This window comes from Marmota flaviventris, chromosome 7, assembly GCF_047511675.1.
Source record: "Marmota flaviventris isolate mMarFla1 chromosome 7, mMarFla1.hap1, whole genome shotgun sequence".
Taxonomy (NCBI): domain Eukaryota; kingdom Metazoa; phylum Chordata; class Mammalia; order Rodentia; family Sciuridae; genus Marmota; species Marmota flaviventris.
In genome coordinates, this window is record NC_092504.1 from 133474876 (window position 1) to 133619054 (window position 144179).

The following is a 144179-nucleotide window of genomic DNA, read 5'->3' on the forward strand; positions in this document are numbered from 1 at the left end:
GGAAACCACACATAAATTGGATTATCTCAGGTGGATTATAAAAGATGATAATTTAAGGATTTGCTAAAACTGTATAATTAAATCAAGCCATTGAAATGGGCTATTTGTTAAAAATAAACCATAGTGTAACTGTGTGTCCATAGATAACAGTTTCAATTGGTAATAAAACTTTTGATACATAAACATATCTTTATGTTGAAGTAATTCAAAGACTCCTGTTAAGATAAATGTTTTTGGAGTACAGTGAACAAGGAAAAATAGCAATGAAAACGTAAAGCCAGGCACAATTTTTACTAACCTGGTACTTTGTCATTAAAATTCTATCATAATATTTATCCTAGACCATTCATATAAGATATTTGAAACAAATGTACATCCACAGAGAATAGTTCAAGGCAAAGACTAATTTCAGAAGCACAACCTACCTGAGGCCACCTTCTGGGCCTCTTGCATATGCCCTCAAGTAATGCAGAACCTTCTTCTCTTGAGGCCCTGTGCTGCTTCGGCAAATACATTTGAAATTGTTGGTGGAACATAAATTATTTAGTCTGATAATCCCTCTGAAGTGAACTTTAAGTGTTAGCTTCATAGAAAAAAAAAGATTTTTTAAAAGAGTAATATTAAATTTCTGACTATCAATGTGAAATCACAACTGGAATAATGTATGGAACTTTATTTATCTATTAAACTACCTGTGACCGATTTTTGTTTTAATTGCCGGCAGAGGCATGTTGCATTATGGGTTCTGAAGAACAATCCTGCCTAGATTTATCACATCTGTGCTCTATGACATCATGTTAGTAGCGTCAGATCAGGTTACTTTAGGGGCTGACTTCATATATAAATGTGCAGATGCTACAAATTTTCCCCTGGAGAATTGACTGTTCCCATCTACCACCACCCACTGTACTAAACTACTGAACTCTGTACCTTGGTTCTGTGGTTTTTGACTAATTATTAAAGCAAAATGTTTCAAATAGAGCAGCCTCTTATACTTTTTGAGTCAATGTGATTTCATGGTTGTGTGCTCTAAGCTTCCTTTGTGTCTGCAAATAAGGGAGCTATATGGAAATAGTGATTGCATTCTTTAACATACCATTATTGCACCTGTCAATTTGAGCACCTTGTCAAAAAGGTGGCCAAATAATGGATAAAAGGGAGACATTAAATTGAGATAATTTATTATTAAAGCTACAAAGTGAAAGAATCAGCAAGATACAGGGTAAAAATGAAGTCAAATTTAAAAATTTCATTATGATTCTACATAAGAAATTTTAATTGTTTGTTAAAGAAGAGTAATCATTATGCTGATCATGATAGTAAATCAGTTGTGAAACTGAAGAGAGAAACACCTAAACCGTTATTTATAGAATATCACACTAACCATATTTATCAAGGTCCAGAGTATGCTTTGACATATAAGGGCACACACACACTTACATTTCAGGAGACACTGAAGAGGGAACAATATAGCTTTCAAAATAATTCCTGAAATAATTTAAATTTTCCCATTTTACTTTGCTTTTGTAATACTACCTGGATATCATGCACTAAAACTCATCTTTATTATGGAAATTAAATTCTCAAGTCTTTGTGGCTTTTATCCTTTTATGAAGCAAGTTCTTTAGAATGTTCCCTTAAACAAGCATACAAAATGCAAAAAACAATTTTCCTCAAAATCATAGAATAACTGCATTTATTTTATAGATAAAGCCAAATTTTTGCAGGGATTACTAGTTTCTGGCTAAATGGAAAGTCTATCAAAATAAAGTGTATTCCAGTGCCTCTGCTTCACACTTCCCATTCTCTTAGGTAAGTTCTTCATCAGCTATATCTGGGATCTCTTTATTTAGTGTTTCTTGTATATCCCTAAATCACTGAATTGATGAAAACAAGCAAAAATTACCGATCTGCCATGAACATTTGCCTACCGCATTTAAAATATTATTTTAAGAGGTTGTTATGTCTTATTGCTTGAAGACTAGCACACACAGAGAAAAACACAGATACCAAAGTATAGTTTTATGTGCATGTCACATGGCATTGGCACACATTTAAACCATAATTAGGTCAAGGATCGAAACCCTGCCAGCACCGTAGAGGACAACTGTAGTTACTTTCTATTATGTACTTCCTCCACCCCCTATTAATAATTATTTAGATTTCTAACGTTGCAATGTCATGTTTTGTTTTTTTATTTGTTTTTGTTTTTGCACCAGGAATTTAACCCAGGAGTGGAACCATCACCAAATTACTAAAGCCTCACTAAGTTAACTATGGCCTCACTAAGTTGCTGAGGCTGGCTTTGTGAACTTGCCATCCTCCTGCCTCAGTCTCCCGAGTCACTGGGATTACAGGTGTTCACCACCTAGCTGGGATGCAGCATCCTTCTTGTCTCTCTTAACCTTTTAAAAAAAACTTTATATGCATGAAATATGTAACAATAGCTTTGTTCATCTTGTTTTATAAATACTGCATATTTACCATAATGATTTAGCCATTCTTCACTTAGTAGCACTCATGTTATTTCTAGCTGGCTGATAATACAAACAACATTGGTGTAAAGATTCCTGTGTGTACCTTTCTGTGCACATATACACAATTTCTGTTGAGTGAACTATTGATATAAGTTACACATTCATTCAATGTTAATATATAATGTCAAACTGTTTTCCAAAGTAACACACCAGTTTACATATTTAACAGCAGTGTATGAAAGTATCAGTTGCCCTTCAATTTTGCCACTGTTGCGTATTCCTAGTATTTTTAATAATGACATATTTGCATATATGATATATTTTCATCATCATTTAAATGTGCATCTTGTTGATAACTAAAGAGATTGAAAACTCTTTCATATTTTTGTTTGGTTATGCATTTTTTCTTTATATATTTATGTATTTATGGCAAGTATGATTTCTTTGTTATTTAAATGCTTGAAGGACTTAAAAATATACCACCCAAAATTCAGTCATCGATTACATAATTATAGGGATCTCTTCTGAGAAATGAGTTGCAAACATCATTTACTATACTTAACGCAAACTAAGCATTATGGCATAACTAGAAAATCTAATCTCATGGAAACATGGTCATATATGTGGTCTGTTAACTAAAACATTCTTATGCAATGCACAGATGCATGCAAAGTGGCAGATTGACTATTTTAAGTTAAAGGCACTAAAAACAGCAGGTACAGGAAGATCACTCAGAATTCATCTTCTGTTTCTTAAGAGATGAATTTCCCATTTGAAAGATATAGTCTGTGCATCATTTCTATAATTAATAGAAAATCTGACCCAAAGGAATCTTGCAAAGTTTAGAATGATCCTTGACTTCTAGCCACATCTCCACCCAAGGAACTAACCTCGACCAAGTCCCTTTCCTTTGTCATAATTTTCCATTTATTATTTGTATGGTTAGACTTTGTCCCCTGAAGTTCATGTGTGGAAACTTAATCATAATGTAGTAGTATTGAGGATTGTACAAGGTGATTGTGTTATGAAGGTTCTGCCATTACGAGTGGATTATTGTCAACATTGCAGGAATGGGCTTGTTATCTCCAGAGTGGATTTGTTAAAATCACTCACTATGTGATGCCTTCCCTCATGTTAGTAGACAACAAAAAGGAACTCACTGTTGTGAGTTCTTATTCTTCTGCTTTTGCAAAACACTTTATATCTAAGCCTCAACAATAAGTTTGCTGATCACCATGGTGCATGCCTGTAATCCCAGCAACTCCAGAGGCTGAAATGGGAGGATCGTGAGTTTAAACCCAGCCTCAGCAACAGCGAGGTGCTAAACAATTCAGTGAGACTCTGTCTCTAAACAAAATACAAAATAGGGCTGGGGATGTGGCTCACTGGTTGAGTGCCCCTGGGTTCAATAACTTGTGCTAAAAAAAAAATCAGAACTAACTTTCATGCAATGAAATTAACTAATACTCTATTTTTTTCAAGTTTCTTTAGTTATAGCAATTATAAAACCATAATGAATGCTGTAGGTAGGCTTTTTAAGGTAGCCCAATTATATAGCTTTACCAAAACTTGAATCACTAATGAATTTTGCGTTTGTTTAATATTGCCTTTTTGTTCCAAGTTTTCATAGTAATTTTGAAATGATTTCCATTTTTATTCCTTCACTCCTTGATTATGGTCTTCTTTATCTCTGTGATTATATTAGGCATATTGATTCAAATGCATGTCTGAAAAGGGAAGTATCTGTAGCATCTGTGAGTCTGCTTCTTCTCTCACTTCTCCTAATTTTCATTTGCATTGTCCTGTCTCCTTATGGGTCAGGTTATTGTTGTGTACATAGAATGTGTGATTATATTCTGAGGTCTAAGATGTTATCATCTGTTAGAGTTACTAGGGGTGTTATCCAAAGGCTACGGAAAAACAAACCCCAGGGAGTAAAGGAAGACAGTGGGTCCAAGACAGAGAAGAAAAACAGTGGGCTCTGGATTTGTCCATTTCTCAGTAACAATAGGCTCTGGACTTTCAGGATTGTTCCCTCTGACGGCCCAACCGACATATTCTGCTATAACTCAGTCTAACAAAACCCCATCAAACTCAGACCCCTATTTTAATAGTTGCTATTTTCCCTCACTGATCTTTTAAGGTCTGTCTCCATTTTTACTTTCTCTTTCATGTGTTTTTATGTGGTGCTGAAACCTGGGAGGGGTTTGGGCCCTTTATCCTTCCCCATCCTAACAAATGTGTACTGTGTTTTCATACTTCTCCCCCATGTCTGGTCTGTCTGTCTTTCTGTCTGTCTCTCTCTCTCCCCCGCCACAAACCCCTCTGCCTTATGCTCAGAGATTAATAACAGTCATGTTAAATGCTGGATAACACCTAGAAATTGATCATTGATCATCCTGCACCTCTGTTGGTCCCTGAGGCTGGGGAAGGCCCTTGCCATGACTAGCATGGCTGAATTCTCAGACTGACTCTCTCTCTCTCTCTCTCTCTTTTCAACTTTCTAGAAGGAGATACTTGACACACTCTGAGTCCACTTTGGGTAAACGGTGGTCAATATGTTAATCAAAATCAACCCCATTCTCAGGCTAGGATTTGCTGCTTCATTGCTATTCTGATGGAGCAAGGACCTGTACTGGTTTTTTGTTTGTTTGTTTTTTGTGATTGGAGGCATCCTCCTTCTAATCCTTTCCTCTCCAATTCCTCCCTTCTCTTATACACTTAGACCTCCAGATCAGAGGGCACTTTTTGCCATTTTGTTTCTGCATTCAGCACTGACCTCCTCATTCTTTACAGATGTTAGATACCTTCTGGTCTTCTGCAGAGGCAACCTGCCTGAAACCATCCACCTTTCAGCTGCTGGATAACCTGGGGGATCCCTCACCACTGGAATTGTAGAGGAGGATGCCCTCTCATTCTCTTGTGAAATTCTGACTGGTGAAAGAACATATCAAAGGACACTTTTATCCCAACTGACACTCCCATCAAACCTCGCCAACATGGGAGTGTCCATCTCTCAGGACTCCCCCTTTGGTTGTCTCATAAATAATTTTAAGAACTTTAAAATTAGATGCCTCATTAGGCTTAGTACTCAGATCTGGCTGCAATATATATTAGACAACCTGCATCCATGGTCTGAATTTGGGACCTTTGATCCAAATATTCTCCAGGATTCAGACAATTTCCTCTAACAAAATGGCAAATGGTCTGAGGTTCCTGACATCCAAGCTTTCTTTAACTTCCCTCAATTTCCTCATTATGCCAACTGTGCTCTGCTCTACAGCTAATCCTCACTGACTCACAACTCTCTTCCTCATTCACTACCCCAGAAATAGTAGGAGGACCGCTCCTTACAGACCCCAGGGTCTCTGTGCCCCCTCATCCAACCCTCTCCTCATACACATTCTGCTAAACCCTGTAAAACTCAGACTCCATCGTACCCAGTTGCCATTTTCTCTCTTGAACGTGTTCCACTCTTCCACTTAATAAAACATCACTGATCCGTCAAGGTCTGTCTCTGTTTCTCTTACTTTCTCTTTCATGTGCCTTCATTATCAACCCTGGATCATCATAGAAAGGTTAATAAATTAAATAATTGCAGTCCTTGAGAAAATCAGACTCTTTTCAATTATCCTGCTCTTTCTGGATCACAATGCAAAATAACAGAGCGATTTGGACCTTGATTTTCCTGCATAGCCACATGTTGGTCAATGACAGATTTTCTTAACTTTTATCTCTCAATTTCATATTTTCTACAATTCATAGATTTCCTAGTTGACTTGAAATGCTTTTTTCAAGCACTGGGTTCTGTCTGCGCTATTATATCTTCATTTTTCTTAACTGTTTTTATAAGTCTCTAAAACTAACTCATGTACTGTCCTCCTATTGTTTACAGGTATTCCAGAACTCACAGAAAATTTAATTTGCCTTACAGCCACAAAGTGTATTACAACTTAATGCAATTGAAACTTTAAACATGTTTCCTATCTGTTATTTTTGTGATAAATTATATATGTTGTAAGATATTACAAAATATGGAAGTTATAATACTATATATTTTTTATAAGTTATCTCACCAAGCGCAAGCTTTTCTTTGCTTTCTTTCTGAAGTCCTTCTCTATAAAACAGACAGGAGTCACAGGGTTGGCATGAGGGCAACGTTCTTGTCCTGTTTTCTTCTCACTCCCTTAACCGAGCTTCCCGCCCAGGTACATGTACCTAACCTTTCCACCTACTGTAACTGTCCCCCAAAAGCAAGAGCCATACAAGAGCAAGTAAGCAGATGACAAAAGTGCACCTCAACTGATATATATTTCCCATTTTGATAAACAACACTATTATATATCCAATGTTCACATCAAAAACTGTACAATCATTGATTGTATATTATCATGTAATCACATAGCATTCATGTTCATAACATGTGTAGTTCTCAACTTTCTTTCACAGTTGATAATCTAACCCATTGTAAAATTCTTTCCTTTCTTTTTTCAAAATATTCCCTAAATTTAACAAATTCTCATTTTGTGTAGTATTTAATTCCTTCTTGAATATCTTTCCTCTTCTAAATTACTGAAAACATTTTCTTAGTGATCTTCTGATTTTTCCTTGTTATCTTTCTTCTCTCTGTATTATATTCTCTACACAGCAGTCTATGTTCCAAATATTAACTGCATTTCCATTCCCCTGGTAACAAAACATTGGCAGTATATTCTGTTTAGAATAAAATGCAAGGTCTTATTTTAGCATGAAGTGCCCTCTGATTGTTCCCCTTGGACATGTCTTTGAACTCATTTTATCATTTCATACCATCTTCATCCTTGCTCATTAGACTATTGACCAAAGATATTAGCTAGTGTGAAATTTTTGTTATCATAAATTATTCTGACTCACTTGGTTCTCTTTGTTCAAGTTCTCCTGATAACTTATCAACTCGAAGTTGCAAACTACTTTGAGTTCCTGATACTGAGACTGTTTTAAAAGAATCTTTATAGATTAATCAAAATAATAAATTAATAATTTAATTAATGTAATCATAATTTCCACTTTTTATTAACTATATGGTTACTTTTGGCAAAATAGCATTGCATATTCTGTACAAGATAAAATACTACTATTTATTGATTTGGGAAAGGACAATACACACAGATTCATGGAATTAAGACAATAACCAAATATCCTTAGAAATTTTATACTTTTTTAAAGAAACTACCACTATAGAGTTTTTTATTTATTAGAAAATTTACAAAAAATAATTCTTCTTTACACTTATAAATATGAAAACATTTTATATACAACATTCCCAATAAAACATTCTATATTATCATATAATCACATAGATTCATGTCATAACATGTAATTCTCATGATTTAGAAGCCAAAGAGGGTTATTGGTCATCTTTACAAACTTCATGTTAATAATGTCAATATGGCTTAGGAATATATTCAATTAGTATTATAAAAACAAAAGTTTAACTTCCAATACCTTATCAGGTAATAGTTAATATGTGTGTGCTTAGTTACTCAAGAATACATTCTTAAAAAAGTTATGGCTTTGCCCCAAGATATAGAGAGCTGGAGAGTTTCTTCCTAAATTCACAATGAAAATCTGAATTCATTTCAAATTCCTGGTTTATTTAAACACACAAGAGAATTTAAACATATGAGAATATATGGGCACTCAGGAGAGAGGAAAAGCCTAAACACCCTTGCATTTGGCTGCTGCACCCAGAAAAAAGCAAAAGCCAGACACTGTAGTGCATGTCTGTAATCCGAGCAACTTGTTAGGCTGAGACAGCAGGATCACAAGTTCAAAGCCAGCCTCAGCACCTTGGAGGTGCTAAGCAACTCAGTGAGACCCTGTCTCTAAATAAATTACTAAATAGGGCTGGAGATGTGGCTCAGCAATGGAGTGCCCCTGAGTTCAATCCCTGTACCAATATATATATATATATATATATATATATATATATATATATATATATATATATATATATATATATATATATTAAAAGAAGCAAAGAAAAGAAAAGGAAAGAAAATCCAGGTGAACAAGTAGAAGCACTGAAAAATGGAAAGTTCAGATTGATTGCAAATGTGCATCCCTCGCATGCTGCAGAGGGGGTAGGGCAGGTAGGGCGTGGAATTGTTGACTTCCACTGAGTTTCCTCAGTGAAAAGTATAAAGAACTCAAAAAGCTATACATTGTGCTACAGACATGGAAGAGAAAACTTCAGGAGAGTGGAAGGGCCAGATGCAACCCTGTGAGGCTTCCATCTGTGCTAAAGCACAAACCCTAATCTGTGGGGAGATAGCCACAAGCTTTGCTGCCCTTGGGGTGTTTGTGAAAATTCTCTGCAGTTTGGAGCAGAGAAAAGGGCAACAACTCCAGGGGGGATTGAGGTTTAAACTCTGAATGAAAAACTTTAGCTAGGAAAGGAAGCAGAATTTTGAGAAGGCTTTCCCCTGAAACCGAGATTCATGTTATATGACTCAGGCTGACATTTTACTAGAAAAAGAGAGACTGTTCCTCACTAAAACCCCCAACATTGCATCTAGTAAGTTTAAAGCAACAAGAAGAGAATGGTGCCCTAAAGGTAAAAGAAAAAGAACCTGCAAAGACCCCCATTGAGGCAAAGAGAAAAGGAAGTTGCAATGTTCAGAATCAGACATAATTGCTGTAGTGAAGCAACCACCACCATAAAACAAGATATCTTTATAGATATTTAACCCCCCTGGGGTAATGAAGGTAGACACAGCAGCAACAAATTCCACACCTAGCCCAGCAGCTAATGAGATTAGCTGTCACCATAAAACTATTTACCACTCTCAGGATACCACCCAAAAGTCCTGGCTTCCAACAACAACAGCAACAACAACAAAAGGGGGAAAAAATGAAAAGAAAAGAAAAACAAACTAGGCTACCTTAAGAACCACAGATATGACACAGAGGTTGAAACTATCATACTAAGAATTTAAAAATAAACATGATTAGTATGTTAATCATGTTATTTTATTTTTAAATCATGACTATGCTAGGACCCTCATAACAAAATGCCACAAACTGATGGCTTAAAACAGAAATTTATCATCTTACAATTATGGAGGCTGGAAATTCAAGACCAGGGTTCCAGAGTGTGGTTTTCTCCTGAGAATTCTCACTTTGGCTTGCAGAAGGCTGTCTGCCTCATTGTGTTTTCTTCTGGTCTTTTGTCTCTTTACAAGTCCCCCCCCCCCCTTTTATTTTTTGATTTGTTTTAATTAGAACATATGCTCCAATATACAGTAATTCTCTTGTTAGTTTAAACTTATGAGTTTGGAGGTAGGGATATTAGTAAGGTACAGCCTCTCTTTTTCTAGTGAAGTCTCAGTCTGAATCACACAACCTATATCTAGGTTTCAGGGGATAATGTCCTTTTCAAAATTCTGGTTATTTTCCTAGATAAAATTTTCATTCAGATTTATTCCTAATTTTCCCCCAAGAGTACTTCACTTTCACTGCCCTTTTCTCTGCTCTGAACTGCAATGAATTTTCACGAACACCCCAAGGGCAACAAAGTTTGTTGCCATCTCCCCATAGATTAAAGTCTGTGCTTCAGCACAGATGGAAGCAACAAGGGCTGTATCTTTTCTTATCAATTATACTGTATTGAGGCTCCACCCCTATGATCTCATTTAATCTTAACTACCTCTTAACAGCCCCATCTGCAAATATAGGTACATTGAAGTTAAGGCTTTTAACATCTTCATTTTAAGGGAACATGAATCTGTCTGCAGCAGGTTATAAAGTAAGAGGTAGACAACATGCAAAACCTTGTAGATAATTTCTACATGTGTAGGGAAATTGGAATCAAGAATTAAGTGGAAATACTGAGAATGAAAAGCATAGATGTAGAGATGAGCAAATTGTTAGAGGATCAGCAGCAGTCCCAGCATAGCTCAGGAAAGAATCAATAGACTTAAAGAGAGATCAAAAAACTTGTTTAAGCCCAAATCTAAGAGGAAAAAAAAAGAGTGACCTCAAAACACAAAACAAAACTGAGCTTCAGAAGCTATGATAAAATATCAAATGTTCTGATGTATGCATGATTGGAGACCCAGAGGAAGAGAAAAGGAGGTAAAATGTGTTAAACAACATATTTTAGGTAGTATTGACAATGAATTATTTAAAAATATTGCACACTCCACATCAGAGATCCAAGAAGTTCAGAGAATACCAAATATATTTAAAAAGAAAGAAAGAAAGAAAACCCTAGGCAAATTATACTAAAACTATTACCAAACAAGAAAGAGAGAGAAGATATTTAAAGTAGCTGGGGAAAAGATTAAAATGAAGAGGGAAACATTTAAAAATTACAAATCATCTTAAGCTTTTAAAATTTAAAGACAAAGCTAACAAACCACAAGGTTAAACCTAGTGAGAGTATCATACAACACTGCAAGTAGAATAAGAACTTTATCAGATACATTAAGCTTTTTCATTACCAAAAAGACCTATTCTATAAGATATGGTGAAAGAAGTTATGTAGGCAAAAAGAGTATATGAGACAAAAATTTGATCTGCACAAAGAAGGGAGGAGTTCCAGAAAAATTTAAAAAAATCATGAAATTAAAATTATATAGTTTTAGGATTTTTAATTGTTTTAAAATATATTATTCAAAACAAATAATACTATATTCATAATATTATATTCATAAATATACATTAGTCACACCTACCCATGATTTTGCTTTCTGTAAATACAGCTACCCCAAGTTAAACATAATCTGAAAATATTGCATGGAAAATTCCAAAAATAAAATTTATAAATTTTTCATTGTTCTGAGTAACAAGATGCATGAGTTATCCTTTGCCCAGTGTATCCACGCTGTATATGCTACTCATCAATTAATCATTCAGAAGTTGTCCCAGTAGTCAGATCCATTGTGGTGATATTGCAGTGCTTCTGTTCAGGTTACCCTTACTTTTGCTTAATAATGACCACCAAAGCACAAGAGTGATGATGCAAAGGAGACCCCAGTATATAGAGCAAGAAGGACAGATTAACTCTGGTACTATGTGGCAGCACTTCAGGACATAAAGGGAAAACAACATAGTATACATAATGTTCAGTATTATTTTGTAATTTAGGGCTTTATTGGGCACCGCAGAATATATCCTACCCCCATGAATAAAGGATGTCTGTTGTACATAAAGTAAAAATTATCAAAGCAGGAGCTGTGGCACACGCCTGTAATCCCAGTGGCTCAGGAGGCTGAGGCAGGAGGTTCGCGGGTTCAAAGCCAGCCTCAACAACAGTGAAGCACTAAGCAACTCTGTCTCTAAATAAAATACAAAATAGGGCTGTGGATATGGCTTAGTGGTCGAGTGCCCCCGAGTTCTGAGTTCAATCTCTGGTACACCGCCCCCTCCCCACCCTCCCGTCAAAAAAAAAAAAAAAAAAAAAAAAAAAGAAGAAAAAAGAAAAAAACAACTGTGAAGTTTCTGAAATTTTATTGTACTTACAAGCTATCAAATTATCTTGCCACCATTTAATGGGTGACAGTAGAAGGCATAGGAATCCTGGATAAGAGTTTAAATGTAGTTTATTTCTCACAGTAAGAGCAGCAGTCAGATTATCATTCTTTAATGTTGAATTTTGAAGGTACAGTTCTTTCCAGGTGACACAGAGAGTGCTTGTACACACAGTGCCTTGTATGACAGGAAGAGAGCATAAAGCTTATGATATTCAAAAATATTATGATTATTAATGTTAATAATCTGGGAACTGCACTGTCAATTTTCCAAGAGAAGGCTGTAAGCAACGTACTTACCTCAAAAGGGAGTCATTATTTTTTTCCACACAAACACCTTTAAGACAATAATCCACCAAAAATGACAGTCAGTGCCTGTTATAGCAGAATATGATTTATCTTCTCTGAAACTAATATTTGAGTTTAATCTTCACTGTGAGTTTTTATTAAGGGGGTGAAAACTTAAAATATAGTTTAGAGGTGGGGCTTTGGGGAGTTATTTAATATTATAAAAAGGTAAATCAGGGTGGAGCCTCATGTTTAAATCCTGGTGTGTTTATGAGAAAAGTGAGAGAGACCTGAAGATATGTCTACAAGCAGGTCTCAGCCATGAGATGCCTTGCACCCTCTCAAGACTCTGTCCTCCAAACCAGAGGCAGGTCTTTGACCTTGGACATCAAGAACTGTGAACCCTCCCAAAATTATTTTCCTTAAATAATTATTCAGACAGTGATATTATATTATCAACAATTTAAAATGTACTAATGCAGTGGCTTTTTAGCAAAATATGCAAACATAAGAAAGAATCACATTAAAATTTAATCACCAATGTAATCACCATTACATTGGTGAATCCTTTAAGGAGTGAAGTGTTTATTTGGTAATTAAATAATAAGAGAAACCACAGGAAAGGGATTAATAAATGTATTAGAGTTCTCCAAAGAGACAGAGCCCTAGGAAATTTGATATAGATATGAAGATAGATGATAGATGGATGGATAGATAAAGAGAGATGACAGAGGATTTATCAGGGAAATTGGCTTGTATGATTGTGGATCGTGGGAAGTCCATGACAGACCATCTTCAAGGTGGAAACTAGAGATAGAGGTTTGGCTCAGTTCAAGTCTCAGAACCTCAGAAGCCCTGGTGTAACTCTCAGTCTGAGGCTGAAGGCTTGAGATCCTTGGCGACTGCTGATATAAGTTCTGGATTCCAAAGTCCAGAAAGCCTGGAGATCTGGTGTCCCATGACAGGAGAAAAAGAATGTGCCAACTGCACGAGGATGAGAAAGTAGAAAGTTTCCCAGGCCCCAGCCAATTGGATAATGCATTGAGGGTAGGTCTTCTCTGCTGAATCTCCTAATTCTTATGCCAATCTCCTATGGAAACACCCTCAAGGACACCCACAAATGATGCTTTACCACTTCTACAGGCGTTTTTAATACAGTCAAGTTGACCCCTAAAATTAACCATCAAAATCGCCTTATATAATATGTGTGAGAGAATGGTTCCTCCTTTCCAGTTCTTTGACATATGAGGAAATATTAAGAAACAAATTAAGCTGAGAGCTCGTGTCACAAGACACTCAATCTGCTGGAGACTTGATCTTGGACTTGTCTCTTTCCAGAACTGGGAAAATAAATTTTTCTTCTCTATAAATTACCCAGTCTCTGATATTTTGTTATAAGAAACAAAATAGACAAAGATTGAAGTTGGTCCTGACAGGAAGTGGAGTTGCCATAAGCAATGCCTAAAAATGTGGAAGCAGCTTTAGCCCTGGGAGATGGGTGGAACCTGGAAGATTCTGGAAGTTAATTTTTGGTTTAAGTGTATATTTCCATGAATAGAGTGTTCAAGGTAATTTTGGTGAGGACTCAGATGAAGCAGGGAGTTCTAGAGAGTGCCTTCATCTTTTCAGATATTAGATATATTGGTCTTAAATAGAACAGTAGCAGAAACAGGGAAAGTTAAGGCAATTCTGATGAGGTCTAGCACGAAAATGGGGAACAAAGTATTAGAAACTTGAGGAAGGACTGTCCTCATCAGAAATTGGCAAAAAGGTGTCAAGGTGGGCTGAACTGTTTTAGTGCTCTGTAGGAAGCAGAACTCAGTGAAGATCTGGGAGGTTTGGCAGAAGTTTCCAAGTAGTGTTGAAGATGCTGCATTGACTCCTCTTGACTGCTTATAGGAAAATATAAGACGTGAAAAATGAATTAAAGGTGATTTATTTAAAAAAAAAAACAAAGGAAGAAGTAAGATTTCTAAAATTCTCAGGGGTGACAAGGTTGCACAGATTATAGAGGCACAACCAAGAGAACCCTCACAGTATGGCCAAGGGAACATTTGAGAAGGAGGTTTGGGTGAGTGCAGGAAGTTAGGATGCTAGTCACTAAGATGCTGGAGGAAGGATTCCAAAGGCATTTCCGAAGCTTGTGAGGTAGGCACTTCCATCAGGGGCCTAGAAGGCAGAATGGTTCCAAAGGAGGGGCCCAGGGTGCCCATGGGATCACAGAGCTCACTGCCTAGGTCCAGCTAAAGCTTGTGTTTTCCACATGAGTGTGCATGCTCCCTGGCCTCCCCAGGTGTGGGTCAGTGAGCTCGCCCCAGTGCGGGGATTCTCCAGGTATTACTGAATTCCAGTGTTCTTCAGATGTTCAGATCCTTAACTGTTCTCTTTTAATATATATGTCTATTTTTTATTATGTATTTTATATATAAATTATATATATATATATATATATATATATATATATATATGCATACATAATTTTAGTTGTAGATGGACAATACCTTTATTTAGTTTTATGTGGTGCTCACAGATACCAGGTGAGCACTTTACCACTGAGCCACAAACCCAGCCCCTTTAGGTCTATTTTTGATTAAAATAAATAAATAAATAAATAAATAAATAAATAAATAAATAACATGGAGAGTGTTTGAGTCACCCACTGAAATTCTGGATTTAGCTATTTCTACTGTTAGTTCCATCAATTTTGGCCTCCTATTCTCAAAAGCTCGGTTGTTAGGGACATAAACATTTAGGATTTTAATGAATTCCTCAAGAGTTGGTCACTAGTAGGGCACAGTGGTGTATGCCTGTAATCCCAGCAACTAGGGAGACGAGGTAGGAGGATCTCAAGTTCAATACCAACCTCAGAAACTTAGCAAGACCCTGTCTCAAAATAAAATTAAAAAGGGCTGGGAATGTGGCTCAGTGGTTAAGTCCCTCTGGACTTAATCCCTGGAATAAAAAAAATTGTTTATCATTATGTAATGTTCTTTGTTCCCTTATAATAGTTCTTGTTCTTAATTGTGACTGATATATATATAAACTTTCTCTTTAGCTTTCTTAATCTCTACCTGCCCCACCTGCCCTGGTGCTGGGGATTGAACCCAGGGCCTTGCATAAACTAGCAAGCACTCTAACACTGAGCTACATCCCCAGCCTTCAACTTTTTCAGTTTAATTATTTTTATGAAATATTTTCTCTTTCCATTCTAATCATTCTATGTTATTATGTTAAAATGGGTTTTTAATATAATACATATTATATATAATAGCATATGCTTGGGTCTTCCTTATAAATTTTTTCAAGTCTGTGCTGTTAACTGCTCTCTTGGGACCATTCATATTTAAAGCGGTTGTGGTTATTATTGAATTATAATATACCATCTTGCTGACTACTGTCTATTTTTTTAATTTTATTTTTCTCTTATTTTGTCTTCTCATGTTTAAACTGAAACTTTTAAAAACCACTTTATTCTAGTTTATTCATACTTCTTTTAATTTTATAAAGGTTTTATTTTAGTAGTTTTTGTATGGTTTACAAAGTACACCTCTAATCATTCAGTGCCAACATTCAAACATATGTCTTATTCCAAATATGTTGCTATTAAAAATGCACTTACAACTGGATAATTTGTGAAAAAAGAATGAAATTTATTTCTCACAGTTCTGGAGGCTGGGAAGTTCAAGATCAAGGTGCCAGCAGATTCAGTGTCTGCCAAGGGCTGCTCTCTGCCTCCAAGATGGCACTTCTTGTCCTGTCCTCACATGTTAGAAAGAAGGAAGGAGAGAACAGCTCCCTTACTGTCTTCATAAGGCCATTAACCCCATTCACAAAGGCTCAGCCTCATGACTCAATCACTACAGATCTTACAAAACTAAAAGGTTAATTGGGGAAGACAATTGACAATGCTGTCCATGAATTTGAAAATATAGATCACATGAACCAATTTCTGAAAAGATCTCAATACAGCAGACTTAAAAAGAAATATGTAATTTGAAAAGCCCTATGTCAATGAAAGAAATGAAAATAACAGCTTGTAACCTTTCTGTGGTGAAAATTCCAAGGCTAAACAGTTTCACCATTGCTTTGTACCAAATATGTAATAAAGTTGATTTTAGTCAGCTCCTTTCTTCTGCATTCCCTTCTGTTTGTTTATGTGGTTCATTTGTAAAACACCTAAATTCACTTTTCCCATTCTGAAGTCAGTCTAACCTATGTGTCCCAGTTGATTTTTAAGCAATGATAAATACAAAATTCACATTGTATGCTAAAGATTGTATTCATTTGAAGCAATTCAGAGGAATGCAGATCCATAGCCACAGTTTCACACTAACTACATTCTCAATCTGTTGTATTTACATGTATGTGTGTGATAATTTTAGATCACACTGTCCTTGCAAAATAGCATAGAATTCTCATCTACTCTTTTAACAAGTTGTATAAGCATAAGCATGTATGAAAACGAGCAAATGAGCTTTGTCATAATAAAACTCTAGCACCACTATGGATTCTACCAGTTGTTTGCACTATGATTTTGCTATTGGAGAATTGGAGCATGTTTCCTTGCATTTAGTTTTCTTCTTGGTGTCCTCCATTATGACACCCTCTCCATCTTTTCTTGTTTTTCATGTTTGTCAGGGATGTCTTTTGTGTTGTTTCTCTTGGTCTCTTGTTTGGGTGGAAGCTGTGTGTTGCTAGGAAGAGGAAGCCGTGGTTTCTATGCCCTTCTCATTCAGGAGGTATGTGCTAACAGTAGGTATTACTGGAGGTGTTAATCTTGATCATTTGACTAAGGTGAATTTAACAGAGAGAAACTGTTTTTTCCCCTTTACAATTGCAAAATATTTGAGAAGGAGGGTATTTTGAAGCTATTCAGAAGTTCTCTTTCTTTTTAACTTTTTTCCATAATAATATTAAACATATGCCAGTAAATTTTTCCTACAGTAATGTCTACTGCAGGAAACATACTTTCAACTAACTACAACATATTTAGTTATTTTATCAACCATAGAATTTAAAACTGATAGTTTCAGAATTTCTAGACTGTACCTCTAAACAAAATTCTAGCTAGTTTTCAGAATTGTTTTTAATTTTTTAAAGTTTTTAGCTATTTAGTGTTCATTAAATATCAACACTGATACCTGATAATATAATACCATATTTTTCTCATAATAAACTATAATGAATAACCTATTATATTAATATCTGGTGTTATTTAAAATGTTTATGGCTTAAAGACAGTTTTAATTATTATATTGTTCCATTACACTATTGTTAATTATATGATAGATGTGTCCACAGATTATTGGAAGGAATAAACTTTTTTTTCCTGTTCTTTTCTTTTTTTCTCAGTGCCAGGATTCAAAACTTCTAGCCTTGCACATGCTGGACAAGCACCCTACCACTGAGTTACATCTCAAGCCCAGGAATAAATCCTCAGTACAAAAATAAATCACCAAATTTCACAGGAAGGAATATAGAACCACTAAATACTGAATTTACATGGCTAAATGGTTAGTAGGAGAAATAGCCATTTGAAAAGACATATAATTTTGTCAGTAAGTAACAGGATTTATGTTAAACCCACCAAATCTCCTATTTCAAATAAAATGAATAAAATTAAGGGCAGCTTAATTCTCAGGTTGTATTTTTCCTTATACAGTATATATATATATATATATATATATATATATATATATATATATATATATATATATATTATTTAGGCTCTTCAAAATCTTTATTGCTTGCTGAAAATTATTAAATAATTGCTTTAGAGATATAAGCTCTGTAGGAAATCTCTGCTCTTCAGAAACTGGGACAAGTAGAAGTAAATATCAGATAAATAATATCAAGACAATAAAGTGAGAGAAGAAAATCATTGCCACAGTCAGTAAAGGGAGATGAATATTTCCCACATAGCATGAGAGAAAAGCACATGGTCAGGTTTATTTCTTTTTTCCCTTAAAATATTATATTGAATTTAAACATTTCTAAAAATATGTACACGAACAAAATTCTACTTATTTAAATAAGTTTAAATATCAGATGATTTTTAATAATTTGCCTTTTGACTCATTTACTCCCTTGTTTGGGAAAGCTACTGAGCATGAATGAAAGAGACAGTATTTCTAAAAACTAAAGGTGTTTTAAAAGGCCTTGACAAGGTTGAGACTCTAAAAATATTTGCTGATGAATAGGTGTGGGTGACACAACTGTAAAAATCAGAAATAAGAAACCAAAAATATTTAGGAGGCTACTGCATTTAGATGTCTTTGCAGGCAACTCTGAATTCTCACTTTGCCTTAAAGGAAGTGAAAATGGAAACTGTGGAAGGTACAGTGTGAGTAGCTCTTATAAAAGAAGAGATAGATGTCTATCCTCAAAATAGGGAGAAGTTAGACCCTTTAGCAAACTTACAGAATAAATGTACTTTTATACATCTGAAGTTTAAGAAGTGTTAATATAATTTACTTTTTCAATTCATCCCAAATTCCTAGTTCCAATGCATACTGGTTCCAATGAATGAATTTCTTCCCTTCCCCTCTTATTCCAGCCAAGGAGAACATGGTTCTCACTCCTTACATCACTTATCCTCATAGTGGTCTTTTTCATTATTATCAAATATTTGATTTTGACTTGTCAATGTAGGTCATTTTTTGCGTTCTTTCTTACATCTTATTTCACAATCTTGTTCTTTTTGTGATTGCTATTTGTTCTGCTTATTTTACTTGTTATATTATGCTTATTTTTTATTGTACTTAGTGGGAGTTTTTTCCTCCTTTTTTTGGTTTGAACTGTCTGTTTTATTGATTCTTTCATCCTGGACTGTTGCTCCTTCAGGGTCAATTTTACTGTATAATTTTCTTCGTCTTTCTACTTTATGTTTCTATTAGGATTTGTGATTTGTGCTTTGTCATTCTTATAAAATAGAAAATAATTTTAAAAATATGATGTGATGCTCCATGTACATGTGCAGAATTGATGAAATAGCTGAGTGCATTTCAGTATATACGAAGAAGGAATTTATCATTGTGTTAGGAATCCAATAAATATTAAAAACAAAAAAAAACAATGCTACCATCAGAAGCATCAATTACCTCAATATTTTCTATCATTTGAAAAGGATTTTCTTTATTCTTGTTGTTTTGGCTTGTTTAAGATTTTGTTAGATATTTATTTGTTTTTGTTGTGTGTCTACTTGTTTTTGGTCTGGGGCTTGATTCGTAGATACCGGTGGTCTCTGCACAGGTTCAAACAGGAGTTGGAGGAGAGACATCTGGTTCCCTGGTCCTTCCTGTTCAGCCCACATCTCATGATCTGTCATTTCCAACTCTCCAGGGCTCTCTGCAGGGAGCACTAGGTTCCCATTTCTGACAAGAATAGTTTTAGTTTAATTTTGAGAATGATGCCTTCTGTGGGGGAATAAGTCGGAAGATTTTGCCTCAAGCCTACCCAGAGTGGTTCACTTTTGCTTGCTTGATTGCAAAACCTTTTAGCAATGCTCAAAACTTGGTTCACTGATAAGGTTTATTTCACCAAAGATTAAACAAAGCCAGACCATAGAGTGGTGAAAAAAGATTTCATCCAATAACTACAGACAGCAGAAGAAAGAGAAGAACTGCATTCTGATTTGTGCAGAAGAGACTTTGAGGTGGAGTGAGAGGGTAAGGTGGGAGAGGGAGTGAGGTTCAAGTAGAGGTAGAGAAGTGTAAACCACATAGGGCTGGTCAGGTGGGTGTGATTAGAGCATCTGTACCTGGTCATGGGAGTCACAGGAGTCAAGAGAGTCCACCCCTCCACAGGGACTGGGGGACAGTGGCCTTATCCTTCCTGTTGGTCACTTTTCCATCACTGTGACAAAGTACCTGATACAAATAACTTATACGGAAGAAAGATTCACTTTGGTTCAAAGTTTCGGAGGCTTCAGTCCATGCTTGCTTGGCCCTGTTGCCTCTGTGCCCATGGCTGGGAGCTACTAGAGGAGGAAACCACTTATCTCAGGACATCTGGGAAGCAAAAGAAGCAGAGGAAGGGTCTAGGGTCCCCATATTCCTTTCAGGGACACACTCTCAGTGACTTGACTTCTTTCTACTAGTCCCCACCTCTCAAAGGTTTCACCACCTCTCACTTGTGTCCTGGGCTGGTGACCAAGCCTTGAGCATGTGGGTGGGTCTTTGGGAAATATTTAAGATCCAAATCACGACACTACCTGATGGTGACATTTCAAAGAAATGGCTTTCACATCATCAGGGAAGATTCCTATGAGTTGCATGTGATGCACCTCCTTCTCAGAGGGACACGGGGAGGATTCATAATTTAACAGCTTTGTATCAAGTGCTCTAAGAAAGGAAGAGCAGGGTTCTTCTGTCCTCTGGGGTTGACTAGAGCAACCATTAAGCTCTTCTGACAGCCCTTAACTTTTCCAGATAGACACAAGAAATACAAGGAAGTTGGCCTTAGGCAGTTAGAAGCCCTGGGAAAGTTGGCCAAGCCTTTTAGTTTGGGGATTTTTGTCAGTTCTTATGGGTCAAGTGTTTTCTGCAGTTCTCCAATAGTCTAAGGTGGTTTAAAAAGCCATATTTCCTATAAGGAAAAAATTTGCCGGTGAACTGGATGAATAATATTATTTGTTGTTTTTCAAATGCTGAAGTTTAAGAAATGCCTCTCTTAACTTTACTCATCTGGGCATTGAGAGAAAAATATAATGCAGCAGTAAAGAAAAAGAATTGCCTGCTTTTTCAAGCCTAAAAAATACCGACCTGCATGAAGTTTTTATATAACCATCCTTTTTTTTTTTTCAATCAAAATATGAAGAAATATAACATGCTTTATCCTTCACGTTTTTCTTGATTCATTTTTTTGGCATGGTTTACTAGTTTGCATCCTTAAAATCCATTCCTACATTGGATAGCATTCAAACTTCATGACATTACTTTTTGTTCATCTGCTCTAAAATATACATATTAAAATCATTGTAATTACTGTTAGTGATGTAATGTGCTAAACAAAACTCTGGCAATAAAGCGAGTATTCAATAAACATTAGCTTCAGTTGTCACTAATATTATTTAACTGACTCATTTCCAGATTTCTTCAGTGAATCTTCTGAGTAAGTTTAATTCTTCCTATCTTTTCTTTCTAGTCATAATCCTTTGCCAATAAATTTGCCTCCATGTTCAGCTATCGATGCTTGTTATCCCTTTAATGTCTCCAACACAGAATTCGGTTCCCTTGCATTCCCACAGTCCAAACACATGCAAGCAAGTCACACTTAACAGGAAATATATTCATAAAAATCAGATTCCACCTTCCAAATACCACCAGCCTTCTAAAATCCTGACTATATCTTTGTTTTTTACCTTCCTTCTCCACTGGATTGTTTTCCACTAATATTGAAACATTTGAAGTTCCTATTTGACTACAAACTTTCAAATTAAGCTATACCACCTTACAAAAAAAAAAAAAGAAATTAAAAAAAAGTCTTTGCTCATTTCTTCGGAAGTATCCTGACCATTTCTTTTTATTTCACTATTGTTCCCACTTTAGAGCAGTTCAATTTCTACCCTAATACGTTACAAACTTTGTATTTTAGGTATTAACCCAATCTCTCTACTTATTACCAGGTTTTAATTTGCTTATATCTGAAGTTCAAGCATCAGAATTCAATATACTCTTAAAATATCCCTTACAAAGTGGATCAAATATTTGGAATTGTTCATAATCACTGGTAAAATGTTGTATTTCTCAGATAACATCAAAGAAGGAAAGCATTTATGTATTCACCTTGTGACATAATTAGTAGCTAAGCATGAAATTACACATGATTTTGGTATTAAAGATGGGGATATGAATAGGGCATTACTGGAAGCTACTGAGCCTCATTTTATAGGACACATACAATTCCAAATTCTCATTTCAAATTCCCATACAAACCTAAACTTCTTTCCCTGCTTCCATCAAGCTGGGCCATATTGCCCAGAATATCATTTGCATTTTCAAAACTTCCTTATAACTAGTGTTACCCACGTGAACTGGTACAGGTCAACTGAATAATGACATAAGATTCCTGGAAAACTTTTTCTTCTCACCACCTGTTGCTTTCTTCTTCCTGAGTGGCAGAATGATGGAGAAGTTAAAGTGCCTTCTGAATATTTCTCAGTTGTGAGGTACCTCCTGAGGGTTTTATAGCTAAAAGACTGAAGCCTGGTACATCTCAGACATCCTGTGTGGGGCCATTGCACCACATGTGGGTCACTCACCTGCAGATTTTATGAGTGAAAACAAAATTGGAATTTTGAATAAAGCACTCAGCTTGGTTTCACACATGTGAGGCTGAATGAATTCTCTATTTCTCTACCATCTTGCCCTACCATGACCACGTGCTGGGGATTGAGCCCCAGAGTAATCCACCACTGAGTTACACGACCAGTCATTTTTATTTTGAGATGGGATTTTACTAAATTGCCCAGGGTAGCCTTGAACTTGTGATACCCCTGCCTCTGCTTTCTAATTTGCTGAAAGTACAGGCAGGCACCAGCAAGCCTGGCTTGGATGACATCTAAAGGATTCAAAATACTATGAACTGAATGAACTCACTTTAGCAAATTCAAAATAACTTTGAGACAGATTCAACAGGGAACTGTAGTTTTCATGAAGACCAGTACAAAGATTAAAGTGAGAAATCAAGCAAATTCTATATAATTAATGAAAAAATAAGTATGCTTCGATTGCATATACCATGCCAGAAAACAAATGAACTTCATAAACCCTTGTTAAGGAAAATTAAATCCTGCCAAGTCAAAATAGAATCATTCTCTATTTGTGAAGTGGATGTAAATTGTTAGAGGAATTTTAGTAACCAGGAAGCTATCTCTGACCAGACACAATTGTCTTTTCCAAATGATTGTTTAAATTCTCTGGTTTCAAAACTTTATAGTATATAAGACACAATTTTCTTTCTTAAAATTCAGAAGAAAATATGAACTATGTAACAACAATCAAAATAATTTTAAAATAGAATTACAGAGCAGTATAATTTTTAACTTAAAAATCACTATATAAAAATCGCTATATAATGTATATATATAAAAATATATACATTATATGTATGTGTGTGTGTGTTGACTATCCTAAATAATTACATTAATCTTTTTAAAGAGTTATTTAATTCAAAATGTATTCCTCCTTGTTAAGATTTGATAACTTTGTAGCCACATATACCAAAATAAGTACTTTATTCCTATTTTTTTTTGTTCTCATCATGTTCAGATATTTTTCTCAAGGTCTGTTCATCTTCTCCTCAACTAATTACAATTCTGAGATGTTTTTCTCTCATATGGCCAACAGTTTCAGTATAAAAAAATTCTATTTGCATTCACATTGGATTAAAGTATACTCAGATAAATGTCTCAAATGTTGCCTTACTCTTCTTTCTTGTTGCCTAGATACCCTTAAGACACTCATGCTTTCCTTTATTTCCCATCTTCTAAAAAAAAAAAAAGCTATAAATTTATAAACTTAAAAAGTAAATTTTAAGTTCTAGAGGGAAAAAACACAGATATTTGAAGGACAAATAGATATTGAGCTTGAGAATCAGGTGCTTCCTGATAAAAGGATAATTCCTGAAAGGTGCAGAGCTGTGGGGTTTAGCCCTGGGATTGAAACAAAACGTGTAGTTTGCTGTTGCTGGGGTAGCAAATTACTATGACTCTACCAACTGGATGCTGCACCCATTTATTATCTTACAGTTCTATGAATGAGAAGTCCATGGGAAGTGGGGCAAATCCAGGTCCTCCCCTGAAGTACAAGAGAGCTAGAATCCAGCTGAAGCACAATTCTGATCCTTCCCACACTGGAGACATTGTCAAGGTCACTCAGGCTGAATTCATTTTCTATTTGTGCTTGTAGGTCTGAGGTACCCATCTCCATACCCACTGCCTGCCCAAGCAAGGTCTTCCCTAGATGCCCAATTCCTCCTCATAAATTGAGCCCCTCTCGAGCAACAGCAGGTCAACCCCTCTCTTCCTTCCAACCCCCACTTCTTCTGCTGTATGTTTCCTAACTCAGGTAAAGCAATACTCTGCCTTTAAGGGCTCATGTGATTAAGTAGAGATCTTTCAGATAATCTAAGATAATCTCCTTATTTGAAGGTATATAACCTTAATTGCAGCTCTCAAATCCCTTTTAAACTTCAATGCAACATATTCACAGTTTTCAAGGACTAAAACTTGGACATTTTTAGGGACACATTATTCCACTTATTGCCCCCACCCACCAAGTTCCTGGCAGAGGAAAAAAAAAGTATTTAGAGGTTGGGAATTGATTCTTTTCTGTTTTCAAGTTCAAAAAATCTCCACCTACATGTGCCCTCCCCCCCAACACCATTTCCTCTCATTATCCCTGACTCAAGGTGAAAAATATCTCATAATGATTGAAATTTACCTTATTTTCTGTTCTCTTATCCTTTGGGTTTATAGACGAAGTAGGGTTGTGTGTGTGTGTGTGTGTGTGTGTGTTTGGTTTCAGAAATAAAGGATTTTTAAATGAAATAGCAAAAATATTAAATATTTGATGATCATAGCTGTTTTTTTGTTTTGTTAGCATTCTTTAAGTTTTGTTACTTTCAATTAACTCAAGTAAAAGACCACCAGAAATACACCTGCAGTCAAAGAAATTTTGTTTGTCACTCATTGTAGTGAGAAAGAACCCACACTATGGTGAGTCATGGGTGTGTTAGTAAGGAGGTATCAGAAAGGAACTAGTTTGGAACTTGGAGTTGTTTTGGTCCCCATCTAAAATGTTACCCAAAGGCCATGTACTAAGACTTAGTGTCCAGCCTATGGCACTTTGGGGCTGTGGAGGTGGGACCTAGTTGAAAGAGGTGGGTCACAGTGGGTATGCCTTAGAACACTGTATTTTGTCCCTGGTCCCAGCCTTGTGTTCTTTTGCCTTCCTTGACACCATGAGATGAGAAGCTGTCCCCTACCATGCCTTTCCACCATGATGCACTACCTCACCACAGACTCAGAAATAATGGAGTCAGCAGACCATGGATAGAAAACTCTGAAATAGTGAGCCAAAATGAATCTTTCCTTATTTCAATTGATTTTCTCAAGTATTCTGTCACAGCAATGGCAAGGGAACTAACAGAGGGGCTTTAGTTGTGTCCTTTGGAGAAAAGTCCTAAGAAAGCAAGAGTGCCCTCTGGATTGGAGCCCGTCAGGAAGTGGTGGCAATTCTGTGATTGGCTATCTCAATGAATTTTATCTACGATAAGAGGATACTAGCTATAATTAGTTAAGAAGTAGCAAGGCAGGGCAAGGTGGTGTCCCGTGACTTGGGAAGCTGAGGCAAGAGAGTCGCAAGTTCCAGAACTGAATTGGCAACTTAACAATTCCCTGAGCAAATACAGTAGAACCTGTTTAAAACAAACAAACAAACATCTGGCAGTATTGATCAGTGGTAGAATGTCCCTTTGTTAAATCCCTAGTACATATATATGATCAACCATCTATTTGCCTAACAAAGGAAGGAATAATGTTTAATCTTGTGAGTTTTATGACACTCTTGTTTTTTTCCTGGGCTTAGGTGAAATTAAGAAGTGGACTCTTTTGTTTCATTTTATCATGGTCTCAGGACTGGTGCTCAGTGAGACTGTTTAGATGTAATAGGAAAGAATGTCAAGGGCTGCTGCTCCTTTTTATTCTTTCTTTATTTTGATGTGTTGAATATCTGCTCTTATGTTCAGAGTAATTTCACAGGAAGAGTGATCCAATTAGTTGTGTAAAATGTCCAAGCCAAATGACTGCCTGGATCTATTACCTGTTCAGCCATTATCTGAATGGACAGTCTAATTTCACTTAGAAACTCTTTAAAATAATGCTAGTGTTGGCCAATCAATCAAACATCTGCTGAGGAAAACACTTCGTGTGAATAATTCCTATTAATCATTCAATAATATGTTGCCCAAAGTCTCAACTGGAAAACAGAGCTGAATATATATAAATACTAGATAATTTAATCTATAATTTTGCATCTTACTTTCACAACAATTACTATGCTAAAGAATGTGTTGATAATTGTCATGTAATCATTTCCCTTTGAATATCAACAGATTATATATAGGTTGAAAATAACATTGACTCATAGTTATCCATGGCATAAATAACCTGAGAAATTTTCTTCCAATTGTAAAGAATATTATAGTAGAAATATATGAAACATTAAGTGAAGGTTACATATTAGAAAACTGGCAATTGGCATAGGGCATTATCTCTTGTGTCAAAATACTCCTTATAATTATTTTAATTATTCGAAAGAAGTTTCATGAGATTTACTGTGGGCTTATTTTATTTAAAAGACAAGACTAAATCAAACACTTGAATTTTGAAATTATTTGAGGCCTGAATTCAAAGAGTTTACAATTCTTCACTGAGATATCAGATGATCCCATAAGGAAATAAATGCAAAATAACACTCCAGCCATTCTTCAGTGGCTGCTATCCACCGGGTAAGGCATCACTTTCAGCATATCAGCAGTGGTAAGAGCTAGCTGCAAGTCACTTATAATTCTCTATATATCTTCTTTGGTAGAGTACTCAAGGATTCAAGGTGACTGCTTCATGAAGATGGATGTGAAATTGTATTTCTGACTCTCCTTACCAATGAATTTCTCTATCCTTGGTCCTGTAAATAGAGAAGTAAATTTTACATGACTAATAGGAACAAAAAAAGTATTTAAACATTAACTCTACAAATGAGATAAATTATGGTGTTTTTCTCTCTTAATTTACATGTCTGGTTTGTCAAAAATCATAAACCAACAGTACATAAAATCTATCTAAGATGAGGCAAAGTATTTGCATCATTGACTGTAAACCGACAGCAAGACAAAGAGTGATAAACTGTACCTGGTGTAGCACACGCAGGAGTAAAGCCGACACCCAACCAGGGACATGGACCCCACAGTGTTGCCAACTTCTCCTGATGATCACCTTTCTCTACTCTGTGCAGAAGAATTGTGCTTTTATTTCCATATGCAGTGTCCAAAAAAAATATAAATTTGATTAGCTGTTACTCTCCATTCTTTCCCTTTACCTGTATTGAGTTATCATTCCTGGAATAGTACATATATATGTACCAATTTTTAAAATAAAAATGGAAACAACTATCACTGAAATTTTATCCAAATTGTCCTTTGCTCTCATCAAACATTGTAGATTTAAAGAATTGGGTAATGATGTAAAATATTTAAGATATCCCAAAGAGCCATACTAATTTTGTTTTAGTTCTTATGAGTATGATCATTAATCCCTGGAACCAATTTTATAGATAATTTGCCTTCTAATTTTACCAATCAGAAATCCAGTATATTGAGTGTGCATTAAAATGTTAATGACCAATCAAAAACATGGGGAGTTTTTAAAGATTATTGGCTGAGATCACTGATCATCAAGAGCTAGAGGTCTGGTATGATGGGTCTGACAATCACCTGGGGAACATCAAGGCTGTTGCTATTCCCTTGAGCTGCATTAAGATTCCCTGTGTCCAGGGGATTTAAGAGGAATGTTAGGAAGGATCAAGAAGCTTGTTTTGAGAAGCAACAAGCTAGAATCTCTAAGCTACTTAAACTTGTAGTGACCAGTATGTTATTCACAAGTGATTATTTATTCATTGGTATAGATGTTTAGATATCAAGATGCTAAAAGTTTAAATCTCTGATGATTGCAAACCAATCAGTCTCCATGATTGAGGTCAAACCAATATATTTCAGCAATTAAATTAGGAGTTTATTTGTCAAAGTCACTCTCACCCCTTAAAATAATTTACTTTCAACTTCGGAATGGAAAGCAAAGCAAAAGAAAAACTCAGTGGTAAAGTTTATTTATATGCCAATGTGCCTATTTGAGGTTCCCTCAGAGTATTCTGGTGAGTGGTAAATTTCCAGGAGTGAATATTGATTACTACAAGCCAACAATTTCCTTGTTATTGATGGTGCTAGAGAAAAGCTTTTACTGTGAAAACAAAGACTTAAGCAAGACAACAGAAACCTTTTCAGATTATCTAGAAACCATGAGAAGACCCTTCCAGTGGGCAACACAGAGAGGAGAGTGGAACAGAGGCAAAGTGCACCCTTGAGAATGTTTCTGAATCAAAGAACTCTGAAGCCATCCTATGCAGGGATTCCCCTCAGGTAAACTAATGCAATGTGCTCACTCAGAAAACGTGTTTAGTAGAGTCTTGATACTTGTAGCTGAAAATATCCTGATGTACCTTGTCCCTTTTTATTGTTATTTATTTCTGAGGAATTTCAGTTTGTTGGATGCACAAAAGCACCTTCCAATATTTTTGAGAAATAAAATAATGAAAATGGAAAAATTATGAATTCAAAGTTGTCAGAAAATTTTTTACGTGGAATATGAGATGAGGTGCTCTGTTTGATAGATGAGATTACACAGCAGCAATGGCAGAGTGAAAAAGCTATCTCTGATTGAAAACCTTCATTGCCCAGCACATTGCTGGACATTTCAGTTACTTTCCTTTGTGTCACTGTGGCCTGTTCTCAGGTTCTCAGACAAGTATTCATTATCTGCATTACTTGGTATTTAAGAGCTTCTGTAAAGTTGAATTCTATCTATTCTATAGTACATATAATATTAATTTAACTATACATTCAAGTGTAGATTTTTATACAATGAATCCTTTATTTGTTTCAAACTAATATTTCTGGAAAAAGTTTCAATGCTAGTACACTTTGTGAACATTGATATGAAACTCAATTTACAATTTCGTGGAAAAAATAACTCAGTAGTGGTGGGTAAACTAGGATAAAAAAAGACTAAATATTTTTAGTGAGTCTTTCAAAGAAATAAAAATTGGATTTAAAAATTCTGAGAAACCAACCTACATGTGATTTTTGAGCTACATTAATATTTCAATTACCTAATTTTAGATTGTTTATCTGCCATATATCAGCCTACACATTAGTAGTTTGCTTAGCATTATGTTTTTATGAATGAAAACAAAAACATAAATATATTTATGTGCATAGTCTTTATATCAAGTTGATATTTGTTGGCATATGTAAGTACACTCATACTATAGAAAGATTCATATTTAAGCAAATCTGTGTAAGATAAAAATGATTGTAGTTTATCTGGATGTTGGCAATTTAAAAAGATTTTCCTTTCTTGAGCTTTTGCAATTGATGGTAAATTACCTTCTCCTAATCATAAAACAAAATTTAACTTTCAAAATTACAGCTATATCCTATCTATGTTACAAAAAATGGTAATGCAAGGCATGTAATGTAGGGAATGAACTTTTTTTGAAGTTGAGTAAATTAGATTTAGTTGCCAAGTATTGCTTCTTCTCTCCCAGAAGTAAACTGTCTTGGTATTTAAATGTTTAATTTCTGTTTTATTATATGAGGACGCCAAATGCTTTCTCCCTTCTATTCCTGCTCTACTGATTCTATGTACTGTGAGCACATTCTTTGTAACTGTTCTACTGGTCCATGTACTTGACATTTTTTAGATTCCACATAAGTGAGGTTCTACCATAATTGTCCTCTTCATCTGGTTTATTTCACTTTATAAAGTCCTCAAACTTTATCCTTGTTGTGGCAAATGACAGCATTTCCTTCTTTTATAATGTCAGTTTTCCATTGCATATCTGTAACACAATTTCTTTATCCATTGTTGAACACTTAGGTTATTTAAATGTTATGACTACTGTGAATAAAACTGCATTGAACATGAGATCAATGATATCTCTGTGAGGTGCTGATGTTTGTTTCCTTTGGCTGTGCCTAGCAGAGGCATTGCCATGTCATATGACAGTTCCATTTTTAATTTTTTAATGAAAATTCCATACTCTTTTCCATAATGGCTCTAGCTATTCACATTCACACCAACAGTTTTGAAGGACTCCCTTTCCTCTACTCTCTCACTTTTTCTATCTCTTGCCTTTATTAGAATATCCGTTCTGACCACATGAGGTAATAGCACACTGGATAGTTTTTAATGTTTGAATTAGTGCATTGTAGTTATATGCAATATTGTGGTCATGTTGACATAATCATTTATGCATGGATTACAAGTTTTTCTGCTTCAGTCCCCAGTTCTTTCTCTTTCCTGCCACATCTCACTCACCTTGCTCCCCATTCATTTGTAGAGTTTTTTTAATTGATGCTTTATAGATACACATAAAGGTGAAATTCAATGTGGTATATCCATATATAGTCATAGAATAGTTTGCTTAATCTCATTCTGCAGTTCTTCCTTTTTCCTGCCCCTCCTTCTTCATCCTCTCCCCCCCCCCTCCTTCTTCATTCTCTGTCCCCTCCATCTACTCCATAGATCTACTTTCCATTTTCATGGGACTTCCACTGTCTCATTTTCCCTACTTTTCTCTTTGCATATGAGAGAAGACACTCAACCCTTGTCTTTCAGAGTCTGGTCTATTTCACTTAGCAAGATATTTTCCATCTCCATCCATTTACTAGAAAATGCCATAATTTCATTCTTCTTTGTGGCTGAGTAAATCTCCATTGTGTTTATATTCATCTATTGACAGACACCTGGGCTCATTCCACAAACTGCATATTGTGAATTGTGCTGTTATATCACTACAGTATGGTGATTTTTAGTTCTTTTAGATAAATAACACCAAGTGGGATAGCTGGGTCATGTGGTGGTTCTATTCCTAGCTTTTGAGGAATCTCCCTACTACTTTAAAAATTAGTTTTAGTAGCTTGCAGTCCTACCAAAAATGTATGATTGTACATTTTCCCCCACATTCTTGCTAGCGTTTATTATCTTTTTTTTTTTTTTTTTGTATCTGGGCTTGAAACACTCAGGGGCACTCAATCACTGAGCCACATACCCAGCCCTGTTTGTTTGTTTATTTATTTATTTATTTAGAGACATGGTCTCACTTAGTTACTTAGGGCTTCATTAAGTTGATGAGGCTGGCCTTGAATTTTGATCTTCCTGCCTCAGCCTCTTCAGTACCTGGGCCTACAGTTATCCACCACCATGACCAGCACAGTTATTTGCGTTCTTAATGATTGCTATTCTAACAGAGTGAGATGAAATCACAATACAGTTTTTTAATAGCTTAAAGCATTTAATATCTAAACAAATCAATCTGTTAATAGCAGGTTTGATTTATAGTTCCATAACTGGTGGAGATACTGAACATTTTTTCCTACATCTATTGACCATTTGGATTTTTTCTTTTGAGAAATATATATTTAGTTCTTTTTGAAAAATGTTTATTTAGCCCATTTATAGATTGGGTTATTCGTAGTTTTTGTTGTGAAGTTGTTTGTATTCTTTATATTTTCTGGGTTATTAACACCCTGTCAGAGGAGTAAGTGGCAAAGATTTTCCTCATTTTGTATGCTTTCATGTCATGTTTTTGTTTCCTTTGCTGCAGAAGTATTTTTAGTTTAATGCTGTTCCACGTGTTGATTCTTGGTATTATTTCTTGAGCCTCAGGACTCTTGTTAAAGTGCCTGAGTGTTGAGCCTGCATTTTCTTATAGTAGTTGCAAAGCTTCTGGTCTAATTCCTAGTTCTTTAATCCACTTGGAGAAGAAGGAAATATCTCCCAAATTTCTTTAATATACAGAAATAGTATTATCAATATGACCATACCACCAAAATTATTATATAGATTCAATGCAATCCCCAACAAAATACCAAAGACATTCTCATAGAAGTAGAGGAAAAAAAACAGTTCTAAAATTCATTTGGAATAGTTAAAGATCCAGAATCGCCAAAGCAATCCTGAGCAAGAAGAGTGACGCTGGAGGCATCACCACACTGGATCTCAGATTATACTCCAGAGCTATACTAACAAAACAGCATGGTGTTGGCATCTGAATAGACAAGAAAACCAAAGAAACAAAATACAACACAGCTACAAATCCACACAGAGGCAGTTATCTGACACTTGACAAAGGTGCCAAAAACATATGTTGGAGAAAAGATAGACTCTTTAACAAATAGTGATGGAAAAATTGGATACCCATATATAGAAGAGTGAAAATAGAACCCCACATTTTATACTGCACAAAAGTTAGCTCACTGTGATTTTAATTTGCATTTTTTGACAATTAGAGATGATTTTTGGTTTTTCATGTATCCATTGACCATTTACATGTCTTCTTTGGAAAAAAATATCTACTTAGATCCTTTACCCATTTAAAAATTGCTGTGGTCATTATTATTATCATTCTGATATTAAGTTCTGTGAGTTACTGAATATTAATCCCTTAGATGTGTAATTTGCGATTATTTCTTCCCAGCATGTTAATTTTAATATTTGTTTCTTTTGCTGTATTAAAACTTCTTTGTCTGATGTAGGCTCATTTTAATTTTGGTCTAATTACCTGGATTTTACTATGATATGCAAATAATCATGTCCAATATCAGGGAGCTCTTCTGTTTATATTCCCACAAAGCATAAGTATTAATTCTCAAAAACATGTTTCAAGTCCAAGAAAATCTTGAGAAAAATTTCAGTTATTATTGCATGTACTACCCCTAGATAAAAATAAAGAGTATTTGACAATGGTTTCCCTTAATGAGGTTTTGGCTTTATAAGGGTACAAAAGCAATACATATTCCATACGAACTACATTCAATTTTGAATTCTGATCTTTCCCTGGTTAATCATATGCAGTATGATATTCTCTTGCAATGTTCAGCAGCTGCAGTGAGCCGTACCCACGAGTCAGCCACAGCAGCACAAAGTAAACAACCAATATTCTGGGGTGCCCTGTGTTGCTAAGCTATGATGTTTAGTAGATGAGGAGGTATATTAATTACATTTTCAACTTCAACATTATTTTCAATTTTTGATGTGTTTATTGGGAGGTGACATCTTTTTGATTTGACAGATCTCTGTACTTACATATTGTATACCTTTAATTGTTCATGCTCTCTTTATACTAAAGCAAAATATGGATTGATGTAAACTTCTTAGCATATAATTTCCTCATATCATCACAGGTAACATGAATTTTAAATTCTGATATTGAGTATTGCTAGGAATAACTAAAAGGGTGCTCCCTTATAGTTTACCTACCCACTACAGACCACACTATTTTCTGCTTATTTATTTAAATGATCCTTTAATAGCAGAGTTGAATAAATAGTGAAGTTCATTTTAATATTGTTTTCCCCCTATCAACTTGAGCAGAAGATAGACCTTTTGCTAAAATGTTTCATTTTTTTTCTCTAGTTTTTTGTCTGTTGTTTTCTACTTTTCCATTATTTTCTACTCTCAAGATTTTAATTTTTGTTCACATTTGAATTTTTATTTTTCTAGTTCTGTACTTTGATTTTTATTTATTTTCTATCTTTGGGGGAATTTCCCCGATACATAGTATAGTTTTCAATATGTATTTCATGTTTTTGGTTTGTTCTTTTGCATGTTAGTGTAATATATATGCTATATTCATTTTATTATTTTATTTCTTAGAGTCAAGTTGTGTTTTTTAAAACTTTCATCATTGAGTTATTGCTGTTGCTTTCATAACATTTTACTTTGTAATATGCTATCAATTTTATTGTTATTTACTGAAATTATTTGTTTCTTTGAATATTCTTTCTCTGATATAAGTTCTTTACTTTTATAATTCAGAAAATAATTATATCTTGGAGAATGTTACTTTTATTTAAATATAGTCAGATATATCATGAAAAAAATTATCTGAAGAGACATAAAGAGAGGAAGAGAACTAATAAGTGTTCAAAAGCGATTAATGCTGGTGGATTTAAATATTCTCCACCAAATCAGTTATCACCTCAGCAACAGGGCATTTAAGAGGCTGGTGTTTCAAAATTTGGCACTGTTATTGGAATAACTCTTGGAAAAGCCATTGAAACCTTTGTTTTTCCTGCATGTGTCTGCTTGCTCTCATTACTATTCAGCCTCTAGCTAGGATATTAAATTGAGGATAATAAGAAATATTTAAGCATGGTGCTTTCTTTTGTCCCATTATATTACCTATAGAAAAATTATTCATTTCATGATCTGATCAACATCTTACTATATAGCATTCTAATAAATGAAATTTCTTATGATTTTCATAGCTAAATAATTCCTATAAACTTATACATCTTGTTCTTTTTGCATTTTTTATTTCATTCATTGTATTTTGCTTTTACATATCTTTTTCTATTGTAGTATAACTCTCACAGAACTTAGCAACTCTATCATATTGCTCAGAGTTTCTTTAGCCATTTCTTTGTTTCATGGGGCATATTTTTTTAGTTACTGTTCTAGTGTGTATATGATTTTTCATGAACTTTAAGGGATATAGAAAGAAAACGTATTTTAGGAAACTGTATTTCATAAAAGTTCCAAAAAGCTACTTTGAAATTTATTTTCCTAATGTCTTCACAGTAAGTTAACTTATAATAAAATAATGAAGGAAAAATTAATCATATCACACACACAACAAGTATTACATACAGTCATCCTATGCAGTAACACTATTTTCATATCTTCCTTGGGATATAAATTTATAGCAAAGTTTGATATTATTGTATCTCTTGTTAACAAAATGAGTTGTAATGCAGTGATGTATAAAAACTGTAAACTAGCTATTTAAATTAAAAAAAATAAATATAACTAAGCATTCAATGGGTAAAATATGTGCAGTTATCAATTCTGAAGCTCCAAGCTTATATATTTAATTCTAATTTGCAAGGTGATAATCTGTGTGAAATTGTTCCTTGCCCTACTTCCATATATCTCAAACGTTAAGTAGACATCAATTATTACTAGTCTGACAGAAGTAAGTAAATGCATTTCAGTGTTTCCAACTTGGCATGGAAGTTGTGGGTGGCTGAACTGTATGAATGAGTTGACACACTAGGCGTAGCATTCTGGAATTGAGCCCAGTTACTTTATCACATTGTTCAGGTGACACAATCCTTCAGAAAATCTCAACCTGAAGTAAAAATACTTATTACTAGAAGGCACGTGCACACTGGTAGGGACAACTAGCTCTACAGATCACCGCCATGCTGAATTTGTGATCTCTAAACTCAGCTGGCTCTTCTTCTCTCTCTCCCTCCTCTTGCTACTTTCTTCCATCTTTCTCACCTCCTTTCTCTCTCCCTGCTTACTTTCCTTCCTCCCTCCCTCCCTACCCTCTTCGATTTTTCCTTCCATCCTTCCCTCCCTTCTTTTTTATTTGACTATGATTCTTCCTCCCTCTTCCTTCCCTCCCTCCCTTCCTTCCTTATTTCCTTCCTTCCTTTCTTCTGTTTTCTTTTCTCAATTTCTTTCTTTTTTAATATTTCATTTAGAAACAGGTTCTCAGTAAGTTGTTTAGAACCTCATTAAGTTGCTGAGGCTGCTTTTGAACATGTGATCCTCCTGTCTCAGCCTCCAGAGCCGCTGGCATGATAGGTGTGGGTCACTGTACCTGGCCACTAGGATCATTTGGAAGCAACACTCATATTTACTTAAACCCCCACATAAGGAAACAACTTCCTTTTTATTGCAAAAAGGAATTGTGGGCAAGAATATAGACATGCCCTCAAATAAATTTTACCTCTGAACTCAGCTGCTTACTTGCACACCACATTGGTCATGTTTGTTTATGAACATGTAGGATATTTTTCTCTTGTTTATGGTTCTTTCTATCTAGGTTGTGATTTGTTTCTTTTCTTCCTTCTCAAGAACCTCATTTTATCAGTTTTTCTTCTCTCTTAATCTCCTGCTGCCCACTAACTCATTCTCATGAGCTTTTAAACGTGTTCCAGTCCATCTCAAACAAGAAAATGATGTGTAATAAGAAAAGATAACAGGACTAGTCCTGAGCTCGAGAGATATTGACAGATAGAATTTTCTCAAGAAGATCCATTTATGTGTGCCCCAGGCAGGTTAATAGCTACATTTATAAAATAGAAATAGGACTTTTAAAAATGTAAGCTATTCTGCTGCTCCTTTCATATTTTTCCTTTTAATGAAAATTCAGGATCATCTGCCCAGATGATGGAGAGATAAAGTGTGATTTGATCTGATATTTATATATATTATAGGATGATATGTAAATATGAAAGCAATGAATTTTGGATTACAAATTATTTCTTAGCTAAAGAAAAAATCATAATTAAACTAGAAAAAAGTACCAATCTTTTTATATAATGGACAATTCCACATGTGTAAGTACTTTTATAATTGAACACATTATAAATCTAAAAACAGGAAGCTTTTTTCTCCAAGAAGAATTAGTTATGCATCTAATTTAAAAATTATATGCATATATATTCTAGTTACATAAATAATTTAAAAATTATATACACATATTATATACAAAAAATTTAATAGTATATATGATATTTTATGCATGATTTTAAAACTTTGAAATTTATTTGGTTATATTTTTCTGTCCTGTAAAATGCAAAAAAAAAATGGCAAGGAAAAAGTTAGAAAGAAAAATAAACCAAATTGAAAGTTTATAGCAGAAATTAATAAATGTATGTAAAAATTACAAATCCAAAAATTAACCTAATATGAAAAAATTAGGTTATACATCTACTTTGCAACATGTGACTGTTCATATGTTAGTATAAAAAAATGGACTTATAGAAGAGAAGCATAAATTTCTCTGGTGGCTGATTATTTTTTCAGGGTACAATTCAGGCAAATGTTCTCCATTATTATCATTCCCCCTTTGTTAAAAGGTAGTGTTTTAATTACCCACAGAAAATGTGTTGAGATAACAAATTCATCAATATGCAAAATAATATGCATATAAAAATGATTTGACAGAGTATAGTAGTAGGATGCCTTCTTTTTAACCACTAAGTAACTACTGAGCCTAAGTAAAAATTTAGGACATGAAGTTATCTTGGAATTGGGTAAGTGACTGACTAAAAAGTCAACCCAGATTTGATATGGTCAATACTGAAAGCACCAACTCTGAACAGCTGCTGGGACACAGATGAGATAAGCAAATTAATGTGGTTTCAAATACAAAATGATCTATTATTTTCAGAAGACTATGAAATAAATGTTTGGTGCTACATTCATTTCTAAGAAAGGGATTTTGAAGAAACTCAGAAATGACACTGGGTCAATAAAATTAGCTTTGTCCTTAATATGTACATAAAATTCAAGGCCTTTGCTTTTTGTTCATCCTTTTGTTTGAATGTTTGGTATAATACATTGATTACCATCATGCACATATGTTGAGTTTCTAAACAAAGTCAAAATGTTAAAGACTTTTAGAAAAGCAGACAATAAAAATTTAGTCCAAAAGTTGAATCAGTCTTCCATTAGGCTGGGCGTAGTGGCACATGCTTGTAATCCCAGTAGTTCAGGAGGCTGAGATAAGAGGATCTTGAATTCAAAAGTATGCCTCAGAAATGTCAAGGCACTTGGCAACTCAGTGAGACCTCCTCTCTAAATAAAATACAAAATAGAGCTGGGGATGTGGCTCAGTGGTTGAGTGTCCCTGAGTTCAATCCCTGGTCTCAATAAATAAATAAATAAACAAATAAAAATAAAAACAAGCTTCAATTATTGAATGTTTTAATATGCATAGGAATTCAAAATGAATAAAACACACTTCTTGACTTGAATAATGTAGTGAATTAAAGCAGATGTTATTAATAATTACTACACTATAATAAGTTATAATTTCACATAGAAATGGGCTTCAAGAATAGAACAGAATTTCCTAAGAAACAAGAAAAACACATTTCAGGAAAATTAAAAAATATGTGCAAAGGCATCTAAACCTGATTGAAAATGGCATATTTGGTAAGTGTTGAGCAATTAAGGGTGTCCAAGGATAAGGACATGGACATCTAGCAAGTTATACTGCAAATATTTACACAAATCATGAAGACACCTGTAAAACTTCAATCTGTAGGGAGTCACATGGGAGCATACATATAATAATCAGGAGAACAGAGACATAATCCAGTTTGTATTTTAAAGAAACAACAATATAGAAAAAGATTATTTGAAAAGACAGACTATATATATGAAGAGATTATTACAAATAGATAAGACAAACAATCCTAAGGATTTTCACTAAGACCTAAGGTTCTAGGATGAAAAAAAGGATTTCTAGCAAATATTAAAGTGATTTCTCTTGTCATCAATATGCTTGGTTTTGTTTTCTGAGTGTTGCATTTAACCTGTATAAAATGTAGCCAAAATCAAACTTGAATGAGGTACATTTTTAGAATTATATAAAATAAAGTTTTTTGTTTTTTTTTTTTTTCAAATCAACTGCCCTTTAGGTATGTCAATCATTAAAGTAGCTGTGTCATTAGAGTAAGGCTTAGTTCATCTTCTGTTGCTATAGCTGAATACCACAGCCTGGGAAATTTATAAAGAATAATAGTTCATTCATCTTAGAGTTTTTGAGCTGAAAGTTCCAAGGATGAGGAGTTGCATCTGGTGAAGGTCTTCTTACTGTTGGGGACTCCACAGAGTTCTGGTGAAGTGCATGAAGTCGCATGATGAGTGGGGCATATCCAAGTAACAGTGCAAAACTGGCTTTTCTGACACCCATACTCCAGACAACCTTTTGATCCATCAATGGTTCATAAAGGCAGAGTGTTCACAATCCTCCTGAAAGTCCTTCATTGCCTTCCTATTTCACAGTGATGGTGAATTTCAACATTGTTTTTCGTGGGGACATTCAAAACATAACAGTGTAAATGGTTTCATAAAGCATTTGTATTTGGCTTAATGCTTCATAAATTTTTACCAAAACTGGAACTTTGAAGACAGGGTTGTTTTTCACCGTGTGCTCTCTGGACATCAGATTCTTGAAAAACATTGTAGTAAGGAGAGGTCACAGCCAGTCTGGAGACCTGTCTACCCACAGGTACCGAGAGGGGCTTTAGCAGAGACGGCCCTACAGTGGCAAGACATCACCAGAATTCATGATGCATTACTGAACTTCACCCAAGCGTGAGCATTATTTCCAATTTGCTGTCAGTCAAGTTAAGCACATTTGTATAAGACAAATTATTCATGAGTTCTAATTCTTATGATATAAATTTCCAATTTTTCTTCATTACAACACCGCGGCTGCTAAGTGAATAGTTTCTATTCTAGTCAGTCCATATTTCTCTTCTTTCTTTATCCCTAGACTCTTTGGGCTATTATATATTTCCCCATTTGTCTGCCCTGGGCTGTCAGTTCCCTATGTTGAGGGCTTCTTTGCTTTTTATAGGAAATATTTGTGTTCTAACTTGGGGATTTGCTCTTTATCCAAAGGCTTTACCTCCTTACATTTTTGATCATGTGTTGACCCTCACCCTCACTCCTGTCCTCTTGATGATCAGATCAATGTACTTATGCCCATTGTAGAACTGCTGCTATATTAGCTGTACTCAAGACCCACATTTCTTTAGACTAGAAAGAAAAATGGTTAACTCATCCTCCACTTCCAGTTGAGTACCTGGTGAACATGGATTTTTCATTACTTTAAATATTGGGTCCATTGTGATGTCCATGAAAGACAAATCTGATCTACAATCCCTCTTGTGGCTTACTCTTTAAGCATTCCATACATGCCATTTTGCAAGTTCTGTGCACATTGTTGGTAAAGAAACATCTGCCTCTGAATGATAATGATGGACAGTTTTATTAGTATTATAACAGACAATGTAAACAAACCATATAATAGTCATATAAAATTTATCTGGTGTTGTTATAGAGTCTCCAGATAAAAACTACACAGCAAAGCTACAGATATCTAAAAATCATATATATATATATATATATATATATATATATATATATATATATATATATTTAATGTTTTTGATCTCTGTTTGGGGTACCATTATTCAAAGTGACAGCAATTATTTTCTGGTTTTATTTTCAACATTTATCTCCAAGATGTTGAAATATAAAGATAACCCACGGCTCATTAGTCACTATTATGTTATTTTTCATCATTATTATGTGCATATATAACTCCATTTGGTAATATAAGAAAGAAAAATATTTATCTTATAAATTAATTAAATTTAAAAGTAAACATAGCATTATGATACAAACTACAATATAGATGTTAACTAGGAAATGTTTCTGGTTCTTATGAAATTTAGTTTGTCAAATCAAATTTTGCACTATAATAAATATCTACTAAGATATAATTCTTAATTTACTCCTGTTAATATAAACATGTATAAAGCGATGCAAAAATACATATGATATTTGACATATTTAAAAGAGTGAAAAGTCTAAATCTTCTAAGATTTAAATTCTGCTCTTTGTTATAATATACCTGTCCATCATATTTAAGAACACGTAGAAATTCCTAGTAACTTTAAAAAATGTGACTCTACAGTTTAACTAAAATAATTTGTGATTTTGATCACTTCTTTAGTGTAGCTAAGTAAAATACATTATAAGGCAAAACGGATTAATTATCTACTGTCTAGATAACTTATCTAGACAGATAGTAGATAGATAGATATCTTCATAATGTCTGTGATGAAGATAGCCACAGTAGTAGATCACATGCATAATGCCTAAATGGATCCCAATAAATATCTGGGGAATTTTTCAAAACTATTTTGTGTATGGATAATAGTAAAATAACTCATATATGATTAAAAGACTATAACCTTAAGAAGTAATATAAATATTATTTTAATGTTATGCTGGTGTTCTCTAATGTACTGTTCATCAAATTGCAGACCCAGACCTTCTGTGGGTCATGAAGTCAGCATACCGGTTTATGGCTAACATGTCAACATGAAATAAACTAGGTTACAATAGGAAGAAAGTAGCAAAAAATCCAGAGTGCATTTCAAATATGAAGGATTAGTTCACAAAATGTTAGTTTTCTATGATTAGAGTTGACAATGGAATTTTTAAACTTACTGCATCAACAAATTGCACTAGAGAATAAGGTTAGTTTTGAGTGAAAAATCATAAAAACTGATACAATATTTTTATGTATTTTTTCCTCTGAACACTTTATAAGTAGATTTTTTTTCTCTCAACATTTAGGTCATGTATTTCTGGAAAATATTTAAAAATTAGAGCATTTTTATTTTATTTATTTATTTATTTTGAAAAGAGTAGCATTTAATTTTATCTATTTTGTATTAAAATATTCTGCCTCAAGTGAAAACTCAGATGCAATGATTGGCTGCAATAAAGATTGGAAAATAATTCATGCTACCATGAAAAGGTGAAGGACATGCTCCATCTAGATTTGAGCAGGTGAAAGACAGAGGTGAAATATTTCTTTAGAAAAATTAAAAAATATAAACAAAATTATAACAGTAAATTTAGAGCATTTCTTTTATTAACTAACATGCTTTCTCTTTATTCTATTCTTCCAGTTTGAGGTCAATCCAAAAACTTTATGGGAGCTGAATGTTTCCACTTTCCAGTAATGCATAAGAACATAAACTGTATAAATTATGAATAGATAAAAGTGAGTGGCCAAGAGTATTACCATCTCCAGTGCTCCTGCATTAGAAGAGATGGCAAAATAATTGTAAGTCAGGTCAGGGCCCTAATGCAAATGACATCCATTGTAGAGAGGAGCTGGGCATTGCCAGCTACTGCATGTATTTATGTCTAAGAAAACTGAGAAATAATGTTCTTGCACCAGGACAACCAGCCCCATCCATCTTACTCTATAATACTCTCAGTGTTGTATAATAATCCTATTCCATCCCAACCTCAGAGGTTCAGATTCTTGTCCACACCACACATTTATAATTCTTTTTCCACTTTGGAATTCTTACACTCAGGACTTTATTGACATCAAAATATAACCTTGTGTGTGAAAGTTAGGTCTATAAAACCATATAGAAACCTAAGCATATATGTAGAGGTTATGCATCTTTTTTCCTAATGGAATTTGAATATATTATGACAGAGAACTTCAATCGATTCTTAAATGGCTCATCGCAGTGATGTCCTTAAAATATATAAGAAAGAAATTTGTCCTATAGTATAAATCTTTGATAATCAAAACAATTGTGTTCTCATTGACATGAACGTAACTAGAAAATATTATTCATTATGTATGTATAGTTTCAGATTAAGATTTTGTAACATACACTGTTCAATTAATAGTCGAGTAAAACAGAGTGTATTATAAAATACATTGTGCTTTTTTTAAAGCTCTAATATGAGGAAAGACAAGCAGTTTGTCCTAATAAATGCATCTAATTGGTGCACTTTATTATAAAACATTGGAGCAGCATTTTTCAGGAGGCAGTTCTATTTGTAACTGGCTGTCTTCAGCATGTCACGGTGTAATAAATGTGCTGCAGACTAGAACTGCTGATTAGCATTTCTGGAATCCCAGGAAGTTAGTAAAAGCTGTTTGCCATTAAAGAAAGACCTTTTTAGCAGCCTTTAGAAAGAGAGGTAGAGTTCGATGACCTATGGCTGTTATTCAGTATAAGTAACTTTGGAAAGATTTCTTTTCATCTATTTGGTGATATGCATGTGGTCAAGAAGGAAGAGAAATGCTAATTAGATGAGTATGATGCAGTGTTGTATTGTTAAAATATTTCAATATTTCCCACACAGGCACATTTGGAATATGTACTATAAGGAGTATTCTTTATGATAATAATGAAATGTGTCATTATTAACATTGTAATTATTATCATTTTATTGCTATTTTTATTATTAACTCAGAATCAACAATGGATGTAAATGAGCCACAAGTGGGTGAAAAAAAGAACCAGGGCTACATTTCAATAGAGTGTACAATAATGAGAAGTAAAACCAAACCAAAGTTCCTTACTAAGTAATGTTTGAGTGACACACTAAAACAGAAATGGACATTCGCGCCTAATAGACAACATAGGCTAATAACAAAATATTAGCCTAATATAAAATTTTGGGGGCATTAGATGAATATGTAGTCCCAAAACCTTAAAATTATGATTTCAATTTTCATTTGCAGGATTAAAACTGTGAGCAAAGGAACTTGCCAAATGCTGGGAAACATAAGCTTTCACTGCTTTCAGCCTATTAGTATATTGTTAGTCCAAATTTCTTGCATCCATTATTTAAAAAGTTGACTCTCATATAATTCATCCATTTTAACTCTAACTTAAATAAAATACTTTACATAATGTATTCTGTAGCTAGATTCCCTTAAGATATAAATAAATACATAAATATTTTTACGTTAAATGAAATTAATTTTAATGTCCATCTTTTGAATTAAAAGCCATGGTGACTTGAAATACAAGCAACTATTATTTGTACAAAAGATGTGGATTAAATTTCTTTTGGTTAGTGTATTGCAAGAGACTGAATATAATCCTACATAGTAAAAAACAAGGAACGAAAAAAAAAACAATATAATCAACATCATTATAAAGAGGGAGAAGAGTAAATTTATTGGTTTAGGTACTAGTAGAAGTAAAAACTGTAGACAAATGCGGTGGTGTTACCTGCAACTGACTTGAAGTCTTTTAGGATGCCTTCCTGCTTTCTGCTCCATTCTCCACCACCACCCATTGCAAAATTCAATTTGCAAAAAAGCTACCCACTTCTGCTGAAAATTGCATAATATATGTATATAAAAACAAGATAAAGAGACAATTAATTCAAATAAACTGATATTAGAAGGTGATATATTTTATATAAAATGAGTTGTTTCCATAAAAAGAAGGGTAGTTGAGGAACTCCAGGGAAGATGGCAGAATAAGTGCCAGGGATGTATCTCTCCACCACAATAAAAATCCCATTAGCAGAACACATCTGAAGTCACTGCTTTAGAAAGCTGGTGTGTGGTTGAATGCTGGTAGCTTCTAGGTGAAAACTTTACTAGTAAATTACAACTAACATCAGTAGATTTCAGCCTTCACCATCCCCCACCACTACAGGCCCCAAGCAGGATCTGTGAGGCCACAACCCCTATTTAAAGTGCAGTTTGCTGAACCAGAGTGAGTAGTAAAGAATGTTCTCCTTGACATGCTGGGATTTTGTATCTTAAATCTACTAGTAATAATTTTGTTATGTACATACATGAAATCACCACAGTGAATCTCATCATCATGTAAAAACCCAAGACTGGGATCCTAATTAGAATATGATATATTCAATGTTGTATAAATATATCAAAATAGATTCTACTGCCACGTATAACTAAAAAGGAACAAAAAAAAAAAAAAAAGAGGGAAGTGCAGACACACCACTGTTTCAGCATTCTCTGGCAACTTCCAGAGAATTTAAATTACAGCATACTGTGATGATTTTTCTAAACATTTGAAAAATAATTGCATGTAATGGAATTGGAAAGGCTACAATTTTTTTCTTGAGTCATACCAGAGGAAGATGCAGATTTAGGAAAGATTTGTGAATGTTCCCAATTTTGATACAAACTTTTTAATTTGATTAAGTTCTGTTTATCTAGTTTATTTTTTCCCTATCTGTGTGATGTCATAGACAAGAAATTATTGTTCAGACCAATGTCAAGAAGCTTTTCTTCTATTTTTTTTTAATTTTAGCAATTGTTCAAACTTTTCCAAATAGTCAAATAAGATGAACCAATTCCTAACTTATTTTGAGGAGAACATTATTCCAATACCAAAAACACGTAAAAACATTTACAAAAAAAAAAGAAAGAAAGAAAAAAGGGAGAAAGAGAAGAAAATAAAAAGTTAATATCCTTTAACAATATAAATGTAAAAATCATCAATTGAATATTGATGATTGAAAAATGAGTCCAAAAGCATATTAAAAGGTCTATTTGTCATGACCACATAGGATTTATGTAAGGAATTTCAAGATAGTTCAACATAAGAAAAGGAAGTAACATATCACATTAAAACGTCAAAGGAAAACAACAATGATCGTCTAAATTAACCTAGTAGGAGCTGGTGTTGTAGCTCAGTAGTAGAGCATTTCCCAAGCATGTGTGAGACACTGGGTTTGGTCCTCAGCACCACATAAATATAAATAAATAAAATAAAGGTATTGGGCCATCAACAACTAAAAAAAAAAAAAATAAGAAAAATATTTAACAATCAATCAATCAATCAATAAGCCCAGAAGAAGCATTTGACAAAATCCAACACCTTGCTTTTCTTTTTTTTTTTAATTACCGAAAACTAGCAATAGAGGGGAAATTCCTCAATTTGATAAAGGTTATTTATAGAAAATTCAGTTGACATACAATAAATTGTGAAGACTCAAAGATTCCTAATATCAAGAACCAGATTGAGACACCCATTTCCACTGCTGCTATTTAACACTGTCCTAAGTTTGATCTACAGCTATAAAATAAATATGCCATTTTTGTAGGTAATATGAACCCAAAGTATCCACAAAATGAAACTAGTATTAATAAAAAAAATCAATAGTGTTTCTGGATACAGTCAATACTGAAAAAATAATTCAAATCTTTTGTAATATAAAAATAATCTAAAAATTATGGTCAATCCCAATTGAAATAGCATTTAAAATAATTAAGTAATACTCATATAAGGACAATAGACATCACTTGAGAACCTGAAGTAGTCTTCATAAACAAGCTTAATTGATTTTGACAAGGAGGTTTAGCACACACAAGAAGCAAAGATCAATCTTTCAAAAAATTAGTGCTGGCTGATCTGACCATCCACATGCAAGACTACGAAGTTGAACCCTTACTTTAAGCTTTATGCAATATTAACTAAGAGGTGATAAAAGAGATAACTTTAATAGCCCAAACTATATAATTCATAGGAGGAAACAGTAGAAAACATTTCCATGACTGGATTTGGCAATGATATGGTGAAAATGGCACCAAAAACATAAATATCAGAAGAAAAAATGGATAAATTATATTTCACCAAGACTGAGAACATTTGTACCTCAAAACATAATGTGAAAAAGTGAACAGGCAACTTACTAAATAGGACAAGTATTTGCTAATTGTTTAAGTGATGACAGATTGATATCTGGAATACATAAAGAATTCTACAACTTAACAATGACAAAGAAATGATACAATGGGTGACACTCTGGGTCAGAAATTTCTTCAAAGATACATAAGTACCACTAAAGATTTATATGCATATATGTTTTTTAATTTGTACATGAAAAGATTCTCAACATTGTTAGTTGCTACAAAAACATAAATCCAAACCACAGTGAGCTACCACTGCACACCATTGATGATTGGTATAATAAGACTAACAGGGACCATACAAGTGGTGGCAAGGACGTGAAGGAATTAGACAGTGGTGGCTTGCTGTTGGAAATGTCGTGTGAGGACATTGCTGTGGAAAATTTGATGGCTTCTCAGATGATAGACACACAACTACTGCACCTAGAGTATTATCCAGCAATTCAGTTCCTTGGTAAAATATAAAATAAGTGAAAAAGCAATCCCTCAAGGAGAAACACATACATTTCTAGCACAAGTGACATTTTAATGTGTAAGTATAGATCAGGGTAATTGGCATATCTATCACTTTAAACATATATCATTTCTTTGTGTTGTGAAAATTCAAAGTTCTCTCTACTAGCTGTGTTGAAATGTGCTTTAACTATTGTCAACCAGAGTTACCCTCTGTGCTATAGAGTGTTAGTTCTCCCTATACCTCCTATTCATTGGCCATCCTTCTCCTGCCCCAACACTGTCCCAGACTCTGATAACAAATATTTTATTCTTACTTTTTTCTCAGCAATTTCATTACTTGTGTATAAAAAAATCTATGAACTTTTGTTTGTTAATTTTGTATCCTAGAAACTGGATTTATTTCTCATTTATCAGTTCTGAGAGATTTGTGTTAGTGGTGTCTTTTCCTACATGTAGAATCATCTCACTTACACATTGGGAATTTGACCTCCTCTTTTCCTTTTAACATGCCTTTTTCCTTTCTTTCTCTAATGTGGTTGTTCTAGAGATTGACAATACTGCAATTGTTAACAGTGGTGAAAGTGGGATATCTTTGCTTTGTTCCTGGTCTTACAGCTAATGATTTCAACTTTCCTCTATTTGAAACAACACAGATTGATTTTTTTATAGAGCTGCATTTTACTCAGGTACATTCCTTGTATGCCTAGTCTTTTGAGGGTATTATAAAGAAAGATTGCTAATTTATTGAATATATTTTTTGCATATATTTGTGTGATCACATGGTTTTTATCCTGCATTCTATGTATGTATTATATTTATTGATTTTTGCATATTAAATTACCTTTGCACCCCCAGGATAAATCCTACTTGAACATGGTGTACAATCTTTTCTGTTGGTAACCTTTTGATTTCAAACATTCTCCAGATTTCATTCATTGGGCTTTTTGAGTTCAAACACTCAAAAAGGAACATTCTGAGTTCAAACACTTGCCAAGCACACTCTATCGGGCTCTATTAATGAACTTTGAAGTAATTCTTGGACAGAAAGATGATGAGGTTCAGTCTCAGTTCAGTTCTACCATGAGATAACTTACTATCATTTTCTATTTGAAAGAAGGATAAAGGAGGATGACAAGGTTATTTCCTTAGGATCTTAATGATTTTGAATTTTACTAGAAACAAGAAAACTTATTAATGATATATCATATTTTAAAAGAATAAACATCAATTCAAGAATTCTAGTTTTTTGACTGCCGTGTATGTGTGTGTTGCATAGTCTATGTGCTGTTTACACCATTTAACCACCTCCTTCAAAGATACATAATAATAATTAATATTTGTCATTTGCATACTCATTATAAGCATGTTTTATGGTTCCAGCCATAAATTTGCTCTTGCTATAACTTCTGTACAGAATTATCCATAATTACTTTACAATTACTCTTTCACTGTAGTGTTCACAGACATCAGTCAGATTTATCAAGTGTAGCCTTAATGTCATCTAAACTTTATTGCCATAACTGCAAACACCCAGGGATGTCTTACAGTACAAAGCCATTATCACTAACTGCTCATGAAACTCAGTGCCTTATAGAACCTAATGGACTTGCAGTTGTTTCTCTATAAAGCTGCAACCACCAGTGTGTTTCATGTTCAATTACTTATTTCTTATACACAGTAATTTTTATCTCTGAGCTTATAAGCCATTTACACTTTGTAAACCATCAACTCACACTTATGAATGTCAAATCACAATAAGGATTATAATACATGAATACTTGTAATAGGCTTATTAAAACAGGCTGTTACATACTTATGATTGTTCAATATTGACATCAATGAAGTGAATGACAATAATGTGATTATGTTTCAGAATATGCAATAAAAAGCACAAAAGAACATAATAAAATGTTTTTATGCCCCATAAGGAATATACATAGTTTTAGGAATGAATCAATTGAATCATTAAAAATGTTGCGAAAATGATTTCAAAGTCCTTTGTGACAAAAATGTTACTACAAAAAGTTATGATTTAAAAAGTTAGATTGGAAATTAAACCAGTTCATTTCAAAGTATGAAACTGAAATTTAAAGTTCAGATAGCTAGAAGAAAATAAATTCAATCTGTCACATTCAAACACATGCAAATGAATATTGTACATTTTTTTCTTGAACCCAAAATAGTGCATCTTGTAATTCTGTTGATAAAATAAGTGATATTTCAATAGTAAAAAGAGGTCTTATGCATTTTAGCCAGTTTTCAAGAATCACAGCTGAAAAGGAGGATAATGGCAGTTTAGGTAATTTCAGTTAAGAAAGACTGTCTTAGTTTCCCGTGACTGTGACAATATATCTGAGAAAATCAGCTTCATAAAAAGGAAAACGTTTATTTTGGATCACAGATTCAGATGTTTCTGTCCCTAGTTCTCTGGGTGCATGTTTTTGGGGACTGAGTAGGCAACACATCATAGCAGTTGTGGAGCAAAGTTGCTCACCTCACTGTGAAGAAAAAAAAAGGAGAGGACAGAAAAGATAGGGCTGGGGTCCCGATATCCCCTTTAACGACATGCTCCCCATGACCTAAGGTCTTCCCCTAGACCTGCTTTCTAAAGGTTCCACCACCTTCTAATAATGCCACAGGCTTATAACCAATTTTTTAGCATTTGGATCTTTATGGGACATTTAGATGAAAGCATTAACACTTTGTCCATGCTCCCCAGGGGCTCATGTCCATGTCACAATACAAAATTAGTTTAATGCATCTGGGAGAGCCCTCCATCTTAACAATTCCAGCTTTGCTCAAAATTCTAGTATTATTTCCTATTATCCAGGTGCAAATCACCTGTTTACAACTTTTATTTTTGTGTCAAAAATTTTTGTTCTGGCCAGGAGTAGTGGTGCACACCTGAATCCCAGCTGCTTGGGAGGCTGAGGCAGGAAGACCTCAAGTCAAAGGCCAGCCTCAGCAATTTAGGAAAACCTTGCCTCAAAACAAAAAAATTAAAAAGGCTGGGGATGTGTCTCAGGGGTTAAGCACCTCTGGGTTCAAACACTGGTACCAAAAAAAAAAAAAAAAAAAAAGAAAGAGTTGTTCTAAAAAAAAGTTTTAAGAGAAAACTCCTTTGTTATTTTGCCACAACATGCTGTTTTTCTTTTTTAGTGATTTTTTTAAACTATTAAAAAGAATCCAATATGCTATTGCCACAAAATATATCATCTTGGCATGAGGATTATCTTAAGCCAAAGCCAGACAGAATGCCATCTACACTCTACCTTTCCATGGGAAGAAAAGGTGTTAATTTCCTTTATAAGGGTGTTATTTCTCATCACAACCACCAGGAAGAGGAGGGTGACTTAATTACTGGAGATACTTTTATCACTCTGGGGACTATACAAGAATGAGTACTGATATCAGTCTTATCTTCCATTAATTTCCCCCATATATTTACGCTCCCACGATTTACTTCCTCTAGAGGCCCAAATGCTCTTACTTTTTTCCCATCACTGCTTCATAATATATCACTCTTTGTTAAAATGGTATACGGAACCCTGTGTCTAACCATGTGATGGGTTTTCCCTACTTTTCTATGAAGACTAGCTGTGCACCTGAAATCATTTATTTTTCTTTTTATTTGTCCTTTGTCTGCTTGGTTTACAAGACCCAAGATAATGAACATAAAAGGGGAGAGGTTAAAGTGATTTCCCCTTATCTAAACAATGAACAGTCATGATTTCCTTAATGATGGGCACACGTTCTAAGCAGTGTGTCATTAGGCAATTTTGTCATTGTGAAAATATCTTAGAGTGGGCTCACACAAACCTTGATGTTATAGATGAGTCACGTGACCTGGCCTATTACTCCAATCAACAGACATGGTGAATCCAAGATATGTCAGGCTGATGCCAGTGGAACACAACAATAAACATTGTTTATAGTGAAATTTTTGTTTTGATAAGTTGAGTACATTCTAAAATCACAAATAGCTCTACAGTGTTATAAATACATAAAGTGGTAATCAAGTCCTTTTGTATCACTGTCAAGTATTATGTATCATACCTAATTGCACCCTAAGTGCTAGAGGTTCATACCAGCAGTAGCAGGTTTTTTAGTATCACCACAAACACAAGGTTAATATGTTGTGCTGTGGTGGGTTGATCAAATTACCTGTAATAACTAGCAATGGATGTCTGCTTACATCTTATTAGATCAGAAATTTATTATACACACTCAGAGATAAAAAGTGCTTTCTTTGTGAAATAAATGATTTAGTAATTTTGTATACATACAGAATTTTAAAAAAATAATTCATAGCAAATCAATATTTCTATGGATGTTTTAAATGGATTTTTTATTTAATTTTCATAAATAAGCATTGTTTTTCTTCTTTCTTTTTTCATTTGCTCTTTTTCTTTTTCAGGAATTCTTTATTTCTTCTAATCAGTAATAAGTTACAGGAGAAGAAATAAAGAGGATATTGCATATATGTGTGTGTGTGTGTGTGTGTGTGTGTGTGTGTGTGTTTCTCTCCCTTTCCCTATATTTTGGCATTTAGAACAATCCAAACATATATTTGGTGATATTTTAAGAGTATCATTTATGAACATTGCTCACTAATAATTCCTGAAAATGTTAATCTATTTTCTATCTAAATAATTACAATGTTCCAACACCTCTTATAACAGAGGTTCTTCATTTTTTTGCTAAAGTCTTCAAAGTATTTTTCTGTACATTAGCTCATCCTTACCTATAGATTCCTGAAGTTCTTGAATTTTATATATTTCATAATAAACAGAAGAGTTAGAATTTTATCATTTAAATTATGTGGAACTTATAGAATTTATATGAAAATTTCTTAAGACTACATTTTTATTGTTTTTTTTTAAAAGAGAGAGAAGAGAAATAGAATTTTTTAATATTTTTTTTCAGTTTTCAGTGGACACAACATCTTTATTTTATGTGTGCTGAGGATTGAACCCAGTGCCCCACGCATGCCAGGTGAGCGCGTTACTGCTTGAGCCACATCCCCAGCCCAAGACTACATTTTTAAGTGTAATAAATCTTAAGTTTTTCTTCTACAGCTTATTACCAATATTAAAAAAATAAAGAATTTTTGAAAAATAAAATTAAAAATAAAAGGAAAATAGCAAGGAAGAAAAAAAAAGAATTGGTGGTGAAATTAAATGAAGATAAATGCTTTTAAAGCATCCACACAAATATCTACTTACTATTGTTTTCTAATTGTGTATGTATTTAAATTTGCTCGATCATTTATTTCACAAATACACTTGTCTCTAGAGTTCTATCTTTACCAGACAGAGACATAATGCTAGTTTAGCACATTAGATATTTTTAAGTTGCACTGCGAGAAAATTCATTTATTTCCATCTCTTGCTAGAGATCCATTTAGATCTCATTGCACTTAGTTTTAGAATATATGTATAAGCTACCGCATTTATATAACATACATTCCTGTTTTAAAATAAATTCACATGATGATCACCCTTTTACCCATCACTCATCTTGAGAAACTGGAAACTTCTAGTACATTTGCACCTTCCTTCGTGTCCTTGTCCCTTCATGTTTCTATCCTCCTCCAAGAAAATATCAAAATCGTGAATATTGTTTTGCACTTTTCCATGTGTCATTACAGATGCTTAACAAACATACATGTTTTTATACACACTCATTTTCATATATATTTTTCATTTTATATTCTACATTTTTTTTATTCTGTATAAAGCAATCACAAGGTATTTTCTTGTTATTTGCCCTTTTTCTCTGAATGTTTTTGGTAGTCACTCATTCATACTGATGAGCGAATTTACACTAACTTATTTTCACTACTGTTGTGATCCATTGATGCACTAATCTCGGTAGCTCAGTTTTATAATATGTGCTTTTTAAAAATTTACTGGTAATGACAAGTTAATGATGGTTCTACCCGTGTCCACATAATTTAGGCCTCCCTGAGTCACATCCTCTTACTCATGTTTCTGCCAATGTCTAATATTGGGAGACCACGAATTTGTATCCTTCTGAAAACAAAATACAAGTACTTAATTAGCATTCAGATTTTAGGTTCTTTGTTACAAATAAGACTGAGAACCTTTTCAAAAGCTTTTCATTTCATCTTCTGTGAAATTTTGTAGATGTGGAAAAAATTCCTCTACTTTCTTAGGTTTAGTATTGTGTGATCCCTGTTTTAAACTGATGGAAAAAGTAATCCAAATTTATAAGAGAAAACACAGAACATAGGTATGTGCTTTTATCAGTTATATATAGGAGTTCACTGAGAAATGTGATTATGGAGGTGATTAGAATTTGGGGCTTATACCACACCTAAACAGGAAGAGCAATGGAGAGAAGAGTATAGAAAAAATGACTTTTAAATAGAGGAAGGGGAGGAGGAGAAAGGGCACCTAATGGAAGATAAACTACTTTCATGAAAGATAAGTGGGCATTTTGGATAACAAAGGGGAGAGAGAAGTTTTATGACTGTATAGGTGTGGTGGTGACCTCAGTGGTGAGAGTCTGTCTTCCCTGGTTGTATTCAGGGAGTGATGTATGGCAATAAGCTCTTTTATGAAACCCTGATTTTAGGCAGAAAAAGGAGTTCATGGGAAAATAAAATAAAACCTGTCCTAAATGGCTTCAGCTCAAAATAATTTTTGTGTTCACTGTATGTTCTGAATATCTATGCATTTCATTCATTTTGGTGATTTTCCTTTCTTTTTTTACCTTTTTTTGTAAATTAAAATGATCTTCAGAAACACTTTATATATTTTAGATACCAACACTTTTTGGGGTAAACACCTCCTTCTAGATTATAGTTTGCCAGTTATGCCTTTTGAAAAGTATTGTTGATGCAAATGTAGAAAGCTTTTTCTTTTTTGACATTTCCATTGAAAAATCTTCACTATGAAGAAATTTTCTCATATGATTTAAATATTTTACTTTCATTTTGTGACTACTTAATCTGAATTGTGTGTGCGTGTGTAATGTGAGAAAGGGATTATACATCTTTCAAAAGGATTACCTATGGTCCAGCATTACTTCCTGAATGATTCATTTGCTGTCACCAATGCTCAGTTTTATTCACTATTGCATAACAGTTTAAATACTTGTGCCAGCCCCTAGACAGGTGCTCTTTAGGGGCAAAATCTACAATCCCAGGATGGAGGGGAAAGCTGCCCCTTGATCCTCCTTATCAAGCCTTCTAAGCTCTTAGCCTATGTTTTAGAGAAAGCCCTTCACAGAAACTTACCAGGAGCCAGCCACAATCACATGGTCCTTGTGACTTTTTCTTTTGGGTTACCTAGAGTAAACTCTGCTTATCCTAATAAGGAACTCTGCCCAGAGGCATTATGGCCACCATTGTTTTGATAACATGACCCCAAATTGAGAACACTCAGGAATGGAGCCTGGCTACATGAGGGTGTGAGTGGGTCCTACATAAATATGCATAAATTTTCCCAGTAAAAACCACTTCCTTTCTTTGTTCAGGGAGAACTGCCTTCACAATGATCTCCAGTGCTCCAGATAATAAGTCCACCTCTACTCTTGAATCTCCTGGTTGTGCTTACTGGCTTTGGATCCACCAAGAACTGAACCCATTTTATTCAGTCACATATGTATGTCTGCACAAGTACACTTCTAACTTGTTTATCTTGTTATCACTGTTAGTGTCTTTCATTGTTATTTCCATGGGGCTTTATTTATCAATCCCTGCAAAAATACCACATGGATTTATAAGGTATAGACAGTTCTGCGTACCCCTGCTTTTTATAAAGTATTTTTAGTATATCACTGCTCTTCCTCGGATTTTTTTTTTAAAGCCAGTTTGCCAAGTTTCATTAAAGTGTAGTGGGATTTCTTTGTAACTGCATTAGATTTATGTTAATTTGATGACAATTTTATATATTTAATTATTAATTGCACTTATTAAAGTCCTTCATGCATTTACTTATTTGCATTTTTGTTAATGAGCTTAATTTTATTTCATAACGGTTTATTCCTGCTAACAGGAGGTTTCAGATATGACATTATGAGATAATCCTTTGAGGAGGGTGGATTTCTGTAAAAGTGTGACATGGCAATTGTTATTTTAAGCAAACTCTTGTCACTGAAGAAGGGGCTCTTAATTTTACGTATTTAGACTGCATCTGGGCTATTGCATAAGAACGATCTAAAGAGTACTTTAGAAATTCACAGTCTAAGAACCTATGCTGATTTCGACTCAATAAAACTTGGGGCCAAATTTTTAAGTCTACATTTAGAAAGTTCTTTAGAAAATCCTCATGTACAGCTAGATTTAGCAATGATTTCTTATTCTTCAATTAGTATGCTTTCTAAATGCTACAGCCCTTTCTAAAAATGGTATTTGTTATTTAGGGAGTAGCCATACCCTGTAACACTCTAGAGATGGTGACATATGTACAAGTGTAGAGAGTTCTGTCCATTATCAAAACTAAAATTTTGTTCTTAGATTATATAAACTGAATTCCAAAGATTGAAAAAATAATGATTTATTTCCATCAAGTGTTCTACCAATTAGGACTGACCTCACATGCTCTTGAGGGACTGGTTTTTTCCTCAAATTCCCCACCAGAATCTATTCTATCCAAATGTCTAATGTACACTGGACTTTATGCTTCATGGGTGAAGAACTTCACAAGCATTAAGATCCCCAGAGTGAAAAATCTCAAGGCAGGAGGGAAGATTTTTTTGCTAATGCCGTCTAATACTATAAATCATTGTGCTATTTTGATGTTTAAATTTGTCTTTCAATGTTCCACAGACCTTCATGTAGTTATAAATATGATGAAATGAAGAATAGAAATCACTTCTTTCTGCATTTCTTAGATATAATATATACATGTTAAATATATTTGGTTGCTTCTGTGCTCTTCTTGTACATTAGAGTGAACACATCATCTTTATTTTGCTCTTAACAAAGAATGTACATATGTACTTGTGTGTCTCTGTGTTTATATATGTGTGAACACGAGTTAAAAATCGAGTGTATTGAAAGCTCATACATTTCATGAAGTAATCATTTGGTGAATTACATTGACTGATGGATGTGAACAGCAATAAAAACCAGAGCGACTTTTAGACTCAAGAGAGAATTAAAAAAAAAAAATCCAACCAACCAAAAAAATATTTCCTTAATGTGATAGATAAGATGACTGAGGGTATGTGGTAAGCAAAGATAACATCGCTTACCACATTTGAAGAAATCTTCCCATTAGAAAGCTTCAAAAAATAGATCTGAATGAGTAGTGGTAACATGAAAAAATCAATGGCTGCTCTACATGTAGAGAGATACTAGATAATATGGAAAGAAAATGGAGAGTACCAAGCAATAGTGTCCTAGCCATACAGAACACAAAACCACTGTAAATTGATCTATATTGCTCCATTTGAGGGCAGGTAGAAATGAAAGAAAAAAGATACATTTGAGGAAAAAAAATTCTTCTAGTTATTCATGCATGCATGGGAATGTGGTCAGCATTCACAATGTCATGAATCAAAGAAGTCATGGTTTGTACTCGGGAGTTTACAGAGTTGAAATGAAATACACTAAGGGTTTTAAGAAAGAAAAATGTAACAAAAAATTGTGACATTTAAAATGGAAAATTGTGAGTCATGATGTTCTTCTTAATCATTAATTCTAATAAATATTTATTACCTATTAAAATTTTGCAAGTATTAACATTTTCAAAAACGCATTTCACTTAAATTGACAAATTCAGTTTCAGTTACAGGATCTCTCTACATTACAAAGATTTAAAAATTTTTAACAATTTGATATGAAATTTAAAGAGACATCAAGTTGATACTTTAGGAATGCCATATTTTAATGTTTAATAAAGTTAATATCTATAGTAAAATATTTGCCCTTCAATATTTTTTATAAAGTTGGGGAAAAACTCTTCATTCTATTATATGTATTATGCTATATAATTAATGCTTTTTTTTTATTCCAAAATATTAAATAGAATGATTTTATATTGTCAACTAACTTTAAGATAAATAATCTTTAAAGTTCACATTACATTAGTCAATTACTGAGTGTAAACTCATGAAGGACTGTGGTAAATTTTGAGGAAAAATAGTGAAAAAAAGAGACAATATTCAGCCCCCTTAGTCCCTATAAATGGGTAAATGTGATTGCAAATGCCACATATTTAAGGATATATATGCACTTGTGTGTAACTTTACTTCCTTTTGCAAATACATATAAATTAAATGAATTAAATAAGTTAAATGAAGCACTCCTCTTTAATCTATAGTTTCACTTTATGCAGTTTCCATTACACATGATAAACCATGGTCCAAAATTATTATATGGATACTTCCAGAAATAAAAAAAAATAAATGTTTTAAACAGCTTGCTATTCTAAATTGCATGATGCAATCTTGGGTCATGCCTTTCCATTCCAAGGTAATCACCCCTGTTTACAGGATATCACCTCTGTACTTTCATTAGGTAGTAAAAGCAGTCTTTTAATAATTAGAGTAATTAGATGGCATTTCAGAACTTATGTTCAAGTAAACTTCACTTTTCTTAATAAACCCCAAAGTAGTAATACTGGATTTGCAAAGAAGTAGCTATAAAGTGTATTCTTTAAGCAAAAGTGGGAAAGTTTTTCACATTCAGGAAAAAAGAAGAATCATCTGCTGAAGGTTGCTATGATTAGTGATAAGAAGTCTTTCATCTATGAAATTGTGAGGAAGGAAATAGAAGTCTTTTCTTGTTTTGTTCTTGCTTCTCAGAATGAAAAATTATGGCCAAAGTGCATGGTAAGGATTTAGCTATTAGATCACATAAAAATAGAAAGAAGATCATACAGCTATGAGCCACCTGACTGGTTATAAAGATGTAAGAGGGTAAAGCAGTAGCAACAGGATGAAATGTACTTTGGAATACATAAAAATGCCCTGAAGCTTCTAAGAATTCTCTCTCAATGAGGACTTAAATTAAAAACAAAAGTCTGTCCCCTAAGAAACATCAGATGATCTAAGTGCCAGAGGAAAGGTACATTGCACATGTATCAGCTGAGTTATGGAGACAATTCATCCATAAGTCCTCAGAGGGCAGTACAGAGTGTAATGAGTAAGTGGAGGGTTGCTGGCACTCCCTCAGAAGAATTCCAGAACTCCTCACTTTCTTCACTTCAGTCACGGTTTTCACATCTGTTAGTAGATAATTGGGTTTTGACATGTCTATCTCAAGTACAATATCCATATCCATTTTGCCATCTTTGCTTTTGGTCAAATTCTGCAATATGTCACAGATTTCTTCCTCAAGTAATTTCAAGTCCATGGCCAAAGGCTGGTTCTCCAATATAAACACAAGTACACCCTCTGCCCTGATTAGCTACTGATGTACCAGGATCAACAACATCATGTCTTGAGCAGGAAACAGGGTTACAGGAAATTCCAAATCTGCAAACAGGACTGCCAAAACAGGGACAGATAGATAATGGCCCATGAGCAGAATGCCAATGTCACCAGCAGCACAGTTGATGCCACAATATGCAATACTCACACACACAGTGATCATCTACCAGTGTCATTATCATGAGGCCTCTTCCTGAAAAATGGAGCGCCTGGTGTTAGCCACAGACCAATCACCAGTCAATTCTACTCTTCCAAAAATACAAAGACCCCATGCATTCACAGTTTCTACTTCCTTGGCCAGAATGACTTCCTATTCTCTCAACCCCAAACCTCCATATATGAGTAAGTCAGACTGGCACTATGCATCCATTTCTTAACAACACTGACCTTAGATATCGCTCTTTCTATTTTTATGTGATCCCCTGCTTGTTCTTCATTTTTCTCTCTAGCTTTTGTATAAGACATTAAACATTCAACAATTTGCATTCTGCATCTGGATTATTTCACTGATCATGTCATTTCTAGTTTCGTTCATAACTTTGCGGGATATAGCAGTCTTGATTGGTAAGTGTGTCCTTTCAAAGTCTGGAATATTTTACTGGAACTCTCCTTGATTTTAGGGTCTGAGGTGAGAAGTTTGAAGTGAGGCTTATAAACATAAATATAATTAAATTTATACAAACAAATATAAATTTATATAAATGTAAATGAATGTGACCTAATGTTTTTCTTGTGTATCTTCTCCTATTGTTCTTTATTTCCATTGTTAGGTACCTTGATTATAATATGTCTTGCAGAGCTGCTTATTTTCTTAATCTTTTTTTTTTCTTTGGGATTCTGTATGGACCATGTATATGTGTGTCTTTATTTCTAATGTTTGAAATTTTATTCAGTGTTATTTCATCAAAAAGATTAATGTTATTAGCCTGAATCTCTATGCTTTTCTTCACCTTTTGCCATGAAATTCTATTTGACCTTGGGCCCAAAGCAATGGTATTTGCCAACCATGTACTGAAAGTTTTGAAAATGTGAGCACAAATAAACTTTTCTCCTTAAAAAAAAAAAAAAGGATTTAGCTATGAGAGAGGAGGCCTTATACTTGGTTATGCATTTTTAGGCAAAAATCATACACATAGTGTTCAGCATAATTCAGAGTTCCAGGTTTCTGCTGGAGTTTTCAAAATATACTCCATGCACATAAGGGGGGAGGGTCTACCTATGCATAAAATATGTAATATTTAAGCAAATAAACTTTACTGAAAGAGGTTAACACTTTTGATGCATGACTAAACATCTAATGGATTGTATAATTTACATACAGAAAGCATTTTTTATAAGAGAAAATGTATAATTGCCTTGTGCTACCACAAAAGTATAATGCTGAATTGTCAGAACAAACATAGCATCAAATCTTGTCAATAATTCAAATAACACCACAAGCTTTGGAACAGAAATTTATTGTTTCTTTGAGGAGCAGGAAACCTCAAGATTATGTTCTCCAAAAACTTTGCTTTAAATTAAATGTTCTTTTTTTAATAGTGTATGCAGAAATATTCATTATCAAAGGAGATGTTTAAAGGTCTTAACTCTTCTCTTTTTACCCACTTAAGTACTAAGGAAACATGCTTTGGTGATTAAGCCCCACCGTCAAGCCAGCCAGGACCCATAAATCTACAGAGCCCAGTGAACTTAGAGATGTATCCTTCTAAAATACATGTTAGATAACATACATATCTAGGGAATTGATATATTTTTAGTCAATAAATCTATAATGACTGAGATAGGTAATTAATGTACCAAGAAGTAGGTTTTTGGTCTCACATGTATAGAATTAATGGGATGCAGTTCTTGTGTTCAGGTACTATTTAATTTGAATAGCATGCTTAATCATTGTTTTAAATATAATTGTTTCATTTGGTGAATGAACTTAAGAAATATACTTACTTCCTCAAAGAGTTCTTACAATATTTGAAATAAGTTGCAGATTTTCCTGGACTTATGATGAGATTACTTCCTGTTAACCCATCAAAAGTTGAAAATATCATAAGTCAAAAATACACTTAATACACCCCACCTACCAAGCATCATAGTTTAGCAACAAGATATGCTACAAAATTCTACTTGTTAACCCTCCTGGTAATGTGAATACCTTGAAGCTATAGGTCCCTGCTACTGATGCCCAGCAAAAGATAGTAGTTGTAAAACATATCATTAGTTTTGTTAAAGACCAAAATTAAAAATTTTAATTCTAGTTTCTATGGAATGTATATTACTTTTGCATCAATATGAAGTTAAAAATCATACACTGAGCGATTGTCAAATCAAGGGCACTCTATGTAAAAAGTTCTATGTAGTTACCACAACATACAACACATAGTATGCTCTAAATATGTTAGCTATGAATATTCCAAAGTGATTGATAATAAAATGAGTTCACAAAGATTTTTAAAGTGTTGAAAAATAATTATTAATTTTGGTAGCAGCTAAAGTAAAATTCAATGCTATGTAGTGCAGATTTGCCTCTTATGCACTATGAAAACAGTCTTGTTTTATTAACAAGGGAAATTGGAAAATTCAAAATCTGAGAATTTTAGTGCATCATATAAAGTGAAGAATAATAGAAGTTGATAAAACATACATAAAATATAGAATTTTAATAGCAATATGAAAGAAAATAAGTATGTAAATTTATATGACAACATGTATCTCTAGAATAAATAATGATATTAATTTTAGTCTAGAAATACTTTGAAGAGTTTTATATAGGTAATTTCTTTCTCAAATTGTGTAATACCTGTTTCTCATTTTTAAAACACAAAGACATCAATAATACATAAAGCACTATATTTTCTTTAGTTATTCTTTAAAAAGAAGCAGATTAATTTTTAACCTCTCTGGCACTCTTTCAATGAGCTGTATGTATCATGGAACATTTGTCACAAATAGTGTTCCATGGTAACCGCATATGTCTTATTGCTTAAACACCTAACCATAAGGCTTTGATTTAAAACCAATTTTTCATCTACTAGGTGTGTTAGCCTGATTTTCATCACCGTGACCAAGATACCTGACAAGAACAACTTAGAGGAGGAAAGGTTTCTTTTGATTCATGGTTCAGAGGTTCAGTCCATGGTTAGTGGATTCCATTGTTTTGGGCCCAAGTTGGAGAAGAGCATCATGCAGAAGGTCATGGAGGAGAGCACTGCTCTCTCAGGGGGGCCAAGAACAGAAGGAAATAAAGAGGAAACGGCTGCAAGGACCCTCCATGGCCCCACCACAGTGACCCACCTCCTCTAGTCATTCCTTACCTGTCCACTTTTACCACCCAGTCCATCAAAGTAGAATGGAGTGATTAGGTCACAGTTCTCTCAATCACATCTCACCATCAAACGTTCTTCCATTAACACAGGAGTTGGGGGGATACCTCACATCCAAGCCATAATAGTGAGTTTATAATATAACCCCATCTCTCTAAATAAAAAATAACAGTTTTCTTACCAAGAAAGTCAGGATAAAAACTATTCTAAATGCTTTATTACATCAAGATTTCATAACAGATTAAAACTTTTTATACAAAAAGGTAACAAAAAATGATAATATTTGAAAGTATTTTTGACTAAATTTATTTAAAAATTTAGATTATTACTGGCAAATTTGATTAATTACATAGAACTCATGCTTGCAAATAGTAATAGTCTTTTGGAAAACAAAACAAATGGAAGCCACATATATATATTTTCAAAGTAGTATACATATAACACAGATTACACTATAGTAAATAATTAGAGCTGATTTTAGAGTTTGGGGGCGGTTAAGACTGTTTATGTAAACTATATCACATAAACATACCTGGAATAAATAGTTTTTAAAAGTTTTAGTGTCTGTAGTTTAATATTGTAAGTTAATTATTTTAAAATTGGTATATTACCAGAAAAAAATACAAAGATCCATTACTATACATTTATTCAAGTAAATATTATACTTCATATACATATGACCATAGAGACTCAAAAGAATGATCCAGATGCTTTTTAAAATTCCATTTAAACTTAAAGTTGATTAAATTGCTATAAAATTTACTTGATCAATAAGGAAGAGAACACTTACACAGATTTGTTGGAATTAAATGAGCTTTGCTTAAAGTGATAAATTTCCTCTCCCCCTTCTATTTTGCTTTTAAACTCTTTGTCATCAAGATTATGCTGGATATTTTAAACATCTGCAATTTCCTCTTTAGGTGGTTACAATATAACATAATATAATATGGATGATGGAATATTTTCAGTTACATATTTTTAAAAGATTTTCATGAATTAACAATGGTTACATCATTCTAATCACGAGAAGAATAAGATGAAGATGCAATTAAGAAAAAATTAGCTTTTGCATCTTGGATATCTATGTGCAGTTCCATACACACACATGCATACATGTATAGATATAGATATAGATATATACACTTATATATAGATTTACCATGCATCTGAGAATCTGACAGTTCCTTGATTTCCATATTTTAACATGGTATATTCTAAGAAACATGCTTAGAATTACTTGAATGTATCATTATTTATCTTTGCTATCACCTCTCTCCTTTCTACTTGAATAATCTCTATTGCCTCTCTTAAGACACCACTTAACTGTCTACAATACAGGGGAATGAATCATCTCTCACTGTTCTTATGCCCATCACCTCAAATCAGCCTTATAGGTGTTTTCAAACTCTGTGTTACGATCCTCTGTTTATATCCTGATTATCCATATCTTATATCCATGATAAGAATTGGTGCAAAGAGTAATTTCATGAGTGATGAAGTTCTTGAAAAGTCCTCATTCTCTTCCTTCTTTGAATTTAGGCATTCATCAACTTTCTAAATATATTTCTTTTATTTTCATTTCTTTCTTCCCTTTGTCAACATCAGGCATTCCCATGAATTCAAATATCAAAATAATCTTTATAAAATTTTGTTATTTCCCCAAAATTCTAATCCCATTATCCAACTGACTGCTGATTGTGTTTATGGAAACTTAAACATCAATATTTAGAACAAGTACATTAATTTAACCTTATATAAAATTCTTAAAATCCTGCTTGTGTCTCCAATTTATCTGATGACTTGAAAAGTAAATCACTGTTTCTTCTATTGCACACTTGCTTCTACTCTTGACTTCTCTGCATCTTTAACTATTACCATCTCCCCAGAAATTAGTCCACATAGATCATAATCATCATCTATCTAATGCACCCCTAGATAAATATTGTGATTTGTAGTTCTCTACAGCTTTTTCACTGTGATTTTTTCTCCCTCTTTTGTGGTCATGATATTATATATTAAGTGGATTTTTTTTTTTTAGTTTCAACTGAGAAATTCTAACAGTTTCCTACTCCCCCCCCCCCACTTTCTTTTTGTTTCCCATAGATTGAACCCAGGAACACTTAACCACCAAACCGTATCCCTGGGTTTTCTTCTTTCTTTCTTTCTTTCTTTCTTTCTTTCTTTCTTTCTTTCTTTCTTTCTCTCTCTCTCTCTCTCTCTCTCTCTCTCTCTCTTTCTTTCTTTCTTTCTTTCTTTCTTCCCCTTAATTTTAAGATAGAGTCTCACTAAACTGTTTATAGCCTCACTGAATGGCTGAGGCTAGCTTCAAACTTGCAATCCTCCTGCCTCAGCCTCCCAAGCTGCTGGGATTAGAGGTGTATGCCATTCCACCTGACTATAATTTTTACAGATGTTCTTACCATATTATCCATCAATCACATTTGTTGGTATTTATAAAAATGACTTGAAAATCTGTGTCCATACAAGAACCCTCACCGGGATGTTTATGGGAGCTCTAATTAAATGGCCCAAAATGGAGACAATGTCCTTTAATAGGTGAACAGATAAACCAGGGAACATCCACACAAAGTAATGTAATTCAACAATTTAAAAGCAAAAATATCTACTAACCACAGAAAGACATGAAAGAACATTAAGTGCACCATGGTTAAAGAAAGAAGCTAGAGTGGCTGCATGCTGTATGATCTCATTTATGTGATATTTTACAAAAGGTCAAACTATCCAGCAAAATGATCAGCAGTTTCCAGGGTTTCAGGGGAGAACGGAAGGGAGACTGATGAGATGTAGCACAGAGGACATTATTTAGGCAGTCTAACTGGCCTTTATGATACTGTGAAAATGAATAGATGGCATTAAGCATATGGCAAGACCCATGGAACTATACAGCATGGAGTGAACCCTACTGTGCACCACAGACTTCAACCAATGCTAATGCTTTATTTAATATGGCTCATCTATAGTAAAAAATGTATACCATTATTTAAGATGTTAATAATGGGAAACTTTGCATGTCTGTGTCAGGGGTTAGGGAAGCATGAAAAATGTCCTTTCTATCAAGGTTTTCTGTAAACCAAAGACTACACTACAAATAAAGACCATTACTTATTATTTTTAAATAAAGAAGTAATGAGTCCAATGTAGTTGAAAGACCATTATTTTCAGAGTCAGAAAAAGAGTAAATAATATAAGAAGTATTTTTCACTCTTTTTTGTAAGCCTACATTCATTGCATGTTCATCAATAAGCACTGGATTCATCTGTTCCTTCATCTTTATCTAAACATATTTAATTCATCTATAATAAGTCTTATTTTTTTGCAAAATAAAAGACTTTTCTCATATGTTTCTACCACCATCAACTTATGTATTCCTGTAGTTCTGATACTATCTCATCTCATTTTGCAATTTATTCTTTCTTTCTTTATATATGCATGAACTTTGTGATAAAAGTGTTTGTATAAAAATCACAAAGTCAAATCACAATTTTCAAACAATATAATTAGAGATTTATGAGATTTTATGACAAGTGCTATTGTCTGAATATTTGTGTGCCCCCCCTAAATTGATACACTGAAATCTATCACGAGATGTATTAGTATGAAGAGACAGGGGTTTTGGAAGGTGACTCAGTCATGAGGATGGAGTTCTCAGGAATGGGGCTAGACCCTTACAATGGAGGAATGAGGAGGCTTTTTTGCCATATTGGCCTTTTGCCCTGTGAAGACACATCAGGTATCATCTGTGAGATGAGGGCCCTTATCAGACACCAAATCTGCTGGTACCCTGATTTTGAATTTTTAGCCTCCAAAATTGTGAGCAATACATTTCTATCTTTTATAAATTATCCACTCAAGGTATTTTGTTATGGTAGATCAAATTGCTTAAGAAGACTAATTAAAAGACTGATTTATAAGTTGTGATTTCTGGGTTAATTACAGATGGCTAGTATCTAACAGGACTGTGAAATTTTGGTGGTAGCTGTCTATTGAACAGAAATTATCTGCATGACTACTGCACAAAATCTTAAATTTACTATGGAATTTTATTAGGTCAAACAACTTTACTCAGTAGGAATCTGTGAAGTGAGCTAAGTACATTCTCCCATAAGATCATTAGATGGCCTTTACCACCAGGTAACATTGGAATGATGGGATGCCCAACTTCTTTTACTATTCACAAATTTTAAATAATTTTTCTGACATTTTTCAAATATAAACATTATTAAAGAGGTCGAGGTAAATACTCTCATTCTTTAAAGTAACTCCCTTTGGTAGAAGATGTAAATTGTACATTAATTGCTTTACACCTTAATCCATACAACATTACTTTGATGAATTGCTGGGAAATTTGAGTTGCTGGTTTTCTGTATGAATAATATTCTCATTTGGAGCTCACGTCTTTTACATTATCGAGTAAATGATTTGAAAAATCGGGTATCTGGAAGGGTTTAAAATGAAGAATAACATCATAGTTTTTGACATGCTAAATATGAGAAGAAATAGTGGTAGAACTCCAGTGATATTAGGTGAAAGTATCTTTTATACAAGTTTAATATGATAACCTTTTAAAAAATTATGGATTAATTAATAATTTTTTATAAAAAATAATCACTGATATTCAAATAGTATCCTCATGATAGAGTAAAATTTAATATTATAATGTGCCTTGGATAACTGTATGCCTGGTCCAATGTGTTTTTGGATTATTCAAGTTGGATCTTTATTATTATTGTTCTTACTTAAAGTATTATTATTATTTTACTCCTGGTTCACTACCCATGACAAGATCCTACAAAATAGAATTAAATGTTCATCTTGCAAAATCTATAAAGCAAATCTTATTGTGAGTTATTGTCACTGATTTTTTTATAAAGAGTATACAAGTAGCACCAAACTTAAAACTGAGCCACTGATAGCCATGTGTTTATGGATGAAATTCGAATGTTTATAACTATCCTAGAAGCTAACTCTTTGAAATGTGCCCTGTTGGACTTTGCCTCCACATACAGTACTCTTCATAGTCATGAAAGCCTGTCTGATTTAAAATTAAAATTACTCTTGAGAAGAATTATTCCTTGAGAACTGTTCTAAAATAACATGCCATTCACCTCATTGCCAAATCTTAGATTCTACTACTCAAATTATCTCAGGACATCATGTAAATTTATGGTTTTATATATCTCCATATGGAGAATAGTTAATTTTTTAAACAAGAAGTGTCTATGAACTGTGGGCTAAGCCTTCTCTCAAAACATAACTTTTTGGTTAAGATTTTGGAAAACACAAAGATATTGTGTTGGAATGGACCGTTTAAAAATTTTATAAGACATGATACTAAATAATTTGATTAATTTGATTAGGTAATCTTGATTTCTGGGTAGTAAATGTGTATAAAATTAAGGAAATGTTCCAGTTCTCTGACAGGAAGAAGAATTCACTTTCAATTTATTGGAAGATCTTTTCAATAAAAATTACTATTTCATATCCAGGCTTATTTATGTTTAAAAATTTCTTTCCTATTAAATATAAATATAGTCAATATTACTGTACTTCATACCATGCTTAAAGTACTTCATACCATATTAAAGTATGTTATAAACAGGCCTAGGTTTAGAAAAGACAAAGAAAATTTGTTGATTCAAATATAGGACTTGACATAAGAAAGCTTTAAGCTCTAATTTTGATTGTACTTTTTGTAATTTATATAGTTATTGGAGCAACCCATTGTCTAAATTTACCTTGATCATCTTTAAAATGTTTTTAATAATAATAAATATTAATTAAATAATGTTTAATTAATACATGTAATACATTAAGGAATGTAATATGTTTGTAATGTATTAAGGTTTTTAATATTGTGAGACCTGATTAGTTAGTTGTCCAACTAAGCATTGTTATTGTTTCTACTGTAGCAGAGGACAACCATAAGTGAGCAAGAACATTCTCTTGAATTTCAAGGAAATCTGTTCTAGGTGGTAACTTGGGTTCCAGAAGTTTTTCATATTAGTTTCTTTATGGTTACAGTAGAGACCATTTTTAGTTAAGAAATAAATAAATAATTCTGGTGACTTGGGTGGCTGTCAGGAGAATCACAAATTCAAGGCCAGCTTGGGCAACCTACAGATAATCTGTTTCAAAATAAAATTTAAAATAGACTGGAGATAGATATTTCTCAGACATGGAGTGACTGACTAGCATGTGTAAAACCATGGACTAATCTTCAGTATCACCAAAAATAAAACATCAATAAACTAATTAATAATGAAAACAGGTATAAAATAGATGGAAAAGGTTATACGGAATAATCCCTACCCCCTTTCCATAACCAGCTTGCTATGCTTTAAAATAAATTCAGAGAGAACAACTAGGTTTATAACAAATTATCTACTTGCCCATTATAGACTCAGATACTGCAGATGATTAGTCTGATTAAGAGATTTTAAATCAATACATAGTTTCTATTGGGGGAAAGGAAGTTTAATCTTGAAATCAAAACATCTTTCTAAATACATTTTTTAAAATTTTATTTTGGGAAAAAATTGAAACCTAAGTGTTAAATAATAAAGGAAGCAATATCTAGCATTTAACTACAAAACATACATGGGCAAGCAAAAGGATAAAAGGGCAGAAATTTGCCAGCTCAAATGTAAAACTGAGTCACTGGGACTTAGGCTAAGATGGTCAAGGCACATGATGACAAAATTTGACCAGAAGACACCATATGAAAAGGGAAAAGCAGTACAATTATACTTAACCCACCTTCATTGACAAGTTCCTAAAGGACTGGCAATAATTTTTTTTTTAAAGGAAGCCAAATTATTTGTTAGTGTTGCCTTATTTTCTTCTTGTACACAGTTGAGTGTCCTAATGACAATTAACCACTAGAACTCTGAGACATTACTCAGCTCGGTAACAGATCACTATGTACATGATTTTCAATAATCAGAACTTGAAAATCTGGCCCTCTACTACAAATAAATAAATGGAGTGTGGGGCTCTTGATTCTTAGGTTGTGTAGGAGTGGAGAAGAAAATGTTAGGAACATTCACAATTGAAAGGGATAGAACTGAGTTTCCTAAAAGTGAGAAAAACAAGAAAATTCTTCTACATTTTGCACATTAATCTTTACCACTCAAATGCACTTTCAAAGTTAAGAAAATGATATTTGGATAAAGGCTGGGGGACAGAAAAATTATAGTATATCAGTTAGACATTTTTGGTTTTCTAATGTAAGCCATCCTAGGAATATAGTCAAGTTATTGTTTTCAAGTTGTGTTGTTAAGGTTATTAGCTTAAAATATGTATTCTTTGTGTTTTCTATGAAAAGGATATAGTTCTGTTTAATCCAGATATCTCAGATTTCTGTAATTGGATGGCTATAGAACAAAACAAAATACAAATTACAATTCACAATAGCTAAACTATGAAAACAACCTTGGTGCATTTCAACAAATGAATGGATAAAGAAACTGGTATATATACACAATGAAATATTACTTAGCCTTAAAGAAGAATGAAATGATGGCATTTGCCAATAAATGAATGGAACTGGAGAATATTATGCTAAGTGAAATAAGCCAATCCCAAAGAACCAAAAGATGAATATTTTCTCTGATATGCGGATGCTAATTCATAATAAGGTGTGTGGTGGGGAGAACAGAGGTATTTTGGATGAGACAGAGAGGATTAAAGGGAGGGGAGAAAAACAGGGGTAGGAATGATAGTTTAATCCTCAATACCAGAGGAACAAGGAACTGATCCTGATTTAAAAAACTGGTATCACTCTGACGCACAAGTTATTTAATATTTGTAATATAAGACATTAAGAGCATTGCGTAATATTAGTGCAGAGCCATGTTCAAAATATGAGATATGAATGACAAAGTATAATTAGAGAAGATTCTTAGGCAGTTGTCACACAGTGAAGTTTTGCAAAGTAGGTGGATTTTCCTTTTTTTTTTTTTCTTCTTGTTAGGGTCTGTAAACAAGTCAAGATGGCGCCTGGCATTTTGCCAGAGGGAGTGGTTTGTGAAGTAATGCCAGGGAGCCATTAAGTGTGGAGATTCCTTATTGGTTGACTGCTGTATCAATCTACACAAGTTGCTCATCACCCCCTGGTTAGTTTGCTGCAGCCAGACTGCGGCACTTCTTTTTCACTTAAAGAGGTCATTGTGACAAGTATGGGTGTTTGGAATTTTCCATGACACTTTTTTGGTAAAGGATCTGTCATAAACAAGGAAAAAGAAGCATGCAGAATCAACACCATTGCTTTTTGTGCTGATAAACTAAACTAAATCTTTGATTATTGAGAATTAAGCAGAGGAGAAGGACTTTACTGAGAGCTAGTTGGAAATCAACTCTCCAGCAAAGAATTTAGGAAACAAAACAAGTCTATGTAAACATAGAAAAGAAAAGAAAAATCACATAAGTGAAATCAAAAGCATGTGAAATATGGAAACCAAATATTAAAATTCTGACCCATTATTTCACAATGAACTCAAAACACTTAAGTGAAATAAGTACCTTTATCTTCCTAATCAACAGTGTTCACTGAAAAGAAAAAGAAAAATTGATCAGAGAGCATTGATAACACCAAGCATGGTGTTATTTTGCTTGTGTTGTTGTTGAAACCTCACTCCTTGTCCCCAGTGCCAATCCAATAAGGAGGACACGGTTTTGAGAGAAAGGAAAAAGAGGTTTATTGCTTTGCTTGTAAAGAAGAAACACAGGGGACTCCTGTCCCAGAGGCTGTGATGCTGCCCATCTGCAGGACCAGGGGGCTTTTCAAGAGGTAATTCAAAGGCTACATTCCACATGTTCTCTGTTGGTTGGCACCTGTTAATTTGGGAGATAGTAATTTCTGAGATCTTCTGGTACCATCCCCAAAGTCTGGATTACTCCATTCCTATGGTGGGTGTGTACTCGGGGACAGACACCGCTGCCTAGGATGGGGAAGATAGGTATCCCCTGAGATTAGGGAGGGGCAAGGAGAGAGGAAGAGAAAGAAATATGTCCATTTAAAAAAATACATTTATTTTATTTGTTTTAATTAGTTATACATGACAGTAGACTGTATTTATGCACTTTGATATATCATATATAGATGGGATATAGTTTTTCATTTTTCTGAGTGTGTAGAATCATATTGGTCATGCAGTCACATATATACATAAATAATGTCTGTTTTATTCTACTATCTTTCCTATTCCACATCCCCTCCTCTTCCCTCCTTTCTCTTTCCTCTACCTAATCTAAGGTAATTCAACTCTTCTCTAGTGCCCCCACCTTATTGTAAATTAGCATCCACATATTAGAATAAACATTTGGTTTTTGGTATTGGCTTATTTTGCTTAGCATGATATTCTCCAACTCCATCCATTTACTTGCAAATGCCATAATTTCATTCTTCTTTAAAACTGAGTAATATTCCATTGAATATATATATATATATATATATATATATATACCACGTTTTCATTATTCTATTCATCTATTGAAGGATACTAGGTTGGTTCCATTGTTTACCTATTGTGAATTGAGCTGCTATAAAGGTTGATGTGGCTGCATCACTATGGCATGCTGATTTTAAGTCCTGTGGGTATAAACCCAGGAGTAGAATAGCTGGGTCAAATGGTGTTTCTATTCCAAGTTTTCTGAGGAATCTCTATACTACTTTCCATAGTGGTTGCACCAATTTGCAGTCCCACCAGCAATGTATGAATGTGCCTTTCCCCCCACATCCTCTCCAACATTTATTGTTGCCTGTATTCTTGATGATTGCCATTCTGACAGGAGTGAGATAAAATCTCAGTGTAATTTTTATTTGTATTTCTCTAATTGCTGGGGATGTTGAACACTTTTTTCATGTACTTGTTGACTGATTGTGTTTCTTCTTTTATGAAGTGTCTGTTCCATTCTTTAGCCCTTTTGTTGATTGGGTTATTTGTTGTTTTGATGTTATTTTTTTTCAGTCTTTATATATCCTAGAGATTGATGCTTTATTAGAGGTACATGTGGTAAACGTGTCCATTTTAAAAGTAAGTTGCAGTGGCAGAGCAGCACGGGTTATATGCAAAACATCAAATGGACCACTATAATATTATGTCTCAAAAGAGTCACCCAAGGCCAAGTGGATAGTGTTTGACACTCAGTCACTGAACTAGAAGACTGGATTTGTAAGTGAGATACTTGTATTATTTATTGTCCACCCACTCTTGAACATCTTTGTGAATCGTCTTTTATACAAAATTTTTATTTTAAGACTTGTTTTTATATCCTATATCCAATGAAGCAAAAAAAAAAAAAAAAGACAACAGAAAAGTCCATAGGCAATTAAAGTTTTAAGCAAAAAAAAAAAATGTATGAAGAATAAATGTTAGAAGTTATATAAGCTGAGCAATGAAAAAATATCAAACCACTGATTCTGCCACTTTGTGCTTGACTATATAAGCTTGGCAATTTACTTTTAAGAATGATACTGAACCAGTTGTGGTAACACACATCTCTAAACCCAGCAGCTTGGGAGGTGGAGGCAGGAGGTTCAAAAATCCAAAGCCAGCTTCAGCAAAAATGAGGGTATAAGCAACTCAGTGAGACCCTGCCTCTAAATAAAATACAAAATAGGGCTGGGGATGTTGGCTCAGGGGTCAAGTGTTCCCGAGTTCAATACCAGATACAAAAAAAAGAAAAAAACTTTTACCAATGCACCACACAATTTTAAAGAATGCAAATAATAAAATAGGGATTCATGAATAGGGCAGCTTTAAAACCAGAAATGGTTCTGAGTCTAATGAAGGAACACATGGAAAATCTTTCATGGTACTAACAGGTAGGTAGAGCAAAGAAATATATGGTTATAAATACGCAATTGCCATATTTTGGTCTAGCCCATTGGAAAGTCACTTGCATAATTTCAAGTTTGTTGGCTTTCTCTGATTAGTTCAGCTTCAGACCTGTTCTCCTTTAACATGGCTATTTACAAGGCAGGTTTCACTGATATTTGCAGATCAAGCAGATTTGAGGTCAATCAGGAGGCCCAACTGGCTTTGTCTGCACAGGGGTCTCAGGCCTGGACTCCATTTCAGTTGACAGAGTCTCACAGTACTTAAACTTGCATTTCATTTTATTCTGAATGTGCCATTTTTGGCATACAAGTTATTTTGAGCAAAAGGCACTTTAAAAACAAAGGGGAATAAAAGCACCCAGCAGAAGTAAAAAGAGTGCCATGATCCTCCCCCTTTATTTCCTGAATGCACCAAATTAAGCCACTCATGGAACATGCCCTCCCTATATCAGAAGGAAAGTAAGAGTCTGATCTTTAAGGAAGAGTTGTCAAACAGATCTTGTAAAAACGGATTCTTACCATGCTTTAGCCCCCCCCCATACAGTTCAGTTACTGTCCTGGCCTGTTTGGGGTTGCTGTAGCAGGATGCCAAAACCTGAATAATGTATAAAGACAAGAAGTGTATTCCTCCTAGTTCAGGAGGTTGGGAACTCCAATACCACGATGCCAGAGTTTGGCTAGGGCCGGCCTTCGGCTTCACCATTGGCCGGAGGCATCACCTGTCAGGGAAGCCCTTGTGAGAGCCGAGTTCTGTCTCCTCCTCTGGTAAAGCAACTGACCCATTACAGCGGCCTCACTTTCATGACTGCATCTAACCCAGTCACTTCCCAAAGGCCATGCCTCCAAATACCATCAACGTATTAAGTTGGGGATTATTTCCAACATGAAATGTATGGGAGCATGCTGAGGCCACAGTAGTTACTTTCCCACAGCTGTCTCTCTCTGTTCAACCTGTTACAAAAACACTTAGGTTTTGCCAATTTTTGTCTTTATTTTCTTAAGAGGGTTCTTGAATTTTGTAAAATTTATATCAAATAAATATCTATGCTTTTCTTTTACCATTCCATTTTTACCAGGCATGTACAAGAACACCAAGAGGGCAGAGATAAAACTTTGCTTCCTCTATGGAGCATGAATACATATACCAAAGTTCTGGAGAAAGATTTTTAAAAGCTAAACTTTTGATCATGCTGCTATAAAGCATAATATTGACTGATGCCCAGTGTGAAGTGGATGCTATTGCTTTCTTTGTGTCTAAGTAATCTAACGTTCACAAAACTGGCTCATTAAATAATACAACAGACAACAACAACAAAAAGAACAAACCAAAGCTGATTATTCATTCTAAGAATTTTCAAATTTGGCTTCTTTCTGTTTAGGATAATAACGATTTGCAGATATACACTATCATAAGGAGTAGTTTTAAATAGAGTGTTGGTGAATTTACATTAGCAGTAAAGTGGTATTTCAAATTAGAACATGCATACCCTGACTATTTTTATGGTCTTACATTATCGACTTAATTTATTTTAGGGATATTTTATACCACCAAATTAATATATTAGTTGAGGACCCATGGTTTCAGAGGTCTCAGTCCATAGACGGCCAGCTTCATTCCTCTGGGCTTGAGTGAGGCAGCACATCAAGGGGAAAGAGTGTGGCCCAGGGAAGCAGCTCACGTGATGATCAGGAAGCAGAAAGACACCACTCACCAGGTACAAAATATATACCAAAGGCCCACTCCTAATGACTCACCTCCTCCAGCCATACCCTACTCTCCTTCCACTGGGTTAATCTCACCAGGGGATCAATTCACTGGTTGAATTAAGTCACTCCTGACCCAATCATTTGTCCTCTGAACCTTTTGCATTTTCTCACACATGAGTTTTTGGGCAACACCTCACATCCAAACCATTATAGATGGCAACACAATGATGCCAGGAGTCATCTACTAGTGTTAGGAACCAGAGGGGTTCAATCTTGACCTGGCACCTCACTTCTCCTCGCCTAGCTCTTCCTCACAAAAACAGTGATAGTGAAACACAGGGATGCCCTTATCTCAGATGCAAAATGGAATAGTCTACAAGATGATGTGGATGAGAAAGACTCACATGCTGAGGAGCTACTAACTACCTTAGCCAATTTATCAGATGAATGAGGAACATAATGGTAGGATCTTAGGAAGATTATTTTTAAACTGCATGAAATTGAAATAAGAAAATTACCGATAACTTTGTTTACTGCAGTTCCTTCTTAATCTACATATGCTTATAGGTTTTAAACTTTAGCCTCTTTTTAGTTGAATTAATTCAGCTTGACAGAATTATAAGCAATACAATTAAAGCATTATAATAAATCTCATTTAAAATCTCACCTACAAGTTGAAAGTTCAGCATTTGAAACATTAAACTGTTGTTTTCTACAAGGAAAATCCATTCATATATCAAATACTTGGTCACTTTTTAGTGGCCTTGTCTTTTAATGTAGAGTAGAACCAAAATCTAATTTAAAAATTAGAAATATAATAGCATTTAACATTATTAATTTTAATAAATTAATAATTATTGAGAAAGCACATGTTTTGAAAGGGACTTTATTAATTTTAATTTTCACAATTAATTCAATATTTCTAAGTTTATGAATAATGCATTTATGCAAATGAAGTGTGTGCATTAGACAAAAGATCCTTTCCATTTAAATATATGATTGGTGAATGTTAATGTTCTTCTCATTATTTTAACGTATGAGTTTCTAACCATCTTGTAACTATTTCCTTCAGGAGATAATTAAAAACTCCATATGCTTTGGGTTATATTTTTGCATTATAATACTCTCCAAAGTTTAATGACTTAGATGGAAAACATTAGTTCTTACTTTACAAAATAAATGAATTTTTAGCTTAATAAAAACCAGAATTCTCATAATCCAATTTGTAGTATATTAACTTATAGATAAAACACTAAATCATTTAGGATGTGCTTGGATTTGTATGTGTCATTGACTTATTTCTAAGGTCTTCTAGGACAAGTTTGACCTGAATAGGCAACTTACTGAATAGAATGAAAATGTGAGCTATCAATTTCCAACCTCAATGAGAAGCCCACTAGGATAGGTTCTTCTAATGAAGACCCTCACCGGAGAGAAAAGCTTTTATATTACAGAAGAGACAATTGGCCTTTGATGAAATTGTGATGAGGACTTGCGTTTGGGTGTTCTGCATGTTTCAACTATCTTGTTCTAGCTATTAGAGAAAATATTGGAACATATAAGAATACCTACCACAATTAATCAACAATTCTTTCTGCATTGGGATTCAGCAGTATATTAATAAACAGCAAAATAGACTTATCCTTAGAAAACAATGTGTGAGTGCCTATATTATGATGTCTTTGTTTCCTTCCTGGATGAATGAAATCAGTCACTTCATTTTTTACTTGCTGTATTTGCCTACTACAGGGAAATTGAGTAGTAATTTTAGGAAGCGCCCTAACAAAATAGTGAATTGTTTTGATAAGCGTTTAACACATAACAGTCATTCAATGTTTCAAGAAAGAAGGAATGAGAAAAACAACAAAACCTTGATATGAATATTTTTGGCATGGAGTGAAATTTAAAAGAATATTGAGTTAGATTTTCTTTCATTTCTGTATTTAACTTGGAAGCAAAGACTTGGGGGGAGGGGAATCTCATGTAATATCTTATTGTGAACCTGAGATGGAGCAGCTGATGATGCAGAGGTGGGGAGGAACCCTTTTAAGTCAAGCAAGGAAATTTCTCAAGGGAGGAGAAGAAACATAGTTGTGTCCAATGTTGGTAATAAGTCAAATAAAATGAGTTTTGAGATTGGATTCAGCAACATGGGAGCAGTGGGTGACCATGGTAATGGAAATTTCACTGGATTGGTGGCAAGAGTCTCACTGAAATATTTTCAAAAGGAAATGAGAGGAGATTGAGACAAGTGGGTGTTAAACACAGAGATACCAGCAAAATCTGTTGTAAAGAAGAGAAATGCAGTAATAGCTGAAAGGAAAGAGGATGGAGACTCTTTTTCTTTTTTTTTATCCCCAAGATAGGAGAGAGAAATGCCATGTTTTCATACTAATAGAAACGTTCCAAAGGAATATTTGAAACCTGGTATATTTGTTAAATTCATTTGTAAGGTCTCTGCCTGCCTGCCTGGGGCTCCCTAGTGTTTTTCTGCTAATCCAGGAATCCAGACCACCCAGGGTTCCAAGATCCCACAGTGTGGCCACTTAGTGTCCTTGGTGAAATCAGGGTCCCCTGGGGCCTGAGCTAGGGCTGGGACCTCTGGGACCTGGGATTAGGGACTGCATCAGGCCTTTCACCTTGAACCGGGCTAAAGCTGAAAGGTGTCTGCCAGGTAGGTGTCCACTCAGGCAGACGGGCCCTGATACAGACTGACAGTGCTCTGTGCCAGCGCTCACCACCACCCTCTGCTTTGCAGCCTGCGTTCGGTCTGAGCAACTTCAGCTGCCTCTGTTCAGGGTTCCCAGGACCCCAGAGAAGCAGAGGCAATGTGAAAAACCCCTCCTCTGCCCTTAGGAGAAGCAATTCTGGGGTTTATTCTCCATACATCCTGCTGAGTCCCCAGGGCACCTGGAGGGCGGCTGAGTCCCTTTTCAGTCACTTTTCCCCAGCTGCCTCTCCTACTCTCTGCTCTCTCCCCTGCCTGAGTTCACCTCCCAGGTGTAGTTCTTGTGCCTTCAGCTTTCTCCTGGCTCTGTTTTATGAGCCCTTCGAATCACAAAGTCTCCAAGGACTTTAATTGTCACATTATTTACAATGGTGAAAAATGAAGCCAACATTTAAACAGTGCAGAGTAGTTAAAAATTGTGAAGCAGCATTATTAATATCATAGTCATTAACAAAATTTTGAAGAAAACATAAAACTTTCATAAAAACTAAATCTAGGAGTCTATATACGGTTGGGTTTTATTATATTAATTTCTTTCTTTTTTCACAGTTTCTTAAGTCATTTATGTCCTGTTTACATACATGAACATACAATAAATGTCAAATATACAGATAAATACCATCTTGAAAACATAAAATACAATGAAAGAGGCTCTATATCTTAATTAGAATAAATTATACTCCATGTATGTATAATATGTCAAAATATACTCCACTCTCATGTCTACCTAAAAAGAACAAATAGAAACAATTTTTAAAAGGCCATGTGTCATTTTCCTAGCCCAAAGAAAGATTGCAAAAATTATTGGGTTTAAAAGTTTAGGTGAAAAGAATAAATATATTTCAAGGAATTAAAACAGAAGAAACAATCTGAAAAAAATTTAAAACCCTAAAGTATTAGCATCTTTTAAAAATTTATACGTATTTTTATTTATTTGATTATATTTATATTGTATAGTAACCAAATTAAAATATATTAATGCAAATAAATCTGCACATAAAAGTATATAGCATGACTTTCCTCTCACATTCTTTTTGTGTTTTAGTTAATTGAACAGACATCTATATTTATGTAATCACATGGATACCTTTATACATTTTTTTCTTTAGTTGATGAAGGCATCTCTGAATCTAAATTATGTAAACTGCTTTTTTGCCACGTTTATTGTATAGTAATCCTCTATGCCATATATCAAAATTAAGTTGTTGTTGTTGTATGTATGGGAGGGTTTTAATGCATTACTGGAATCATGACATGTTAATGAAAATTACATCTTACTTCATAAATAGGTAATTTCCTATCAACATGTTGTCAGAGAAATCTGTACAGTCTATTAGATCAATAACTCAAGCATATAAAATCTCTAACTGAAAAAAAAAAAAACTATATGCCATAGTAAATAGTAGATGATAGAAAGACATTTAACAAACTTATTTCAGTCACTAAGGTGTTTCAAAGACTTACCAGGATTTTCTGATAATGTGTTCTGTAAGGTTGTTGCATTTGATTGTTATCTTTGAGGTATAGTAGATCTTATTATATATTTAAGTCCACCAAGCCCCCTTTGTGAAATTCATAATGATTCCATGGTGATTTGAAATTTGTAGCACACAATGTATGTTTTAGATGTAATAAACATAATATAAAATTATAAATATAGTTCCCAATTAGGTAAAACAATGAATAATCTTTAAAAGTAGAACTAAAAAAAAATATTATTGTAGGACTTCATTAACTGATGACATTTCTGAATTTTTTTGGTGCTATTCTTTCATTCTGCAAACATTTGCTGAAAAACTCTATAAAATGTAAACACTATTCTGGGTCTTAGATGACAGCAGAGAAACAAGAAGCCAAGTTATTTTCTTCAATGGATTGAGAAGACCATCTACAAATGAGGATGAGAAAATAATATGATGTGTTAGATAGGGATTTAATGGTATGAAGAAAGATAAGGTAAGAAAAGGAGATGGATGGGAGGAAGAGTACGACAGCAACTTTAAATAAAATGGAAAAGGACATCTTTGCTGATTGAAATTTGAGCAAAGCCCTGACTGCAGGAAGAAAGCTGGTAGTGGAGAAGAATGTTCCAAACAAGGACAATCCAAAATCCCTAGTGCGAGCTCATTGAGTGTGTTTGTTTCCTAGCAAAGAGGTTCCAGACTTTGAAGGGGCATCAGTGAGGACACAAAAGAGATGACTTTGAAAAGACAGTGACAGATTGTGAGTCATTCTGTAGACAATAACAAGGAGCAGCTGAACTGGACTCTCAGTTATTACTCTGCCCAGAGCCCATTAAGGTTACAGGATCATTTTGCATTTCCAAAATAGGGGTTTGGTGTGTCCATCAAAGAAGTTCAACATTTTCATGAAGATTCAGGTCTCTCCGTTAAACTAGATGAACCAGGCAACCACGATCACACAGCACTGTGAACATTCTGGAGAAATGTCAGTATCTATAATTACTTTTAGTTTCTTGATCCAAACTGTTTGTCACGATGTGGAAATTGGACTTGTCTCTCTATCCAAAAGTTTGAAGCATTATTAAATTTAGTGCATTTACAAAATTCCAACTCATTTCAATTTACTATAATCAAGACAAAAACTTTTACTGAAACTATCAACTTTGACAATTGCAATCTAAAGACAAGCACAAATTATAAATTTGCTAAACCATGTTCACACATTGCTGATCCCTGCAAGAGATACACATTTAGCAAACAATATTAAAAACAGGGAGAAGGAGGTTTAAGTTGCAAACAGATTTATTTCATTTCTTGTTAATTATTTTTCAATAGGTTAATAGTTGTAAATATAATGAAACTTACATAAACAATAGCTACTAAACAGAATCTGCTATGTATAAGTATTTCATAAAGCACTTTACATCTGTACCTCATTACGGAACATCAATAATAAATGTATTTTAAGCTTTTTAATTTTAGAACAGTTTTAGATTTACACACAGATGAAATAAGTAGCATAAGGGATCCTTGTATGCTCTCTCCCCAATGTACTCTACTAATAACATCTTATAATAATTATAATTTTTAATAATTAACAACTACTATAGACATATTAACTAATATTCATAATTTATTTCAATTATCTTAGTTTTATCTGTGTCCTTAGCTGCTTTAGGATACCAATCAGATTTGTTTTCTGTGGTTAATATGGAATCCCATACTTAGTTTTGGGAGGAAAGACCAAAAAAAGCAAAATGTCATTTCCATCACATCATTTCAACTACCCTAGGAAACTAACACAGTGTTGGATTTTATCACCTCAAAACGACGTTATCCCCCTTAGCGACCAGACCTCGGAATGTGATCTGATTTGGAAATTGAGTTGCTACAGATATAATTAGTTAGGTTTCAATGAAATCATACAGGAGTATGGTGAGCTCCTAGTAAAATGTGACTGGCATCCTTATCAGAAGAGAGCCAGATGAAGATGAGAAACAGGAAGGCTGCCACTTGATGATGAAGGCAAAGGTTGGAGCAACTCTGCAGCCACACACCAAGGAACCCCAAGGATTCCTGGAACACCAGAAGCTAACAGAAAGATTCTGAAAGAAAAGATTCTCCTCTCTGACTACCTTGACTTTTGACATAGAACATTCAGGACGGTGGCATAACTAATTTCTCTTACTTAAACCACGGAGTATTTATTGTACTTATTGTATATATTAGTCCTAGGAAACGAATTCAGAGACATAATTATCTTCATTGCTTATCATTGATGAAGTTAACTATGGTCACAAGTCTCATTTATGTCAGTTTTCTCCACTCCAAGGTACTCTTTCTTGCCATTCCACACTGAAGTCTTCATAAGCAATTACCAGGCACAACCCACAAGAAAAAAAATGAGGAGTTATTTCCCTCCTCTTTAAGGAGGCTTACCTATAGAAATTATTTGTAATTCTTCTTCATGGGGACTTTTTCTATTCTTTTCCATTAACTTATTGTTTAATAGATTATTTTGTTATGTCACTATAAACTCATGGAAATACATTTCATTTTGTTTTACTACAATCCAAGAATACTTTATTTGGTTGCTCAAATTATTCCACACTTGACCATGAAGATACCCACATTCCTTTCTCTCTCTCTCTCTCTCTCTCTCTCTCTCTCTCTCTCTCTCTCTCTTTCTTATGTATGATAAAAAATTTAATTCTTATAATAGCCCCAAGTCACTCATAATTAATTTAACTCCTTTTCTCTTTGTCACACTCCATCATCTTTCATCTTTCATTAGATTTCTCTGATATCTGCATCCAAGTTCCATCATTATTACCACAAGTTATAAAGTTTCCACTTCAGAGGAATCCATTATCTCTTCATTGGACCTTGAAATCATTTCCTAACCACTGATATCAGACAGCTATGTCTAAAATACAATGACCATACCAGGCCCTAGTGAGAAAATGCCCATTGCTTTTCCATCACCCACCACATAATCCTTTTCACTCCCACCAAAAGTGTTTACACAGAGCTGTAGACAGGATTTCTATTATCACCGCCCTAGATTCCTGTTCCCAATCCTGAGACTTTAGCAAGTAGAATTTTCGCAGATCTGTATATATGCCACGTTTTCCCAATTACATATCTGCATTTGTTTCTCTCCTCCAACCAGTGTACTCTATCACCCACAGCCGATGTCTGCAGCTTATTCATCCTTGCCAGACAAGAAGGAATGTAGTCAGCTTCATAAAACCTCTCTTAATCTTCCCAGTTGAAAGTACTCTCTTTTTTCTGTGAACCTCCTGACATTTAAGTGTTTCCTCTTTTACACACCACTCTCCATGTTATATTACAGTTATTCATGAATTTCAGATTATTGAAAGCAGGATACATATCTTAGCACTTTTAAAAATCCTCCATAACACCTAACACTGCATCTTCCATATTTAGTTTTATATTTATTATGGATTCGTGTAGCATAAGTTAAGAAGAATAGAGTTATTTTTTAATCTACTGCCAAATTGACAAAATTTACAAATCATTTTTTAGTTAGATCCAATTTCACAATAATTTATTCAGTATCTTCTCTATAGCTGGCTCTTTATCTTCCACAAGCCATTTAATAGAAATTTCTAACTCTAATTTATAAAATCAGATATTATTTGACACTCTTTTTTCCTATTATTCTCATATTTTATTATGTATCTGCACTCTTGTTTTTCTCTGAGTGTATCATCAAATTATTGATTTGAATGTGAATGTATACTTACCACCTTTAGAATCATTCTTTTTCAAAGTGAGGGGAAGAATCTTTCCAAGAACCTAGAGTTTAAAAAGTCTTTGAATCCAGGGAAACACTTCTAAATGGATATAATAGCTTTCTACACAAGCCCATCCACTAAGTTATCCAGTGGTATTTTTAAGCATCAAGAACAAATTTAAAATCCTGATAATAAATAATATTAAAAATAGTAAATAATATAGTGCATCCAGGAGGTGAAGAAGTAAGTTTAAAACTACATTAAAGTGAAAAAATCATATGCTAAAATGTCTTCTTAAAAATATGCTTGAAGGCTGGGGATGTGGCTCAAGCGGTAGCGCGCTCGTCTGGCATGCGTGCAGCCCGGGTTCGATCCTCAGCACCACATACAAACAAAGATGTTGTGTCCGCCAAATACTAAAAAAAATAAATATTAAAAATTCTCTCTCTCTCTCTCCCTTTCTCTCACTGTCTCTCACTCTCTCTTTTAAAAAAAAATATGCTTGAATCAAATGTATGAAATATGATATGTCAAGAGCTTTGTAATGTTTTGAACAACTAATAATAAAAAATAAGCAAAGTTATCAACAGTTATTATTAATAAAATTCATAGGACACTTGCTTAGTTTTTCCAAGATTCATCGACACCCACATTTGATTGTTTGAGTAGATAAGTGTCTGTCAGGGCATATATATTTATTTGCAATGACTTCCTTTAAAGATTATCATCAATGTTATTTTCATAAATGTTTTTTGACAGGACACCTTGAGGTATCCCTGTGCAACAACGTTTGAACTGGACACCAAATGTGTGCCTGTTTCTGTTTTAAGCACTTTAGATAGAGCCTTCATATGCCATTGCTAAACCCTCTTTCTGTGAACCTCATAAAGGGAGGAGGAAAAAATTTAACACATATATTTTTTCTTTTTTTTTAATTTGTTCTACTTAGTTGTATGTGACTAACACATGTTTTATACACTTTTAAATAGTAGTAGTTTTTATGAAACTAAATAAATTAAGATAGCACATGAGGATATAGCTGAAGGCAGGAAGGAGAACGTGTGTGTGTGTGTTTGTGTGTGTGTGACTAAGAAGATCAAGAAAACATCCTTGGATAGACACCATTGGAGAAAACCCCTGAGTGAAGTGAAAGATGAGCAAGATGAATTCCTAGCACTGGTAGACTCTTTCTCCACTGAGCCGTTTTTCAGACTGGAATGGCAAGTTGTCTAAATAAAACCTGAGGAGTATAAGGATTTGAGGAAACTTTGATTATTTTGCATACCCTGTAATATTTATAGCTTACTACATGAAATTTTGTATTTCTCTTCCTCAACATGTCCACTGAATTGCTTAAGATTTTGGACTCTTATTAAGTTTTTAATATTAGAAACAACTTCTAATATTTAACTCCTGTTCATGAAAGTAAAAAATAAAAAAACCTCCAATTATTTAGCTAGGAATTGTGGCACAACATATCTATATCTCAGGGAGCTGGGAGGCTGAGGCAGAAGAATTGAAGCCTCAATGGTATAGTGAGTACCTGTCTCAAAATAAATAACTAAAAGTTGGGGATGTAGCTTAATGACAGAGCATCTCTATGTTCAATGCCCAGTACCCCCCAAAATACCCACTTTAGTCCAAAGAAAATTTGGATATTTATTTCTATGTTCAAAACAGATATCTGACTATAATTTCTTTATTCTAATATTTTTTTCAGATATTGGTCAATTTTATACTAGCATTCTAGAAGAAATGTTAACACTACATAAAATCTCCACAGACTTGTATTCATTTTTATTGCTTGAATTGAATTTCACTATCAATGTTTGCACCTATGCACTGTTGTCTTTTTTTCTTTTTTTCTTCTTTTCTCATTGATGTTGTCTTTGGATCGCTGCCAAGGTGACAGTATTTACCAATTAAAGAAATGATTACCACAATCCTTTCTATAATGTAAAAAAGCTTTCAAAATTTTCCAGATATTCATTCATTCTTTTGCCTATTATTGTATAGTATGGTATGTTTCTTTAAATAAAGTATAATTTAGATAAAGGTTTTATTTAAAGATTATCAAAATATTTTGTCTTGCATTTTAATTTTGTTGTTGTTAAGAATTAGAAATAAACATTTAAATGGAAGTTTAATTTGGTTGGGTTACCAATGAGTGAAAAATTGTGGAAGAGAGAAATTCTTGCACTGCCAGCTTCACTCTGGTAGAGATGAAAGCACCATCATAACTTATTCCTACTACATGCATAAACAAGTCCTTAAATTCATAGTGAACAGACAGAGACCACTGTGCATTTTTTTTTCTGGCATTGCTGGGGCATTTACTACTTTTAGAAAGTATAGCATAGTGTGATTGGGTCTCCATGTAAAATCTCTTGGAGCTCAGGACTTTTGTGCTATTCAAAAAGACCCATGCAGTGTTTATGCACCCACTGAACACTGGTGTCAAATTAGGTCAGATTGGTTCACCTCTGCTATTGACTGATGGTTGATTGATTGATTGATTCTGAAAATTGAACCCAGGGGCACTTTACTTCTGAGCCACATCTCCACCCTTTTTATTTTTTATTTGACAGAGGGCCACACTAAGTTGCTGAGGCTGGCCTTGAATTTATAATTCTTGGGCCTCAGTCTAGCACGTTGCTGGGATTACAAACTTGTGCCATGGTACCCAGATCTGTTATTGATTCTTAACGCTACATTGTGTTCTTCTGAAAATCAACCCAATGCTAGTCACCTGGTTTCTCTGGTTTAAATATTCCTCAGTGGTCCCATCCTTGTGACACCCCCTTGTTCTTGAGAGAAGAACATGACCTTCCTCTCAATTTGAACTCTGTTGTACACCTCAACCTTGCTGTCATTAACTTTAACCACACTTACTTTCTTTTTGCTTTGTTTTTTTTAATATATACTTTTAGTTGTTCTAAGACCTTCATTTTATTTATTTATATATTGTGCTGAGAATCGAATCCAGTTGAATCATAGCATATGCTAGCCAAGTGCTTTAGCACTGAGCTACAACTTCAGCCCATACTTAACTTTCCTCTGCCTGGTTTCCAAGATTACTTACAAATAAATAACCTAAGATTATTTCCTAATTTTCTTAGAAACCCTATACACTCTGCCATGTTATTTTTTTTTTCATTTATATACACAAGTAGTCAATCTGCTTGTGCAGTTTAACACTTAGAATTAAATAAAAAGTATAATTTTATTCCTTTTCTCCAAGGATTTGTATCTGGTAAGAAGCAGTCTGATTTCTATGGATCTGAACTTTTGCTTGCCTGGGAAAGTATTCAGTGAGTAACTTGAATGTAATTTCTGCTATCTCCTCTTCCAAAGGAGACCATACTTGTTGTGACAACTAATTTGACATGTCAACCTGATTGAACTGAAGATAGCCAGATGGCTAGTAAAATAAGTATTCTCATCCCCCAAATAAGTATCTGATGCAATATATATGATAATTAGCTCCATTGAGCTATTCCATGATGTTTACATAATCTAAAACAATACATTATACATAATAAATATACGCATTTTTATAAGATAATTTTTTAAAAGAAAATTCACATTGGTGTAGATGGGGCTTTAAAGGCACTTCTGAAAGAGATCAGTATGAATCTACAGACTTAGCAAAGCAAATGGCCCTCACCATGAGGGCAGGCCTCTTTTAGTCCATTAAGAGCTTGAAAGGGGCGGGGGGAGCAGAAGAAAGAAAATTTTTCTTTCTGTTTGAGCTGGGACATCAATTTTCTCCTCCTCTCCTTGGACTTCATTAATGTTCTTGGTTCTTGGTCTTCACATTTCATAGCAAGATTTATAGGCACCCCAATGTCCCCCCAACCCCACCACTCCCTTACACAGATTCTCAGGGCCTTTGAACTTGGGGTGAATTACAACACTATCTTTCCTAGCTCTTCAGCCTCCAGATATCAAATCATGGGCCTTCTTTCTAGGCACCAATAATCATCCTTGAGACAATTCTTATAATCAATCAATTAATCAATCAATCAATCTGTGTGTGTGTGTGTGTGTGTGTGTGTGTGTGTGTGTGTGTACGGAGATTCTGAGGGAATGGACTATATTTATTCTGTTTCTATTTATTTTGTTTCTCTGGAGAATATGGACTAACAAAGTTGGTGATTCCAACATGACTTTCAGAGTGTGTGTGTGTGTGTGTGTGCGCGTGTGTGTATGCATTCTTATTAACTACGTTCATTAAAAGAAAAGAAGTACAAACACACAGGTGCTATCTCTGCCAGAATATCCCCTCTGGTAGTTTCCTTACAGTGCTTCTCTGCCAACTGCCTGGCAAATTTATTTTGGCGTCAATTACAAGATATCCTGATTTCAGAAAAAAAAATGTGAGAAACGTGCTAGTTAGACTTTGGCAACATATTATGTGGAGTCACCACTCTCATATTATGTCCTCAGGCTGAATTTAGAGCTGTTGAATTATGTCCTGAATGAAACTGAATGAGAAGAATAAGAGATAAATCGTAATCTTGATGAGCATGTTCAACCCTTCTCCCTCCGTAGGGAAAGGGGCACAGCTATCCACCGGTTTATTCAAGCCAGGAGACAATGTATCATCAGACTCCTGCTTTCCTATTTTTGCTGTCTCCTATTCCTAATCCATTACCAGATCATGTCAAGCCTGTCTCCTAAATGTGATTCACATTGGTCCATTTCTTTTCCATTTCCACTGACACACTCTAGTCCTGCCACCAGCATCTCTGGCTTGAATTGCTCTAATAGCTTCCAACTAGTGTTTCTGCCTCCAGTCGTGTTTGCAAATCAAATCCATTTTCCACACTGTAGCCAAAATGTTCTTTTTCAAGTACAAATCTGATCGTGTCACATCTCTGGTAAACCACTTTACTGGCTCCCCAATGTTCCCTGAGTCAATCTCTGCATGGCTTCCTAGGCTTTTGATGATCTCGGCCCATTTACCTGTCCAGCCTCTCCTCTCCTTCCAAAGCCTAACAATACAACAAAATCCACCTTTCTCCACATAATTCCATGTGCTGTGTTCTCTCTGCATAGGATGCTCTTCTGCTTTTTGTCTCTGTCAAACCCCAATTGGTCCTTTTAAGCCTCAATTAAGATGTCACTGCTTCAGGAAAGACTTTCTCAACTCTCTATATTCATGTCCCTAAATATCTAACATTCTGTGTTGGGATAGCGGGATAGCAAAAGCTTTTATTTTATTTTTTTGGGGGGCGGACACAGTACTACGAATGAAACTCAAGGGCCTTCTGCATGCTAGGCAAACACTAGACTACCCACTAAGCTACAATCCCAGTTGTATGTATCTTGTTTTGATAGAAAGTCTCCCTAAGTTGCCCAGGCTGAACTTGATATTGCTATCCTCCTGCCTCAGCCTAGCAAGTACTAGTACTATAGGCATGAGCCACTGTGTCTGGCTACTGAGTTATTTTTATATACAGGCATTATAGTGTCTGTGAGATAATTGAGTAAAAAGAACCAAGGTTTTAGAGTCCTGGATTTATTTTTAAATACATAACATCTCAGTGACATTAGGTGGGGCATATATTCTCTGGTTATTCTGTCTTCACAACTGCCTTTCTTCTATATGTTGGGGACCAACAAACTATAATAAAAAGAGATCTAGGTGTGAATAATGAATTCTGACACTTTCACTAATAATTCTGAGTAACTTTGATCAATTCCCTTGCTGTGTGAATAGAAGTATTAGAAATTATCTATCATACAGTATTGTTATGTTAAATGAAGTAATATCTGTAAGGCACATAGAACAATTCCCCAAATATAGTAAATGTTCAGTAGAAAAGTGATATTGTTTTAGCTCTTTATGTCCTTTCCCCAAAGTTGGTCAGTACTAAAAAGTTAAGTACATATGTTACTGTTGGTTCCATGATGTGTGTGTGTGTGCATGTGTGTGTGTGTATATATGCTCATATGTAAGAATGAGCATATGTGTGTGCCTGCTGAGAAAATTTTATGGAACTTTATTCAGAAACATTCTCTCCTCTTTTCTATTACTATTTTAAATATTGTTTTCATTACTTAGTTTTGCTGGGGATTTTTTGGGAGAGGATACCAGAGATTGAACTCAGGGGCACTCAGCCACTGAGCCACATCCCCAACACTATTTTGTATTTCATTTAGAGACAGGGTCTCAATGAGTTGCTGAGCACCTCACTTTTGCTGAGGCTGGATTTGAACTTGGGATCCTCCCGCCTCAGCCTAAGAAACCGCTGGGATTATAGGCGTGCACCATCAGGTTCTGGCTACTTTTGCTGATTTAATCCTATGCCAATTAATATAATCTGGAACTACTATAAATTTCAAGACTCAAGCAATCTTTCAGAATCCAGATTATCAAATGATCAGTTCACATTAACTTAAACTTTCCTACCAGATGTCGTATAAGGATAGGTATCACTTTCTCTTCTCCTTAGCATCTAGCATAGTAATCTGGAAACAACAGGTGTTTATTATATATCTACCAAAATTTTAATTCTGTGATCTTCTTCTTACTCAAACCAATCAATGCTACATCTGAAGGGCAAAAGATTGTTATTGTATTTGCTTAGTCCTATTTTGGTTATAACTACATTATTCCCTCAAACAAGAATCCTGATGAAGGTCACTTAAACTCTGTTCCTTTAACATGTTTAACATGTGTATATTTGAAAAAGCATAACATCCATCTTTTTTGGCCCAAATTTTAATTTTCTTTCCACAATCATAATACTCTGAGAAACCAGTCCATGGGCTGAGAGCATATTGGTATACAAAATCATAGTATGGCCACATGCAGTTCTATTTGGGGATAATAGTAAAATACTTAGTAGCCTTAGGTGTGGCAGAAGCAGTACTGCCATAGGGAATATCACCTCACACAAATAAGAAATATTGCAAAACCAGCAAAGAAAAATTGAAACAACGTATGTTGTCTCAATGGCCAGAGACCTCACTGAAATTTACATCAACCCTGTAGGTCACAGTGAAACAAGACTTCAGAATTGTGAACTGGAAAACAAGGAAATATCATCTCTTTTTTGTAGCTTGAGACTATAAATTTAAAAATTTGACTAGATTTTATTTAGTGTGCTTTGCTTCATTCTATGTTCTGCTACTTCTCCACTCCTGTTTTTCTCTTAATTTTGCTCTTATAATTTCTATAGTTATCAATTTATGTATTTTAATTATTTACTTGTTCTGAATAAATAAACTGATACCTATATTTCTATTTATTTACTTAACAAGCATTTATTTTTAAAAGCATGATGAAACACTGAATAGGCATAGATTTACTGAAAACAAGTTGGTGAAAGAGATGTATTCACATCTTTAATTTTCCTATAGGGGCAAAGTAAGTATTTCTGAACTATACCTTGCAAATCACTCTGGATAGTGTTTGTTATGTATTTGCCATAAAAGAAATACTAATCAGGTATCAATGGATAAGTTGGAGTCATTTTCTCTTTTAATGATGCATTGGATTAGAATGAATTGAAAGTTATTATTTTTGATTCCTAAAACATTTATTTGATTCTATGGGATTTAAATATGAAACATGAACAAACTATTGGAATTTTAAAAGTTATATTTGACTGTAGAGAAATGATATTTTCAACAACATTTTAATATATTTCAATAAATTAAATATTACAATAATTATTTAGAAAGCAAAATTGTACTGTTTACAATCCCAAAAGTCACTTCTGTGGTTCACTCAGTTTAACTCTCAAGCTGAATATTTATTACTAAAAACTTTATCTATATATTGCAAGAAATGTAACAGATCAGTATGAATCCAACTTATAATTCTATAAGTTTATATATGATGAAAAATGTTGACTAAACCATAACTACATAACTGCATGTAAGAGGTTACAAAATTTATGTTAAGAATGTGCACTATCCATTGGTAGCCACTAGCATATGAGGCTACTTAAATATAAGAGTAAATTAACCACAATTATTATAAAATCAGAGACTCATTTCCTCAGTCTCACCAGCCACATTTTATATGCTCCAGAGTTACACAAATAATAGTTGCCAAACTAGACTCACTCACCAGATGCAGAATATTTACATCATTGCTGAAATTTCTATTGGTAAATTTGATAATATTTGTGTACCTTCATAATTAATTTTATTAGCAAATTGCATTTGAGAGGAAAAGTTCCTTGTATAACACTATGCAAGTTCTCAAGGAGATTACATGCTGCTCTTTTCTTTAACAATTGAAAATTTATATTAATAAACTCCACTTGGTTTATACGCATGTTACTCTTTTTTATAGAATATATTAAAGAATATTTTACATACACAAATAATTAAATATCTATTCAAATAATTAAGCATACACTGTTTCATCCAAATCAGTGTCACTTAAAGGCAAACAGGAACCAGTGTTCATATCTGTTTCTTATGAATCTTCCCTGGTCTACTGCTGGGCATAAATTATTGAGTGGCCTTATTCAGATTCTATTCATTTTGCCTTTTGGTGTTTATTTCCAATAATATTTCAAAATTAGTGACCAAAAGGCAAAATGAACAGAAACTGAGTAAGGCCACTTGATAATTTCTGCCCAGCAGTAGAGCAGGGAAGATTTGTAAGAGTCAGATCTGAACACTGGTTCCTCCTACAATTGTGGCCAAGATCACCTTTCATCTCTTCTTGTTATTGAAAGGATAAACCTTTTAACCCCAAGTTAACCAGGAGCTGTTAATTTATCTGTCCCTCTCTCCATATTCTTTCTTGACCTTAATAAAACAATAACTTATATCATCAAAAACCATTTTATGATACCAATGAATTAATTGTTCACAATTTTATAGTAATTGTATCAGATAGCATTATTTTATTTGTTCTACATTTGAATAGATTTATTCTTAATATAGTAAATTTTCTGTATAAAGCTACACAGCAATTAGAAAACAGAATATGAGATTGAACATCCTGATCTTAACTGATAAGTACACTGCCTCTTGTTTGGCTAAACTGGCCTTCTGCGCACATTGAGATCTGACATTCTAAGAGCAAGTTAACTTAACAATGTGTTAAATATCCTAAAGTGGAATAATGGAATAATGGAATTTCTCTTCCATTTTTATGGGAAGAGAAAGCTATTAAATATAAAAGATGTATATTGTAGATATGGAAATTCAATCTGATAGGTTAACATTAGGTAAAGTTCAGAAAACTTGATCAAATAATGAGAATCTAGAAGAAAACATTCCAGGTATCTAGTTAGAAGTAGCTCTACTGATATAATGTCTTTGAGATTCATCTGCTACATTTAGCTTGTTCAAACCCACCACTCTCTCCTTACTTGGAATTTCAAAAGAAAGAGATGAAATTATATAATTCCTGTACTGTTTGATAAATGTGCAGTCAATCTTATCATGATCTTGTTAAAAAAAAAAAAAAAAAAAAAAAAAAAAAAAAAAAACTCTGTTGAAATGTTTTTTTCTATTTTTTCATCAAGTAGAAAATTTATTACTACCACTTTCTAGTGACTTTCATTATTACACAAATGGCAATTTTCCTTGATTCTCATTTTGTCAATTTAATTCATCTTTTAAAATTGTGTCATTTGCTGAGTAAATTACTATGTGCTGGGGCAGAAGGATCACTTAGTCAACTTATCTGAACACCGTTTCAAAATTTAAAAAATATAAAAAGACTGGAAGTACAGTGGTACAATGCTTGCCTAGAATGTGCAAGACCTTGGGTTCAATGGTGATAATGATAATAGTAATAAGGATAATGTCTTTCATTTTGTCAATGCCTAACTAAAACTCTACTTCATAATATTTGCTCTGCTTTATCAAATCCAAAAACTTCAATTTAGTATAGAATGTGGAAAAATGAGCTGGGTATAAAAGGGAAAAATAAGATAAAAGAGGCACATTTTGGATTGAATTGTGCCTCCCAAAATTTATATGTTGAAATGCTAACCTCCAGTGCTTCACAATCTGACCTTATTTGGACATAGGATTTTTGTTGATGTAATTAGTTATGATGAGTTCATCAGTGTGGCTCCTAATTCAATGTGATTAGAGCACTTATACAAAAGAACTTTTGGAGCCGGGTGTGGTGGTGAACACCTCTAATCCCAGCAGCTGGGGAGGCTGAGGCAGGAGGATCACAAGTTCAAAGCCAGCCTCAGCAAAAGCATGGTATGAAACAACTCAGTGAGACTCTGTCTCTAAATAAAAAATATAAAAGAGGGCTGAGGTTGTGGGCTCAGTGATTAAGTGCCCCTGGGTTCAATCCCCAGTACCAAAAAAAATAAAAAATAAAAAAGAGCTTTTCACACACACACACACACACACACACACACACAGAGAGAGAGAGAGAGAGAGAGAGAGAGAGAGAGAGAGAGAGAACAGGGAGAATACTATATAAATATAAGACAGAAATTGAACAATTCTCCTACAAGTCAAGAAGTACCAAAAGTTACTATCAAACCACCAAAATGTCTGGACTATTGTTTGACAATATCCCACAAAAATCCATATGTTGAAATGTATCCACCAATGGTAGTATGAAATACAAGGCCTTTAGGTGGTGATTAAGTCATGAAAGAAAGGCCCTTATGAAGGGCCTTTAGGGACCTTATAAAAGAGCTATAGGGGGCTAATTAGACCCAATTTGCTTTTCTACCTTTTCTTCCACAAAGGCCATGGCATTCTGCCCCTCTGGAGGAAGCAGCACTGAAACTACTATCTTGGAACAAGAGGCCAGGGCCTCATCAAACACCAAAACTGCCCATGCTTTGATCTTGAACTTTTTGGTTTCTAGTACTTTGAGATACAAATTTCTGTCTTGTATATTTTGTTAGCATAGCACAAATGGACTGTGACACTAGTGACGAGACAGAATACATTCCCTCTCACAGCCTTCAGAAGGAACCAATCCTGCCAACATACTGATATTTGAATTTCTTGCCTCAAAACGTAAGACAAATATATATATATATATATATATATATATATATATATATATATATACACACATATATGTATATGTATGTATATATATATATATATATATATATATACACACACATATATGTATATGTATGTATATATATACATATATTTATTTATTTATAAATATATAAAGCCACCCAATTTTTAGCACTTTGTTACAGCAGTCCTACAAACTAATATAGGGTAAAACAAATTTAAACCTAACATCAAGTAATTTAAGATTATTATACTATAGGTATTCTTTTTTCACATCAGTTAAAGAATATAGAAGATTATGGAATGTGTTAAAACAATTAATATTATTATTTTCTTTCATAAAGTAATAATCCTCAAAGTGTTTCCTTATCAGAGGTTTTATTTTGTGACATGATATTTCTGAAAGCAAATAAGATTAGTCTTATTTAGAGGAAAATTGTCAACATGAAATTTGACAAGTCAAGGACTTCAACCCAATGGCTACAAGCCACAGTATCTGAAGCCATACAATTGTCATTATGAATCTTATATTTAAAAGAATATTATTAGGATTGTAGCATAACTATAAAACTTTTATAAATGAGGTCAATACATGCTAATTATCTGCACAAGGTCTTTGGACTTTCAGTAGCAATCACAAGGTTGGTCCTCTACAGTGTGACTTTTGAGTCCAGCCTCTTAATGTGGTTTTAATATGAGGTTTTAATTATTCTCTAATAATTTTCTTCTCTATCATAAGAAGATTGAGGTTAGTGTCAGAAAGGCAGAATGTAGCCATTTGGAATATTTTGGGAATTGAGTTCTGCTGATAAGTCAGAAAATTTGAAAGCAATGCAAAATGTTAAACATAATAAAAACAGAATTTTTGTAAATTTCCTATGAACCAAGCTTTTGCAAAATGTGTATGTATCATACCATTTGATTTTTACATCAGGAGTGTGTATTATTATTCCTGTCTCATAGGCTAAGCAAAGTCCAAAGTGATTAAGTTGCTTAGACCAGGTCTCAAAATTATGTAGGGCAATAGCAATAATTGAAGTTAGGTGAGTTAATGCCAGAATCAAACTACAGAAAAGTCAAAGCCTCTCACTTCCCACAACAGAAGTAAAAATCAAACTAACCAACAGATCAGGAAAATGACTAAAAAGTACAACACAGAGTTGTTTCCTATCTCCTCTCTTTGCCAGGTTTCATATCATTGTCTATGACAGAGGAAGAAAATGTGCACAGCAGACAGGATATATTTAACTTCCCATTCGTATTTTAATAAGTTTTGATATTTACTTTGCGTGAGATTAAAAACTTATTGTGAAGCACGATTCATAGAGTTTAAGAATACAGCTGGATGAACTGCCACTGAGGGGCAAACATGGAACACGGACTGTGTCAAGGACAAAACTGGGCCATCCTGCCAGAACTCCCTTTATGTCTGTCCCAGATATGTTTCTGCCCCTCTACTTCCCGTGTAAAGACTATTCTGACTTCTAGAAACTTAATTTGTTTATATATTTGAAATCATTTTTAAATACAATAGGACATGATGTGTCCTTTTATGCCAACCTCCTTTGATAACATTTTTAAAGGAATCATTCATGTTACTCTGTTAGATTGTTTTTTCTGCAAAGTTTGCACAATTGATTTCTCTACTCTATGGTTAGGAAATTGGGAGTGTTTCTATATTTCAGCTCTTGTATACAATGGCACTGTGAACATGCCTGCATGTGACACTAGCACATAGCACACCCATATAAGTTGGGTACAAATCTAGGGGAAGAATAGCTTGGTTGTGGGGACACACATCTTCTAAGTTTAGAGGTACTTCTGGCCTTTCACAGATTACATGACATGCACAAGCTTATAAGAACTCTCTTTGATTCTGGTCTCACTAACATTTGTTTATTAGCAGCCTTTTTATTTTATCCATTCCGGTGGTCATGAAATACTGTGGTTCAATTTTCACTTTTATTTCCCATATTACTAGTAAACTAGAGATCATTTTTTATGTTTATTGGTCATTTAGACACCCTGTTACATGAAGTACCCAATCAATCTACTTTTATACTGGTTTATGTTTTTGTTTTCAATTCATAAACATTAATGATCTATTTTGGTTATATTTGGATGTAAAGGGAAATTATCCTTTGTTGGTCATTTATATTACAAATATATTTCACTCTGTGACTGGCCTTTCACTACCTTTAATCCATGATGGCGTGATGAGAATTTCTTAATTGCAATTCGGTAGTTTAAATGTTAATGCCTTTCTGTTCTGTTTCCAAACACTCTGTCTACTCTGGGTTGCCTCTCCTATACTATCTTTTTATTAGTTTGCCTTTGATAATAAGCATTTGCCTTTGCCATTTGCCATTTGTAACTATAACTTACATGGGTTTGATTTTTGTTTGTGGTAGGAAGCAGAGATCAATCAAGTTCCGTATTTTTAACCATAAATATTACATTCACTCAAAACAGTTGACTAAAAAGCATATTCTTCGCCCACTCTTTCATTTGTCAAAAGCTGCCATCTGCCATTTGTCAAAAGCTAAGTATATCAATGCATACTTGTGGCTGTCCTGTCTCGAGTGGGTTCTAATCCCCTATCTATTTATGCTTGGTTTAAAACATCATGATTTAATTACTGTAACATTATGATAAGTTTTAATACCTGATTAGAACATTTTTTCAATCTTTTTATTTTTCAAGAATGTCTTTGGTGTTTTTGTCTCTTTCATTGCCCATAAAAATTTTAGAATCAGATGAGTCTAATTAAAATTATAGATCAATTTGTAGACATTTTACATCTTTGCATTAGTGAATTTTTCTTGTATTATAGCACCCTTAATTTATCACATAAAATTTTATAACATTATTAGAGTCATATGACTTGTTTTTTGTCATTCCCTAGGGAATTTGTATTTTGATTCTGGCCATGTTACATATAAAATTATCTTCATTTCATTACTGGCTTATATGCAGGAACTGTTAAATTAACTTGTTAAGTAAATTATTTATTTGAAAATTGCATTTTTATACAACTATAAATTTGAAGAAAGCATTGTTTCGTTTCTTTTCTTACCATTCGTACACATATCTTAAATCATTTTTATTGTACTTCCTAAGACTTTTAGTACATTTATGAAAATAGGTAGTGAAAAGAGACATTTTTATTTTGTGTCTGAGTTTGAATGTGGTGTTTTTATAATTTTTCATTAAGTGTGGTATTTTCTGTAGTTTATTTGTGATTATTTTAAAAAAATAATTTTTCTAACTTTCCAGCATTTAAAATTTTATCAAAATTTTTGCATGCTTTTAAATCATGATATCATTTTTGTTCTCATATCAGTATGTGGAATTATATGGATATAATATAAATATAAAGTAAACTTTACATTTATGAACTAACTCAAGCTAGTTATAATGTATTTTACTTTATTTATAATGTATCATTCTCCTAATGTATATATGCATTTGGTTTGCTAATATTTGTTCAACATTTTTAAAAATGTTTATGAATAAAACCAGACTGCATTTTTCATTCATTTCATTGATAACTTGGTATCAAGCTTAATCTAATCTAAGAAAATAAATTGAAACAGTATTTCCTCTTTTTCTATATTCTAGGAAAGTTTGTAAACAATTGATATTGTTTCTTAATTTACCAGTGAATAAAGTTCATCCCAATGAATTTTCTTCATGAGAAAATAATTCTAAAACTTTCATTTATGAAAAAGTATACAATCGGTGTAGTGTTGTGTTTCTTTCCAGTTTAATTTTTGTAAATTGCATTTTCGAGATTACCCATTTTAAATGTATTGACATGATATTATTAATGATATTTTATGATAGTCAAAAATAAATCTTATATTAGATATAAATTAAAATGATAGGACAAATTTAGATTTTGTATGTTACTATTAAGCAGATACCCCGCAGCCATCACAATTTATAATATTTTCAACACTTCTGGTTATAGGATAGGAACATATCTACATCAGTATCTCCCAATCAGAGTTAATCTGAACAAAGCATTGCAGAAAGGTACGGTAGGAGTGGCAGTGGCCATGGTAATGTCATGGAGGTGATGATGGAGATTTCATTAACTGATGTGAGAGACTGTTTTCTATAGAACTTGAAAGTGAATTCAGCTATGAAAATTGGGGAGAGTTTAGAAAGCAAGGAAGGCTTAAGATTTTTTTTGGAGGCACTGTTTGATTTTCATCATATACAATTTTTGTTTTTGTAATTAATCTCTGGTTGGAAAGCAATGGAAAATGAAGGAAGATAATGCATTATTCATAAATACCAGTTATTTCTATTTTGGGTAGACTTTCTTAATTGTAATTTTTTAAACAAAGACCTTATTTTAGCTAATCAAATTCACACTATGTGAATTATAGACATCATCACAAACAGGGACATTAACCCAACTAAACAAATGTGTACTACATAGAATAGATATATTTTGCGTGCTAATCCCTCTGGGCTTGGAAAGCCCTTAGGTCAAGTGTTTTTTTATAGTATTTTTATAGTGGTTATGATGTTAATCTGTGAGAATAAACAGACACAGAGGAAAATCTTGTTTCTGCCTTTTACTACCAGTGGCATCTCAGATATGTCATCTACTTCAGTGTGAAGTTAAGATAATAATATGTCACAAATCTGTGGTGATATGAATAGCATCCATAACTGACTGTTCTCCTACCATGTGTGCAAAGCTCTGCTAAGTTGTTTGTATCTACTAGTCCTCACAAGGTTTTTCACTCTAGACAGAAATGAAGAAAGTAGACCTGATAAAGTTCTGTTTTTATTTTAATTCTGCTTCTCATTGATCTTCTTGTTGGGTAGAAAGAAGTTACAGGCAAAGAAAAGTGCTTTTGCTCACTGAATATGGTGGGTAATACAGACAATGAAAATGGGGTAAATTAATTTTAACTCATCAGAGAGAAGAAAGGAAGCTTAAAATATGTCATAAACTTCTACAAAATTTCTTTTTTATGTCATTTTTTAAAAATTCCAGAGGCACTGTTTCATGCTATTTTTTTATCAATAGTATTTTCTCAAACACATTTTCCATTTTTCTACCATATTGACATCTAATTCATCATCTGCAAGAGTAGGTACATGAAGAAATAGATTACATTCAATCTTTGCAAAAATTAAACAATATACAATAATAAACAGTGTTTGCATCTTATTTTCCAAATGTATTATTATTATGTTTTTAATTTATATATAATAGTACATATTTATTGGCATTGTATGATGTTTTGATGTACAGATACAAGGCATACAAATCAAATAAGGGTATTTAGCATATTGTCACCTCATATATGTATCACTTATATAGTATAGATAAAATAGTAACTTAACATCTTAAATCAATCATAATTGTCATAAAATGTGGTTTTTAAAATGTTTGTATTTTTCCCCCAGGGAAGCAGGTGTTTTGCATTTGGCGAATTTCTGTTTCTTCACATCACCAACCATCAACAAGCTCTGGGTATTGATAGGATGCCTCTATTGTCCAGAAGCAAGCAAAAGCCTTGAATTATTATGGATTTAAAAAGTTGTGAATGTGCAGCAAAGGATTTTGTGAGCATTTAAGGCAATATAAATGCAGCACTCATGAGATCAGAAGTTAGCCTGCAAATAACCAGGTTATTGAACCATACGGCAACATTTTCAAAGCCTTCATTTGTTTTCTTCCTCTGCAAAAAGGATATAAAAGCTCCAATAAACCCTGAGTCAAGGACATAGTACTTAGATAATTATTTTTAAAGCCCTTTGAAGACAAAGCCAAGCCTTTCAAAACTGATAATTCACAATAAATATTTTAATGGCACAGAACAAATAAAGAAAAATTATTTTAGAAATTCAGTTTTTATCTACTTCAAAAAAAGTGTTTGGCAATATTTAACTTTATCCTGTGATCCTGCGAAGGATGGATAAAGAAATTGTCCTCTCTCTTAGGTTCCAGGAATCTACCTGCTGCAGAGACACACCCTCAACCACATGACTCAGACCTAACACTCAGGGATGCTCCTTTGCTGACTTATGACAAGATCAGACACAGACCCTTCAAACACCACCGCTTGCCCAATAAATGAGTAACTCAACCATTATGTCTCTACTGTTCAATGGGAACAAAGGTTTGCTAACATCTTCTTGGATAAATCTCTGTGCTTCCTCCAGGCTCCTAAACTTTGATTTCTCTCATGTTTAGCCAATACACAATTTCTCTTAAAAGATTCTTCAAGAATAAGCTGGCCTCTGGGGGAAACATTCTCTGATGTACTCTCTTAGTATTGCCACCTCCACCCTTGATCCCCTCATCCCACTTCCCCATACCCTGTTCTTTCCAGCCTACTAACCCCTGCCCCATAAAAGTCTCTTTCTCCCTAACATTTGAGACACCTGACAAACTCCTGATTAATATATTTTTCCTAATGCAATGTTGCAATTTTCTTTTTCTCATAGTCTCTCCTTACCTAAATCCTGAATTGTTTCTGTGTGACCACACTTCAGAATAAATATGGCCCATAACAATTGTCTTTTCTGATTTGAAATGAATAAATTGTTAGATGGATCATTAGATGAGAGACAAATAAATAGACAGAAAAAATAAATAGAAAATAGATAATACTGGGGAACTTTGCCACATTCACTCTATCATTAATTTTTCAATCAAAAATCAAAGCAATAATGAACAGGTGATGAATCCTTATCATTGCTGGTATTTTTCTCCACTTTTGCCCTATATTTTCTCTCATGTACCTTGAATTAGCATTAATAACCCTGACTTAATGTTTAAAATATTCTTCAAAATGGAAGATTCGGGATAAGAAGACAGTGTGGAACCAGGCAGCAAATCTTGACTCTTCCATACTTGGAACTGAAGCATCACGTGAACAAGTGATTAGAGATGTGGGCAACCAAGGAACATACTATAACACCATATTCCACATAGACTTTAAATTCTGATTACTGGAACAGAAAACAGGAAATAATTTGTTAACCTTGAACCTGACCAGGCTGAATTGGGGAGAAGGGTAACAAAGAGAGAAACAGGTAGAGGCAAAACTGATAAGCTTACTTCAGAAAACAATGGTAGAAAAGAAAGACTGAATTAAGTCAGGACAGGAACATCAAAGCCACATGAGGAAGGAGAAAGGCACAGCTTATCTTAAATTGCTGATGGAAAATTGAGGGATAACTATTTTGTGTAGATAACGTAAAAGTCTGCTTCTAAATCCTTTTTTTTTGGGGGGGGGGGAATTAAATCTGTATAGCTTCATCCCACCAAAGATAGCAGCAAATACTGTCATAGGAAACACCTTTGAAATAGGCTGAGTCAACCACATGGTGGATCACTGCTAGCTGAAGTTTGCTGAGCCCCTCTGGTTACTCTATTGACAAGGGGAGGAGAGTAAAGTGGAATAGGGTAAGTCAAATCTCAGGGAGTGTGGGGCCAGGGAGCAGTAAACACCCAGTTGCAGGTGAACACCAGCAGATGGAAGAATCCACCAAAGTCCCAGCAACATGGTGTGCTCCTTAGAAGTGACTCCCAATGCACACACCCCTTGCACTGGCCAATGTTGAGCACATCCCACGAGTGGGGCCCAAAAGATCAGAGAAGCTGCCCACACACCAGTAGTGCTACACATACCTCAGAGGAAACCCATATATATGTGTGCTCCATGTGCCAGACAGCCAAGTGTACTCCAGCAGTTGACAAAAGTCATGCATGTCCTAGCATCACCACGCATGCTCCAGAGGTGGCCCACACATGTACACTCCCTAGACTCCAGCCACCACAAAGTGCACTGGAACACAGGCCTGCCGATGCACATGCACTGACTGCCAGCCAAGAAGTACCCACCTGAAGGACTGCAGAATGAATCTAACATTATTACCCTATGTGCATATGTGACTATATGACCAGTGTGATTCTATATCATGCATAACCAGGAGGATGAGAAGTTATACTCCACTTATGCGTGGTGTGTCAAAATGCATTCTATTATCATGTATAACTACTCAGAAAAAAAATGTTTTTAAATAAATTAATTTAAAAAAGAAGAAGTGCCCACCCTACCATCTCTCAGGAGCTACCTGAGCACTAGCAGTGCTGAATACACTCCAGAAAGAACCTACATACATGTTCCCACATGTTCTCACCCCAGTAGCAGCCGGTTTCAGAGGACCAGCACAGTGACCCATCATTGTACACAACCCGCCCATCAGCCTTTGCCTAGTGCACATCAGGCAGAAACCCTCCAGTAAACATGCCCCAGTCAGAGGCAGCCATTCTATGCCTCTGGCCCAGATCACCCAGCACCTGCTGCTGAGCTAATTTACATTTGCCAAGGACAGTCTGAAATCTACATGGACAAATTCACACCTGTTTTGACAGTTCCATGTACCTGAAGCATTTCTATATATGTGTACACAAGACTGAAGTCCCAACCAGAGAGAAATATGGGCACCAGACCACAGACCACTGGCAGATGTTTTCTCTGACCCTCCCTAATGCTATTAGGTGCTTGAAATGCCAAAAGATGGAAGACTATGAAATTTACATCAGAAGTGGCTTCCTGGGGTTGCTGTCTTCATGTCCAGAAAAATTTGGACTTCAGGCCAAGGAGGGGTAGGCATTTAGTAAACTTTCTAAACCTTAGTTAAATCTAAGATTGGAACCCCAATAAGAATCTCCTCACCTCAAATAGTTTGGCTAAGAATGATGAAAGGTTAATGTCAGATACTGATTTCATAGATATTATTTTCTCTACCGATTTATGTTTCTCCCCATTATTTAATTTTGATTTCCCTAATGCATTTTATGTATTTTTGATGTTTTAATTCATCAATTGGTTTTATTATTTTTTTCCTTCATCATTTCAATACTCTCTGCACTTTCATCTTTTTGTCCCTTCTTGAATTTTTTGCTCTGCCTCACTCTCTTCCCATTTTTCCTTTCTCTTTCACTTTTTTTTTTCTCTTTTTCCTTTTCATGCCCTATAAGGCTAAAGAAAAATTTTACTTTCTTTAATATTGAGTGTATCAGCCTATTCTATAGCATTAATCCATTTTTTTCATTTTGCATTAGTGGAAATAGAGAGTATATTTTTGGTGAACTTTTTTTAGTATAAACTGAAGTAGTTGCCGTTACTGGTGATTAACTCTCACAGTGGTATTAGGGACTGAACTTAGCAATGGGATCATATACAGTGGGAGCTAAGTGTTATGCCTCTTAGATATATTCTCAATCCAGGCCACATTAAAAAAAACTACCAACTTAGATTCTTATATCCAGGAAAGGATAGCCCTATCCTTGAGGATTAAAAGAGAAATAAAAGCTTTTCAAGATAAGGAAATTATGATCACTAAACCAGAGTTCTGGAAGATACTTACAGGAATTGTATACACAGAAGAAGATAAACACAATAAAGAGGGTGTGGCAAAGCACAAGTCTATTAGAAGAGTAGATAAGCAAATGAGAATTAGGATTAAATTAAATATTGAAATAAAATGACCTATCAGGAAATAATAAGTTCATCTCTATAATAATATGAGTTTTGTAAATCATGTAATTAGTTATCTGATCAAAAGACATGGGCTGGCAGGATGGATTAAAAACCAAGTCCAATTATATATTTCTTTCAAGAAACACACCTTGTTGACAAAGATGTCCACAGACTGAAAGTGACAGGGTAAAAAATGGTATTTTACACAAATAAAACTTGAAAACGAGCAAGAGTAAATACTTCCATATCATGCAAACAGACTTCAGGTCAAAATTAGAAGAAATAAGGAAGGTCACTCACTACATGTTGTTAAAAGGAATAATCCAACAAGAAGAATTCAGAGTTGCAAATACTTAAGGACCTGAACATAGAAATATCTCATTTCATAAAACAAACACTACTTAACACTATGTCTCAGTTCCCAATACAGTAATAGTGAGTTATTTCAAAGCACTTCACTCATAAGTCATCCAGACATAAATCAACAAAGTCTAATAATATATAATTAAAGCTTACTACACATACAATGGAATTAGTAGATATCTACAGAATATTTCATCCAATAGTAGCAAAATGCACTTTCTTTCAGCATCCCATATAACCTTCTCCAAGATAGATCATATCTTGGCTATAAATTAAGTCTTAGAAAATAAAAAATAAAATTGAAATAATTATTTTCATTTTATCAGATCATAATTTGATGAGATTAGATATTGACATCAATAAGAGCTATATTATACAAACACATGGAGATATTAAATAATATAATTTTAAATTATAAGTTCATCAAATAAATCAAAGTAGAAATTTTTAAAGTCTTATTTTATTTTATTTTTGTCCCAGGGATTGAATCCAGGGATGTTTAACTACTAGGCAACATGACCAGCATCTTTTTATTTTGAGACAGGTTCTTGCTAAGTTGCTCAGGGCCTTGCTGAGTTGCTGAGGCTGTGTTTAAACTTGTGATTCTCTTGCCTCAGCCGCAAACCACTGGGATTACAGATGTATGCCATCATGCCTGGCTAAAATTCTTAGAATTTAACAAGAATCAAAATGCAACTGACAAGAACATATAGCATACAAGGAAGTAAGTTCTAAGGAGACAGTTTGTAGCTATGAGTGCCTACATTAAAAAAAAATCAGAAGGTACCAAATAAATAACCTAATAATGCATCTCCAAGTTTAAAGTCAATAGAAGGAAATAAATGTAAAGATCAGAGCCTAAATTAATGAAATAAATAATTTAAAAATACACAGGATAAAAAAAGAGTTAGTTATTTGAAAAGATAAATAAGATTGATAAACCCTTAGTGAAACTAATTAAGAAAAGACCCAGATTAATATAATAGAGTAGAAAAATTGGGTTATTACAACAGACACCACTGAAACCCAAAGAATCATTAGGAAGTGTTTTGAAAATCTGTATTCTAATAACTTGGAAAATCTAGAATAAATGTCCAAATTTCTAAATATATATATGTGACCTGCCAAAACTGAGCCAAGAGAATAAAAAAAAAAAAATCTAAACAGACCAAAGACAAGAGGTTGAAAAAGTAATAATAATTAAAAACAAACAGAAAAAAAAAACAATAAAGAAAAGCCCAAGATCAGATGGATTCATAGCTGAATTTTATTAGACTTCTAAAGACCAACACTCCTCAAATTATCTCAGGAAATAAAGATGCAACACTTCCAAATTCATTTTATAAAACCAGTATCACACTGACACAAAACTAGCTAGGATACAACAAGGGGAAAAAAATTAGAACAGTATCCTGATAAACATAGTTTTATATATCCTTATAAAAAATACTTACAGATCAAACTTATCAACATATCCAAAATATCATACATCTTGATTAAGTTAGTCCTATCCCAGAGATACAAGAATGGTTCCTCATTTACATATCAATAGACACAATAAACCACATAAATAGAATCATGGGAAAAAATACATATGAACATATCAATAGATACAGGACAAATCTGTGACAAGATTCAACACCCCTTCATGCATAAAGTCTCTGAAAAACTGGGATAAGAAGGAACTTTCTTCAACATAATAAAGGATTTATGTAATGGACCCAATTCCAATATGACATTGAATGAGGGAAAAATTGTAAAACATTTCCTCTAAATCAGAACCAAGTTAAGAATGTCCATTCTTATCACTTTCATATTCACTCATATTAAATCAATATAATACTTGAGATGTTAGCCAGAGCAGTTAGGTAAGAGAAAGAAATAAAAGTATACAAATAGGAAAGGAAGAAATCAAATTATCCTTATTCACAAGTGATGCAATATGATACTGAACTTAGAGTTCCTTATAGCTTCTGACAAAAAACACCAGGTCCCATGAAAACATTCAGCAAAGCAGCTGTGTTGTGGTTTGCACATGAGGGGTCTAAACTACTGAATGTAGAAGAAACTTATATTGTTTGAATAAAAAAACGGGGAAGAATGAACTATTTTAAACATGTATGTAATCTTGGTTTTATTATACCTATCCTAATTTCTCATATCTACAGGCAAACAACATTATACAAAAGTCAGTATGTAAGAAATCTAGATAAATACTTGCTGAATGTAATAATCATTAATAAGAATTACTTATTTTTCTCCAAAATATTAACCTCTGTTAGCAGCATATTCATAATATTTCAAATACTCCAGATTGTTCATAAAATAATTCCCATATTTCTCTTTCATTATCTAAAAGTCTTAGCATATGTTTTACTGTTATCTGTTGTCTTTAAGAAAACCATTAAAGCTAAATAAGTGTTTTAAATTTGCATAGATTAATCATCTTATTCTGATTACTAATTTTCCTGTATTAGAAAGTGTGAGTATTATATGAAACTCCACCTACTGATTAGATGTTCGAGAAATTATTTTTTTTTCCTTTTGGCTCTAGGTTCCTAGAAAAATCAAATTAAACACTCTAGTGTGTTACAGCAGCCTTCCTCTGTCACTTACCTAAGAATTCACTACTCTCCATATCCTGGACTCGTGCTTTTGATGACTCCTAAAATTCTTCTTTTTGTAAATGTTAGTGTTAATTGAGTAATAAATATATAAAAGGATATTTACTTATAATTACTTTTTAAGAACTTTCTTTAATACCTTGAGAGCAAACTTTTTCAGTGATGTTAAGGCAGTCTTGATTTATAGGAATTCTTCCTCTTGCAACTTTCAATCATTCATTGATCATAAGTCAAAAAGACAGATATGTCTTTTAAAAGCCTCATTTAAAATGTTCCTATGAAAATTGATGAGATATTGACTCAAGACGAGCAGATAAGTCTTTGTAGTTAGAACATCTCATCTAGAATTCTGGTTCAACTGCTTATTACCTAAATGGCCTTTAATGAACTATTAAATCTCTCAAGATTCGTCCTCTGGTCTGTGAAATGGGGCTGAAACTAATCATTACCTCAGAGAGATCTTGCAAACATTATGTGGAAGCAGAAACTAAAGGACTTTTTCAACTGTTACTTTTTATTTTGCTTTAAAGAGCTTAAGGGAATCAAAGTTCCTCCAGAAGTTTATTGTTTTACTCCAAATGATTTCTAATTACATTTGCTTTCACAAAGCAACTTGCATAATGTACAAACAGAAAACGTCTTAATCAATAATAAATATGAGTATAGTTCACTAGTGATTTTTCACATTTTTCAGGAGAGGGTAACCAGTGTGTACTTGTAGAGGGTGGGAATGAACCCAGATAAAACACTTCTTTATGCCCCACCCCCATTATTCAATTTAATTTTGTACTTTTATCTTTTCATTCTGGTACCTGGAACTATACATTTTCAGTGGAATTTAAAATGTACGATTTAAATAATTGTTAAGCTGTTGAGACTCTGGTATGATTTCTTTCTAGAGCAATTCAGCTCCTATTTTTGGTTACTGTGTTTTACAGTGGGCATCGGAAAATCTACAAGGGAGCTTTATGCTCTCATTTCCACCCATTGCACGTACTCTATAGTTTTAACTGTCTTACTTAGAAGGTTCCCTAGAGTTGCTAGGAAACCTTTCTGGCTTCCCTTCGCTTTTCATATAGCATTAGTGTTTCAAGTGATAAGGCTGAACCCATGAGTACAGGAAGATATGAGCAGAATCAAACAATGACAGCACGGCTATGATAGATTAGTGCCCCTCAGTGTTTTCCAACCTTCATGCGGATACTAAGGGATCATGCAAGAGGGAAAAGAGCATGACACGCTTCCTTTAATACAAAATATTTAAAGAATACAAATATTTTAAGGTTTCAAGAAAATTATGTGTGTGTATATACACATATAAAAAAAAACCACATATAAAAAAACCACCACTGCTCTTATTCTTGGCATAGTGGTTCTCTGGTAGATCACTCCAGCAATGCTACAAGGGAAATGATTTCCAACATAAAGATGACTAAGATCTATCTATGTGAAAATATCTGTCATTCATATTCTTTGTCTATATACTCTATATTATTTGGTATAACATTATTTTATTTTGTAGGCATCTGTTACTTAAATAATAGATTATTTCAAAATAGAATAAGCAGTCCTGGTTCATCAAAAAATGATCTAAGAACTCCTCTGTTATATATAACTCTAATGTGCTAATAGGAACATTAAAAAATAAAAGTAAAATAGCAGATCAATCTGTTGTGACCTATAGGTGTTCTTGACTATGTGGCTTGAGGTAGCATCTCAAGTCAGTAAATTGAGCAAAGAAAAATATTTGAAATAAAATTCATTTAAATAAGTAGTGATATAAGAGATGAACTCTGCTAAATCATTTCTGTTCTTCATTAAAATAAACAATATACATTTTTCTTATGTTTTTCACTTTTAGAAATGCAATACTTTTCCACCTCATGCAAGATATGAATGTGTTGGTACATATTTCAGACAGAAAAACTAGTTCAATCAGGACAATTTTTTTGAATAACATTTCATAATGATATGGTTTTCTTAAACTACTGTATTGGTTCTTTTCAATCGCTTCAAATGGCATTTTTAAAGGTTAACTGCATAGGGCCTGTTGAATCTATTCCAGTTTCAAGACTTCTATTATTTTCTCATGGATGTTTCAAAGTCTTTGTAATACTGCCGGAGCTGCTCATCTATGATTTCACTGCACTGAGCTCTGTGTGTGTCAACTCATTATCCCAAACAATAGTTAATATAGCAATTCTGAAACACAATGTATTACATGATTCTGAACTTACAGAAAATATTTATCTGGTTTGAAATATGCTGGTACAGATACTACTGTCTTCTTATTTAGAGAAATGTTTTTATTAAAAGATATATTTGATTTCTAATGGCTTGTTCAGGCTTCTGAGTTCCTCATGTCTAAGATCTATGTTTCGGTGATTTTATTACATCATAAACAGTAAAGTACAGAGCTCATTAAGACATTGTTTCAGAGTTCATATTCAACAGCAAAGGCTCTACTCCTATTCACCCCAAAATGAAAAGAAAACAGGTTAATAGTTAAAATAATCATATTGCTTTCTTTTTACATGGCTAATTTTAAGGATATGTGAAGAAATCTAGTAATAAATATTTTTTATTATTCTAAGTTATTTAAGACATTATTTCAACCTAGTAAGATTTAAACATCTTCAAAGCTTTTGCAAATATTAATATGACATTTTTAAAAATGTGCCCTGTCTATAACTCAAAACCATTGTTTGGTTAACCATTCAGCTAAATTGCCAAAATATGGATGTACAGATTCTATTACAGTTGATCTCTATCTTAAAGATGTGGAGACTCTTAAGAGTGTTGAAATATGATCATAAAATTCTTGGAATAATCTGCAAGTTATTTATTTGAAAAGTGAAAGAATAACAAAAAAACCATTTTGATTGTGACCTCTAAAACCATGCTGCTAAATTTTTTTTGGAATAGTGAATAGGAAAAATAGACAATATCCAGAGTTGATTAAGACATTCTAGTCTAGCTTGTTGGCCTTGAGCATGTTCTTTAGCTTCTCTATGCCTTATTTTCTTTATCTACTAAGAAAGGATAATAACTATACATATCTTATAAAGGCTTCCAAATATTAAGTAAATGAATATTTTTTAAATCCTTGGAATACAGCCCTACACAGAGGAAGAGTTATATAAGTGTTTATTATGTAACCTAAAGGCTCAGCTAGGCACAGTGGTGTCATCCCAGTGACTTGTAAGGCTATGGTAAAAGAACTGATTGTAAGTTTGAGGCCAGCCTCAGGAAATTATTGGGACCTTATCTCAAAATTTTAAAAAAAAAGTTTTTTAAAAGAAGGGCTGAGGATGTAGCTCAGCGGTAAAGCATCCCTAGTTCAAGCCTTATAAGAAAATAATAATAATATTAATAATGCTGATAAAGATAAAAAGAACAAGGGCTTAAAATAAGTAAATACATATACCATATTCTTGAAAAAAAGAATTGGATGGAAGAAATTGTTAGGGTTAAATGAGGAAGAATAGTAACGTCTTTGTAATGCAGAAGAAAATAAATAATCATATTGAAAAGATATTAGGAAGCCTTTGGCTCTGAATGATGATCATTTTTCTTATAGTTGGCAAAACCCAAACAATGGTGTGGGCATCCACTTGCAAGTTCATAGCTTTAAAATTGGCATGCAGATGACTATTGTGTATTCGGATTTAAAGATGCTATATTCAAGGTAATTTTTTTTTTTTTGCCTTCAAAGCTGTTTTAAAGTAGTTCCAGAGTCTTTTAATTACAATAATGGATTATTTTTAGAAATGACAATAACTTATTTGATGTTTTTTATTCCATGTATTTAAGTTGTATTTATCTCACGGTAAACATACAGAGTGAAGTGAATATCAGTCAAGTAAATTAAAATCCCCATCATCCACTTGTTCTATGATTTTTCCTCTTCTTGTGACTCTTCTGTGTCATAAGGATATTTATTCAACCTAACTTTGAGCCTTTGACTTTATTTACTCCATTCCCCACTTCAACACCATTGTATTCTGTTTCTATATTTTCAGTTTTTCTTATTTAACCTATAAGTTAAATCATGCAATAATATTTCTTTTTTATGCATGATTTATTTTATTTAGCAGAACATCTGGCATTCAGTAATTTGTCTTATTTCAAATCTTTAAAAATTATCAGTATTAAATAAATGTGCTTCTGCCAAAAGAAAGTAGTTTATGACTTTGTCAAAATACTTAGAATTTTAGGCAAAGATTACATGTAAAAGTGAGCTTTTAATCTCTTGATACTATGGGAAGACCAAAAAAACTGCAGTCATGATGAATGGATTTGAGAAACCTCACTTTTAATAATACAAACTGAATAACAGTTTTTGATCCATTGGGTAATAACATCAGGCAGGCAGGTAAATTTATAAGCTACTATAATATCTTATAAAAATCAGTAATACCTACAAATATTTTAACTTTCATTTAGTCTCACAATTTTACTTGAAACCTAGAATTATTTTCTTAAGTACCTATCTTCTCTATTAAAAAAAAAAAGTATCTCTTACCATGCCTCTCCACCTCAGCAAGCCAAATTACCTAGGGTACAATTTACCAAGCAATGGAAGCTATACATCAAGGTGCCTCTCAATTTCCTATACATTTCTAAGTATAGGGAAATCTATGCTCTGTTATTTTAATGCAATTTTACAGGGAAAAATTACTTTTCTCTCTGTAATTCACATCATAAAGAACACAGTGGTCCATAACACTAGTTTTTCTCATGTAGAGGTTAATAAAAGAAGTAAAGAACAAGGGATATACTTATCCACTGTGATGTGCGGTCTTACCACATATCCAAAGCAATGGAGCCTGAGCATTGACTGGAATCTCTGAAGTCATGATCAAAATAAACCTCTTCTTTCCTTAAGTTGCTATATCAGGTATTTTATTACAATAACAGGAAGCTGACTAGCACAGTAAACTGGGTGAGTTGCTGAATATTTTAAGACCTAAAAATGATTAGGATTATAGGATTTTAATAATATTAATCCCCATGTATTAACATTCTACGGGATATTAAATGAATTACTACATGTATAGCATTTAATTAGTGTCTATAATTGAAATTAAGTTTGTAGCACTTACACTTCAATATTTTTATTATTATTGCACTTTTTGTTATTAGAAAAATTGTTCAAGCCCCACTAGTTAACATAGAAAGAAGAACCTGACAATGCTGTTAGATATAATTGCTCTATTTAAGACCTAAAAGAAAAAGTCTTATTACCACTACAAAGACTGCAGTACAAGTGACATCTACTAGCATTATTTTTTTAATAATAATTATGATAATCATTGTTATCACAGCTTATATTTTTAGGATACAGAATACCAATGTTTATAAATGAAAAAAGCCCAGGATTCGAATCCTAGGTATTTTTCACCAAAAATAGGTTTATTTACTATAAAATACATTGCAACAGGAATGAGATAGGACATTAAAAAATGATTCAAAACATTCCAGAAGTTACATTAAATAAAACCCGGTGTTTTAAGTGCAAGAAAGGATGAAGTAAACAATATTGAGGATTCTGGTCTTTGAAAGATCAATGGATTTATCCATTTAACTTATTCCATGCTGAATTCTTGCATCTATGTCTTATGGACTTTTGTGGCTTATACTTTTTTATTCTATTTTTTATTTTTTATTTGGTACCAGAAATAGAACTCAGGGGCACTGAACCACTGAATCATATCCTGTTTTATATTTGCTTTTGAGACAGGATCTTCCAAAGTTGGTTATGGCTCCCTAAGTTGCTGAACTCATGATCCTCCTGCCTCAGCCTCTTGAGCTAATGGAATTACAGACATGTGCCACTGCATCTGGCGTGTCCTATACTTTTAATCCACACCATACCTGCCACTCACACCAGAGCCTCTTGACTGGATTCCATTTCCTCTATTCTCCAGCACAGCTTCTCACCGGCTCCTGACTATTGACTTCATATATGGTTTGTAATATGACACCTGGAATTTGAGATGTGTCTCCTTTAGTTTGTCCTGTTCTTGGCTGCCTGACAGTAACTTTATCTTGGGCACCTCTACTAACTCCTTTCATGTTAAGCTAACCTCTGTAGTATACCAGCTTTACTAACCTTGCTGCTGACTTCAGCAAAGTGATAGACGCAATCAGATCACAGCTTCATCTTCCTACCGTCCAACCTAGTAGCTCACCAGACTTTGCCCTTAAAGTTGCCCTTGATGAATCGCCTCATCTGAGGTGCACCACTCACTTTCTCTTGCACATTGTATCTCATTTCTTTTCGTCTGCTAAACAATTTGTTCCTGCAAGTATCGGTCTTTTATCTGCATCAATATTTCCCCTTCCTGTTGATACTTTCAATCAATACACAAAACTGCCTTAAGATCATGTATTCAGAATACACATTAAAGTGCATTTTAAAGGAAAATAGAAGGCCCCTGATTCTTTATAATATACATCAAAACATGCCTGTTTCTTTCCAGATTCTATTGTTTCCTTTTAGAAAAAAACTTCACTCCTCTGTAATGTGTCTTCACTGAATTTTCTCACCCTCCATGGAAGAAAGATGAGTGACCTCCCCAAAACATTCACAGCCAGGAACCTGTGACTATGTTACTTTTCATGGCAAAAGGGATTGGCAGTTGACGAAATGAAGGATTTTAAGACAGGAACTTAGCATGGATTTTCAGATGGATGGAGATTTAACTATGGAAGCAGACATTAGTTAACGTGGTGGCTTGCTTCAAAGACAAAGGAGGAGCAAAAGGAAGGTAGACAGCCTCTAGGAGCTGGAATAGCCAAAAGATAAATAAATGAAAAGATTCTCCCCCAGACCTTACCAGAAGGAGTAGGGTCTAGTAGGGTCTATTAACTCCTTGAATCTAGTCCAGAGAAACTCAGTTTGTGTTGCTTGAAGCCATGATTTTTATAATAATTTGTTAACCCAAGAAAAAAAAATAGTACCCCCATTCTCTCTTGAATGTCTCCTGTTATGGTTTTTACTCATTTCAAGATAATCAATACCACTACAGCCAAACCCTCAACAGGTTTTGACCTCAGCATTTTTTTTCCACACATATTTGATGCATGTGTGTATGTGCATTTGTGTGTGTGTGTGTATGTATGTGAGTGTGCACACGCGTGCACACTGTCAGCTCACCTTCCTTGAAACATTCCTTGTTCTTTACAAAATATTTTCAATCTATTTGTAAAAAATGTGTTTGTTTTTGAGACAGGATGTGTGTGCTAGTTCTGCCAGGCACTTGCTTAGAACCTAATGGAACACCCATTCTATGAAAAGTGTTAGCATGGAATTTCACCTTGAGATTTTTCAGGTCACCAATATAAGAATTTACATAGCAGTCAAGAGGACACTGTGTGTGTTTAGCATTCCTCAGAGGAACACTTTTATGTTACCTACCATACAGAGAACAAGATGGGAAAAAAAAAAGTCTCCTATTTGTTTTTTGTATTTGTGTTTTGTTTTAGCTTAAAGCAGCACACATTTATTCCCTTGTAGCTCTAGAGACAGAAGTCTGAAACCAGTGTCACTGGACTGAAATCAAGGTGTCCCTCCAGGGGCTTTAGGGAAAAATCCATTTTCTGCCTTTTCTAGCCTCAAAAGCCTTATTTGTTGTACCCCTTGGCTCCTGGCTTCTCCCTCTGTCTTCAAAGCTGGCAGGGTAGAATCTAGCCTCCGTAGTCGAGTTGTCTAATTCTGGGTCAAATCTTTCTCTGCATTTTACTTATTTATTGTTCAGGTGCTGGGGTTCAAACCCGGGTCCTACTATATGCTAGGCAAGCACTCTACAACTAAATCATGCCCCAGTCCGTGCCCCCCTTTCTAACTACACCTGTGATTGCATTTAGGGGTCACCTGGACAATTCAGGGTTATCTCCCCATCCAAGATTCTCCTTTGAAGGGTCATTTCCCTTAGTTCAACCACAGGGTTTCTGACTTTTTAGAGGGATTTCTCAATCTATTTCCCATCCGGTTCCATCTTCACCTTTGCCTTCTCAACTTTGTCCCCAAAAAGCTGTTCAAGATTAGGCTCCAGGCCACCAGGGGATAGAAACTATTTTTAAGGAAACACAAGCTCCTGCTTTAGCTTGTGTTTGGGAAATACAGCTTTCCTGTCATTTCTGGAATCTGGTTATTTCCCTAACATTACCACCTGCTCTGTTTTGCTTTAAAAGCAACTTTGTTTAAAATGTTATGTCTATCATTTAGAGAACATGTACTGGGAAGATTTTCTCTGAACATCTGGTGTGCCATCTTCTGGAAAGAGAAGACTCCATTTCATTAAACATGTGTGCACGTGGCTGCAGAGAGGGCACAAGCTTCAAATGTATGCCTGTTTGTTATTGTTTCTTAATACCCTCTACTGCATTCGTTTTATTATTGTTATTATTATTCTTAGTTACTTGAAGTTGGAATAATCTCATTACTAGGGTGTCTATTCTTCTTTTTGTACAAAGTCTTGGTTTTCTTTTTCGTGGCTTTAGATGTCATTATTATATTGATGACTTTGAATTCTCCAATCCAGACATGGTTGCTAAGGTATTAACTCTAATATACAATTACCTATTCAGAAAACACGATTCCCTAATTGATGAGCATCTCAAGATGGATATGTCCCAGATGAGCAAATAGAAAATCTCATTCTTTGTCTTAAACCGCCTTCACCAACTCCCAGTACACATCTTCTCAGTAATGGTGCGGCCATTCCCTGCTGCTCAGAGGAATCCACATCTTTGACTTCTTTTTCCACAAAGGATGCATTTGCAGGTACTCCAATCTGGCTGCTCTTCTCCATCCCACACTACATCCTCCCTTCCCCAACTAAAACCATCATTTTCTCTCACCTGGTATTCTGGATTGGAAGTGTGGTGTCCCCCCAAAACTCAACTGTAAGACAATACTAGATGGTTCCGAGGAAAAGCAAATGGGTTGAAGAGTCTTAATCAATCAGTGAATTAATCCCATGGTAGGGATTAAGTGAGTGGTAACTGAAGTGATGGGGTATGGCTGGCAGAGGTGGGAATTAGGGCATGGCTTTGGTGTATACATAGATATATATTTGAATCTGGATAGTGGAAACTCTCTCCTCTCTCTCTCTCTCTCTCTATCTCTCACTCTCATTCTCTCTCTCTCTCTCTCTCTCTCTCTGTTTTCTATTTGGCATGTGAGCTGCTTCCCTCTACCATACTCTTTCACCATGATGTTCTTTCCCACTTCAAGCTCCAAGGAATGGAATCTGCCTCGTATGGGCTAAGACCTCTGGAACCAAGAACTCAGGAATAAACATTTCTTCCCTAAAATTATTCCGGTGGGTCCTTTAGTCACAGCAGCAAAAAAGCTGACTAAAACATCTGATTTACTGCAACACCTCAATGTCACCACCCTATGACACCACAGCTCCCCCGAACCTGACAGAGCACCTATCCTATAAAAATGATAACAAATTCAATTGAGATATTTCTTCAATATTAAAAATAATAATATAATGTCACTTCTAACTTCCCCAAGTTTTCCAATACTTTTTGCTATATTTTGAATAAAACCCCAATATATGCAAGACTCAGAATGATACTTCATTAAACCCTTTCTAATTTCTACCACGCTCCTACTCTTCTACTCAGCTCCACTCACACTTACTTTGTAGTTAGTCCTGAAATATGCCAAAGATGTCACCCTAAGGGATGGTGTGCTTCCTGTTCCCTCTCCCTGTGGTACGCATGACCATGTCTAGTTGACTCATTACCTTTTTGCACTTCCTCAAATATCTTTCTCCATAGGATTTTCCATGGCTTCCTTATTTAAAACTGTATTCTTCAACCTGGATCACAGTTCATTATAGAGTTAGTTTTTCTTGGTGGAATTGCATTCTTTTCCACTAGAATTTTAGTTCCAATAGGACAGCAAGACCATCTTGTTTGTTAGGTTCATAAAACTCAGAACCTTGATCAATGCCTGGCACTGGGAAACTGTTCATTGAATGTTCATTACTGCTGGTTCCTTACAAGAGGCTAAAAATCACACCCATGATCACAGTAACCTCATTCATTAACTGGAAACTGAGGGTGAGTTTTGCATGTTTAAAATGATTACATTTCACAAAAGTAATTAAGACTGTACTCCAAGTAGAGTCCCAATTGATAAAGCAATCAGTAGGGGAAATAAATAAAATGATAGCTTTTAAGGGCCTTCTTGGAAAGGCCTCCTAAGTCTTCCTTTTGACCTCCATAAATCCTGTTGAACAGCATGTAGCCCGAGTGGGAATAATTCCCATGAAGACTCCTAGAAGAAGTCAGAATCAAGGACTGAGGCTATTGAAGTGCCACCCTTTTGCAGAAGCAATTCTTCTGTGAATCATAATGCGATGAAAGCCTTTGGGAGGAGCACCTCATGGTGGAGAGGTGCCCAGGGAGAGCACACCAAGAGACCTTCAGTCAGGCGTGTGGGGTTCCCTTATGCTCAGCACATCCACCACTCTTGCTGTAGCGCCTCACTTTTCCATCTCTCTGTGTGTATACTTTAATAAAGTAATCAAGACAATTTTTCCCCAAAATAATTCAGTTTCTTCTCTTCCTCCTGCCCCTTCTCCTCCTTCCTTTTCTCTCTCCTTCCTTCAATTCTCCCTCCTCTCCTGTTTCTATAATTTTCTCTTTTTTTTGTACCTGGGATTCAATCCAAGGGTGCTTAACCACTGAGCAATGTTGCCAGCCATTTTTATTCTTCATTTTGAGACAGTGTCTCACTAGGTGTTTATAGCCTCACAAAGTTGCTGAGACTGGCTTCAAACCTGCGATCCTCCTACCTCAGCCTCCTGAGCTGCTGGGATTAAAGGCATGTGCCACTGTGCCCAATTGTAATTTCATCTAATTGATGCTATGTCATCTTTCCCATTCTATTCCCTACTCTGTTCCCTGTTAAACCTTTGTGTAGTGATCTTAAAATTAGTCACTAAGCAGGAGAGAAAAGACCGCTCATAGGAATTTTGTGTGGAGGGACCAGAGCTAACTTTCATGACACAAAATGTTAGACTGTCACCATAAAGAAGGAAGCAGAGAATTCTCCAAGGGGAAAGTCAAATAAGGCAAGATGACTTCCATAACAAGCCAAAAAGTGGGGTGATGAAATGAAGTATCTGTGAACAGCTAGGCAGGGTTTAATTGAGTTGGGGGTTGGGGTGAGAAAATGTTGGACATGATTTCTGAATGAATAAAGAAAACATGATTAAATTTAAAGCTGGGATTTTGTGACAAGCTTTAGGTCCATTCTGTTGCACTGAGTGTATTTTGGCCCTATGACAACAGAAATCACATGATTAACAAAATGGAAGATTACATTTAACCTCATAAATGTGGGTCACTTTTGGAGAAGCAGATATGGATAGATCTTTCTGCAAAAAAATTACTTTATATAACAGTAACACTTCTAGAAGAAAGATAAATTCTAAAGGTCATTTTTCATCAAAACAATATGTTTTAATCAGCAGTATAAATAATAAAGTGAAGTAAATCTAAGATTCTGTTTGGATTTGGGGACTTTTTGACCTCATTCTGCTGAGCGCCACTCACCTCACTCCAACCAAGGTCCGTCCCAGTCTGCTGAGGGCTCAGGCAGGTCAGGAGGACTTTGCTTCCAAACACTGGTCATTTTGGTTATGGCCTGCACACCTCCATGGATCTAGGCAACAGCATTCTGGGAATGTAAGGTAATTTTCAAGAATACTTGAACTCTGTATGACTCTTTTGAAAGGAGATCAAAATTAGTCCAAAGCCAATTATCCAGGGCAAATGAGGCCTCAGGGTGTATAAAAGGTTGCTCTAAGAAACAGAGGACGTGTACCCTGGCTCCTGCTCTACACCACAACTCAGCTCCCCAACATTGGCAAGTCTCTGCTCTGAAACTGTGAACACAGTTTACCACCCATCTACAGAGGAACATCTACAGAGGAACATCCATTGTGAAGCTCTATTAGTGAAATTGCTGAGATGGGTGGCTCTAGAGTCTTATTTGACTGTAAAGTACTCTGAGTAAATGATAGCATCACAACCCTCCTAAACAACTACTCTACATTCCTCAGACTCTCCGTGTCCAAGCACATGATAGAAAGGTCTTGGTTCCCATAACCTGTTTCCTGCTATTAAATAATCAGAACTCTTTTGCAAAAGTCACTGAAGAAAAAGAAATGTTTCTTTTCCATTAAAATAACATTTTGCTATCTTATTAGTAAGTACTTTTCAGGTAAGCTTGTAGTTGTATGTAGTAATAAGGTTAAAAAAAATCCTGAATGAAATATTGTCAGATCCACTGTGTGTCTCATTATGGAAAGGATATGCTCTTGTGGAAACATGACAAGCACACCTTTGCTTCTTCACCATAATGAAAACATAAGGTAGAATTGCTCTTCTGGAAACCCATGGGTCAAGTGAAGAGAGCCACCCGCTGTGTGAGGGACCACAAAGCCTTCCCTTGCTCAGCAGGTGTGGCCGCCCTCTCCCCTGCAGGGGAAGGAGCAGAGTGTACTACTGATAGATAAATCTGCACACAAAGGAAGGTGACCTGGGTCACAGAGCCCCACGGAGTCCTCCCTGCTGGGTGCACAAGGATGCTTTCTACAAGATATGAAACATTTCTTTTTTATTCCTTTTTGTAACTTCCCCACGTTTTGTCATGTACTTATTGGTCCTTTTTACAAATCTACATGGGAAAAATATTAAATACAATGATATAAATACTAGCTGAAAGCAGGCAGTGGTGGATTTAGAAGTCTAAAGGAAAAAGGAGAGTCATGAACTGTGATGGGAAAAAAAAGGACTGAGAGAATAATTGAAAAAAAAAATTTGACTATTCCTAATTTCAGGAGGAATTTATGTATAATTAGAAATCATTAAAAATGAGCCCAGGAGCCAAATGAAGGCAAGGCTTATGGAATGGGGACTCAGAATGCAAACTGACAAAAGTGACAAATAATCACAAGTCTTGGTAAGGAAGAAGCTTTCATTGACATGAATATAATCCGGGAATCATTTTAGTCAGCCTTAGACGACTATGATACCACTTCAAGTGGTAAAGTGGTATCATAAGAATTCTAGTGCTTTCATTAGCTGCTTTTGTGGGAGCCAATGGCTAGGACCCAGGCTGGAGAGATGGAGGGTCACAATCCAACACACAAACAACACAGGACTTTGGATTCTGGGAGGGTGGACCTATGTTCAAATCCCAACTGTTATTTATTGGTTATGCATTTAAATTACTATGAAGTTTCTTGAGTCTTAGCATGTGACCTGGCTCTTAAGGTTGTTCCAAGTGTAAAATCATCATCAAATATGAGAAGAGTGTGGGCCATATCTATGCCCAACAAATCTCAAAGCTATGCCACATCTTGCCTGATTTCTCTTTTATTAAAACACCATCTTAAGTTTTATTTGTTTATGACTACAGTTTCTACTTGGTGCTGAAGCACAGAAACAATGGATTTTGAAGAAGAAAAAAGATACAAATATAAAAGCATGTGAACATGGATACAAATTTGTTGGCTTAAAAAATGTCAATCACAGGGCTAGGGTGTGGCTCAGCGGTAGAGCGCTTACCTGGCATGTATGAGGAACTGGGTCCAATTCTCAGCATCACAAAATAAAATAGTGTGTCCATTTACAGCTAAAAAATATTTTCAAAAAAATGTCAATCACACCGAAACCTTCAACTTTTAAAATTATAATTATGAGGAGGAAGTCTTATCCAGTGTTTTAAAAATTGTTTCAGAATTGTTTAGATAATTTCATATCCACTAATCCAAAGAATAACAATTACAAAATGCTGAAAAATCTTGGTATATGAAACAGAATATTAAGATACGTGCTTCACATGAAGGTGGTGATTTTCCTTTAATTGACAAAATTTCAGTGCTTTTTAAAATAATTTTAAGCAACATATAATCCTGCAATAATAACTTCAATGAATGATGTCTAGCATATGCATAATGTCCCTACATCTTACAATAATTGTGTCACCTTTTTTTACTGTAGCCTCTGGAAAATGGAAAACTCAAATCTTTTTTGCGGGGTGCGGGGGCCTTAACAAATTTTTTCTCTTCCCTAAAATATATAACAAAACTAATCATTATTTGCCTTTTGGGAAGCTATAATAATGAACACACATACATACACACAGATTCAAAAAGGATTAAAAATTCAAAGCTTATTCTTGGCTGCTTTTATGTTGCAAGGCACATGCTTAAACAGACACATGCTTAAAGATACCATGCTTAAAGACACCATGCTCAGTCTCCGATGAGACATACATGGCTGAAGGGTTTCTAGGACTATCTCAGAAAACTGCTTTTAAGAATGGATCACACTTAAATGCTGGTTTTCTCAAGAATACCCACTGTACCATTTTAAGTGAGAACAAATACCTGGCAGATCATCCAACCTGCTGCTGATCTCTCCCCTTCACAGTGTATAGCTGTAGAGGCTGACTTGATTCACAATGCACTGCCATGCCAAGGTTTATATCTAATAATTACTTTACTAATTCATGAAATACAGCATATTTTAGAGATTTTTTTGTTACTTTAAAACTAACCATTGCATGAAGAGAGATGAAGTAATTTAAATTATAAGTGATCTCTTTTTTAATTAAATATATAAACAATTATTTATTTTCTTTAGCAGGGTCTGCAAATTTTGGTGTCTAGTTCAAATCTAGCCAGGGTACTCTAATTCTTTCTCTACTGTCTATAAGTGAAGAATGATTTTTTACATATTAGAGAGCACTGAAATGGAGCCAAGAATTCACAAAACAGACTATATGTGGCCCCCAAAGCCTAAAATATTTTATGTCTGACCCTAAATAATTTTTTTTTTAAATTGTAAATGCCCTGTTCTAGAGTGATTCTCTAAATCCCCCTTCTACTTAGACAATGTTTTAACAAAACATTTCAACAGAACAGGAAGGGGACTTACTCCCTTCCAGTTATGTCTGGCAAATCTCTGTAGCCTTAATAGATGCAATTCTTTCCCAATAGCACACTGATCAGTCAAATTACCATGATTTATAAAATTAGAGGCTTTTAACTTAATATTATTTCTGTAACTATTTCTCTCACTTTGAGCTTAATTTTCTTGGTCCGTTTTGCTTTCAGTTTGCAAGCTGAATGTTGACTCTGTCTGCAGAAGTACTAATGTATACATTTTAAAAGGCTGAATTTAAGCCATAATTTTGCCACAGGGACTCCAAATAGACACGGCAGCCTTCTAATAAATCTAAGGAAATGCTGAATTTTTATTTATGTCTTCAGGTGACAAGCTGTGATGGATGGCCTGACAAGGTCCCACAGCCCAGCATGGAGTGCCAGGCAAACGATCCTGGCATCAGTCTGGCGGTTTAGTTATCAGCATCTAACAGCCTGAAGGCAGCAGTTTAAAAGTCATTTGTTTGCACTTCTAACAAGTCCATTCTATTGTGTAGTTTATGCAAGTACGCATAATTTTATAACAAGTTGTTAAAAGTCCTTTTGTCACCAATAAGATTCTCCTTTCCTGTTATGAGCAGTCCTAATAAGAAGTGAATATCTTGAACATTGTATCAGTCTGTTTAAAATCAAAGCAAGTATTTCACTAAATAATGCTAAAGTAATTAGTGTGGCATTATTATTATTTTTTTGTTGTTATTCTGCCATCAAATACTTCTTAAGCAACAGTTTCTTCCCTTCATCACAGAAATTGCTCATTTAAAGATGAATTATTACTCTCCCTCTTATCATAAGGTGAAGGCTGTCATCCTGTGCTGCTGTCAAGGGATGTATATTCCAAGAGGAAGGTATCTAATTTTAGCAGTCATAGCTAAAAATGATGTTACTGCTAGTTGTCAGAGAAGTGATCATTAAAGAGTCTATTTTCTCTTTGATGCAAGCAATTCAGATCAACTTTTCAAGGCACTTAGAATTGCCATGAATATTCCTCCAATTTTCACCTCATTTTTGTTACTCTCTTATCAATGTCATTTGTTATGAATATAATCCATATAAAACACTTTCTTCTTCACTTTTCAAGATGTATTATCATTTAAGTCAATTATGCTTTTAAATCATTTTTAATGATTCAAAATTTGAAAATATTAATTTTAAAAGGATATCCTGTTTTCTTTTTGGTATCAAAATTTTACATACTATATGAAGACTTTTCTAAATATATATATAAAAAAAAACCTGTAGCTTTCAAGTCTTTCCAAAGATAAGCTTCTTGTCTATTTCTGAGAGGGATGTGATGGAAAAATATTTGGCTTATTCTGGTGCCTCTTAAAATGATTCTTCAGTATCCTAAATATGGGTTCAATATGGTCATGAAACAATGGTAGCTTTCTTTTTGTTTTGTTTCAGAATCTCAATCATTAGATCAAATTATAAAATTGATCTGTATTATTTATAAGAATATTAATTTATCATCTATATTTATATAAATAAATCCCTACTATATAAAGTAAGAAGGAAACAATCAAAAAACAGTATAGGAATATTAAGAGTATTTGAAAAATTTTGACAGAACCAACAGAATATAGAAAATAAAAATAATGTGGAACTTTGAACTTGAGAACCGTTTTTTTTTTTTTTCTTTTCTATTTTGAACTTTCATGGAAGCCACAGGCAATATATTTCTAAGCCTAACGTGAAGAATGAAATCTGTTCTCACTGAGCTTCAAATGGCATTTACCTGTATGAGAGGTCCCCTGCACTCATTGCCAACTCCATAGTCATGTGGCTTCAGTTTCCTTGAGTGAAGAATTCCACTGGAGAGGCTTTTGATCTGAAGATGACTCTAGTCTTTTGTAAAGACTCGCTTGGTAGCTGTGAAGTTGCAGAGAAAGCAAAATGGATTCAGTTTAGTGTTGACTATTGTGTCCCTGGTGGCCTCCTGACACACTCTGGACTCCATTCTGCAGTGGCAGTACACATTCTTTGAAATACACAGGCAAAGAGTTGTTCTGTTATAATTTCCTGTAGAGGCTCACACGGAGACTGATCCTCTGATGTGTCACGTTCTGTGCAACTTCATGACCATCTACCCAAGTATCTTGAAATCTGTATACCAGATTATGAAATTTCTACATATTGTAGCATTGATTTCTCTAGGAGATCAACCTATGCTGTCAGATATTTAAAACTCAATGCAGATTCTGACTCATCTGCATCTTTGAAAAGAATGACAGTATAATAATTTTTTTAATAACAGGAAATCATATGATTAGTTGGAAGATAAAGTGTTCTTTATCTTGGATGAATTGCTTGAGAGCCTTGGAAATTGGATTAAAATTGGACAGCAATTTTCTAGATAATTTGCACGTGGTTGGTAGCACAATTTTACAGGGAATTACCAAAAGGACAACAAAAATAAAAGAAGATATGCCTAATAAAGCAAACATTTTTCCTCCTAATCTGAAAGTATGAAAGCAAATAAGGCTAGTGGGACCTTAGGGAGATCACATGAGGTCAAGTGGCTACACTGTGGGGTTCTTTGCTTGCCATGCCCTACATTATCCTGGGACATACGCCTATTCCTTTAGCTTTAAGAGGCTTGCTTATTCATGAAGGCAAACAAAAACTGCTTTTACAATGGAAAGCATAGAGATAAAGATGTGTGTTTTCCAAAAGAATGTATGTGAAGAGTAACAGATATAACATGCTCATAATACTAAGTGTGCCACAGAAAGTGTGGGAATCAGGAATGATGAGCAAAGCGGACTCCAAGGAAGATCCCAAATCACTCCCTGATAAGGGGAAGAAAAGCTGAAGAGAATGAGATGATGAATAGTGATTCCAGTAAGTAAAACAAAAATGTTTCTCTCCCCATCAGAAATGTCAAGATTCAACATCAGGAAGAGGAATACCCAGCTGAGACAAACAGCTCAGGAGCTTGAAAAGGAGGAAATTCAAATCAATAATACTCTTTAGTTCAGCCTACAGCCAGGAATGTGGCATGTGGCAGTGAATGGGAGGAAATTTGTTTATTCTTATTTTTTTCCAACCACAGTTAAGCAAAGACCTGCAACTCTTTTTTGTTTCTTTTGTTTTGTTGTTTTGTGGTGCTGGGGTTTGAACCCAGGGCTTTGTGTATGCAAGGCAAACACTCTACCAACTAAGCTGTATCCCCAGCCCAAAACTGTTTTTTTGTTGTTGTTGTTTGGTTTTTGTTTTTGATTTTGCTTCATCAATAGTGCTTTCTGCTTATCTGTTGTTGAATAACAAAATGTCCCCAAACAAAATGAGCTAAAATAATAACAATAATTTTGGTTTATCTCACTGTTTCTATAGGTCAAGAATCCTGGTTACTTCCAAGCTGTCTGGCTCAGGGTCTTTTGTAGCAATGAGCCAGGTATCTCCTGCTCTTCATGTGGCCTCAAGAACCTATGTGTGGACATCCCCATGGGAATCTCCATGAGAGATAATTTGAGCTTACACATAGCTTGGTGGCCTCAAAATGTCGAAATGTTTATATGGTGACAGAAGGCTTCAAATGAGAATTCCATTGGGTAAGACAGAAACAACATTGATTATTTTGGGCCAGCCTCTGAAACCAACTGCACAGCATCCCTGCCACCCCTTCTTGGTGGTTACAGTCAAAGCAGGAGCTTTCCTTGAGGAGGACTACGTAGGTCACAGCATGGAGTTGGAGCTACCATTGTGATTATATTAGGAAAATTCATCACATGAGCAAATGAAAACAAAATGCAGTAAAAATACTTCATAGGTATTATTGATATATGTTATTATAATAATATTGATATATATGTATATTCATACATATGAATTGTATGATATATATGATGATATATATAAATATACATATATATGAATATACATGTATGTGTCATGAACATCACTTCACTCCTATAAATTAAATGTTTCATTATTGTTCAAAATTTAATTCTTCATGATCACTTAGATTTTACATCACTATCCTCCAATTGAAAGGTCACATCAAATTTATTTGCTTCATTATGGATGCTCATATACTAGTATAAGAAAGACAAAAATAATTCTGTACCTCATATGTAACCTTCAGTGGTACAGGGTAGTTTATAACTGCCATGAATCCCCAATACTCACAGCATAAGATGCATAATTACTAAACACTCTGGGCCATGGTGCAATTAGGTGGGGCAACCAAAAATCTTTCTACTCCATGCACTAACCTAACTTGTTAATTCAGTACTATAGTAAATGAACAGGAAAAAAGGATCACAGAAATCTGATAATGATCTCTGAAAATTCAAGTACAACATTGCTAGAAGACAGACATGCACAAAGTTCATGTATGTATGTTTAATTTAACATAATCTTTAAAAGGCTTTAAATATGAAGTTTTACATTTTCTAAGTGACTTAAAGAATTCAAACAAAACAGGGAATTTATAACCTAATATAGTCATTATTAGTGACTGTCTAAGTTATTAGTGTTAAAATCAAATTTAATTTGTAAATAACTACTAATTTTTATATTTTCTTAACAATTTTCATGGTAAATATACATACACAAACTTACATATAAATATAAAAATTTATCTCTGTGTCTATATTTTATGTATTATTAATAATACAATTACTTTAAAGAGATTCTTCTTAGGATATCTGGAAGATAAATTTTTCAAAAATCTCTGCAATAGCACAGGTATATTTAATAGAAAAAAAATTGTTCCTTTTGTTTCTAGATTATTATGAATACTGTGCCAGGTAATTATGTCATCATTTTAACAACCATTTTATTAGTAAGTATAATCCTAACCACATTAAACCTGTAACTGTTAAGAAAAAAACTGAGAAATAACACTGCTTCCTGAATTGAGGGTTTTTTGTTGTCTTTATATTACAATAAAACATTTTTTAAAAAAATTACTGCTACCTTGTGAATATTCTTTATGTTATCTCATCTTTAAGTGGTCCTCAGTTACTCTTTGGTGGTTGGACCTTTGAAGTGTTTTCATAAATCTCGAGATTAATGATGAATGCTGTAATGCAACCTTGTAAATGTAACATTATGTTCCTTTCTATGAAAAATCATTTTGCACTACACTTTCAAAATCTATTTTAAGATTCCCTATAGCATGTATCCATACAGCTAATCACTTATATTAATGACTGTTGCTGAACATTTAACCTGCTGGCATATTGATGCATCTTAACACCATCGGATGGCAAAATCCCTTGACCTAAAATCATCTGAATGATTTAGATACACATGTACACACATGCACGTGCTCATCCCCAAGCTGTGTAAACTACAGTAAGGATAGAGACTCTAGTTGTTTTCATCACTATATATAAATCCTTTTCTCATTGCCTAGAGCAAAGATAGAGGAACTCTAAAATTATTTCTTGAATGAATAACTAGATTAATTAAAGGAAAATTTAATGGTTAGAAAAATAACTAGTGAGGATTGCTTTCTTGAGATTTTTAATTCATGAAGCTCTGTGTGTTTTGTTTTGTTGTTTTGTTTTCCTTTCATGAAGCTACGTGAAAACTCTGAAGCTAAAAGGTCTACTCTGTGGTTCAGAACCAAAATTATTACCTAATTATTATAAATTATTACCTATTATTATAAAATTATAACTAATCATTACCAAAATTGGGGGAGGGCAAGTACAGAACATGTTCTTTTCTTGGTAAAGCTTCTGATTTCTCATCTTCCTCCTCATCCCAACCCACACTCCCATCCTGTTCTTCCTCAATAGAATAAATAGCACACCTGTCCTGAAAGATGCCCTGTCTAAGTCCTCATTAGCCTCTTGGAATTTCTACCTGTTCTACCTCTAAAGCAAAGGTACACATATAACTCTCACTTATTTATGAATTTCTTTTCACCCTCCTAGCCTGAGCCAACACTGTCTGTTATGTAGCTGTCTGCAATATTCATCCCCCAAGTCTCCATCTTGTACTCTTTACCCCCCAAAAACTGTTCTCCACAAAGCAGTGAGGACAATCCTTTCAAGACGTGAATCTTAACATGTACACTCTCCACTGTTTCTCTACCTCTCCAAGTGCTTGTAGGGTAACCCCTACTTCCCGAGGCAGCCTAAGAGATCTGGCCTCTCCATGCTTCCTTTTCCTCACCAAACTCACCAAATTCTTCAGTGAAGACCTTCCTAGGGACTGGGTCAAGCAGGTAAGATTCAGATAGACTTAGCTTTTCTTTTTTTGTTTTGTTTAGCTTTTGAGGGGGAGAGAACAGGGGATTGAACTCAGGGGCACTCATAGCACACTGAGCCACATTCCCCAGCCCTATTTTGTATTTTATTAGAGACAAGATCTCACTGAGTTGCTTGGTTCCTCTCTGTTGCTGAGGCTGGCTTTGAACCCGTGATCCTCTTGCCTCTGTCTCCTAAACTGCTGGGATTACAGGCGTGGGCCACCCCACCCAGCCTTAGCTTTTCTCTTGTTTAATTAATGTTTTTCTTAGTGCTACCACCACCCACCACCTTGGCATCATATATTTACTGCCATATTTACTTTAAATATTTTCTTTTTAAAATTATCCCTGGTCTAGAATCTAAGCTCTTGAAGGAGGCAGTTCTATCCATTTTCCTAGTGAATTCCAACACCTAAACGGAAGAGACAGTGAATATGTGATGCACCCATAAATGAATGCCCCAGGCCACCAACATCCTTCCTGGCCCCCAGTCCTTTCTTTCTTTCGTGTCCACAGTTTATAAGTGTAGAGAGATTTCTTATGAAAACAGAAGTCATACCACTGCTCCTCTGTCCTTTCTATTTTCACAGAGCACAGACGAGATTTGGAGGCAGCATTAGTGATGACGGACATGACCGAGCAGGCAGGCGAGTGGTAAGACATCTCACATAAGCCCCAGACCACAGCTGTTTGGTCTTCCCTGCTCTATAAGTCAAGACACCAGGTGAGGCTAAGAATGTGATGTGCCTCGAAGAGGCGTGCATCCTGGGTGTTTGGAGTCTGTTCTTAGATTGAATGGCATAGCGCATCTTCTCTCCTTCTCGAAGCTGCTCCATTGGGGTCCCTAGGGACAGGTTAACTTGCTCTATCTTTTTGGATTCATTCTCTCCATTTCCTCTTGCTTTCAGTATTAAAGAGAATTTTGTTTGGCTTTGGAGTTGATGTAGAGGGGAAAATCTTCCAGTTGATTTAAATCAAAGCCACTTAATTCTGCTTAATGTAGAAAAAGGTGACTTACCTTGTTATCTATCTGAACAACAGGGTTTGATGTCAGGGCTTGACGAAAAAAAACACTCTAGGCCTCAGCAGAACATTCCTTGTGTATGGCGTACGTGCATTTTTGTCCAGGGCTTGTGCACACAGTGTTTGAGTACGAGCAAGATGCTCAAGACACTTGGGATCCTGTGTGCCTGCGTTACTTACTCTCCTTTTTGTATGATTTCCTCAAATTATCATCACTAAACACTTAATTGTCCTTAAAAAAGCAAAAAAAAAAAAAATGCATTTGCAATAGTTATAAATTCAGTTTTCCTGTCTTTTCTGGATTGCATGCTGTATTATGTATTCTAATTCCACTACTTATTTTAAAAGACACTGTCTCTTTTCAAAGAGATGTTTCACACAAAAATCATAATGAAAATTAAATGAAATGGAAATGAATCGGAGTTTATTCATTATTTTTAATTACTAAAATTTAATTACAGAAAAAAACATCTTGGCAGCTTTTCCTCTGAAATAGATTATTTGATTAGGACTATCCGTGTTCTTTTCCTTATACACTATTTTGGCAAAAATCCTGTATTTCACTCAAGCCTAAGAACTGTCTTTGCAGAAGTTACACATACCAAGATGATTTAAATTCTGGGTAAAATATCAACAAAGGGTGGTGCACCTTTCCTCAGCTCTCAAAATATCCATTATACTACAGACATTTTTTCCTATTTTTAAACTAAACATATTTCCAATCTCTTTTTTCCCCCCTCTCTCCTTAGGCACCATTGTTTCACAAACTAATGGGCAATTACTCTTGATCTCCTCTCCCACAGCCAATATCACTAATATCTTGAGAAACATCATGTTCATGTCTAAATTTCTTTAAATCAGCATGTGGCAAATGTCTCTGTGATCACATCTCTCTCCCTTGATTATCACTCATGTGGTTTCCAACATCTTCAAAATCTAACAATCTCCAAGAAGAAGAAATCAAAGGCAAGACTATGTATATTCAAAGCATAAAGTATGTTTTTCAAAAATACGTATTATTAATTCATGAAATGCTCCTCTATTTTTGTCTAATATCTTTGAGGACAGACAACACAGTCAAATCTCAGAGATATAAGAGAATTTTTATTTATCATACATAAGTACGTTTTCTTTATTTTTCCCTTTTTGAGGTACATATCAATTATACATAACATTAGAATTCATTTTGAAATGATTACAAACACAAGGGATATTATTGAGTTCAATTCATTCTATAGCACCGACCTTTATATCCCCGTCCCTTTTATGTACTCCACTAATCTTTCTGCTATTTACTTGCATTTGTTTGCTTATTTAATCAGTGTCTCATGAACACACATGATGGTAAGATTCACTGTAATATATTCATATAGGGTACATAGGAAATTTAGGTCAGGTTTATATCTTTAACCATAAATGATATACTCTAAAAGTGTTCTGAGGTCAATGAATATTACTGCCAGTTTTCTTTCTTTTGTTCATTAATTCATTTATTTAACAATTCTCCCTAAGTACCAACTATGTAAAATGTCCCAAGCTCAGCAATGGTGGTGGCTGGGGGTGGGGGTGGATGCCCCTGGTATCAACAAGTTCACAATATAGTGAGAATAATATATAAAAAAATGAGTATAAGTTATTTTAGTGAATGAATTGATGGACAAATGACTAGGCTATTATAAAAAAGTGAGATGATACCCAAAGCAGTCCACATATGATTGGAAGTATTGTGCTGCTTGAAAAAAAAAAAAAAAAGCAATTTGATTTCCAAAGAAAAATCATGATCCAGGCTGGTGAAGGGTGCATGTGTGGAGATGATCAGCCTAAGCAGTGAAGTCGGCATGAGCAGCAAAGGCAGAGAAAGGGCATTTGGCCATGGGTGGGGCTATCAAGGGGAAAAGAAAGAGGGGATTATTAACTGCTTGATGTTACAAACTGTCTCTTTCATGTTTAATCAAGAATCTCTACTAAATCCTATTCTTCTTTCCACAGAGTTCAGTTTCAGAAGATCCTGGGCATTTTGTTCTCTTGCTCTTATTATTCCAGTTAAATTATCCTGGGTCAAATTTATGTAGTTTTCAGAGAAAAGAAGTACAGGTCCCTTTATTTAGCAAGATGTACTTTATTCCTAAGAAACATTATATATTTCTTGAATCTTAAGTCACAAGGAAAAAATAAAAGTCTCTGTAAACAATTTCTCTCAGTGTCAATGTCCTTTCCAAACTTCCAAAACATGAGATAATTATAATCCTATCATTATTGTCATATGTTTTGTCTTTTTTACCCAAATGCATGGTTCTTAAAGACTCTAGGTGGCTTCAGTCAACCCCAAGTAAGGTAATTGGAAATAATATTTACTCACAAAATTGATTTGTATTTTAATGGAGGTTCTCATCTATTCAATGATTTCTGCCTAGAACAGAACTCCCCTCAATGGAGTATGTGGTTCTCGCATACAACCATCTCCTTGCTCTCTTCTGAGCATAACCAGTCAGTAAAGATTATTTCTCCATTTACTGTAACAATAGTTATCCTTGCATGGTATGTTTGGGCATTGTCATGACATAGCTAAAAACAAAGAGCTATTTAATTTGATTTATTTATTTACCACACTGGAGATTCAAACCAGGGGTGCTCTATTGCTAAGCTGTATCCCCAACCCATTTTATTTTTATTTCTAGACTATCTCTTGCTAAATTGTACAGTTCTGTCTCAAACTTGTGATCCTTCTGCCTCAGCTTCCCAAGTAGTTGAGATTACAGAAATGTGCCACCATGCCAAGCAAGTGACGCTTTAAAATATCTATGTTATATATTCTTAGTAGTACCTAACCAAAGACACAACACAAATACATAACATTTTATAAACAAATTTACTCAATTAAATTATGATCCCTGTCCACTGTCATTGAATATTTTCTATAAAATATTCTTAATAAGAGCATACTAGAATATATATATATATATATATATATATATATATATATATATATATATATAAAATTAATAGTAATAATATTCTAGCATACTAGAAAATATTTAATGACAGTGAATAGGAATCATAATTTAATTGAGTAAAGCTGGTTATAAAATCATATTCAAATCTGTTTTAAAAAAGTCAAAAAGGAAAATACCAGGATATTAATCATGTTTATCCTTAAGTAATGTGATTATTGGTGGCATTGATTTCATTCTTTTGAGATATTATGAATTACAATTTTAGCAATAAGTGTATATTAATTTTATAATAGAAAAATATCCAATGTATAAAAAATATAACAGTATCAAAATAATGAAAATCAAGTAAGTAGTATCCACAATGGTGGTAAAAGAAACAAATCTACACTTGAAGAAGATATAAAAAGAAAAAGGTTTTTATTTTAATTATACATTACATATTTTAAAAATATTTTACTAAAGATTCTGATGTCAGATCATAACACATGTAAGTGTATACACACAAATGGAAGGGAGTATTATATTTATGAACAGGATTATTAAATTCCATGAAAGAAAGCAAGCTATTAGCAAGTAGTTTTACTTACATCTAAAAATTTCTACATCATTTGTGAATAAGTTAGTATACAATGCTTTCAGAAATAAATTTAAATAGAATTTAAAATTTTGTTAGGAATTCAATTTTTAGAAATATTTAAGGACTGCTATTTTTTAAAATGAGCTTTCCTGATATTGTTGGAATAAAAATTATAATTTTGAATATAAAAATTAGTGAATGACCACTTTATGCACTTTCTGTGACCAAAATCGAATACAGAACATTTTTATGATCTCCAAAATCTTTCCATGTTCTTTTGTGCCTCATTCCTTCCCAGCACAGCCAAATCTTGGGAGTGACTGTTCTAGTTGCCATACTTTGCCTTTCCTAAACTTACACAGAAATGCAGTCAGACAATATGTAGTCATTTGAGGCTGGCTTCCTTAACTTCACATAATGGTTTGAATATTCATTCCCTGTGTTGAATACATGGTTCCTTTTTATTACTGAGAATTCTATTATATAAATATATCAACATTTATTTTTACATTTACTTTTTGCTGGGAATTCAGATGAAGGTTTTTTTTTTTGGTATTGCAAATAGTATTGCTGTATAAACTTTAAAAAAAAAATGGCTCAAGTAAATACCTATGAGCAGGAGGTGAACTAATTCTCTGGACTTTATTGTGGGCTAACGTTTATCCTTGATAAAGAAACTGAAAAAAATAATACTAATTTCCAAAGTGTCTGTAACATTTTTTTATGAACAAAAATATTTGAAAATCCAAGTTGCTTTGTGTTCTCATCTGGCATTAACAGTGTTTGGTTTTATCAATTCTAAGACTTGTGTAATGGTATCTTTGGCATATTAATTTGAATGTCCTTAGTGAATAATGATTTTATGAATGCTTTTAAATTGCTGTTTGCTATTTGCTTTAATAAATATATTATTCTTAAATGTAACACATTTTAAAATTGACATTTGTATTTTTAAAATCACATTTTCATATATATATGTATATCTGACATATATGATATATAAAACATATATTATAGACACAAGTCTTTTTTGAGATTTATTTTTCATAAAAACTTTTCCTAGTTTGTAACTTGCCTTTTCATTTTCTTAACACTGCATTTTGAAGCTCAGACAGTTTAATTTTCTTTTTTTAATCTTTCTTTCCCTAATGCAAACCTGTTTGCTTTTAGAAACATATAGTCATGGATTCCTCAAGAAAAAGATACTAAACAAGTGAAACAGAATCTTCAGATGCAAAGACAAAACAAGAAATTTGGAAAACTTTTTCACCTTCCCCAGATTTTCTAAATTTTTCACTAGGTGAAAGAGCAAATAATGGAACAGAAACAAAATCTTTCTCCTTCTCACTCGTGTTGATTAACTTTTGTTCATCCTTCAATGCTCAGGTCACCTGTGTTCTCTTCAGGGAAATATTCTTTGTCCTCCTCTCTTTCTCCCTTACGAGTCAGGCATGACCTTTTGTTACAAACTCTGTAGTTCTTTAATCCCTCTTCTTTACAAAAGAAAAATATTAAAAGTTTTTATTTTGTATTTATTCTGCGATTATTTGATTAATATTAATCCTCTCCATTAAAGTACAAAACTGGTGAAAGCAGGATTCATACTGATTTTTATTTTGTTCATGCTGTGACAGAATACCACCTGGCATGTTCTATCTGTTTAAACACACTAAGATACCAAAAGTATGTTCTTCGAGCTGTTATAAAGATGTACCATGCTCTGCCAGCTAATATATATGTGAAACAGTATGAATTGCATGTGCACTATAAATTCTATTTACAATAAAATCTAAGTTTCTTCTTGTTAGTGGCCTTTCTTCTTCCTGAGCCACTATGTCTCCTTACTCTGAGATAATCCTGACCTTTAAAAATAACTTCATATCTTACTTCCAAGTGTTTCCACTGGCAAATGGCTTGTCCATTCAAAGTTCTGACTCCTTCTTCTGGCTGCTTCTGCCATCTGAGGATTTCTCTTCCATTTCCATTTTCCAAGGTCTGTATATGGAGAATTTTGGTCATTTTTCTTAGCATCTAGAGGATGGACTTTTTGAAAAGGCAATTTATTCTGGGTACTTCCTGGCTGTCATGGAGATATCTGCCAACCATCAAGGAAATTCACTCTGTATCCAGAGACAAGGCTAATAATACTTTAGCTTTTGCTAAGAAAGGTCCGTGCTTTATTTATGGTGAAAAGGGTGTATTCAGTCCTTGTCTTTGTTTCTTTCTTGGCAGAGTTTAAAATGGAAAAGAATTATTTGAATGCTGTGGTCTCATGGTTTTGCTTTCTGTGCTTTTAATTACCAGTGGTCAACCACGGTCTGAAAATTTTAAATGTCAAAAATTCCACAAATAAACAAATCACCAGTTTTAATCTACACACAACACTGAGTAGCGTGATAAAACCTCATGTTGTGCTGTTATGTCCTCCTGGGATGCAAATCCTCTCTTTATCCAGAATACCCACACCTTATAAACTACTCACCCTTCAGTCACCCAGTAGCCATCTCTGGTAGCTGATGGACTGTCTCAGTGCAGCAGAGCTTTGTTCAAGTAACTCTTATTTTACTTCATAATGGCCCCAAAGTGCAAGAGTAGTGGCGCTGGCATTTCAGATATGCTGAAGAGAAGCCATAAAGTGCTTCCATTAAGTGAAAAGGTGAAAGTTCTCCTCTTAATAAGGAAAGAAAAAAAAAATCATATGCTGAGATTGCTAAAATCTAAGGACAAATCTCCTATCTGTGAAATTGTGAAGAAGGAAAAAGAAATGTGTCCTAGTTTGTCTGTCACACCTTGAAAAGGTACAAAGGTTATGACCACAGTGAGTAATAAATCCTTAAATAAGATGAAAATGACTTTAAATTTGTATATGTATATATAGCACAGGAAAAAAAAAAACAGCATGTGTAAGGGTTTGGTATTTCACAGTTTCAAATAACCACAGTGGGCCTCAGAACACATTCCCCAAGAATAAGAAAAGACCATTGAAATTACAAAAACTAGACAATGTAGAACAAATATAAGTTTAAAAAATTGTATATAAAGATAATGATTATCTTGATTAGAATTCTTGTAAGATTAAATTGTAGATGAGCATAACCTGCATAAATGTAAGTTAGCAAGATGATAAGAGGAAATTTTATCTTTTTGCTTTAGAATATTCTAGGATTTATCTAAATGGTGAGGTATATAGATATATTTTTTGACTATTTTGAATGATGATCATGACTACCTTGTACAGTTTTCATTGTCCTTTTAATGTGATAATTAGAAAATCATAACATTATGATTGTAATGCATGTTGATCTGGGAGGATTATGGTAAGAATTTTTAAAGATTTAGATGAAGTATACTTCTCATGCAACTTGAGAGAGCTGAGAGAGCGCTATTTTCATTGATTTTTATGCAAACGCTTTCCTAGAGCACAGTTCCAGAATAGATAGTGACTGGTGTCCTTAGGAGTCCTGTTAGTCTGCAGTCCTGGAGGAAGTAAGCCTGGGCATGTGCCAGAGTGGCTGAATATTAAAAGAAGACTCCGTCTCCAAATGCCCCACCTCACCTGGATGCCCACTGAGGAACTGAGGAGAGAAAGCATAGGGTGTGAGACCAGAAGACTAGATGAGGAACAGCAAGGAACTGAAAAGTACAAAGGGGCTAACCATTACTGCCCAGAAGATGTTTCCTAACCAAAGGCATAAAACATTGTAAATTAATAAAGATCAGTAACTAATGTACACAGATTTCAGAGTGTAACCATGTCCTGTGGTGAGAAGGCAAGCACAGAAAAATGTACTCAAAGTTTTGAAGAAAAAAAAAAATGATTTCACAGAATTTTTTCTCTATTCAAACTCCAACTAGACTTATCATTTTATCAGAAAGAGATATATTAAAGCAGATGCAATTGTAAAGACCCTGAAATGTATCTGTATAATTAATTTGGTACCCATATTTTAATTACATTATACTGGCAGTAATAATCAAGAACATCATGTACTTTTTAGACTGCTCTGGTTTAATGGAAATAGAAATAGGTTAATCATTGCTAATGTTACAAACAGACTTTCCCAAGAGCAAAACCAGGTCATGTTTAAAGCCTACCTCCCTGTAAAAACCATCTTCTTTTTTATTATTGTATTATTTTTTATTTGCGCTAAGCCTAATTAATATGGTTTCATTTGTCTTAAATGAAACTAATTATCTTTCTCTGTTTTGTGTTTCTTTATTTTTATTAATGTTTTTTTATTCTTCTAAGTAGTCTAAGTGAACCCACCCTAAGTCTAAATTGCATCAGAAAGCACTTGATAGTCTTTAATTAGTGACAAATAAAAATATAATTAAGTAATTCAGATATCATTTGAAGAACACAATTGTTTAATTTTCAGAATATTTAACACCAATTGTTGGAAGGTGACCAAGCACTTTCATAATTAGTATTCAAATCTAAAATCATTATTTACAATGAATTTTATCCTTGTGACTAATTAAGGACAGCTCCAGTGTTCTGGGCTACTATTTAGACAATTGTTAATTCTGGTAGCTGATAATCAAATAGAGATGCTGATGCTAACGGACATCTTCCAGGAAGACAAGCTTTGCTCTGAGTAGAGGAAGCCAGACTCAACACGGATGTTAACCTCCTCTTATGCTGAGATTTTGTAAACAAGTCCATAAATTAACGTGGTTGGTTCGGATTATTTCCATATTCAATCTGTTCTATTCTCATTTACTTATTTTTAAATGGAATCATCATAGTACCATTCATTGATAAGATTTAAAACATAAATGATAGCTAATAATTATCCAATATTCCTTCGTACCTACCTCTGTAAACTTCGCAGGAAACTTGTGTGAAGAATTACTCTTGTGGTTACCATGGGACAGAAGAAAAATTAGTCACAGAAAAGAAAAAAAATATTGTAATAACTATATATTAACTCCTACATTCTGTTGCCTCTTCAGCTGAAAAAAAGATTCAACACTGTAAATAAGTTAATCGCAATTAGAAGTGACTGATGCATTTGGATATTATTTGGAAAAATAAGTTAAATGATGGTGGTTTTCCTCTTTGTAGCAGTGTAATCTTTCTATTGTTCAAAGATGTAATATTATGGTTGTTTGGACAACCAATAGATAAGATCCCAGCACAAAGTATACTGAAATATGGAAAAATGATGTAAAACCAGATGGCAAAGCATACTCTGAATTCTAAGCTTTTGAAGAACTACTTGATAATGGCATTAGGGACATGAGATTGAAATGAGGTACTGAAAGTCTTTCAATTAATTTATTTTGCAATTAGTTCAATTATGTCCCCTTGCTACTATAGAAAAATAGTAGTCACAATGAAGTCAAGCAGAAGAGCTAGGGCTTCACCATAGATATTGTCAATCTAATGTAGCTGTACGCATGCCACACTTTTCATCAGGGCTTCTACAACATTATACCTTGAGAAATAGTTTTAGAATGTAATTCTGCTTATAATCAAGTGTGTATTCATATGATAAGTAAGTGTTATGAAATATTCCAGAGGGCTTCCCTAGTTTTGAAGACTATGAATATGGTGTTATATCACACAGATACCACCACAAAAATTATTTTTCTAAGCTTTAGTGTCAAGAGCCATCCATGGGCTGTTTGTGAACTATGCCCATTGGAACTCTATGAGGGGACAGGTCTGGCATTGAATGCTGATTGGGCTCTGAGATGCAAGTGCACCTTTCCTCTCTCTCTGCCTGTGATCTCACACAGCACCTGAGATGGGTGTGACTAGCCAAGATGTCAATCAATCTGCTGACCATAAGACATCGAAAAGCAAGACTCCACCTTTCAAAACCCTACCCTTGGCTCATTTGGTGAAAGAAATTCCATGGAAGCTCCTTTGTGTGCCCCCCTCTATAAAATAAAGAGATTCCAGGTGCATGCTTTCTCTTCCCAGCACTGACAAGTGTGGAAGCTGACCCTTAAAGTCACAGAGCAGTCCCACCCTAGATCTGAGAAACTCATGTCCTTGTGTTGCATGACATCTCACTGTTTTCTTGGTTTAATGTTGTTGCAGCCAGCTCTTTTGAACCTAGCCTCATCTCATCAGCCCAGCCAGCTGGTGAGACTTTTGAACAAAATATCTTATTTTTCTTCACCTCGTTCACTTATTTTGGCACTTATTTGTCTTTCTGCTGTTCTCTTGAATTCAACGTACTGAGAAAATGTAATACACTTGGCATTATTAGTTAATTGCATAATAAATGAAAATGAAGTAAGAAAGCAAAGACCTATGAATTGATCAGAAACTTGACAGAAGTCGAACACAAGAGTCCCCCTAGCTGAGTCTGTTGGTGCCCAGTTCTGCTCTTCTGGGATGCAATTAGGGGGTATACAAGCTCAACCCCCAATTGCTTTGGGTATTGCTGCAACAACTTACACTTTCCCAAAAGGGCTGTCATGGGGTGGGTAGAGTGATTTCTACTAGTTGGTTATAACCTTTATCTTTTTCTGAGTCTCCTTCTCTCTGCCAGAGGGGCAACAGCTAATGACTAATAGGCTTAGGTAGCAAAGACTCAGCTCTCTTGGCAACAAACAGCAGGATAAACTCTTAAATTCCATCTTAATTCCAGAGCTCTCATGGGGTCAGGCTGACTCTAGTTCTTTTTTCCTAACACAAATTACCTTTGACTTCTTATTTTTCCCTATTATGCTGTCCAGACTCTCATACAGGTTTCTCTCTGGCATGCCTTTCCTTAACAAATCACCTGGACATGACCCAGGAAACCTAACCTACAGTGCTGCAAACTACCAAACACTGCTACTATCACTAATAGACAGCCAGACTCAGTTGACTGTTCACTAAGTGTCAGGTATTTTTCTAAGCCTTTTGAATAATTTAAGATTTCAAAGTTTGAAATATTTATTCTGACAATAATATTAATTAAGTTGCAATGATGGCCACTTAATGAATTCCTCCAGGGTGATTAGCTCAGTTATTTTGCGTTTCAACTAAATGTGGGAATTATCATTGTTCCCCGCCCCCCATTTTCTACATTAAGATGCTAAAGGAAAATGAGTTTAAGTAACTGACCAAGTATTTAATAGTACCATGCCAACAGTTGATGATGGTTTAACTATAATTTCTTAACTTTATGATGGTGTGATAGATACACATTTGAACTTTTCCCAGAGTAGCAATATTCAGTAAGGTACTCTCTTACAAATCTGGGCAGTGATGTGAACTGCAGCTCCTAGTGGGCCACAGAGTTACAAGTCCATGTCACAGTGTACCATGTTGCTAAACTATGATGTTAAGTATATTAGGTGAGTTAAATGCATTGTTAACTACCAATGTTTTAAAGTTACCAATAAGTTTATTGGGATCATTAAAATCATTGCATATTTTTAACTTAGCCTTCTGTGCATAAATGTATAAGTGTATACCATCAGGTAAAAGTTTAGGTACATGTGAATTTTTAATTGGAGGTGATAATTCTTGTTTTTAGTTTTACTCCAGTGATATAATGAATATTGAAACTGGCATTATTCTCAAGATCTTATACAGCAGTTACATTTGATACATATTTGTGCTTCTTCTTCTAAAAGTTTAGAAGTGGGAGGCAATGAAATGAAGAGTGAAAAACAATAAAGAAGTGAGAGTTGTATGAAAATAGAGAGAAAATTATGCTTATTCCCCAAAGAAAAACAAATACAGAGCAAGAGAAAAATTATAAAATTTAACTAAAATTTTACAACTTTCAATACCTTCAACAAAAATTGTCCACCACCACTCTTTTCAATGTGGATCAGGCAATCAATTTATTTAGTACAATAGAAAAAAAAATTCTACCATCAGGGAAGGAGGGCTGTGTACACAGGGAGTATGCAAAAGTTCTCTCTCCACCACCTTCAGCCTGGCAGGAAGCTGAAAAACTAAAAGGAAAAGTTAAGAAGCCTATCATCAATATTCCTAATAAGAAATCAGAGATAACAGGAGGCAGAAGCTCCTAAAGGGGAGTAATAATTCGTTGTTGTTCTTTTTTCTTTTTTAATTTAAAATGAGAATACAGTGTTTTTGCTCCATTTTTTAACATGAAGAACTTGAAGATGAAAGGACACACTGGGCTCTGTGGGAGACCCAGGGCACATCTTCAGAGAATTGACGTGAGTTCTGGGAAGATCAAGGCAGTGAAAACATGTCAGTAGATGAAGAAAAATGGGGACTGATATAATATTATTGGCATAGAAATAAATGCATTTAAGGTGCACTTTCAGCTAATTCAAATGAAGACAGAAAAGTTAAAGATCAAAATATCTACATTCTAGTATTAAATCAAGTGCTAGAAAATTTGAGACATTCCATTCAAAAGATTCTATGTTGCTAAAACCATATGTTACAAGTAGATTAAAAAAATAAAGTGCATTATTCTGCTTGAAATTCCCACAGCCATTTTGATTTCCCCCATTTTTCCACCTGAAGAGTCTTTTCCACCCTGAAGCTTGGAAATGGCATGTTCAGGGGTCAGCATTTTATGCTGCCTTGGTGTCATTTGAAGGTACATTTAATGTGCAAAACAGAACTTGTCAAATTATAGAAAATGATCTATATTCAGAAGTTTAATGTTATTCATTTTTCTTTTTTTTCCTTTTCAAAGTAAATAATTGATATTTAAGTTATTTTTTATTGTTTCTGTAAGTTATTTGTTATATATATATACCACTTTCCAACCAAAAGGGAATTCTACATTCCCTGACTACATTCAGGACAAAAGCAACACTGGGCTTCTATAGTGTGTCTTGCAATAAGTTTTATTTATATTTCAAATAGAATTTATTTTGCAGATTGTAATGGTTTTCACACTTTATTGCTTAGCAATTGGGAAAAATACCTAGTTTTCCATAAATTTTTGAAATGTCTATTAACAGAAACTTTAAACTCACAAAATGGTCTAGAAAAAAAAAAACATATCTTTAGGGAGACATGATAATAAGGGAGCGATGATCTATTTTGACATAGTTTACATTGAATTTCTGATAGCTGCTAAAAATTTCAAAAAATAATTAGTCTACATTATAACTAAGAAGTGTAATTTTGCATAAAGTAGCTCAAAAATAAGGCTTTTCTGTAGTGTCTCATTTTCATTTGTTAATATATATAATTAATATATTTATATGACATATATTTCTATTTTAAATTTGATCTTAGCACAAAGGTCACTTCAGAATTATTAAGAAAAAATTATTATAAGAGTTGCTTCTTTATGGACTTTTGTAATTGTCTCAAATAGTATATTTTGGAGCTTATATTGTTGTTTTATTGTGGTAGACAAAATACTAGTAGAGCTGTTGCTCTATTCCTGGACTACATTTCTTTGGACCAATTCTACATGAGAAAAACACATCGTTACTGAAGTAACTGTATTTGGGATTTTCTTTTCTATTTAACTTCACTCACTGGTCACCAATATAGATCCTACAGAACGAGAACTTCAGTCATTTGAAAATAACATAGTTAAAAAAATACTACCAATACTTGTTTTGTTTTTAATTCTTTACTACTTCGCAATGTGTTTTCTTTAGATAACCTTTTCTGCACCATACATTAAACATGAAAGCAAACCTCTTACCAGGGTAGAACACACCCTTTCCCACATTTGTCCTCCTTGAAATGTGCCTCCTTTAACATGCCACTCTGTGCTATTCAGGCCTTGGCATGTTATTATTTCAGTGATTCTTTGAGAAAGTAGATCCATGAATAGCCCTTATGCAGGCATTTAATTGTATTATCACATTAGAAGTTGATTGATTGCATCCTAACGTGTTTGGTTAAAGCTTGAGATACTTGTTTTCCTGGTAGTATGTTTATTTCTGGTACTTAGTGTGGATGTAGAAATATCACCTTTATATTTTGTGTAGAATTTCTTCTCTTTTCTTTCTTTTTTGTACTGGAGACTGACTCCAAGGGCACGTCACCAATTAGCTACATCTCCAGTCCATTTATTTTTATTTTTTATTTACTTTACTTTGAGACAGGTTCTTGCTAAGTTTTAGGGTCTCACTAAATTGCTGAGGCTCCCCTAAATTGCTGAAGCTAGCCTGGCACTTGAGATCTTCTGCCTCAGCCTTCCAAGTTGCTGGGATTACACGCGATCAGCTTGAGTAGAATTTTTTAGACAGAAATAAGTTCTTCCCAATATTATGTAGACATCTTTGCATTGGTGCTGTATCTCAGAGTTAAGGTGAGGAGGAAACAATACGGTCCAGGAGGCCCATCAAGGCCTGTAAGACCCAGGATTGTCAGGCCCCTGGTCACCTCTCCATGGGTTGGTACCACTGTCCCTTACACAGGGCACTCTGGCCTTGCTGGACTCCTTCATTTACCCAGAGCACACAAGCTGTGGTCCCATCCAAATCCGTGTTCTTGTTCATTTTCCTATGATTAACTTTGTTTTTCTCCTTTTGAGAGCTGGCTAATTTCCTCTCTTGATTCTCACTTCCATTATCACCTCGTTAGACAGGTCTTGTTTGATCACTCATTAACACTAACTTTTTATACTGCATTGGTCTCTATCACATGTCATTCCTTACTCCCTACATAAATTTTTTTCCTAAGATGTAAATGTTTATTTATTTACTTATTTTTTTATGTTGCTTTTCCAGATAAAATTTCTATAACCTGATCTGCATAATTTACAATATTTCACTTAGATCAGGAATTATATCTACAAATATTCACTTATTTCTACAGTCAGAATAAAAGTCACCTGAAAGACAAGTTTAGAAATTATTGATTCTATGTGTACATTGTAAATTATAAATTAATTATTGTTTTTATAATTTAAAACAACATATAAAGTGTAACTTATTTTATATTTTATTACTGTTCCTATTATTAGTAAGTTTTATAAGAAATCACATGATCAGAAATTTAGATACACTTATTGTATTTTAGTACATCAAACACTAAATAATTCTATAGGCTTCAGCACTTAAATATATGTTCAATATTTGTATGTCAACTTTCTCCAATAAATAGTAACACAATAGCACTGAAGAAATTGGTCATGTGAAATGATTAATAAGCATTCTATGTTAAAGAAATCTGTGATATTTAGTTAAAATGTCTATTTTGTTTCTTGTTAACTCTTCCTTTTTCTAAAAGTGAGTCATCTGAAAGGACATAGGAATTAAATTGTTAACTTTCATTTGATTGACGGTGAGTTCTCTACAGATAACTGTCAATCTTATATATTTGTGCATAACTCAAATTTTGAAATATTTTTTTTCTTGCAAAGGGAAGTAGGTAGTGCATAGCTCCTAAAGACCTTTTTAAAGATATGTTTGACATGGTCTGTTTTTATCTGTGTCACCACATTTTTAAAATTATCTACATTGAAATACTTGGAGAATCCAGTAGGTTGGATCTCATCTGTTTCTTATTTGAAGTGAACAGAAATGTCTTGTTTAAGTTGATAAATGCCAGCCTTTAATGAAATAATTGCTTCACAAGTCCTAGCTAAATTATTTTGCAAGGAAATACAGCTTTCCAAAAAGCTATCTTAAATGTAGTTTTTAATCTGACACATTATGCTTCATCTAAACTTAGTGCAAGAAGTTATTTATTGTTCTGGTTACAAACTGGCTGTTATGGAATGGAATTAATTCTGATCAGAGAAATTTTCAATTTGTCCTTCTGTACCAATGAGTGCTTTGTAAAACGTGGGGTTTTTTTTCTTTTAAAAAGCATGCTATTGAGAAGTTGCACTATGACAATCTGAATCGAATTGAACTCCTTCAGTAATAAAAATCAGAGAAGGAAACAATAACTACATAAATCATCATGTGTTCACATTATTAAAACATTTTAAGTGACAATGTATAAGTGCATTTACTCCAAATCCATTCAGCAAAGATTCATCCATCTTGATTTACTGTAGCTAAGAATTTAACACATATACTTTCCTTAAGAGAGTTAGCTATTGATTTAAGAAGAGCTCATCACAGTCTAGGAACTTGAAGGAGAAAAAACAAACTCTTCCAATAAATGTATTAAGCAGATAACTTACGTGAAGTGATAACACAAACACATCCTATAATAGGCAAAATATGCAGTTTTCTTAATTAATTGTCCTAACACTAGGTTACATATTTTAGCATAATTCCTGAGATTAACAGGAAAATAAATTATTACTGTGAAACTTAATGTAAAAAACCCAGGGGTAGAGTCTGCTATGTAGAATAATGTTACCAGGGAAGAGCACAAAGCCTTGAGTGTGAGGCAGCTTGAACTTGAACCCTTCTTTTGTAATTCTTCAGTGTAATGACCTTGAATAAATTGCCTCACTGGAAGAAACCTCAGAGAACAGTGACTAGCCTAAGGGATTATTAGGAGCACAAAATGATGTGGCAGAATGTAAACACTATGTGAGAGTCAAAGTAAGATCCCTTTTTAAATAACACTGTGTTTTGTAAAATGAAATTGGACAACCCATGATTTATGAGTATTCAAAAAGAATGATACATGTGAATAAATACAAACTCATTATTTTTTTCCTCAAATATTTTAGAAGGAGACCAAAAAGGAAGAGGTTCTAAATTTCTTAATTCTAAGTGGTAACTGAGCTAATACTCATTTTGTGATCCAATAACAACATTGAATCAGTCTAAACTTATTTTCTTAACTGAGCTAGTAGGGAAAACACCACACATGCTTATTATCATGACTAAATAAGATAATGTCTCAAAATTCTGTAATTCTTACAGCAATAATAAATAATATAGTGATCTCAATTGTTATTACTATTATTTAAAAAACAATGATTTTTCATATAGCCAGTAGTATTCTGAGAGTTTAGTAGTAACACAGATCTCCATTGATTTGTTTGTGGGGGATACTGGGGACTAAACTCAGGGGCACTGAACCAATGAGCCACATCCCCAGCCCTATTTTGTGTTTTATTTAGAGACAGGGTCTCACTGTGTTGCTTATCGTCTTGCCCTTGTTGTGGCTGGCTTTGAACCCGTGATCCTCCTGTTTCAGCCTCCAGAGCCACTGGGATTACAGGCATGTGCTACCGTGCCTACCTCTTCGA